Source organism: Manihot esculenta, chromosome 6 (genome assembly GCF_001659605.2).
Source record: "Manihot esculenta cultivar AM560-2 chromosome 6, M.esculenta_v8, whole genome shotgun sequence".
Classification (NCBI taxonomy): domain Eukaryota; kingdom Viridiplantae; phylum Streptophyta; class Magnoliopsida; order Malpighiales; family Euphorbiaceae; genus Manihot; species Manihot esculenta.
The window spans coordinates 23,427,210-23,535,481 of NC_035166.2; the positions used below are offsets into that span (position 1 = coordinate 23,427,210).

Here is a 108,272-nt window from a genome sequence, read left to right on the forward strand (position 1 = left end):
AATTAGTTCAAAGATTATTTGAGACATAAAGGAGAGGGTAAAAGGAAATAAATAATAAGACATTTATGAGGCATCTCCAGGAGCCCCCATTTGAGGGTTCTTGTGTGAGTATATGAGAGATTTTTCTATAAGAGTGTCAGAGGGAGATATTAACTTTTTGTGAGTTAGACTCCGAAACATAGAGCTTTTAAGAGCCTGAACCCCTTTTTGGGACTAGATCAGTGATATATATATAATGGAGAGGCATCCTGATGGCATCCAGTCTTAAGTCCCATTAGATCAGACACGGGCAGCCTTTGGCAGGTGTATTAGGTGGCTAATAAATGTGGAGTCAGTTAGCCCATACCATATCTGTCGTGTATGTCACACTAGTCAGTCTTTCAGCACACACATTTAATACTTCGGAAGGGCTAGAAGTGTAATACCCGGCTAGACCCCGGCATCAGAATTCTTACTTTCCGGTGGAATCTCCGTTGGAATCCGGAATTCTCAGATGTCGGAGCCTTCTAGAAGGGTAAAATAAAGGTTTTCATAAAATGTTTTTATGGTTTTAATTAAAGAAAGAAAATTGAGTTTTGAAAGAAAACACCATGGAGGAAAAATTCAGGTTCGGCCGCCGAACCTCATGTTCGGCCGCTGAACATGGTGGAGTTGCGGAAGCTCTTTTGGCCCCCGAAGGTGGTCTGGCCAGCCACCTATAAAAGGCCCCTTGTCCGAAAATGGGCGAATTTTCTCTCTCCATTTTCGGGCATAGGTGAGATTTCGCCCTTCAATGGTTGATTTTATGTTTTTCTTCAAATCCTTCAAGTTTTTTATAAGATTTTTCCTTATTTTGAAGATTTTTGAGCTAAGATCAAGGTTTTAGAAGTTTGGAGACCTCCGGAGACCTATTCTCCTAATCTCCAAGTTTGGATCACCTCTCCTCTCGATCTTCAAGAGGTAAGCGTAGATCCTCACCTTCTTTTATGTTTTAAGTAAGTTTTGAGGGGTTTTAAGGGTGTTTAATGCATGTTTAGAGTAGATGTAAAATGTTAGGATTTATGTTAGTTTAATGATAAATATATGCTAAATGTGATGTTTGTGGGGGTTTAGGCTAGTTTTATGCCCCCATATGCTTGAATAAGTGTTTATGCATGTTTTAGAATAGATGAATGTGTGTTGGGAAGTTGGGATGGCTGAATGTAGGATGGCAGAATCGGGTTCTGCCACTCAGGAGGATCCAGGTTCGGCCGCCGAAGCAAGGTTCGGCCGCCGAACTTGCCAGAGGAGGCAGTTTTGGCTGCCTAAGCTTGCTCCCGAAAGTTTGGACTTTCGGCCGCCGAACCTGCCCCCAAAAGTGCCTGACTTTCGGATCTGCAGGGACCTTCGGCCGCCGAACCTGCCATTGCAAGTCTCCTGACCAGCCTTCCTTTGCTAGTTTTTTATGCATGTTTTGATGATATTTTAGGGGGTTTTTGGGGAGTTGTTTAGAGTCATGTTAGAGTTTGTTTGGTCCCTCATTTGAGTCCACCTATGTAGGATCGGACCCGAGGAACCGAGGAGGCCAGCAGTGTTAGCTGTTTTAGAGTCAGCCAGAGGTGAGTAGAACTGAACTATGTTTTAAAGTAATGAAATCTTTTAAGCATGTTCATGCATCATGATATGTAATAGGTTGTTTGCACTAGAATTCACGAATATGACGCATTGCATAATTTGCTGTTGATGTGGATGGATATTGGATGACCCACTAGCCCTCGATATGATATGATATGATATGGTATGATATGTAAGTCCAAGTCGAGGCCCATTCTACGCCCCTGGCATGATATAAGAGAAAGTCCAGGTCGATGCCTATTCTACGCCCCTGTCACAATTGATTATGTTATGTTTGTTATATTAAGAGAAAGTCTAGGTCGAGACCCATTCTACGCCCCTGGCACGGTTGGAAATGTAGAGGATTATTGGTGACAAGTCCATCCTTGATGTGAATTGTATGTGTTGTGATGCATTTCATGAAAGCATGTGATTATTAAATTATTTTTACTGTTCTACTCACTGGACTTTAGTAGCTCACCCCTTTCCCCTAACCCCCAGGTTGCAGGGTCAGAGATAGCTCAGGAAGTCAGTAAGGGTAATGGCTATGTCATGTAATAGAGTTTTAGTGGACATGTAATGTGATGTAATGTAATGTAAAGTAATGTAATGAGTATTAGTATTGTGTTTGGCCCTAATGTATGGTTAATTCCTTTTGGTACATGATCTGTATAAAATGTTTTTAATGATGATATATGTTGACCAAGCTTGATGTATGTAATGTTGACCCAACTAGAGCATTTGATGAGAGCTCTGGTATGGGGTTTTTATGTATACAGTTTTGGTGCATAAAGATCATGTAGCCTTGATTCCCGTGTTTCCTCCGAGCGCTTAGCCTTAAGTCTTGCTTCTTCTGAACTTTAGCCTTGATTCTCCCAAGCATTTTTCCCTTCCTTGGGTGATTTTTGGGCTCTTAGCCCTGACTCTCTAGCACTTCTCTTGTTTCTGAATTTTTTTTAAAAAAAATAAAAACTTACACAAAATATATATAACGAGAATGCTCGTTGTTAGTTTGAATAACAAGATATTTAGCTTCATATTTCAACTGAATGCAAATATTAATTTTATTCAACTATATCATTTTATATGATTCTAAAAAATCTAATAAATAATGTTTCTTATGCATAAATTGTAATACCCGGCTAGACCCCAGCATCGAAATTCCTACCTTCCAGAGGAATCTCCGTTGGAATCCGGAATTCTCGGATGTCGGAACCTGCTAGAAGGGTAAAATAAAGGTTTTCTAAAATGTTTTTATATGTTTTTATGGTTTTAATGAAGAAAGAAATTGAGTTTTGAAAGAAAAGACCAAGGAGAGAAAAGCCAGGTTCGGCAGCCGAACCTCATGTTCGGCCGCCGAACCTCATGTTCGGCCGCCGAACATTGGGCTCTTGCGGAAGCACCTTTGGCTCCCGAAGGTGGTCTGGCCAGTCACCTATAAAAGGTCCCATGTCAGAAAATGGGCAAGTTTTCTCTCTTTATTTTCGGGCATAGGTGAGATTTCGCCCTTCCGTGGTTGATTTTGTGTTTTCCTTCAATCCCTTCAAGTTTTTGATGAGTTTTACTTTGTTTTGAAGATGTTTGAACTAAGATCTAAGTTTTACTTTGTTTTGAAGATTTTTGAACTAAGATCAAAGTTTTGAAGCTTGGAGACCCCCGGAGCTCGATTTCTCTCAATCTCCAAGTTTGGATCCCGTCTCCTCTCGATCTTCAAGAGGTAAGCGTAGATTCTCACCTTCTTTTATGTTTTAAGTAAGTTTTGAGGGGTTTTTAAGGGTGGTTAATGCATGTTTAGAGTAGATATAAAATGTTAGGGTTTATCTACCCTTTATGATAAATGTATATTAAATGTGATGTTTGTTGGGGTATAGGCTAGTGTTAAGCCCCTATATGCTGGAATAAGTGTTTATGCATGTTTTAGAATAGTCAAATGCATGTTGTGAAGCTTTTAGGTGGTTAGATGAGAGAGGCAGAATCGGGTTCTGCCATTTGGGAGAACCCAGGTTCGGCCGCCGAAGCCAGGTTCGGCCACCGAACCTGCCAGAAGAGGCAGTTTTGGCCGCCTAAACTCGCCCCCAAAAGTTTGGACTTTCGGCTCTGGAGGGGAGTTTCAGCCGCCGAACCTGCCCCCGAAAGTGCCTGAATTTCGGATCTGTAGGGACCTTCGGCCGCCGAACCTGCCGCTGAAAGTCTCCTGTCTAGCCTTCCTTTGTTAGTTTTCTATGCACGTTTTAATGATGTTTTATGGGATTTTTGGGGAGTTGTTTAGAGTCATGTTAGAGTTTATTTGGTCTCTCATTTGAGTCCACCTGTGTAGGATCGGACCTGAGGAATCGAGGTGATCAGCAGTGTTAGCTGTTTCAGAGTCAGCCAGAGGTGAGTAGAACTGAACTATATTTTAAAGTAAATGAAATTTTTAGCATGTTTATGCATCATGAATGCCATGCTATGTACTAGGTTGTTTGCATTAGAATTCACAAATATGATGTATTGCATAATATGATGTATTGCATAATATGATGTTGATGTGGATAGATATTGGATGACCCACTAGCCCTCGATATGATATGTTATGATACGGTATGAAAGTCCAGTGAGGCCCATTTTACGCCCCTGGCATAACTGGATATGTTATGTTACGTCATATTTTAGAGAAAGTCCAGTGAGGCCCATTCTACGCTCTTGGCACAATTGGATAAGTAGAGGGTTATTGGCGATATATCTATCCTTGATGTGAATTGTTTGTGATGTGATGCATTTCATGAAAGCATATGTTATTAAATTGTTTTACTGTTCTGCTCACTGGGCTTTAGTAGTTCACCCCTTTCTCCTAACCCCCAGGTTGCAAGGTCAGAGATAGTACAAGAAGTCAGCAAGGGTAAAGGCTTTGTATATGTAATAGATTAGTAGTGGATATGAAATGACATGTAATGTAATGTAAGGTATTTGTACGGTGATGTAATGAGGATTAATATTGTGCTTGGCCCTAATGTTTATTGTAAATCCCTGTTGTACATGATCTTTATGGAAATGTTTTTAATGATAATATATATTGAACTAAGCTTGATGTATGTAATGTTGACCCAACTAGAGCATTTGATGAGGGCTCTAGTATGAGGTTTGTGTTGGAAAATCCGGAGATTAATTGCAATCTAATTGCGCAGCGGAAAAATAAAATTTTGGATTTCCTTTCCCAGAATCCGAGTGCTCCGTTTAAATCATAAGAAAGATGTGAGACTAACCTGTTAATCTCGTAGTGAAGATACACTGGCGGACTGATGGTGCTGCCTTTTCAAACGAACACCCTCTATGGTATCCACACGAACGTCTTCTATCCTTCTAGAGTGCTAGCTCTTTTCAAGATGGATAGATTATGTACTCTATGTTCTACAATCTTTTAGACTGAGTTTTCTCAAAACTTTTTCAACCACCTACTCAATCTGTAGAAGGAGTATTTATAGGCCTCAGTCTTTTTATTTTCCCACAACTCTTTTCCTAAAAGAGTTGTGCTTAGAACCCACTATCACAATCTCACAGATACTCAAATATCTTTATGTGATAGAGTCCTTTATCTGTAACACTTACAGATTGACTGCAGATCTTTTAAATATTATTATCTCATAATAATAAATTATTATTATTAATAATAATAACACTTATTATTATTAATTATATTAATAATTAATATTAATAATAATATTAATAATAATAACACTTTATTATTATTAATTATACTAATGGGCTTTTAGCCCATTAATATAGCACATCAACAACGTTCTTGTGTGTGACCCAATAGGCTCATATTAATTGGCAATAGGCCCAGTCCAACAAGGCCTATAAGTCATAAGTGGCCTCTAGCAAGACATTATGACTACCCAACTAATATGAGGATCAATAGTCCGATAAAGCCTATTAAATAGAACATGTATTAATCCCTTTGTCACACGATATCTAGTTTGAACATAAGTCATGGTCAATGTCAAACTTATAATGTTCAAACTTATGATTTCTCGATCTCTAAGTAGACTGATAAATTCAAATGATATTGATCACACTATCAATTCATTTGAGCACGGCCATGCATTTCTCAGTCTCACTCATCGAGGGGCCCAGAAGATATCTCTCTCATAGAGAGGGACAAATCCTATCTTAATTGTTCATTTTCCTCTACATAATTTCTATTATGCTCAATCATAACCTTTATGATTGTCCGATTAAAGACAACGTTTGATTATGTCAAAACATAACAGTCCTTATGTTGGAAACTATGACAATCTCAAGTCAAAGGATTAAGACATAACTACTTTGAGATTCACTTATGACAATGACCCATGTAGTGATCTCAATGCGGGTCCATCCAATACTTTGTTCTCTAACAAGTATTTATGATTATTGATTTATATCAACATATACATAATCATCTCATGATTATCAATCAATAATCATACTAGTTATATTTTATTATTATCAACATAATAATAAGTAACCAGGGATGATAATCATTATTATGTAACATGCAAACAAATAATAATGATAAAAACCTCTTTTATTTATAACAAAAATGACATACAAAAAGGTACAAGATAATGGCCTAGGGCATATACACTAACAATCTCCCACTTGCACTAGGCCTAATTATACAAGTATCTAATACCTGTAGACCTAGTGTGCTGATCATGCTTGACCTGTGAAAGAGGCTTGGTCAGTGGATTTGCAATGTTGTCATTTGTGTCTACTTTGCATATTTTGATATCTCCTCTATCAATGATCTCTCGAATAAGGTGATATCGCCTGAGTATGTGTTTAGATCTCTGATGAGATCTGGGCTCCTTTGCCTGTGCTATGGCACCGTTATTATCACAATAAAGGTCCATAGGTTTTGCAATGCTGGAAACCATTCCCAACTCTGAGATGAATTCCTTCAACCAGACTGCCCTTTTAGCTGCATCTGATGCTGCTATATACTCAGCTTCTATTGTAGAATCTGCTATAGTGCTATGCTTGGAACTCTTCCAACTAACAATTCCACCATTTAAATTGAATACGAATCCTAACTGCGATCTGAAGTCATCTATGTCGGTTTGGAAACTAGCATCTGTGTAACCACTTACAACTAGCTCGTCTTCCAATCCTCCATAAACTAGGAATGCATCCTTAGTCCTTCTAAGGTACTTTAGGATATTCTTAACAGCTGTCCAGTGACTCTCACCGGGATCTGTCTGATATCTGTTTGTTGTGCTCAAGACATATGAGACGTCTGGTCTAGTACATAACATGGCATACAAGATAGATCCAATAGCGGAAGCATAAGGGATCTTATTCATCCGTTCTCGCTCATCAGATGTCATAGGACATTGATTCTTGCTAAGATGAATACCATGAGACATGGGCAAGAATCCTCTTTTGGAATCTTGCATGCTGAACCTTTTCAGCACCTTGTCAATATAAGTACTTAGACTCAGACCGATTATCCTCTTGGATCTATCCCTATAGATCTTAATACCAAGGATATATGCAGTCTCACCTAAGTCCTTCATTGAAAAAGAATTCCCTAACCAAGTCTTAACCTTTTGCAAGGTAGGGATATCATTTCCAATGAGTAATATGTCATCCACATATAGAACTAGTAACACAACTGCACTCCCACTAACCATTTTGTAAACACAAAATTCATCTTCATCAATGAGTAAAAGTTCACGATTATCAGTCATGAGAAATCCATATCTCTCAGGCTGATGACGTGTCTTATCAGATTTGCATGGGACTTGTGTTACCCTTTCAGTCTCCACAACTGTTTGTGGTACTGGAAGTGGTTCTACTGGCGGTTCAATGCTCTCTTGTGGTGCTTGAGTTTTCTCAAGTCACACTGTACTCCCACTGAATCTCTGAGAGATAAATTCCTTTTCCAAAAAGGTACCATTTCGAGCAACAAACACTTTGTTCTCTGAGGGAGTATAGAAGTAGTATCCTTTGGTTTCCTTAGGATACCCCACAAAATTGCACTTGATAAATTTTGGAGCTAACTTATCTGAAACTGGGCGTTTCACATAAGCCTCACAACCCCAAATCTTAAGGAAAGACAAACTGGGCACTTTCCCAGTCCATAACTCATATGGTGTCTTTTCAACCGCTTTCATGGTACTCGGTTCAGAATGAATACAGCTGTTTCCAAGGCGTAACCCCAAAACTATAAAGGGAGATCTGTTTGACTCATCATAGATTGAACCATATCTAACAAAGTTCGAATTTTCCTTTTAGAAACACCAATCCATTGTGGAGTTCTTGGAGGAGTTAATTGTGAAACAATTCCACAGTTTCTAAGATATTCGTCAAACTCTTGGCTCAAATATTCACCACCTCGATCAGATCGAAGCATCTTAATAGTTCTACCAAGTTGATTTTGTACTTCATTTTGAAAAGTTCTAAACATTTCAAAAGATTCATGCTTATGTTTCATTAGGTAGACATAGCCATACCTACTGAAATCATCAGTGAATGTAATGAAGTACTGATAACCTCCCCTAGCACTAATGCTTATTGGGCCACAAACATCTGTATGTATTAAGCCCAATAAGTCTGAAGCCCTTTGACCTTGTCCAGTAAAAAGGTCCTTTGTCATCTTACCTAGCAAACAAAATTCACAATTTTCAAATGATTCAAAATCAAATGAATCTAATAAACCATCTTTATGGAGCTTAGATATGCGATTCTCATTTATATGGCTAAGACGACAGTGCCATAAATATGTTGGGTTTAACTCATTTGGCTTAGTTTTCATAGAAGTTATGTTATAGATATTGCTGTCTCTAGAATCATCTAGATAAAGGACATAAAGGCCATCATATGAATTTGCAATACAATAAAGCAAACCATCTTTATGAATGGAACATTTCTTATTCTTAATGAGAAATGAAAAACCTTCATCGTCCAAAACAGAAATAATATTCCTACTCAAGGTAAGAACATAAAAGCATTTGTTCAAAACTAACAAAAGCCCATCGGGCAAAATAAGTCCCTACAGCTATGGCAGCAACTCTTGCTCCATTGCCTTCACGTAGGTCCACTTTGCCCTTTCACAATTTTCTACTCCTTTTGAGATCCTGAAGTCGTAGTCTCACTACTCTTCTTCTTCTTGTACTCATCCAAATAGAGTTTGCAATTTTTCTTCCAATGCCCTGGTTCCTTGCAATGGAAGCAGATTCCTTCCTTAGGAACTATTTCCTTAGGAACTTTTGCCTTGGATTGCCATTTAGGCTTGCCTCGTCCCTTAGGCCCATTTCCACCTTTAGACTTGGGCTTCCCCTTATTTTTCATGGGCTTACCCTTATTGACATTCAAAATTTGGGTAGGCCTTTTCTTAATATTTACCTCAGCTGTCTTTAGCATCCCATGCAACTCAGGAATGGATTTCTCCATATTGTTCATGTTATAGTTCATGACAAATTGAGAAAAACTGCTAGGTAAAGAATGTAGGATCAGATCCGTAGAAAGTTCTAAACTCAAAGGATAGCCAAGCCTAGCAAGGCGATCAATGTAGCCTTTCATCTTTAAAACATGAGCACTAACTGAATCACCTTCAGCCATTTTGCAATCATGCAATGCAATGGTAGTTTCATACCTATCCTGCCTAGCTTGTTGTTGGAAAGCTTGTTTGAGATGGACACTCATCTCATAGGCCTCAAGGTGCTCCAGATCCTTCTGAAGTTCTGGGCACATAGTCGCCAACATAAGACATCCAATGTCATTAGAATCATCCATATGCTTCTTATGCTTGTTCTTAACAGCATTAGTAGCATCAGCAGGAGGTAGTTCTGGGATAGCTTCATCAAGCACATAGGACTTTTCTTTTGCTTTGAGAACAATTCTCAAATTTCTAAACCAATCAACAAAATTAGTCCCTATTTTCTTTCAGTTTATCCTTCTCAAGGATGGATCGTAGTGATAAGGTGGAATTGTTATTAGCAGCCATAATAATCTACAAAAATATGCAAATATAATTAATTTAGTAAACAAATTAATATTGAGGTGATAATAATCTCCCACTAAAATATAACCCTCAGAATAATAATATTTTAGTGGGCTAAGATCCATATTTCACCTAATTCTAAGTCAGCTTTGGCATGACGCTTAGAATTAAGTTATTTAGGTAGGTAACCCCTTACCAATTACATCTAATGTAACTCTTATATTATGAGGTATTGACATCATATGTCAAATGCATGTTATACCTCATCTAATGCCTTAGGCCCAAAACCGTTTTGATAGCCTAATTAAGCTCAACCAAAATTAAATAAATGAGTAACCATTACTCATCCTACCTTACTAGGATAACCTAATGCACTTTGCTTTGGCAAAACCTGCATTTTGGTGATCTTAGTCTTGATAGGTTTTAATATATGGGTGGCATTAAAACTTAAAATTTTAGAGTGAGGGTTTAACTTTTAATTTTAATTATTTTGTCTTGCATATATATATTATATTATAGTATCTCATACTAATATATGACAAAATAATAAAATTATTTTATCTTTCATATATATATATATCATAGCATCCAATATGCATACATATATATATATAGACAATGATGCATAGTATCCCATACTAATAAAATATAGTCATTTAAATCTAATTTAAAGACTAAAAATAATAATAAAATATAGTCATTTAAATCTAATTTAAAGACTAAAAATAATAATAAAATATAGTCATTTAAATCTAATTTAAAGACTAAAAGAAAATAATATTTTCTTATTATTATTATTTTTTATTTTTATTAATTATTTTCAGGGGCAAAATCGTAATTTTGGGGCATCATCTTCTTCCCCCAGCTTCTGCCCGAAGGTCCAGAGGCCGTTGCCCTCACCGTCGCGCGACTCATCGGCGGGCGATCCACAGATGCACGACCCACCGGCGCGCGAGGCACTGGTCGAGCGATCCCCGGGCGCGCTACCCCTTGGGTCGCGCGACCCACGGGAAGGCGCGACCCACTGGGAGGAGCGACCCTCCGGTCGTGCTACCCCTCGGGTTGCGCGACCCACTGGTCGCGCGACCTGCGGGGAGGCGCGACCCTCCGGTCGCGCGGCCCTTCCAGGGCGCGCGATCCTCCGGGGCCGGCCTTCTCAGTCACTGCGTTCCAGGCAGTGACGCCGGCTAGGCTATTGACGGCCGAAGAATCAGTCGTTCCTCGCCGGCGGCGGCAAAGACACTCTCTGCAGGTGGTCGCGAGCGTCACACGCCCTCCACGTCCGCCCATCAGCCTCGCCAATTTCTGGGTTCACGATGACTGTTCATCGTGAATCCAGTTGCAAATATTTTTATTTAATTAATTTAATTTTCTAACAAAATTAAAATTATTTAAATGATCTAATCATTTATCTGTAACTATCATGCCATTTTTATAAACATATATCACATATATAATATCAATCATAGCATAATTAATTTAAACGAAAAGCACAGGTAGGCTCTGATACCACTGTTGGAAAATCCGGAGATTAATTGCAATCTAATTGCGCAGCGGAAAAATAAAATTTTGGATTTCCTTTCCCAGAATCCGAGTGCTCCGTTTAAATCATAAGAAAGATGTGAGACTAACCTGTTAATCTCGTAGTGAAGATACACTGGCGGACTGATGGTGCTGCCTTTTCAAACGAACACCCTCTATGGTATCCACACGAACGTCTTCTATCCTTCTAGAGTGCTAGCTCTTTTCAAGATGGATAGATTATGTGCTCTATGTTCTACAATCTTTTAGACTGAGTTTTCTCAAAACTTTTTCAACCACCTACTCAATCTGTAGAAGGAGTATTTATAGGCCTCAGTCTTTTTATTTTCCCACAACTCTTTTCCTAAAAGAGTTGTGCTTAGAACCCACTATCACAATCTCACAGATACTCAAATATCTTTATGTGATAGAGTCCTTTATCTGTAACACTTACAGATTGACTGCAGATCTTTTAAATATTATTATCTCATAATAATAAATTATTATTATTAATAATAATAACACTTATTATTATTAATTATATTAATAATTAATATTAATAATAATATTAATAATAATAACACTTTATTATTATTAATTATACTAATGGGCTTTTAGCCCATTAATATAGCACATCAACAACGTTCTTGTGTGTGACCCAATAGGCTCATATTAATTGGCAATAGGCCCAGTCCAACAAGGCCTATAAGTCATAAGTGGCCTCTAGCAAGACATTATGACTACCCAACTAATATGAGGATCAATAGTCCGATAAAGCCTATTAAATAGAACATGTATTAATCCCTTTGTCACACGATATCTAGTTTGAACATAAGTCATGGTCAATGTCAAACTTATAATGTTCAAACTTATGATTTCTCGATCTCTAAGTAGACTGATAAATTCAAATGATATTGATCACACTATCAATTCATTTGAGCACGGCCATGCATTTCTCAGTCTCACTCATCGAGGGGCCCAGAAGATATCTCTCTCATAGAGAGGGACAAATCCTATCTTAATTGTTCATTTTCCTCTACATAATTTCTATTATGCTCAATCATAACCTTTATGATTGTCCGATTAAAGACAACGTTTGATTATGTCAAAACATAACAGTCCTTATGTTGGAAACTATGACAATCTCAAGTCAAAGGATTAAGACATAACTACTTTGAGATTCACTTATGACAATGACCCATGTAGTGATCTCAATGCGGGTCCATCCAATACTTTGTTCTCTAACAAGTATTTATGATTATTGATTTATATCAACATATACATAATCATCTCATGATTATCAATCAATAATCATACTAGTTATATTTTATTATTATCAACATAATAATAAGTAACCAGGGATGATAATCATTATTATGTAACATGCAAACAAATAATAATGATAAAAACCTCTTTTATTTATAACAAAAATGACATACAAAAAGGTACAAGATAATGGCCTAGGGCATATACACTAACAGTTTGTATGTATAGAGTTATGGTGCATGCACATGTCAAGCTTGGTATATGAAAAGTTTAAAGTTTTTATGAAAATGTATGATCATGTATGGGATTTTATCAGGTGTACAGGATGTATGTTAGGCTTGCTATGGGTTCCGGCGACCTTAAGTCGATCTGAATCCTAGCGCCGGTAGCGGTCCGGTTTTCGGGTCGTTACATAAATCACTTCACAACTTTTAAATCATAAAGCAACATACTTTAAACAGATAATTATTTTCTGAATGAATTCATACTAATATTAATTGTAAATGATAACTTTTTAAACTACTTCAATATACTATAATATTTAAGGTTTATATTCACAAGGCTTTCGTTTAAAGTTTTAAATTTTTTTACTAGTTCATAATAGCAAAAGTGCTTTGAGCTAAAGAGAGTAACTATACAACTTGGGTAGCTCGTGAATGTCACTTCTCTTCCATGATTGATGGATCACCCTTGTGTTGTTCTTTCTTCTCACATCAGTATCTTCTTCGATCCAATTTTTGTTCTGTGGCTTTTAGTTGCAGCTGGTGATTCTTGGGTCTTTCACCATCCTCTTTTCTTTCGATCTTTTTTATTGTTTGATTGTTAACTTTTTTTTGTTTACCATGTGGATCTCAATAGGTTTTGTTTGAAAATTTGATTGATCTATGATTGATCCTATTAGGTCTCTTTATGTTTGATCTTTGAGGAAGGGGACCTGTAAGATAGAAAAGGACAGTCAGGGGTCCATCGGAGATGTCCTCGGTGGAGACTCTCTGATGCTCAAGTTAGTTCAAGGATTATATGGGATTCATGAACATAAGGAGAAGGTAAAAGGAAATAAATAATAAGACATTTATGAGGAATATCCAAAAGGCCCCCATTTTGAGGGTTCTTTTGTGAGTATAAGAGAGAAATCCTTCCATGAGAGTGTGCGAGAGAGAGATTAACTTTCCGTAAGTTAGACTCCGAGAGAGAGAGCGCTTCTGAGAGCTCGAACCCCTTTTTGGGGCTAGATCAATGATATATATAATGGAGAGGCTTCTTGATAGCGTCCAGTCTTAAGCCCCATGTAATACCCGGCTAGATTCCGGCATCGGAATCCCTACCTTCCGGCGGACTTTCCATTGGCATCTGGAATTCTGAAGATGTCCAAGTCTTCTCGAGGGGTAAAATGTGTTTTCTACAATTTTTTTATATAATTGTTGGTTTTAATGCAAAAGGAATTGAGTTTTGAAGAGAAAAGACCAAGGAGGCATTTGCCAGGTTCGGCTGCCGAACATTGCATGGTTTTGCTGCCTTCGAAGCTCAAGTTTGGCTCCCGAAAGAGGTTGCCTTTCGGCCGCCGAAACCCAAGTTCGGCCGCCGAATGTGGTGAGGTTTTGCATGCAGGTTTGGCCGCCGAAGGAAAGGTGGTTGGCCACCTATAAAAGCCCCGTTGACCGGAAATGGAGTGAGCATTCACTCTCTTTTCGTGCAAAGGGTAGGCTCATGCTCTCCTTTGGTTGTTTTCATGATGTTTCTTCAAATCTTTCAAGGTTTTCATGAGTTTTCTTCTTGTTTTGATCTTGTTTTGAAGAGTTGTGAGCTTTGAGCAAGGCTTTGAGGTTTGAAGACTTTGGAGCTTGGATTCTCCATATCTTCACGTTTGAGGTCGCACCAACTCTTGTTCTTCAAGAGGTAAGTGTAGATCCTTAGCTTTTATGAAGTTTTAAATGAGTTTTGGGAAGGGTTAAGAAGGTTTATGCATGAGTTGCATGTTTAGGGTTTTGATACCCTTTGTGACAAAAGTATGTTATTGCATGTTATGTGAGTTTTGTTGGGGGTTTAGGCTAATTTGAGACCCCTATATGCTTGTTGTATGAGTTATGCATGTTTGGGTGTTTGGAAGGTTTGGGAGGCTTGAATGCATGAGAGGCTGAGTTCTGGATGAACTCAGGTTCGGCCGCCGAAGGTAGTTTCGGCCGCCGAACATGCCTTTGAATGTTTGGTTTGGCCGCCTAACCTTGCCCCCGAAAATGGACTTTCGGCTCTGGAAGGGACTTTCGGCCGCCGAAGGTGCCGCTGAAAGTGCCTGGCTTTCATCTCTGGAGGAGACTTTCGGCCGCCGAACCTGCCTCCGAAAGTGCCTGACTTTCGGATCTGTGGGAGCATTCGGCCGCCGAATGTGCCGCCGAAGGTGCCCTGTCCAGCTTTCCTTTGCTTGTTTTGCATGCATGTTTTGAGGTGTTTTAGAGGGGGTTTTGGGGAGATGTTTAGTATTATGTTAGAATTGTTTGGTCCCTAATTTGAGTCCACCTGTGTAGGATCGGACCTGGGGAACCGAGGAGGTTAGCAGAGGTAGTTAGTCCTGAGTAGCCCAACAGTTGCTAAAGGTGAGTGGAACTTAACTTAATATTTTAAATTGAGAAATTAAATGCTTTTGAGCATGATCCATGCATCATAAAATGCCATGAAATGTATTAGGTTGTTTTGCATTAGAATCCACGAATATGATGCATTGCATAATATGTTGTTCATGTGGATGAATGTTGGATGATCCTTAGCCCTTGATATGAGATAAGATGACATGATATGAGATAGAAAGACCAGGTCTCCCCTGGCATTATGTTAGATGTAAGAGAAGCCCAGGTGAGGCCGTATCGCCCCTGGCGTAGTTGGACATATTACGATATGTAGAGGGCTATTGGTGACAAGTTCATCCTTGATGTGATATGTTTGTGTTGTGATGCATTTCATAAGAGTATATGTTTTAAATGGTTTTGTATGATTGTTCTGCTCACTGGGCTTTAGTAGCTCATCCCTCTCCCAAATTCCCAGTTTTGCAGGGCCAGTCAGAGATAGCAGGGATAGCAGCTAGGATGAAGTGTATGTAATAGAATAGTAGTGGACATGATGTAATTCAAAGTGATGTAATGTAAAATGATGTATAGGGATGTAATAGAATGTACGTTCATGTGTTTATAGATAGAGTGGTGCTTTGCCCTGGTGTATGGATAATCCCTTTGTACATCGATTATGTTTTATGTTTTTTGATGAGAAATGAGTTGAACCAAGGCTGACATGTGATATGGAAAGAAAGTTTTCAGTCTTTATGTTTATATTTAATCATGTATGGGATTTATCAGGTACACAGAGTTCAGGATAGGCTTGCTACGAGTCCCGGCGGCCTTAAGCCGATCTGGATCCTAGCGCCGATAGCGGTTCGGTTCTCGGGTCGTTACACCCCATCAGATCAGACACGGGTAGCCTTTGACAAGTACGTCAGGCGGCTAATAAATGCAAAGTCAATTAGCCCATACCATATCTGTTGTGTATGTCACGTTAGTTAGTCTTTCAGCACGTACATTTAATACTTCAGAGGGGCTAGAGAGGTTGACCAATATTGGTACCTTAGCTTGATCTCATTAGGTCGTGCCTGGTTCATCTGACTTATATTGAGGTGGGCTCCTTCCGGTCACTAAGTTCGACTTTGTCTATATTCAATATCTCATTACAATAGAATTTTTGAAGAGATTTGTTGTCCGCTTCAGCCTTTAAAGATATCGGTTGAGATTTATATTTATCTTCAAACTGTATCTGATCACGCTTAGCCTACTTGGCCCTTGCTGATATCGACAATTTTCAATTCTTTAGAATTGGTTAGATCGTAAATTCGTGTCTTGATCACTTAATATATTATCCGTTTAAATTTCTGATTATAAGTTGAATAAAAGGAATAAATAATTTTATACTTTTTTTAATTGAAAATGAAAATTCAATTTTTATAAATTATAATGTCACTTTTTTTTTAACTTTCTTATTATTCAGTAAAAACTCCATGACAAAGTTCACCAAATAACTCCTTAAAAAAAACTAATACAATTAAATTGACCAAATAAGTTAAAAATATTTAAATAAACAAGCAAGCAATTTTAAATAATTATCTCCATATTTAGTTATTGATTGACAAGTATCTACAACTTGGGTAATAACACTATACTAAGAGATAAACATAAAGATACTTTCTGTATAAATATTATTATTATTTATTTTATTTTTAAAATAAATAATTTTAAGAAACCATGATCATGGAATAATACAATATTTAAAAGTGATTAAATCTTGATAACAACCAAATCTATTACATATATAAAGCATACTCTTGGAGAGGAGAGGATGATAGAAAAAAAAATTTTTATTATTTTTTAAATTATTTTAATTATTTTAATTTTTTTATTGATTCATCTATATATTTTGCATTTATTGTTAGTAATTAATTATTTTCATAATTTAGATTCGATTAATTTATCATGATTTATTTAATTTGTTTTCTAGATTTTAGATAAAAATTAATTTATATTTATTTTTAAATATAGCAAAAAAAAACCTACAAACATTAGAATTTAAGAATATTTATTAATCATATCAATAGTTAATATATAAAATATTTTTTAATTAAGAATTCAAAATTCTGGGATTATTTATACCCTTAATCATAAAACATTTCATCTTTTAACCGTATGATTAAAGTCTGTATTTCCTTCAACTTATTATTATTATTATTTAAAAAATTCAATTTTCGTGAAATGAATGACCATTAACATTAACATGGTAATATAATAAACAAAGATGAAAGGAAAAAATTTTTTTTTTGTCAATAACTATTTAGAAAAGGGAATCCAAATCTTGATTATTAGAAAATTTTCATATATGTCAAATAGATTCATTTGATGAACGCAGCACAAATAGATTGAATAATCATCAAACTAGAATTTACACAGTACGAAATGTAGATACAAAGAAATTCCAAAATCACATTCGCAAAATAAAATAACAGAACAAGTGATATACAACACTAACCAAAACTACTCAAATTATTAGGATTATTATTATGTCTAAACAAACCCATCTATCCAAAATACCATAACATAACATTCTATAATAATAAACAAAAGAATAGGAAAGAAGAAGAGAATGAATCCAGTTAACGTTTGTGAGTACTCTTGTGATACTTGTCTTTGATCCAGTGAAATCCGGTGATGGTACCTTCTTTGACCTTCTTCATGCCAGTTGAAGCAACAGCTTTGGTTTTTCCTAGTCCTTCTCCGACTTTCTGCTTGTATTTAGCGGCGGAGCTAGTGTTGTCGCTGCTCTTTCTGTTCTGGTAGTCGTAAACAGGATCAGGACCGTTGTCCCACTGATCGGCCCAAGATGTTTCGTAGGAGCTGTTTCCGTTCATTCTTTCTCAACAAGGATTTGGCTATGGAAGATTTCTGAAGCAGACAAGGCGGTGGAGAAAGATTTGGTGAGGGAGATCTTCCGATTGGCAATGTCAGGTGTTTTGGGGGAAATCTGTTAGGGCAGAGGATGAGGATTGGGATTGCAATTTATAGGGAATTACTTGGTCCAACTCGGAATACGCAAGGGGCTGGAATTTTTCAACTAATCGCATTTCACACTTGCGCATCTATTATTAAATTTTTATATACAAAATTTAATGGACTTAAATACCCTTCATTTCAGGACTTAAAAATAATAATAATTTCTATTATCTTTCTAATGTATCCTTCACCCATATCACTTTCTCTATTTTACGAAATTTATAATTATTTTCACATGAGTAAACAAAATTTAATTTTTTTAATTTAAAAAATCAAGTTAATATAGTTAAAGTAAGAAATTTTACTTTATATTTCTGAATAGATTTTCCAACTCATATTATTATATTATTAAATTATTTTTCAAATTGATAATTTTATTTTTTAATACATATTAAATAAGTGTATGTTAAAATATTAATTAATAAAAAAATGGTCTACAATTTAAAATGACTTTAAAAAAAATAAAGATGGATGGACAATTCCATATTACTCAAAGCGAGCAAGGGCATAAAGGTAAAGAAGGAGAACCGCGCACGAAAACTTCTGGAAGCATCGAAAATTAATCGTCAACCGTTTGACAAGTAGGAGCCACGCCGCCAGTTTTTAATAATCCTGATTCGTTGGCGTAAGCCCACATCTCCCAGAAGCTTCATCTCTCGTTACACGCGTATTATTCCTATCCGCCGTCTACCAATTTAAACTTATAATTATTTTTATATAAATTGAAAATGTAATTAATTTCAAAAAGTACATAATTAATATTATATAGTCTTTTTAATATCCATGCACTTACATTTTTTTATTAAATCATTCTAAAAATTAGTAAATTATATATATATATATATATGGATCTAATAAATAAAATTACCATTTTAAAGAACCTATAATTTAAAACAAATAAAAATTTTATTTTTATAAAAATAATAAATTATAAATACATAAATAAAAATTCATGTGAAAATCAAGATCTATCGTAGCATTTAAGAATGATCGTGATAAGTTTATGAGAAAAAAATTCCTTGTTCCAAGTCCTTCGGTCTAACATTGAAGTGCATAAGACTTCATTAGTCATGATTGCACATATAGTAGGACCAACATACATAGCACATGTAGTAGGACCAACATACATAATGTGTGTAATGAATAAAATATAGATTAAGCAGTTCAGCATTTATTAACTAATTGTCCATAATTAATGAACTGTCTGATACATCTGTCATAGCACGTTACTATTTGATTTAAAATGACGTATGTCATATCGTTCTAATATAGGTAGAATAAATATCTCTGAATTAAAATGACGTATATTATATCGTCCTAACATAGTCAGAATAAATATCTCTTGACTAATCACTTTCTACACATCATCGTTTAGCTACATTGAATCACTGTGCATACGCTCTCTCTCTTTCTCAATTTATCTGAATTAAAAATCTTTCAACTTTATTAACTCTCAATAATATAATAGAGCCATTGTACGTGTTTACATCTTTTTACCCGACATATCAACTTGATAGTTTTTATTGATATTTTTTATTATATAAAATAAATTTATGTACGATTCTGATAGATTTTATTATTCTCGTCATCTTATCAAAGTTCCTTCCTGATAAAGCTCAAGGAATGTGGTTTTTGAGGTCATCCAATACTTCAGTTCTTTCACAATCAGACTAAATACTTGAAGAATGAAACAACTGCAAGAAACTCAAAGCTAAATAGAAAGGTTTTAATATCATCTTAAGAAAATGATTCATATGTAACTCGTCTCATAAGAGTATCTAATATTTTATAAAAAATATATTTATTCCTATTTTAATGGATGTCAAAATTTAACGAATTTATATGATACAATGATACAACATATTTTGCTAAAACTTGTCTTGTTAAGAATAACAATTAATGAATCCCATAGTATGAGAGAAATATGTGGTTGAGGAGTACTAAATAATCTCTTTAAAAACAAAATTACACCAAAAGAAAATCAAAAGATTGCCTAAACAGCAACAAGTTAAGAAGTAGACAAATTGCTAATATATCCAGAGATAATCATAACAAAGTAGAGCAAGACATGTGATGGTGAGAATTAGATGCAAGACATACTCATGGGTAAGCAGCATGGATCTTGTCGTCCATCGCCGAGAACAACCCATCTGTTCTACGAGACATATCATTTCTGTTCACACGGCTCCAGTAACATAAAACAAACCTAGCTCGCCTACCTCAATCGATGTCTGCTTTTAAGATTTGGATCTGTCGTTTTACGTTGTTCTCTGCTGTGCATCAAGCAAATGAGTCTCCACCTATTGAATTTAATGCCAGGTCTTAATCAGAGAGATTACATATAGACAGCTAATTAATGATAATTACCCAGTAAAGAAAAGGGATTTTTTATTTTCGTTAATGAAAGCTTTATCATCCATACAAGAAATGAAGTGGATATTACTCAGAGATTGCATATAGAATCAACATTGTGGATGCTTGAGACAATCCTCGTAGGATTATGGAATAGTGGTGGGTGGAACCTGCTTAGCTCAGCAATGAAGAATTGAGGATGAAACTTAAAAAACTGTCTTTTCTCTTCGGTTTTTATGGATGGATGAATCATTTCCCAACTTATAAATCTTCATAATCTTTCAATGGAATTACCAGATTTCCTTGTTCCCTATAAAAGAGAAAGGGACAGGATTACAATCCAAAAATAAATAAATTGTCGTCTAGAAAAAAGTGAGATAAAATCTTGTAGATAAAATGGTAGGAGCAGTGACGGATATAGAAATTTGTTGAGAAGAGTCTAATTTAAATAAATAATTAAAATAAATAAAATATATTATTTCCTGTTTCACTATTTTATTAATTTTTTTAATTATTGTTTCATTCTGAAATTATTATCTATATTTTTTATTATAATAACACATAATTTACCGTTATAATTCTATTTAATTTTATATTATTTTTAAATTAATTTATTATTAATTATTATTTTTTAAATAAGTATTTAAAATATTTTTTAATACTTAATAAAATTTAATATTTTTAAAAGGTATAATTGAAAAGTCAATAAAATAAATTATCTCTTTTGGACAAAAAATTATAAAATAGAGAGTATAAAATAAATACATATTTAGAAATTAAATTTTTATGAAAATGAATAAACTATTATAATTAAATCATATTTCTTTACATTTGTTTTTCATTGATTAAAATATATTCTTAATAATATTATTATCGACATTTATAAATATATATTTTAATATAAGTTATCGATAAATTATTTATGATTTATTATTATAGAGTCAACTATATTTACTGTAGATGATTTATTATTGAAATTTAATTTTGTTTAAAAAGAATAATTTAACTCATTAAAATTTATTTTTATATAATTTCAATCATATAAATAGATTAATAACTAAATAAGATAAATAAAAAAAAATTATTACTTAATAATAAAAATGGTATATAAAATTAAATTAAATAATGAATGGATAATCTAAGAAAAAATTTAAATGAAAATTTCAACTTAAAATCTTGAAAATAAAAAATAAATTTTTTAAATTGAAAAATAATGGAGAAAATAGGGATTAAATAGTAAAAATTCATTTTGACAAATTTGATATTATATTTATAATGATGATTTAATTAAATAATTTTAAAATAAGGATTAACTGATAAATATTTTAAATATATAGAAATCAAATGATAATTTAAGAAAAATTATCTATATACTTAGTTATGTTTGGCTCGTCCTAGATTGGAGTCCCTTCACCTCTTAATAAGAAGTTTCAAATTCAAGGATCGGATATGTTTTATCTTTAAAACTAATAGCCTTTTATTTTTTTAATGAATGTGTTCGAATTAAATCTGAATTAATCAAAAGTTCAGAGTAAATCTGAATTAGTCAAAAGTATTTTAGAATGATTTATATTTAATGAATAAATTGCCTTATGCTTTGCCGAGCCAATTCGTAAACTCCACCCGGTTGTTAGAGAGGGCTAAATGACCATTCTTGCTTCATTTTTTGGCTAAACATGCTTTTTCTATTAATCGTATTTGTCTCTTTTGATGTATAATAACTAATTCTCTATATAATTAACTCACTTCACCATCTTCCTCTCGATCTCTTTCCCCCTTTTGTCACTCTCTCTTTCTCAGATGTTGAGATCCATGCCATGCCACTCCATGTATGATTCTCAATCCCACTCTAATCACCATCAATCAAACCTACCATCTGTTTGCTCACAGTCAAGTCTCCCGTCAATTCCTTCACTCTCCTCCTCATCACAACGCCATCACCAACACTTCCTCCCCAATGTCCACCACCGCTGCCTCACCACTCTTAAGGGTCACACCACCTATGTTTCCTCTCTCACCTTAACTGGAAAGTTCCTCTACAGCGGCTCCTCAGACAAAGAAATCAGGTCATGGAAGCGAAACCATCTATACTCGGAACTAGATCATGAAATCCTATGCAACAACGTTGTAGCTGTGGGGAAAGGTGCAGTGAAGTCCCTAGTAGTTTTAGCTGATAAACTCTTTAGTGCTCATCAAGATCACAAAATCCGGGTATGGAAAATCAATAATAACCAAGAAACTGATCAACAAAAGCATACACATTTAGCAACACTACCCACACTTGGTGATCGAGCCTTAAATATTTTTTTACCTAAGAACCAGGTTCAGATTAGGAGGCACAAAACTTGCACATGGGTTCATCACGCAGACACAGTCTCTGCACTTGCCTTGTCAAAGGACAAGTCTCTTCTCTATTCCGTTTCATGGGATAGGACACTCAAGATATGGAGGACAAATGACTTCAAGTGTCTGGAGTCAATATCAAGGGCACATGATGACGCTATAAACGCAGTGGCAGCTTCAAGTGATGGGGATGTTTATACCGGATCAGCAGATAGAAAAATCAAGGTATGGAGAAGTTCAGGAGAGAAGAAGCATTCCTTAGTGGCTACATTAGAGAAACACAGCTCAGGGATTAATGCCCTGGCATTAAGCAATGATGGGTCAATTCTGTACTCCGGTGCTTGTGACCGAACGATAGTGATCTGGGAGAAGGACGTGGGTGGTGGTAGTGGAATGGTGGCTGTGGGTGCTCTGAGAGGGCATACACAGTCCGTATTGTGCTTAGCAGTTGTGTGTGATTTGGTATGCAGTGGTTCTGCGGACAAAACCATAAGAGTTTGGAGATGTGATGATAGGAATGGGTGCTGTTTGGCAGTGTTGGAAGGGCATAAAGGACCTGTCAAGTGCTTGACAGCAACAATTGACCATCAAAATCCATCTAATACATCTTACCTTATTTACAGTGGGAATTTGGATTGTGATATAAAGGTGTGGCAGCTTAATGTCCCAACAGATCTATAGAAACTTCTTCCATCTATGCCATTAGAAATGATCTAAGAAGAGTGTGCAGTTCCCTGTTGTTTATTTTACTTTTTAAACTTTGTTGCTTTCTTTTTCCTTCTCAAGGTCCTCCATAGTTGTTGTAAGGTCACTGTGTAAGATTTGAGACTGATGATCCTGGAGGAGACTTCACTCTCTCAAGAATAACAAAGGATTTAACAAGGGGAAAAAAAAAAAAAGGCAGGCACATGATTTTAGCTTTTAAATATGGATCAATTGTAATTTAATCCCCTTTTGAGACTTACTAATTACAACATTGTCATCCATAAAGCTACTAAAAATAATTAAAAAAAAAAAAAGGTTGTAGGATATTCATATCTCAAACTATAGTTGAATAAAAAAAGTTAATATAACTAGTAATTTCCAAAAATATATCAACTCCCTTTTGTACTCGTTTAAGTGAGAATTGAGAAGCATCACATTTATTTTATCCTACAGAAAAAAGGTTACAAGCTTGTATTATTAACATATAAAGTAATTGACTTTCTTTAAATTAACAGTGTTGTAGATAACCAATACCTTTATTCAGTAATCAACCACTTTTAAACTACAGTTTTGAAAACCAAATAAAACCACCAGTTCATATAGAGTCAATTTAGACAAAAATTGCCCACATTTCAACTAGACATTTTGTTTAGTCTGCAACAAATTGTTTGCTATTTCATTTGTAGTTGGTATTAAAAGATGGTGCCATGGAAGCTTCCTTTTGGAAAGATAAGAGGGTCATTGTACATTCTCCTCCGTCGTCTACTTTTTGAACATAAACTTCCATGGCTCCTTATGCATCTTTTTGTTGTTTATGCATTTTCTTCCCATAAATTAAATATGATGTTACAATACCAAAAATATATATATAGGACCCAATGTGATATGACAGTAGAGTAGGGTCACAAGCTTATAATTTAAAATATGGAATAATATGGTTTCCAATAATTCTTACATGCTTTCCTAAAAGTGCCAACACATTTAACATTATCACAAGGATCGTACTATAAAAAAATGCAAATTGTAAATTTAAAATGCACACAGCCAGATCAATATATACTCAGCAACTTCCTCTCATTCAGCATAAAGTTCTCTCCAATGGGATTTAAGGCAAAAAGTAACCCATTAAAATAACAAGACAACATTATTTCTTTTAATAAAAAAAAATTGTTGGCCAAGCAGAATTAATTCTTGTAAAATTATGTATGATTTTATCTCCAATGAAAAATTTTTAAGTTAAAAAGAATTAAATTCTTTTATTCTAAACAAGATGATCATAAAAAAAAAAATTAAATTGAATTTTTGTAAAAGTTTTTATTGCAAAGGAGGGAATGTGTTCTATGTGTTAGAGAGAGATTCACCCATTCTCAGTCTTTCAGTTTCCTTCCTTAGCTTTGAAACCTAGCTCTAACACCATCACCCTTTCTCTACCCCTTGGTAAGGACAAGCCACTTTCCTAGACCTTAGTGTGGATTCACTCCCTATAGTCTAATTAGATTGTAGATAGTTCATTTTGAGTTTGTTTTTCTGGTAGTCGATAGAAGAATTTCTTTGGAGGACCGCTCTCTTTATTTGTTTCATTGTTTGCTGTCTTAATGCATTTTACAAGTTCACTTCTTTTGTCGAGAACTAGTAAAAGGATTGGATTACTTAAATGTTACCAGTGAGACGCCAATGAACCCTCTCACTGCCACCTACAGCCTGGGCTTTATAAATCTACTACTCCCTCTCCACGGCTTTCAAGTTCTCTTGGCTTTTGTTGTTTGGGCTCTACCTCAGTTCCAGTTGATCTCTGGGTTGCTCTATGTTGTTTTTCCTGCTAATCTTTTTCCTAAGAGTCACATGCATACCTGAGATCCCACGCTTCAATACCGGCGTCGATACTGGCATGCGACAAACCCTCCGCAGTTGGGCAGCTCATCAAGTAAATCTCCAAAGCTAGGGTTTATTTTGCGCTTAATCTTTTGTGCTTTGTACTGAAAGGAGCTCAGATATAGCTTTTTATTTGAAAACCCATGGCCTGTAATACTTGGAACTTCAACCCTGGAATGTATATTGGGGTTTAGACCTCCTGTTTTCAATCTATGAAATTTTCCTTGGGAAGAAAATTAAAGGCAAAAAGTATATTTTACCTCATCATTTCATGAATTGTCATTTTACTAATCCAGTTTTAATTTTTTTTAATCCTAATTTTATAAAAATAATATTTATTAATCCCTAAATTCCTAATAAACAAGTCACGTGAATGCACACAATATTGAGCGTCAACTTATTTAAATGATTGCATTAATTAAAAATAAAAAGTATATATATATATACATATAACAGTTAAAATTGAATTCTAAATACTTTCCACTGAAAAATATAACAATTACAACTTTAAAGAAACCTACTTCTTTATTACGATAGTCTTTAAGGCATTTATCACTGTCTCTATGCCTTCTGTGTTCTCCGCCTTCACTCTTCCTCTTTCTGCTTCACATTCTAAGACTCTTCCCCTTTGGCAAGTGCCTCTATTGCTCCAGTTACTCCTCCTTCACTCACTCAAGTGCATCCCCTCCCACCCTCTTCTCTCTTTTCCCTTCCTTTGCCTTGCCAACCCAATTTTCTCCTTCTCTACCTCAATAGAGCCAATAATCAGGCCATTAATGAGAAAATGGCTACAACCCTTCTTTGTGTAGTAAAAATTGTTTGTGCAATGAAAATTGCTTGCAGAAAGATAGCTTGAGAGGCATTAAAGCACTTGGCTTTGGTGCCAAAAAGGAAGTGGAATCTAGAAACATCTCTAAATTTGAAATTTTTGAAAAATAAAAAAGAGAAAACGTTGATGGAACCATCATTGGATGACCTAAGAATACCTAAGGATGTGGAGCGAATTGTTTCTACTGAAATTGCTAAGAACAATGGAAATTCTATAACTCAACTCATTATTTTAAGAGTCTTGATAATGGAAGTAATGTATAGAGAAAGCAGAGTTTGAAAAGGAATTTTCTTTATTTTTAATTAGAATTATTTATGATATTTTGGCACGACTACATTTAATGCATCTTTTATACATCTAAATAGGTCTAAATGTATCATACACATCAATTTATATTTTTTAAATGAACTATTAAATATCACTTTTATAAAATTAAAGGATAAAAAGAAACAAATTAAAATTAAAGAAGTAAAATGGCAATTCATGAAAAAGTGAGCGAAAATATACTTTTTGCCAAAATTAAACTTTTACCCTTTCCAGAACAGGTATATATATATATACACAAACACACACATAAATTGAATACATCTTATTTTTGTCCTGAACTTTAGAAGGATGTTTAATTTACTCAGAATTCAATTCGCGGCTCAATTTATCAATCAAGTTTGCCCATTTTTGCAAAACAAAATAAAATAATTTTGCAAGTTTTTAATAATAAAATATTAATGTTATATTTTAATTTTATCAAAATTGTTTAATAACAAAAACTAACTATCTTTAATTTTATTTTTCAATTATGATGTTTTAATACTAACATACAAAATAATATTTTATTATTAAAAATTTGAAAATTAGTATTTTAATCATTTTTGCCAAAAATGGGTTAATTTATCCTATATCAAAAGGTAGGTCTATATATGATTCCTAGGGTCCCTACTGAACTAAAGAATTGTATCCTATCATACCAAAATCGAAAAAACTGCCACTGAAAAGGAAGTTGTTTATGTCAGAAGTTGCTTTCTTTTATATAGCTCACTAATTTCACAAGCTCTATGTGGCAGCTTGATTTTTTTCTAGGGACCTACATTGAACTTATTGAAGCTTCGGCACTTTAACCTACTCAACTAATAGCAAGTGGAGAGGAAGTTAGGTAGAGGTCGTTTTTCTCGTGCAACCATTATTCTGACCTACCTTTCCTTTGCCTCAATGAAAACACCACTATCCTATTGCATTGCATATTTAGGATGTTAGGGTATGAGATTCATCTGCTAAAGTATATAACCTCCAAAAGATATACAAATTATCATTCTGTTTCATCTCCTATAAAATCCTACCTCCCTAAAACATGTTATCGTGTTCATATGCCGCTGCCACGTTAAAAAGCAGAAATATAGAACAAGATCTAACTATGCAATAATTGCAAGAAAGGAAACAATCTAAGGCTACAGAAAATGACATTTACCTTTGATTGCAAGGTTGTGGGCATGTAACATATTAGAAATCCAATCCCAACTTTAAAATTCAGGTGCTGAAGTTAGAAGGATTAATAGAATATAAAGATGTTGCAAGATCTACCAGTAGGCGATATGGAATAAAGATCAAGTAGAATTTTTTTAAACAGTCCGCCTCCACAGTCCACACATGCAGGTGAGAAATGCAATAAAGGAAGTCACATAAGCCTCTGACAAATGATCCAAAGTAAAAAATTCAGTTGTGATACCATATTAGAAACCCAAGCCTAAAATTAAAACATAAGTTCTAAGGTTAGAAGGGTTAACAGGTTGAAAAACGGTTCCTAGGCCTACAAGCAAGCACATGGGAAGAATTTTTGTTTTGAAATATTCAAAATGTTAAAAACCAAAGACCAAACTGTCCAAAGATTTCAAACACATATGATGTTTATCAGAACGGTGATGAGTGAGAGCATTTCCCTATATTAAAACTTTTAACCATATCTTAACATTAGTATTTACTTAATTGCAGTGTTACATCTAATTTTATGTCTAAAGTAAAAATATAAAGTAAATGAACAATCAATATTATATCATAATGCACGGTATTTGTATGGCTACATATGCGCATTTACGGCCCAGTCAGTAGCAAATTCAACATATTAAAACTGGAGAATAAAAAAATCATCAGTTTGGATCACTTTTTTGCTTAGCAGACATATCTACAAATAATATATGAATTTCTTGCTCTCTGAAAAAACAGATGCTTCCTAAATTCTTAAATAATTCCAAATAATCACTCTCAAGATTCTCCTTTCTTCCCTAAAGTGCACTATTTTACCCTGCTTAAGTTCTTGCTCAAATATTTTCATCTCTTGTTTACTAATCTACATTGCTGAAAGCAAATGGCTCATAAATCATCTCAGCACATGGCAACCGTGTTCATCATTCACAAACAGAGTTGCATAACTTTTGAATATAATCCAAACACTCATTCCTAAATCAAACTACTAGTTATAAAAATAAAAAATGAAAAGTGGTGATGGGTTTCTCTTCTTATGCAAACAAATGGTATTAACTTGCAGGCATTAGTGGATCAACTCTTCTAGGCAAAACAAAAACAAAATCGATGAAAAAAAGACTGCAGAACAGTGCAAGTCAGCCATTGATCAAATGTTAAGAATTTACATTATTCTTAAGTATTTCATTGATTATAGTAAGAAATACTCTGGAAATATAACTTATTATACAGATATTTCATGAAAATGCAAGAGGCAGAGGAGTTGGGGGAGAAAAATTGGGCATTACAATGGTAATTTTGCCGGAGTACCTGGATCACGAGGATACTTCCTTGGAGTGGGGCGATCTTTTACACATATGATTGCTGTCCGCTGCCCATTTGGGCTGTGTGATTCCACTACAAATGGTAAAGGTACACTAATATCACTTCTATGAGGAGGTAACATAATCAAAAAGAAAAATCCACAGTGATGTTCCAGGCAAAGTTGACAACAATGTTTATGGATAGCACCTTGGATCAACCAAAAACTACATGATTGATCAGATTTTCCATATTGCATGACATAAATCTATGTCATTCTCATTATGTTTTCAGCTCAATTTTTCAGTTCTCAGGTTGAAGGCATAAATTTTAACCAGTTCATAACAGAACTATGAACGTGAACCAATGCTATGTGTTATATAAAAGAAGCTACCAATTACATGTTAAAGTTGGTCAAATCTTATCAAAGCAGCAGCATTTCATTATGTTTGCTTTCATAAATAAGAAAACAAGCGGGGCATATTGGACAAACCCATAGACTGATACAAATATGAACCATATTTGAAAAATGAAATAACTCATACGAGTTCTATTACCAAATATGTGAAGGACTAATATCTCAAACTTGACATTTTTAGTATAGCATGGGCACCTGAGCAAAGTTGCAATATAGATGCACCCATTAGTTGGATTGATTTTTCTGCATTTTGAACTTCCACCTGTTTACATTCACAATTTAAGAAGATCACTGATAGGTGATAACTCATATTCACAAAAGATCTAGGTAAAAAGTGAAAATAAATAAATAAATGGAATGGCAATTGTTCTAATAGTTACGTGAAGGATTTACCCAAATAACGATTGTAAGAATCATTACATTTCACAATACTATATATGCACAAGCCTTTTCTTATAAATTTATAACCAACCAACGAATTTGCAGAAAACAATTTATTCTTCAGCTTTTAACAGAGAAAAGTGAAATACTTATTCTATAATGAAATCCTTCCTACTGCATTTAACTGAAAATGCTAAAGAAAAGAAAATGGGAGAATTTTCTATCAATTAACATCCCAACACCTCTTTAGTCAATTATCTATAACTTTTTTAAAGGAACTCAAATTCTCACATTTTACTGTATTACACATCTTACAGGGTTGATGTTCGTAATAATCATATGAACTTCTTTCTGTGGACGGCTTTTATTCTTGCCTTTTGGCTAATGGGATGAATCTTTAATACACTTGCTTTGTTTCAGATTGGTGACATCTCATTCAAGTGAATTCTTTGATTGATAAAAGTTCATTGGTCCATCAACTCCTAAAACGAGAAACCCCCACTAAACTTTAAATGCCATCTCAATGAGACCATCCACAAGAATGGCCAATGCTTTATGATTTAAAGCAATTGTTAATTATATGTATCCTCTATGAAAGAGAGAAAAATAAAAAATTCACTGGCTCCCACAGTCCCACCACCAGGTATATATAAAAACAAACTAACCATTGTGTATATCTGAACGGGTTTCATATGCATGACTGTGATGTTCATTACACTAATATTTTCACTGAGTATAGCAATGAGGTAGGAGTTCCAAATCCAGAAAACATATACATACTTGGGGATCATGGCCCTTTGCAGCTACAAACAACCCACCAACTCGAACTAGAGGAAGACAGTACTCCGCTAAAATAGGGAGAAAATCGGTAACGGTTATTTCCTTCGAAGAATTGCAGACATAAAAGAAATTAGAATAGGTGGGTTGTGGGAATTACATAAAACTCTCATTTCTGCAACTGCTCTGGCAACTGCTACATCAAATTGCTCTCTGAAGCAATCATTCCGCCCTAAACTCTGTCCTATAATAAGCTTCAGGAAATGAGCAAAACCACAATGCGACCTTTTCCCTTTTATTATTATGAGGATGAACCTCTGGATGCCGAGCCAGTTAGCGAGACTCAGACATCATGTGAGTCTAGATTTTCAATAATGCACGAATATAACTAGAAGGGCATATCTATACTTTACTCAGGGGGGAATATGATTATTAAACAATGCCTACCAAAAAACGAAGTTATGAAGTACTTAGGCAAGGAACAACACCTCTGCTCTGCCCCTTACAACTTCAACATTTGACAACCCAGTAACGCTAACTGCATGCTCCAAGAAAACGCAACGCTTGTTCATGGACTCCAAAAGGGTTATTTTCCAGCCTACGCTTCATTAAAAAATAAAATACCATCACATAAAACATAAGTGAAAAAAACAACACATAAAAAGGATAGAGGAAAAGAATGCTAAATTCACCAGGGCAAGCAATAGCTAAAACCAGTCCAGGAAGCCCAGGACCAGTTCCAACATCAACAAGTTTGAGATTGTCAACCGAAGAGTTGCAATGCGAAACATAAGAATCACGAATAGGACGTAGCAATGCGAGTGAGTCCTCTACATGCCTTTTCATGACTTCATTCGCGTCGGTAACAGCAGTAAGATTCATTTTCTGCAACATTGTAGCAATTATAAACTCTCTAATAGAAGAAAGAAATAAAGACAGAATTAAGCGCGTTGTGCTTTGGGAAGGAGGGAGAAGAGACCTGGTTCCAGTCGAGAAGAGCCTCAACGTAATGGTGAATCTGGCCTTTTTGGCGGGAAGTCAGCGTCTCATAAGAGGAAGACGTATGAGTTGATGTTGCAATTATCCTTTTTGCGCTGATTCTGCGATGATAAAATGCGTTTGGTTTTGAGATTGGAAGGTGTTTGACAAATGTCCCGATAGAAAAAGGAAACTGGACATTATCACTTCTGTAGAGGTAGAGCCTCAGCCCAAACATCATTTTTTATTCCCGCACCGGCTCTCTCGTTCGCTTGATCGGGAATTAATTTATATAGGAAAATTTACAGCTTCAACCCTTAATTTGTTACTAATAACGAATTAGTCCATAATTTTGAAAATAAACTATTGAATCCCAACTTATAGTTGCTGCTTTCGGCATTTTGATAGGAATAACTGAATTAAAGAATTTCAAATTCCCATTCATGTTAAAATTATGTGTATTTAGTTAATTTTTAAAAAAAAATTATAGAAATTTAAAATTATTTCTTTTTTTTTATAAAAAGAGTAATTTATTTTTCTTCCTCCTCTAACGCAATTAAATTACTTATAAGAAATTTACTACTTAAGAAATAATTTATTTAAATTAAATAAAATTTAAATATTTTATTTGAAAAAAAAATCACTATACACAACTTTTGTCTTCTCACCTTCACTCTGCAAGCTGGTAAAATCGAAGATAACACCCATATGATAGTGTAATTATAATAACTTTTGATATGATATAATTTGATGAAATAAATATAAAATATGTTACAGTACAACAAAATAATTTAGCATATTCTTGATGATTTAAGATACTACAATTAGAAAATATCTTAATAAAAAACTATATTAATGGTATTTTGGACATTGTGTATATATGTATAATGTTTTAATAATATAATATATAAAAATTTTTTTGAAAGCAATAAAATTATTTAAAAATTAAAAAAAATTACTTTTTCATTAATAAAATACAGCATAATTAATAAATTTATTAAAAAATAATATATAGTATAATTAACGAGTACATTTTTTAATATTTCAGTTTTTAAATTTTAACTCTATTAAAATTAACTATCTTTTTATCAAAAATACAATTAATAATAAAAATTGACTGAAATATTATTTTTAAAACACAATAATTTAGTCTTTAAAATTTAATTCATATAAATTTATAGTTTTACTCTCAAAAAATCCAATCTACTAAATTTTATTTAGGAATTCAATCTACTAAACTTCATTTATGAATCAAAGGAACAAATTTAAAATTTTAAACTCAATCTTCACAAATAAATAAAAAAAATTTAATAAATTTAATATTTAAATTTAATTAATATAATAAAAATTAAGAAGAAAATATTTTTTTCATCCTTAAAATATAACATAATTAATAGATTTATTTTTCTATTTTTTAAACTCAATGCTTTAATTTCTAAAATTTAATTTTATCAAAATATAATAAAAAAAATTTTAAATTCAATCTCCATAAACGAATAAAATTTTTTAATAAATTTTAATATTTAAACTTAACAAATATAATAAAAATTAAAATGTATAAAATTTAAATTATTAAAAATAAAAAATAAAAATTCAATAGAAATTATTTTTTAATACCGCTCCTCATCCATCACTATTTTGCCGTTTCATAACTACATTAAAATATTTTTAAAATTTTAAAAAATCTACTAATTAGTCATTCCGTTAATACTAGTCATTAAATATTATAAAAAAAATTAAAATACATCTAACAAAGAAAGACTATTTTATAAACCTTTTAATAATTCGAGTGATTAACTAATAAATTTTTTAAAATTATAGAGATTAATTAATAAAATATTTAACAATAAAATTAACGAAATTAATTAGTAAAATTTTAAAATATTTTTAATATTAAAAATATTTTAATTTAATTTTAAAATTAAAACATTAACTAGTGAATTTATCCATATTATAAAAATTAAATAATTTTTCTATTTTATCATTTATAAGAATATGTTTAAGATTATATTTTTTATATTTTTTATTAAATATAAATAATTTATTTAACAAAAATTTTTAATAAAAATCATAAATTTTGAAGAAATTAAATTTTAAAAATGAAAGTATTGAATGTAAAAGTAAAAGAATAAATTTATTAATTATGTTATATTTTAAAAATTAAAAAATATTTTAAAAAAAATAAAATTTTGAATGAATATTTTTTATATAAAAAAATTAGGAATTTAAATATTTTAAACGAAAAGTTTTATTTTAATATTTTTTTTATCGTAGCTAATAGTAATTTGATGAGAAATTATAATTTTTTTGATATGATGTAATTTGATGAAATAAATTATTTAAAATGAAAATAAAAAAACTAAATTATGAATTTCGTAAATTAATTTGTAATATTATCCGTAACAAAAAGTTCCAAATTTTGTCGGGGATTCTAGATAGCTTGTCTTTTAATGAATTTACTGTGCATATAATTAATTATTTATTAACTGATAAAAAGAATTCATAAGAAATTTCAAGTTTTATTTTTTTTTTTTAAACTAAAAATGTAATTGCATTTAAATTTGGAAGTCTAACATCAAAGCATGAACAATCAATTGTGGAGGGGTGTTCAGCCACTCCATCCTGTCTGAAATAGTAGAGGCAACTCTAACTATAAGATGTGCCACACTATTGACCGATCGAGGAACAAAACTCACAGATACTGAATTCATCTCTGCTATTAGAGATTTACAATCATCAACAAGGGACCCAAAACTAGAAAAATCAGAAGTTGAAAAAGAAAGCAAAGCCTTCACTATCGTAAGAGTATCTGATTCCAACACTATCTGATCATAACCCAGCCTCTTAATCCAACTCAGAACTTTTCTAATGGCAATTAGCTCAGCTGTTTTAGGAGAGAAGTAATCAAGGAGTCTATGTTGACAAGCGCCAACAAAAGAGTCATCATATGAGCGAAGCACTCCACCAACTCCAATGAAGCCATCAAGTTTTACCTTTTAATATCTCATCTCTTATTTTTATTTTAAAAAAAAATTCAATCAGGTAATAAATAAAATTAAAATAAAATAAAATAAAATAAAAGCAAGATAGCTATAAACAACACCAAAATTAATATGAGCGGGTCCAGTAAAATATTCCACTATCCAAATTATTTCATGTGAATGATTAGTAACAACTTTAGGCATTATTTATCAAAGGGAAAACTTGTCCGAATTAAACTGAATCAGCACATAAAACTATTGTGGATTTGCTGCAGGCAAGAATTTCTCTGAATAAAATTTTTATGTATATATTTATTAGTAAAATTAATAAAAATAGAATAATAATAAATTTATATTAAATTATAAATATAAATAATATTAGGGAAATAAAATTATATTGCGATTAGGTTAATTCTGTTAAAAAAAATATAACAGATTATTTTTATTTGCCTCAGTTTGTTTTCTTATCTTACTGGTGACTAATTGCCTCTCCTTTCGGCGAGTTCCAACGATAGTAAATCTAGAATTGCTCACTCTTCAGCAAACTGTTTCTTTCTGTGGACTTGAGTCTTGGATCTTATTATTCTTATTAGCAATAAATTTTAATCAATTTTTGATGATGGTGATGATAAGGAGCTTGTGAGGGCCCTGTCTGTGTGTCTATTACTACAGATTTCTAAGTTGTAATGATGTAATAAGCAGATAATTTTGGAAGCAAACAAGTTACAGGACAAGCAACACAACACTTTCAACTGTTGTGTCATAGGAGCCACCCACACACTACCTTCTGCCCTTAGTGGGACTCATTGTTTAGAATGAGAAGCATGGTCTGTGGGTCCTCAGTCATACTCACCTTATACTTATATTTAGTTAATTTATAGGATATCTTATTTTTCTATATATTTTTCAATATTGAGAATTTAAATTATACTTTTTCTTAATTTATTTTTTTTACTGTATTAGAAGAATAATGATTTATTTTTGCTGTGCAAGTCTTTTTATTTCTAGACAAGGCAAGAGTTTAGACATATGTGTAGATAAAGAGTAGCAGACAGGAATACTGTGAACTTTTGATCTTTTGGGTTTAGACTTTGTTTGGTGCTAAAAAGATCTTGAATCTCCGGAATTTTATTTATTTATTTTCACTTTTTTTTTTAAACTTTGTTCTAGAGTTTCAACTTTTTTCCATCTACTGTATACTTTTGTTTCCAATAGTTTGAAAAAAAAAACAATTTTCCTCCACTAGTAATTTTGAAGGAGAAAGTGGAATGAAAGGCTGGTTCATGTGGGTGACTTTATCAGGGTCAAACATAAAGTGATGGCCTCATGGAGCATGGCTTTCATTATTATTTTCTTCTTTTTCTTTTTCTTTTTAAAGTTTTTGCCCCCTAAGATAAAATTAGTTCCATTCTTCAAAAACAATAAAAATATTGGGCATTTCATGATATCTTCATTTGATAGACCAATTAAGACCATTTGATCAAGGTTAATTTTGTTTTACTGTATTTTTCCTAAAAAGTGAAGTTTATTTTCCCCAAATGTGGATTTTAATTTGATGCAATGAAAAATTTAAAAAAAAAATAATTAGCATGCTATAGGATTTGAAGGAAAGAGAATACATAACATGAGAGAATGTAAAAAAGAAAAAAGAAATAGTATATATAACTAATTATTTAATTAAAAGAAATATATCAAACACATATCATAACTATTACCTAGGCTTTCAAATCAGAAGAAGGATTGAGATGACACAAATAAAAGAAAAGAAATGCTCAAATGGGAATCTTATGCTTCGCTGTAAACCTTACTTGATAGTTCCAAAAGTAAAAGAAAAATATATTTTTTCCTAGACAGAAAAAAGATTATGTCATTTGAGAAACAGCAACAAACATTTTTGTCCTCTTTCCTATATTCACCAGGCTTCTTTTGCAGAGGAAGCCATTGCGTTAATGTACTCAATCCACCAGGCCAGGCCAGGCCACACTCCCTCCCTCGATATACCACAATCTCTTTCTCTCTCCTCACCTCATGTGTACTCTATCGTTTCTCTCGCCATTGTCAGTTCTGCACTCTCCTGAGTTCTATGATTCCATTTCCAACCTCATTCTTTTATATCTTATTATATTATATATATATACCATAGTGTCGTAATCTCTGCAACTTCCTGTGAAAAATTCTTTTCTTTACCTAAACCCAATAAAGCTTGCTATTAGCATTTCCCTCAATCCCATATACAGTCACAAACAGCCTTTTACTGTAGAGAATTGTCATTTTTTTAATAGAGAAATGGGTTTTTTTAATACATATTCTGTTTTTAGTTGCCTATGGATATGGTCCAATCATTAATTAAGAAATGTTAATTATAGGGTTATTCACATGAAGCATATTTGATTACAATGTCAAAGTGACTGTTTGAGTCTATGCTATTGGGAGTTGCAGTCAAGAACATGGATAAGTGGTGTATCTGATTGCTCTTTCCAGGAAAAGATAAAAATGGGTCCTTTCCTTTTCATTGAGAGAGAACACGAGCTGGGGCATGAAAAAGCTACCACCAAGGGTTTCGTGATAATTCTCTCCACACACACACAAAGAAGGGGGAGAGAGAGAGAGATGGCACGCAATACTTTGGATTTTTCTTCAAGCTTTCAACCACATCGCCCTACAGCAATCATCATGCCCTCCTCCTCTTCCTTGCGCTTCTCAGGGACTATTCACCACCATCATCATTACCCCCTCACCTCTACTACGTCTCCCTGCTGCTTTTTTCGCAACCCAACAGCTCCTTCACATCCCAAATCCAAAACAAGACAACTCACAGAGAAGAAGAAGAAGAAGAAGAAGAAGAAGAAGAAGAAATGGAGTAGAGGGTTTACTCATGATGACAAAAAGCTGGCATCTTTCACTTGAAGTTAAAAAGGGTCTTTTTTACATCGAAGGATCCTACAAACAATCGGGGAATCAAGCGTCTCGGTCCGATCATTTGCTAGATCAAGCAAATCCACAAGAAGAATAATTAGAAAAGCTGCTATTTTGCTAGCTAGCTATAAGGGTTTTTCTTCTCATTTTGATCACTTACTAATTATATATTAATCACTAGTTTTTCTTTAATCTGTTTCAAGATCTTCCTTGCTGCTTAGTTTCTTTAAAAGAGAAGATTTTGTTATGTGGGTATGTGTGTTTTCTATTTGAATAGATCATTTTCATAACATCTCTCTCTCTCTCTCTCTCTTGAATGCTCATGAACATGTAATAATTGGCGTCTTGTGGAATTAATCTTTCTGTTTCTTGGTGAGACTATAAGCAATCATATACTGTTCAGAAGTTTCCTTTCAGGATGAGAAAGGAACTAAGCTTTAATACATTTGAAGGCCATGGCAGGTACATATCTATAATTATGAAACTAGGGTTTGCTGTCCATTCTTATTATCTCCTAGCTAGACATCCCATATGTCAAGTAGCTAGATGACTAAATATTCATGAGTTGATGTGTGTATGTATGTCTTATCTAGTAACAAGCTAGTACAACTACAGTTCATCATCATCATCAGATACATACATGAGGAGAGCTACCTATGCATGTCTATGCCCTAAACTTGCATACACATAGCATGGATTTATTATCCATATATGTATGGTTTTGTTTCTGTTAAATTTTTTACCAAGTACATGAATTTTTGTGTAAATAAACATCTCACTGATTATTCATGTCTATATGTATATCTACCTGTCTATTTGTCCTTGAAAACTAAACTTTCATCATCATCATTTTGTTGGGCAATAATGAAAAATTTTTAATAATTTAATTCAATAGATAATTGAGAAAGAATTTTCTGATTAGTTTATCAAGCCCTCTTAAAAATATAAAAACATTAATTAGAATAAGAAAGAAACTTAAAGAGAATGAATTAGCATGTATGAATATGCAGATGGTCTCTTGTGTGTAACTTGAAACTTTGAATTGAAAATTTTATCCAGGCTTGCAAATAACAGCATTTGTCATGTGGAAAATGCTACAAGTACTAAAATTCTTTCCCTTTGATCTGTCAGACATGGAAAAGGAAAGCAAAAAGAAAATAAAAAAAGAAATTGGAAAGGATTCGCGTGCTTGTTGGTATCCTTTTGTCAAACACTGCTACTTATATTTAGAATTTTATCACATTGTACCCCTGGATTGTACTTACTGAACCCTTGCTTTAATAACATTTCAATATGCTATCGGTCGAATAACTCTTTTTTTTATTTTTCTCCTCTGAATTTATTTTTTGAATAAATTGATAATGAGTCATATGAAATTCGTGGATTCATATAAATTCGATTTAAATAAACATTAGATAATTTAATAAAAAAAAATTCATTTCTTACGCTATTCGAACTTTGAAGCCCAGACCTGCTTCAGATGAACAGCCAGTGCCATCCACATGCACAGCAAATCTTAAGATTAAGTTAGCCCAAAGCTTCGCACCTTTTTTTTGGGACCGAGCCCAAAGGGCTCCTGTGAAACTGGGCTTTTTGAGAAAACAACGGGAAGAGTTTTGGATTGAGGTTGTGAAAGAGTAGCATTCACAACAACTTCTTCTTTGCCTCAAAGCCCAAATTGTTTGACCTTTTTTTTTTTTGAATTAGTCTAAATGTGTTAATTGAAACTCAACGTGACCAAATCAACAAATTGTAAAAATTATAGCTCAAAGATTAAGAAATTAAACTTTTTAATTCTGTAGCACAATTAATAAATCTATAAATTTAGATGTTTAGAGTATAATTAATTTAAATTAAAACTTCTGACTAATGTAGATAAAAACTTAAAAATAAAGTAAATTAAACATGAAATTAAATATTTAGCCATTAAAATGTTGTGCTTTTCATAAACAACTACAAAGTCTTTATTTGCCACCGCCAGACTGATAATATATATTTCAATATGATGAAATGAGATTTTTTGTAAAAAATAAAAAATAAATAAACAGAATACGCCTAGCTTAAAAATAAAAAAATTCATCTCTTACATTTCTGAGAAAATAAAAAATACATTTAATAAATAAAATTAATATTTTAAATTTTGACTAAAAATTTAAGTGAGAGCTAAATTTGACTGCATATTAAAAAAAAATCATGTTCAACATACTCATACTTAAAATTTAAATTAAAAAAAAAAAAAAAACATTAACAAGCCTCTTAGATTCGGCATTGTCTACAATATTGTATTATCTATTATCCAGTAGCTGATAGACAGAAGTAGGGTCACGTTCAGTCGGTTCGATTTAAAATTAAACTGAACTGAATAAATCAAAAATTAAAATTTTAATATTTATGAAAATCGAATCAAATCGATTTTGATCAGAAATTGAATCGAATTAAACCGGTCTGATTCAGTTCGATTCGGTTGGTTTTGATCGATTTCGATTTTTAATAATTTTTTTATTTTTTACACTTTATTTTTAATATTTTAAAATTTAATTAAAATATTTTAATTTTAATATAATTTAATTTCTCTATATTATTGAAAAAACATATTATTATCACTAATCGATTCGATTTTTTTGATTTTTTTCTAATCAAAATCAAATTGAACTGAAATAATTGAAATTTTTAAAATTAAAAATCAAACCGAACTAAAATATATAAAAAATCAAACTAAAATTTTAAATCAATTCAATTCGATTGATGTTTTTAATTTGAACTAAATACTGCCCACCTTGATTTTAGAACCATAAAGTTTTTAAAATATTTGTGCTTTTTCACAAGCTTATCAGATTCCAAAATATTTATATATAAATTAATTTTTTTCTACAACATTCTACACACAAAGCTTACTTGGCGTGACATGCATGTAAAATATAAGAGGGGATTAATTTTGCTTTTCAAAAGTAAAATTCACAAACAAATAGTAATTAATAAATTAAGTTTAAGCTTATATATATCCAGATCGATTAGAAATTTTAAAAAAATTAATTTATAAAATACATTCTCAAAAACACCTTAAATTAAAAAATTTAAGGTTAAGTTATGTATGCATATCGACTTTTTTTTATTAAATTAAAATTAATTAAAATTGAGAAACTTTTTTTATTAAATTAAAATTAATTAAAATTGAGAAACTCAAGTCAGGACAAATTCACTTTACCTAAAAAGGTAATCCCTATTTTAATCCCATAAGCAACGCCCACTCGCAAAAGAAAAATTAGAGAAAAAAGTGCAAAGGGTTAGTGTGAATTTGGTTGATGTGAAAACAGAAGATTGATTTGGTGAGGTTAAATTAATAACCTTAATTACTGCAATTAATTTATAGAAAATTACAGTAATTATGTAATGATACGATAAGCTTGGTTACATCAGATTAAGATGTTAATTGGTGGAGGATTTTGACAATTGGATGCTACCTAATAATGTTAGCAGATTAAAAACATTTATGTGGAGTTTGAGTAGCAGTGTTGAATTAGTTAACATTCGAAATTAATGAAAGAAATAGATATGTTGAATGAGCAATGGATCAAATTCAAAGGTCAAAAGGAAATTTAAGAAGTTGCGGTATGCCCAACAATCAACAAATTCAAAGTTCAATCCTCTCTCTCTCTCTCTTTTCATTTTCTTTGTACATGCATGAGCATCGCTGTAGATTTAACCTTTCAAGCTAAGAAAATTGGATATTGACTTGGTTTTAGCTGAGTTGAGTTCAGCTCAGTTGACAGCTATTGCGTTTAACATTTCGGTCGGTCTTCATTAATAATTTATTTTTTTTTTATTTTACAATATAATAAATTAAAAATTAAACTAATATATATATATATATATATATATATATATATATATATAATTTAAAGAGAATTTTTCTCTAATATATTTCACCTCTCATATAATTTTTATCTTTTTTTATTTTTAATTGCTTTAAGTATTGTTCACTACCAAATTTTTTAATCATTTTAAATCATTCCATGCAAATTCTAAATTTATTAATACTCTCTCTTTTTTTAATTTGTCATTTAAGATTTTTGTAATTTTAATAAAAATAAAAATATTATATGACCTTCTATTAAAATCTATATATAAATATTTTAAATTAATTAATATTTTAGAAATATATGACTTATTAAAAGGTAAACGGTGAAAAAAAATATATGTATAAAACTCAACGATTTTTGGATTGTAATCGAGCCGAACCGAGTTTTAATAAGTGTAATATCTATTATTAAATAAATTTAAAAGTTTGAGTTGGAGATTAAACTCAACTCGAGTTTCAATTTAAACTCGACTCTATTTTCATTTATAAGTTTGAGTTCGATTTATAAAATAAATTTTAAACTTCAATTTGATTTGAACTCGATTCGTAATAAAATCATTTATCATATTAACGAGCGAACTCAAATTCGATTAAAAAAACTTAAATTTAAAATTATTTTATCTTGAATTTGAGCTTAAACAAATTCAATATATTTAAATTATAAAATTGTTAATAAATTTTTAAATTAATTTTTTTATTCAATTGAAATCTCTCAAACCTACAAATGATAAAAAAGAATATAGAAATATTGTTTTTTTATAAAAAAATTACAATTCTTGGTATCTTATCCACTTTTAATATGGAATTAGTGTTGGTAAATGAATCTGGTTACGAGTTTATTTGTGAGTCGGCTCATGAGTTTGTTCGTGAATCTATTTACGAATCAGCTCGCTACTTTGTTCATAAAATTAAAAACGAGCCGAACTCGCGAATTTAAATGAGTCGAATACTATTAAATTCAAGTTCGATTCGTTTATTAAATGAGTCTAAAAAGTAAGCTCGAGTAAGACTCATTTAAAAAACAGATCGAGCTCGATAAAGTTTTAAGATCGAGCAAAACCCATTTAGAAAATAAATTGAATCTGATCAAATTTTTATCGAATCGAGTCTTGAATAACTGATGAACAGTTTGATTTCTTTCCACTTCTGGTTGCATGTTCTATTATTGATTTTTTTTTTATAAATATTATTGAATTGCAGAATGGACACATCGATTAGTGCAATTTAGGGGTGAGCAGAATCCGGTTCAAACTGAAAAAACCGATCGAACCGAATCGATTTGAAAATTTGGTTTGATTTTTTATACATTTCGGTTCGATTCGGTTTTAAATTTCAAAAATTTCAGTTATTTCGGTTCGATTCGGTTTTGATCAGAAAAAAACCGAAAAAACCGAACCAAACCGATTAGGGATAATAATATATTTTTTCAATAATATCAAGAAATTAAATTATATTAAAATTAAAATATTTTAATTAAATTTTAAAATATTAAAAATAAAGTGTAAAAAATTTAAAAAATATTAAAAATTGAAACCGATCAAACCGAATCGAATCGAACCGAACCAGGCCGGTTCGGTTCGATTCAATTTTTGACCAAAATCGATTCGGTTCGGTTTTCATAAAAACTAAAATTTCGATTTTCGGTTTATTCGGTTCGGTTCGATTTTAAACCGAACCGACCGAATGCTCACCCCTAGTGCGATTATAATTTTATGGACAATGTCATTAATTAATCTTCAACATTACTTCAACCAAAACTTATTCAATATGTCTCACGGCGTGGACATCAATAATCATTCAATCGTTTATTTCTAATAAAAATCTTTTAAAAAAAAATCATAGAAAAATTTTGCATAAGAATTTTTTTTAAAAAAAAAAATGCATTAGTAATAAGCTAAATTACAACTTGCCTCTTCATATTTCTTAAAAATTTTAGATTAGTTCATCTGTTTCCGATTTAAAATATTATTCTTAATATATTCAATAAAAATACCTGGACATTATTTTTTAATGAAAAGGATTAAAGTAATCAAAATACTTTTAATTTAAACAAAAATTTTACTATTTAATTTCATCCCATTTCAATGAAAATGTTCAATCTAATTATTTTTATTCAAAGTAGCTCAAAAAAACTTTGTTGAAACCCAATTTAATCTGAAATTCAAGAAATTAAACTTTTTTTTTAGTTAAATCAATAAATCAAAGAGCTATAGTCAATAATTTTTTATTCTTTATTTTTGATATGTTAGATAAAATTGAAACTTTTGCTTCATGTTTAACTAAACAATTAAAAATGAAGTAAAACATCCCAGAAAATTTAGGGATGAAAGTTGATATTTAGCTTAAACATGACTATTTCATTGTTAAAAAGGAATTTCAGGAATAAAATCATATCATAATAAAAACAAAATACTTATTTTTTTTAATAAATTTTAAGTTACAACCAATAATTTATCTTACAATCTTTTTGTCTTATAAAAATATATTCATTTTCTTTATTTTTTTTTATATAAAAATAGATTCATTTCATTTTTATTTATTCTAAAATTATATACATTATTGTTTTTGAAAATAATTATTTATTTTTTAATTTACTATTACATCATTATTTGTTATATATTGAAAAAGATAAAATTTATGTTCTAAGATAATTTAATGATATAAATTATTTAATTTTAATAGAGTAGTATGAATAAAGTATATTAAAAACAAATAAATCAAATTTTAATATTTAATGGTATTTTGTAAATTTTCTTAAATTATATAAAATAATTTTTGAAGGGAGTTATTATAAAGAAACTGAATTGTAATTGATAAAATTAATTTCAGAACTAATTTATTATAAATGGAAAATAAAGAAACTGAATTGTAATTTACCCAAATAATAAATAAACAACTTTTGGCTGCTCGCATGATTGAAACCACGAGTGTATATTGACTGGTCAATATTATGAAACGTAAACAGTGTAGGTTTTTTTTTTTTTTTTCCGTTTTGCCAAAAACAATGGCAATAATAAGTCTCAGACAGCTGGACTGACCAGTTCGCACTCGCGGTATCCTTTTGCCGGCAAGCAGAGCGAAGGTCAGTTCCGTAAATAACAAGCTCAATTTGGTTTTTAATATAATATAATCTTCGACAAAAGAAAAGTAGCTGCTCAGTGAGCAAAAAATTCTCTAAAAAACCAGTCCTCTCTTTCTCTGCTTCTGTTTTTCTCGCTGGAAATATTTGTCAAATCTTCGAGTCCTTTGAGACCCAGTCTTCTTCCTCCTCCTACTAAAACCAGCACTTCAGATTGCTACTTCTGCAAGCTATGGGTGGTAATGGCAAACACAGATGGAAAATCTCCTTCTACCGTCGCTCCAGCTCCGGCTCCAACTCCAACTCCAACTCCAAACACAAACCAGCTCATCCTCCAAAAGAGTTCTTATGTCCCATTTCTGGATCCTTAATGTCCGACCCGGTTGTTGTCTCCTCCGGTCAGACCTTCGAGCGTGTTTCTGTCCAGGTTTGCCGCGATTTGGGTTTCGCTCCTCCCCTCGACGATGAGTCGATTCCGGATTTTACTGCCGTTATTCCTAATTTAGCCATCAAATCGACGATTCTTAGTTGGTGCGATAGTTCTGGCTCTGAACGCCCTAGCCCGCCGGATTATAGCTCCGTGGAAAAAGCCGTTCGTACGAAGATGGAGGAATCGAGAACTTTGAACCCTGAGATTAGGGTCTCTGAGAAGGAGTTGCTGAAGGCTGTGTTGGAGAACCCTCCAGTTCTGTTCACGCACGCGGCGACTGAGATGACTCCCCGACCCAATCATTTCTATTCGAGCTCCTCTGAGGAATCGGTGATTGTCAATAACGCGATCGCTAGTCCGTTTACTCCATTGCCTCTTGCCACTCGGCCGGCGTGTTATACTTCGAGTTCTAGCTCATCATCTGAAATTACAGAAGCCGAAACCCTAACCCTAATGCAAAATTCCAATTCCGCCTACTCCAGTTCCAATTCCTCACTTCCTGAAGAGGAAGGGATTGTGGCTAAGCTTAAAAGCCCGGAAGTACACGAACAAGAAGAAGCGGTGATTTCATTGAGGAAGCTCACTAGAGCTCGAGAGGAAATGAGAATTTCTCTTTCCACTCCTCGATTACTTACAGCTCTCCGTTCCTCGATTGCTTCCAGATACTGTGTCGTGCAAACGAACGCCATGGCTTCACTGGTGAATCTGTCGCTGGAAAAAGCGAACAAAGTTAAAATCGTGCGGTCAGGATTTGTTCCTTTGTTGATTGATGTGTTGAAAGCAGGATCCAGTGAACCGCAAGAGCACGCTGCCGGTGCGCTTTTCAGTTTAGCTTTAGAAGACGAGAACAAGATGGCAATTGGGGTTTTGGGCGCGTTACAGCCGTTGATGCACGCTTTGAGGTCTGAGAGTGAGCGAACTCGTCATGACTCAGCTTTGGCTTTGTATCATTTGAGTCTAATACAGAGTAACCGGGTCAAGCTAGTGAAACTCGGCGCTGTGCCTACACTGCTGAGCATGGTGAAAACGGGTGACTTGGCGAGCAGGCTGTTGCTAATTTTATGCAATTTAGCTGCTTGCAATGAAGGGAGATCAACAATGCTGGACGAAAATGCTGTGGCCATATTGGTGGGGATGCTGAGAGAGGGAGGCGATAAGCTAGACTCTGAAGCAACTCGGGAGAATTGCGTGGCGGCATTATATGCATTGAGTCATGGGAGCATGAGATTTAAAGGGCTAGCTAAGGAGGCGAGATCAGTGGAGGTGTTGAGGGAGGTAGAAGAGAAAGGAAGCGATAGAGCAAGAGAGAAAGCGAAGAAAATTTTGCAGATGATGAGGGGGAGAGATGAGGACGAGGAGGAAACTGACTGGGAAGGCGTATTGGAATCAGGTGGACTCAGCCGGAGTCGATACCGGGTTGGTGGCGGGGCTAGGAATGGGAATTGCCCAAACTCGACAAATTTCTAACCGTAAAAAGGTTTGTAATTATTCATGTGAGAAGAAAACATGGGGTTTTCACTTTTCATTATGAAGGTGTACAGAAAAGATAGGGAATGTTTGAGTTTTTGATATTTTTTTTGTTTTTTTTTCCCCTTTTTTGCTAAATTAAAATTTTTTTTTGGTTAATTGGTTGTATATAGGGTTATTAAGCTATGAAATGTGCAGTGAACGTAAAATTGAATTTTTGGTAGGGGTGGTTGAAGGATTTTGGATTTAGTTGGAGCAATGTGCATGGAAGAGCTGGATTGTTGTCTTGTTTTAATGCTGTGTAATTGTGTGTCCCACTTCTTCCCCTCAACTTTTATTTGTTTCTCTTAGGATACCATCCACACATACAAATTTTCGACAAATGGGATTAAGGATCCAAAAGTAATGAAATAAATTTTAAATGATGAAAATAAGTTTCGCAATAACTCAAAATTTTCATCTGTACAATTGTTACAGAAAAAAAAAGTTATAATTTTCTCTATCCAATTTATCAATATTTGGCATCACAAATACTACCTGCTATGGATGACAATGCCATAATTCTGATTTTCGGTCTCACTTATCCAGCTGCAGACCCACACAAGAAAATCAGTCTCCGTGGACAGGGGAGATGAGTTGGGGGTAGCTCATCGTGCCTTCATCATTCATCTCCCATCCATCTCTGATATGGATATCTCATTGACTGTATAACGTTCTATCTGTTTTTCATTTGAATTTGCTGTTACAGTGCTGCTTCCTATATAAAATGCTGGCTGTCTCGGCATTGGCAGCTCTGGATCCTCGCTTGTTAACATAGATAAAACATCTGACATAGTCGGCCTATTCAGTGGACTCTGTTCTACACATAGCAAACCCAAATTGATGCATTTCAAAACTTCATCTTTAGGAGCTGAATTTTTTATTGTTGGCTCAACTATTTCTAATGCATTGCCTTTCCATTGCTCCCATGCCTGACTCAAAACCATGATGTTGTGAGAAAAAAGAAGGTTCCATCGTTGGTTAACTAGTAAATACAAACTTCAATTTCAGGATTAACAAGCTTACATAGCCTACGAGGTTGAGCGGACGATCTTGGTGATAAACATTCAGAATCTTCCTACCGCTGACAATTTCCAGTACTAGGACTCCAAAACTGTAAACATCAGACTTGGTGGAAAAGATGCCTTCCATGATGTATTCTGGAGACATATAGCCACTGGGACAGGTTCATAAAAATAAGATTAATTTTGCAATGTTCGAAGAATTATTCTAATCTCTGTAACTTTTGACAACAAAAACACATAGCAGTAGGCCATTAGCCTTTGCACATACCGTGTCCCAACAACTGTGCTAGTGTTTGCTTCAGATTCATTGGCCTTGAAAATTCTTGCCAAACCAAAATCAGATATTTTTGGGTTCATTTCCGCATCAAGTAAAATATTGCTAGCTTTCAAATCTCTGTGGATTATTCTCAGCCTGGAATACTTATGGAGGTAAAGTAGACCTTGACCTATTCCTTCAATGATGTTAAACCGCTTCTTCCAATCTAACAGTTTCCTTCTTGATTCATCTGGTAATGGGAACACCAGTGACATTATACGTCTAGAAGAGAATGGATAAAAACATTTTATTCGAACATAAGCTTAGACAATAGAGGGAAACACAGACCACCAAAGATGAAAAAGTCCAAGCTTTTATTTGGCATGTACTCGTATACCAATAATTTCTCTTCCCCTTGGATGCAGAAACCCAGCAGCCGCACAAGATTCATGTGTTGCAGTTTAGCTATGAGAATAAGCTCATTTTTGAACTCTTCCAGCCCTTGTCCTGAACTACTTGACAGTCTCTTTATCGCTATTTCCTGTCCCTCCGTTAATCTCCCCTGAGGATTCATGAACCAAAAAGTTTATTGCTTACGTTTAACAGGATATAACATGTAAGGTTTGGTCAGAATTTTACCTTGTAAACAGGTCCAAAACCACCCTGTCCTAGTCTGTTTTTGAATGAAAAGCCATTGGTAGCAGTCTTGATTGTTGCAAAACTATATATGAGTAAATTGTGTCCCCTGTTTCCACCATCATCAAGCTCTTCTACATCCCTTGCTCTATCGTATGTCATCAGCTCCTTGAGAAATTTCTCTGTTGCGATTCATGTCATCAAACAAGTACATAATAACATTCAAATAAGAGTTCACTTGTTTGGAGAATAATACCTTCCAGTTTCATTCTTCTCCACCTCAAGTACAGAAAGATGCTCATTAAGACAATGATTATAGCAAGCATTACAGCCGTTAGGATCCATATCCATGTCTTTTTCGCTGCATCCAATTCAAATAAACATTAATTTCAGCTGTTTCAAAATTAAATGTAGGACAGAGAAATCCAGGGATATCACTTACACTTAGGACCTGGAATGATAATAAAAATAGCTTAGTTCACCTCCTCTCAAATCTGTGTTATGGAAAGGTCCGCCATACAATGTGCAAGTGTCGCTCGCTGACCTGAATCCAGTACAAGCACAATTCTTCCAGCACGAGTCTTGGCAATCTATGAAGCTGATATTGTAACTAGTGTCTTCAAGCCTACCTACGAAGTAACCAGCTCTTAAAGCAAATTTATCCCCATCTGTCCTGCACTTTGGTCCTTCCCATTTCTGGCAGCCAAATTCTTCACTACTCCCATCACAAGCCTCAGAAGCCATAATAGTAGGCCTCCCTGCTCCCTCTCGTATGTTTCCCTGATAATCTAGAAACCACTGGGAAATGTTCCTTCGGTCTTCAGGTGTCCATTCATCGAAGTAAAGCGAGTAAGAAAGGTAAGATTCATCCGAGTTTGAAACATCGGTGAAGTTATAGTTCTGATTGAACTTATCCAAAAGAAGGAAGTTTGGGAATCTATTATCAGCAGTTAGTACCCCGCTAGTCCAAAAAACAACTCCACGGCGCCTCACGAACACCTGGCGTGTTTTGGGGTCCCATTCCAGGGTAAAAGCTCCACGAGTTGGGATATCTTCGTCTAGCCACGAAGTAAGTGACCAGTTCTTTCCTGTCTTATGGTTGATCCCCAATTTCATACCAGGCAAAAGGGTGTCCGTCGGATAATCGAAACTTTGCCACAATATTTGACCACCAGAGTTTGCTTCTTGCAACACAAAATTTCCATTATCATGTAATGTGGCAGTTACATTTCTGCTGGAGTCATTGTTCCCGGAGTATAATTCGACCGGCTTCCCGCCTCCGTGCACGATCGTCAAACTCCCAGTTCCATTAATGGTGAGAAGTCCTGTATTTTCCAGGATAGGATCGTATCTGTTAGCCGACCAGACAGGGTGATGTGGTGACTTTTCTTGGTTAGTGTAATTTATGACCAAGTAGCTCCCGGAGAATCCTAAGATGAAGAGACCGTTTTTGGAAACAAGGCGGTGGGTGGAATTAAATACATCACCTTGCTTAAGTGTATCGGTCGTTAAAGAATGAGAGACAATAAACAAGGAGAATATGAGCAGCAAGGTTTTGTAGATGAGGGTGAATCTGGAAGCCATTGGTGATCAGCCTGAGCTGCAGAGCCAGGGAAGTCAAAGTTTTATTATTTTTTTTTCCCAAGGGATTTTTATCCTCTATGCATCCACGGCAACACAAAATGCTTAATTTTATAAGTCCAGGTAATAATAGAAAGTCTTGGACAGACAGACAGGACAGGAGAAATACAAATACTCCAAGCGTGTGGCCCAGGCATAATTTTCCAACGGAACTTTGCGGGTCAAAATAAACTATATTTGCAGGTATGGGTATTTTCAATAAAATAATAATTAACTAATTATGAGTATTATAATTTTGTAATATTTTCAAAATATTAATTTAGATAGATAATTGGAGTCATGGTGATTTAGTAATAAAACAAATAGAGTTAATTGAGTGGTATCAGTTTCTTGATTTATTAAATTAAATTATATAGGGGGGATGAATTTAGGGTTAATGGTCTAATTCATTTGTCCAATCAATTATTCAAATACAAATTTAATACGAAACAAAATCAGCATTCCGACAAATAAGACTCCAATAATAATAGAAAACCTCACAGTCCAGAGGAGAAGACTAATCCAAAGTCAAAACGCTCCACCTCGATACGACGTTGCGGGTCAGACCAACTATCTTTCATGGATGAGGAAAATTGGAGGTAAATAACAATTGTCCATTTTTATTTTTACTTTTATTTTATGCATTTCTTATTTTCAAAAAATTTATTATATTTTCATGCTGTTAATAAATAAAGTTTTTTTAATCTGTTAAATATTATTAATAATTTTAGTCTATAATTTTTTTTTAATTTTTTCAAGTTTTATTTAATTAGTAAAATAATCTTTTGAATAAAACTTTACATTTTTAATTAAAATTAATTTTTATATTTTTATAAATTAATTTTTAAAATATTGTAGTTACTATAAGTCTTTATATTTATAAATTTATTTATTTATTAAATTTTAGTATTTTATATATAAAAAATAATACAGTAAAAAGTTAAATAAAATATGCCATTTTTTATCCTAATTAAATAAAAAATTTAAAAAAAAGTTAAAAGGAAAAGAATTTAAGATACGTCAAAATTCTTGATTTAATTTAATTTTATTAACTTTTTGCTAAATATAAGATAATAAAATTAATAAAAAATTTGAAAAATTAATTTACAAAAATATAAGTAGTTATTTTGAAATAAATATAATATTCAGGATTAATTTATATGAATATAAAATTCAATTATAATTAAAAGAACTATTTTATTATAAAATAAAATTTATAGATTAAGGTGTGCATGTTTTTAGTTGTAGTTTTTTATTTGATAAAAAATAAAAAATTTATTCAGTTGTTAATTTTATTTTTATTTTTATTATTTATTATAAAATATATTTTTATTTTATTATTATAAAAAAAATATTATTTAATTTTTATGTTTTGTAAAATTCACTAATTACTTGATTAAGGGTATTTTAATTTTTTTAAAAGAAATTTTTATTTAATTTATGTGATATAGTAAAATTTATTAGCTACTCTTTTAATTTTTAAAAATATATTAAAATATTTTTATATATTAAAAGATATATTAATTATTTATTAATTTAATAGTTAAATATTTACTATTTAATTATTGTGATGAGAGAAAATTTATTAATTAATATATTAATTTTATAAAATTATTTATTAATTAATTAATTTATATTCCAGATATTTTAAATTTTTTCTAATATTTAATAATTAAAATTAATAAAAAATTAATCAGTATATTTTTTAAAATTTTAAAAATATTTAATATATTTTTTTAAAATTAATGATTAATTAATAAATTTTTATATAATAGAAAAGTTAAATAACAATTTTTATTTTTTTAATATTTAACGAGAAATTAATTAATAAATGTTTAAAAATTTATTTAATAATAAAATTTTCAATACTAATTAAATAATAATATTTTACTATAATATTATAGACTTCATAAAAATAATTTATTTATTTTTATGTATAATTATTTATATTATATTTAAATAATAAAATATTTTTTATTTCAAAATTTATAATTTAATTTATATAAATAGTATTATAAATACTATTTTAACTACAAATCAAAATGAGCTTTAACCAAAAGGTCCTTTTTGTATTTTTCATAAAATCATACGACTCACCGGGAGGGAAGGGCCGGAAGATACAGAATGCAGAAAAGCCGCAAAAGAAAGCAACAGCTCCGACTTAAACCAGGCGAATCCGAAACGAAACCAGCCAAAATCAGCATTCCTACAAAACATGATCCATACCCAACTCACCCTCGACCCACCCCCGAAGAATGCCTAGCTGTTCGAGACTCTCTTTTGGCTTGTCACGGCTTTCCTCAAGAGTTCGCTAAGTATCGGGAGCAGAGACGGAATTTATCCTCCCTTGTGATCGACACTGATGCTCAAAATGGCGTGAAATCAGAGACGTTAGATACTGGAGAAGAAAGTGTGTTGGATGGTTTGATAAAAACCCTGCTTTCCCAGAATACTACTGAGGTTAATTCTCAAAGGGCTTTTGCTAATCTGAAATCTGCTTTTTCCACATGGGAAGATGTGAGCTTTTTTTTTTTGTTCTATGGATAATTTAGTTACTTTTTGGTGTAATTGAACTATTTGTCATTGCATGAAATTGTTGGGATGATGGTTGTCCTTTTTCATTGTTTTAAGGTGCATGCTGCTGAATCGAAATGCATAGAGCATGCCATACGATGTGGAGGTTTAGCTCCAAAAAAAGCTTCTTGCATTAAGAACATATTGAGTTGCTTGCTAGAAAAAAAGGGCAAACTATGCTTGGAGTACCTTCGAGATTTGTCAGTTGAAGAAATTAAAGCTGAGCTCTCTCATTTCAAGGGAGTTGGGCCCAAAACGGTAACTTCTTTAGCTCTGAGTAGAACATGCTAGCTGGTAGATAAAATTGCCGAGCTTTTGATATCAGAAAATATAGTGATACTTATTAGTTAATGTTGTGCTATTTCGATAGGGATGTATTGACTTCAACTATCAAGTTGTTATCTATATTTCTATAGTCAAATTTACTTTTTCTTAATTTAGCAAGTTGCTTCTGTTACTGTCATTTAGTGATGGTTTTCATTGTTTCAGCAACCTGTGAAAATCACCTGCAGGTAAAAAATTAACCCGTATTTCAAGTCACACTATTGTGCTGTTTGAATGATTTAATAAGATCATTTAATTTTGCACGCACTTGAATTACTGAAAGCACTGCTCCCAAAATGGATGGACTATTAGTGATTTCCAGATGGTTACCTTGTTAATATCTTATAACGCAATGAGATCCCTCTTGTTATTTGGTTCTGCCTCTATTCTTAGTTTGGTTCGGTGAAGGACACGCTAGGTATGTACAGAAAAGGAGTTATTTATGGTTTCTGCATGGCTTTCTGTAAATCTAATGACAAATAAAGTAAGATGTTTTTGACAATTCATTATTGTCCTAGAATATCTTTTGTTTTATATATCAAATATATAGATACTTCGGAGTTGATTTGAGATATAAAGGTCTTAAAATTTATATTCATCTAAGTATCTCCCTGGTTGCTTACCACTTGCTAATAATTATAGGTGTTTCAACCCACTGAGATGAAGTGCTTATATACTGGAGCAGTTTATTTCTTTTAGGCAGGAAGGTTGTCTTGCTTTCTTTATTAGTGCCTAATGCACTTAAAAGAAAAATTGCTATTATAGATAATTGCAAAAGCTGCAAGTTGTTGGTTACAAACTAGCAATCCTCATTTTTGGCTTTGCCACCCTGCAGAATCTCCTTTCCAAAACTTTTTTCTCTCTTGGAATTTAAACTTGAACCATTTATCTTGCCATCTTTCTAAAGCATGTGTTTCAATTCCAGAGGCCTTTCGTTGGATTGTAGGTTGTCCCAGTAGAACTTTATTACTTTTCAGTTATTCTTATCCTTACCTTGGAATCAAGTTCTTTGTTTTCTTTCTGAAACACACACAATCTGTTTTAAATTCTGTACATGTATGTTTAGATGGTTTATGCGAAGTCACTTACAAACTAGTAGTACACACTTAATTTCAATCAGTCTATTTTTGTGTATACATATGTAGTAACTTTTGTCCAAATGAAAAAAAATGTTAAATTCTTTTTAGGTGCAGAATTTGTGGATTTGATGTAAAAAGAACATTATGGTACATTCACACTCATGGTCATGTGAGCTGCAAATTGAAAGTTTATGAGAGATGCAACAAGGTCAAGCAAGCTTAGGAAATGATTGCTACTGATTGCCACAAATTGGGAAGTTAGATTGCTACAGTAGTCAACAAAATTTTCTTATGTAATATGTTAGTCTAAGCAAAACAATGTATTCCTAGTCTAATAGGAATTAATGATTCCTAATATAAGTGTGAATATGATTAGTAATTCCTTATTTCTATTCTAATTCGGAAGAACAAGATATTCCTTGTACTTCTGAGGAAGGGGCAGCCTACAAATAAGATTATGAGAATTCTTTTTTACCAAAATGCTTGAGTCCTTGCAACGCAAAGATCTAGTGCTCTCTAACAAGTCCTAACTTATTTCTCCATAGGTTGAAAGTAACAGACTTGGGATCTTATTATATACTTTTATGTTAACTATTGAAGAATAGTCTTTAAATTTTATTTTGCTGTCCAATTTGCATAGGAAGTTAATGATTGTGAAAAATAATTGACAGGTATCTTGTGTTTTGCTGTTCCAACTTCAACTAGATGATTTCCCAGTGGACACACATGTGAGTATTACATTGTTCATATTGTGCAATGTTTTCATGCCGCAATGAGTTTCAGATGAATTCATACCTATTCACATGGAATAAAATACATGCCTCAGGTGTTTGAAATTGCAAAGGCCATTGGCTGGGTACCTGAAGGGGCAGACAGGAATAAGACATACCTTCATCTTAATCAACGGATTCCAAATGAGCTTAAATTTGATTTGAATTGTCTTCTATTCACTCATGGTAAGCTTTGCCGTAAATGCACCAAGAAAGGGGGCAACCAGCAAAGCAAGGAATCCTGTGATAACTCCTGTCCACTACTAAATTACAGAGTTAACTTATAGTGTTAAGTCAACTGGGGAAATTAATTAACGATATTCTCTTTATCAGCCTTAATTGGTCCTGGTTCTAGTCCACTTGTTTGCTCAAAAGAGAAAGCATTGCCTTTCTGTTATCTGGGCCTCTGTAAGATTTGGATCAGTAGACCACATTGAGGGGTTTGCTTAACAAAAAAGAGGTCAGGTTGAGATCTACTTTCCCATGTACAATTTAGGAGGAGGTGATTTATAGGAACAAAGCATAATCTTGTCGTTCTTATTTTCATAGGCTATATATGTGCTTTATATACATTTGCGATATTTCTGTTTATTTTTCCCCTAAAGCAAGAAAGCAATCTGGGATGAATGTCAAGAGATGAAAAAAGAGGGGGAGTAATCAGAAGCATTATTGTTAGAAATAATTATAGCTTATAGGATAACAACAAATCCAATAGAACCAACTTTCATTATTTCCCAAAGTCATTAGAGTGTTGTGCAACTATTAAGCACAAAAACTTTTTTTAATACATAATATAATAGTAGCTGATGACTTGAAATAGCTGTAAATACATGCATAGGGTAATAAGATATTGTTTTTGCATATTTTGAAGATATGCCCTGATCTTCTTGCTTTCCTTTTTGTAATAGATATACTTACATCAGTTTCCACTTATTAAGTAAATACTAAGAACTCTAGCTTGCAATTTCACGAGCATGAGACTGTAGGAATTATTGCAGAAGCGCTTATGAAGTACTAGCTGTTAATCCTCTGGTCTCCAGTGGAAATTAGTTTTGTAGTTAGTGCTGCATAGCTAACATTTTGACTTCTTTATATCTTTATTTATTTTTGTTCTTTTATCATGCACTTCAAAATGCTCAAGTGGTACCACAACTGCATGTCAAGGTGCCAAACTCCTAATAGATTGCACTTTTGCTGCTACTAGTGTGGTGTGCTGTTACTGGATTATTATAACAAGATCTTGCATCTCTTTGTTGGGTAGGGTTGGCAAAATTTGGTTAAACCGAACCGAGATTAATCTAAATTAGAATATATTGTAATTTGGTGGATAAAGATATTTTCAGTAAGGTTCGGTCTTGGGTACAATCCCAAGTGTTGACGATGTTTCTTTTATGTTTATAACAAAAATGAAACCCCAACCCTTCCCTCCTCTTCCTCTCAATATCGTTTTCTCTGTTAGTGTTTTTATTTATTTAATTAATTTATATATGTATGGAGATTTTATATAGGTATTGAAGAATAAAACGTTTCGGTGATATTGTTTATGGATGATTTTTATACCGATCATTGTTTGATTCAGCCTAAAATTTATTTATTTTGTTTTTTTTTTTATTTTTCGACTTGAAAGTAATTTCTAGATTATGGTATTGAAGTAAAAATTTTGTGTTGAACCGTAATGGCATGGTAAATCTTATATGAGTTCTGTGTTGAATTTTTACGGGAAATACTGAGATGAATATGTTGAACTTTTTAGGGCTTTGGTTTGTCGCCATTGGCATTGAAGTGTGAAATTTGGGAATGGAAAATGGATTTGAATTTGTGAGGGGGGGGGTGTTATAAAATGGTAGAAGAAGAACTGATCTTCTAAACCAAATTGAATAGATTTTTTTCGATTTGATTTGATTTGGCTACTAAACAATTCAATTTTTACTTTTAATAAAATTAGAGTTTCAATTTACTCGATTAGATTCGATTTGTTTGCTAAATCTTATGTCTTTAATAGATAAGGTTAATCAATGTCAATTATGGTCTATGCTAAAATATCTTTATTTATCTGATGAGCATGATGATTTTATACATATTTGAAAAATAAATTTTTTGGTAATTATAGTTGAGTTTAAAATAAATTTAAATTTGAAAAAAATAAATTTCCTCTAAACAGTCTGATTGTTTCTTCAAAATTTCGGGTTGGAAATTATGGAAATACATGACCTTGATTTTCTCCCTAAATCGATTTGGTTACCATCATCGGTGATTTTTGTCGTTGATAAAGAAATGATTAATTTGAAATTTAACAATACAGGTTCTACCCGTAACATTCTGTAATATATATATAATAATAGTGGCAAATATTAAAAATGACGGATCAAAATGGGAACATCCTTACAATCCACACCAGTTTTTTTAATTATTTTTTTTTATAAATATTCGGTTTTTGAAATTCACGTAATGATCCAAAAAATAGAATTTTACAATGGTTCTGTAAAATTAGAAAAACTTAGACTTAAAAGAGAGTATTTTTTTTTTTATATATTTCCTTTTGTCTGTTAGTGAAGTGTTAACATAACGTGTATCATTGGACCACCTATCCTTACTACGTTGATGCGGACGCGAACGTACGAAGGAATCAGACCTTTGTCCCATGCGTAACGGCTCCTGATTCTCCCGGACGCGCGTACGGGTGGTCCCAAGTAAAGGAGGAGTAGGTCTTCTTCCTAATTCTGGGCCGGACTGAATCATATGATATAGGCTGAATTCGGAGAGGATTTTATTTATCGGGCCCAAAGAATTAGACCGGCCTGATTGAGAAAATTGATGGGAGTCCGACCTTTAGACTGAATGGGCCGGATTTGATGCACGTGATGAGGCTTAAGGTCCCTAGAAGAGGATCTGGTGTTGGTCATCATCACTTATTTAACGAATATTTTTAAAAGTGTTCGTAATGTTCAAAGTTAAAATATGTAGTTAAGAATAAGAATGGACTGCGTCATTTCATCTCATTTCTTAATTATTATTATTTTTTATTATTTCTATAAATGATAGAATCAATAACCTATAAAATTCTCAACAATTAATATTTTGGCTGGATTATTTTAATTAATTCTAATCAGTACAAGTAACAAAGAAAACAAAGGGGGTTACACAGACAAAATCAAAACTAGAACAATCACAAATCTTACCAACTATAAGAGGAAAAAAACAAAAATATATATATATTTTTCTTTTTATCTGTTAAAGAAAAGAAGAAATAGGAAATTAATTAACAGAAATCCCATTCTCATTTCTCATGCTGCACATCAAAAAAGAAAAATCGAATATATAAAATTCTAAGTCTTAATTGAATTGAACTGATCGCACCTGTTCCTGACCTCTCCTTCAGTCCCACTCTTGACCTCAAGAACGCTAAGCTTCTCCATTGCATCAGAAAAATCCGTAAAGAACACTGTCTGGTCCTTTGCGTAAAGCTCAGCAATGGGCTTAGTCCTTGGGTCCTTCATCAGGAGATTATCAGTTATCAACAGCCCCAGGCCTTTAGGCAAGTTCTGGTAATACATGTTATCGAACTTGCCGGGCGTAAGCACATCGTTGAAGGCAGAAATGGTTGAATCTATTGTGTAATTAGCGCATAGTGTCTTCAATGCTTCGGCATACTTGGGATTGAAAAGGGGGTCTGTTGGGGTGGTCTTGCTGAAATTATAAAGCCTGTCGGCAAACTCCTTACAGTGAGAGAATCCGATGGTGTGACTACCCAGCAATGCAACAAATTCCTTGATGCTGAATCCTTTCTTATCAAACAAATCGATCAATTGATCCATTGTCATGTTTGTTCTCGGAAGACCTTCGTCTGCATGAGAGACCATGGAGATTAGCCCGTCCTTCCTTCCTAGTTGAACGGGATAGAACGGTCCCCCGACAATGATGACGAGGTCACGGGTGGCTTGAGCTAGAATATCAGCGCAAGAGACTATTTTAGGGCATTTGGTCTCTAGAGCAGTCTTGGCTCTGAGCACAACGTCGAAGGCATCCCCAGCAAGGCTATGGTTGATCTCAGCATCTCGCTCAGCCTTATTAAAAGCATTAGAGGAAATGAGAACGGAGGCGTCACAGCCATCGACTATGCAGTCATGAAAGAAGAGACGTAAAGTGGCAGCGGCAGTGGTGGGGCTGGTGAGTTGCTTGTTGGTGACGGTTTCGCGAATGATGTTTGGGAAATCAGGACAGGTGGTCTTGTAGTAGTCGACGGATAGGTTGGACTGAGAGAGGGAAATGGAGGGAAAGAAGAGGAGGAGAAGAACGGGAAGAAGAAAAGGAAAAGGGAAAGAAGCCATGGATGAGAAAAAGAGGAGAGAGGAAGGGTGGTGCAAGAGAAGTAGTTGCTCCTCCTCAGAAGAAGATCGGCGAAAGTGGAAACTGAAAATGAGAGAGAGAGAGAGAGAGAGAGAGAGAGAGCGAGGGGAAAGAGATAGGAAGAGTGTTGCGGACGAGCGAAGTTCTAGGTAAATTTGTGCTATTTTTGCATGTCTTTGCCATCATTTATTCTTATATTATTAATTATAACGATAAATCTCAAAATAAAGACGAAAATTTCAAAAACTATTAAAGCATGCACAGCACGTGTGTTAACCCAGTGGTCAATTAGAAACACATTTGAACACTCGGTAATAAATATATCAATAAGAGAGTGTAAAATTAAATGTGCTAATTATTTTTAAAAATACTCTTTTTTATTTATTTTCACTAAAAACTATATTTGAAGAGTGAAATCTTAGTCAAATTTATCTAAATATTGGAGGAAAATAATAAAATGATAATATTTAGTAAAACTCATTATTTATTTTCATTTTTAAATCAACAATAATTTAATGTATGAATTTTTAGTCAAATAGTTATTTTATTAAGCTCATTGTTAATCAATTATAATTAATGAAATTATTTTAAATTAAATAGATTAAATTATTATAAATATTAAAATTATATAAAAATAATCAAATTATTATATATTAATAATAAATTTTAAAAAATTATTTTTAATGCAGCCAAAATGATATTTGTACTGAGATTCGTCGATTTATAAAAAAAAATCAATAAATAGAAAAAAATAACGACATAATGTAACACTTTAAACTCAATAATAATTTATAAAAATGATTTACTTTGATTTATATATTTATTTATTTTTATATTATAAAAAAATAGAATTAATTATTATATTTATTTATTTCTGAATGCTAACTTATAAACTATTTTAAAGGATTGTTGCACTATATCAATTTTATTGATAACATAAAATTTACCATCAATTTTTTTTTACATTAAAAAATAAAAGTTATATTATAGATTTTAGCAAATTTCAAAAATTGTATTATAACTTATTCAAAGGAATATAAATGGAAAAATTATTAAAATTTTATGAATTAGTTAATATTAAATTTTATTTTTAATTTTAAATTTTATGTATAAATTATCATTAAAATAGCATAAAATGGAATTTGATATTTTGGCCTATAGATGGAATGTAAATTACCTTGTATAGTCTGAAATTTTTTTAAATATTTGATTAATATTTATTTTTTAATTAATTAATCCTTTATTATTAATAATAGTTTTTAAAAAATAAAATCATAAAACATATCAATAAAAATAAATTGGAGTTCCAATAATTTGCACCGAAAAACATGAAAACCGAACAGGCAAACACTTGTCTTTGGTGCCATTTCACCAAAATCTGATTGGCTAGGACTTTATTATCTGAATTGTGATTGGTCAATTCCACGAGTTCCCATCAAGCCAAGATGTCACCGAAACTTTTCTTTCTACTTCTGTCTTCGATCCCACCGTTGTTCGTCCTTTGTCCTTGGTTACACAACTTGTACAAAGCCAAGCTGGGTTCCCGGTTATTCTCCCCTCGAAACATTCAAACTGTTAAAAAACCATGATTGCTGAGAAATCCGCAACATGGATTTTGTTGCTGCTTGTGATATTTTCTGTCTTCTTTGACCCATCTGTGTCTCAACTTGATTCTCGCTGGGCTGCTAAGAAGAGACAAATGCGAGAGAAAGTCAGAAAAATGTAAGCGTATTTCGCCTTTACCCTGTTTATAATCTGTTCAATTTTGGTAAATTTTTTTGATTTTATGGTGATTGGATTAATGGGGTAGCTCAATTTGTTGTGTGTTGCAATATTTACCGAAATTTTGGACTGAATAGCTAGCTATTGTGGATATATTGATATTATTTTATCGTAACGGAGTTTGATTGATAGCTCAGATGGCGCAGGAAAGAAACATGTAGTTGTTATTATTATTATTATTTTGCGAATTTGAGCTTGGTGAAACTATTTTACTTTGGTTGAATCGGTTGAAGTATTTTCTAATTGATTAGTTGGACAAAGGATTGCATTGATGCAGTTATATTGCTATTGGAACCCGTAAACTACTTGGCAATCAATCTGGGCTCCATATAAGTTTGTTAATAGCAATGGAGAATTGGCGGAAAAAGATGAAGTAAAGATCATTCCTTAGGATAATCAGTGTTTCTCAATTCCTTTCTTATTCACTGCAGGTTCTATCATGCGTATGAAAACTACATAGCACATGCGTTTCCGGTCAGTTTATGTTCTTCATTGATTCTGTCTCTGTGTCTTCTTTTGTATGGATCAGCATTCCTTTTCTAAAAATTTGTGGTCTTCAATGTATTCTATTGAATTGCAGCACGACGAGCTAAAGCCTCTCACCAAATCTTTCACAGACTCCCTTAGTGAACTTGGAAATCTGAAGGTATTTTGTTGTATGCCACATCGGGTTATATACTTTATGATTACAATCAGAAATTGACAATCTGGATCTTGTTTACAGCTCGAGCACTTGCCACAAGACTATAATGGATCTGCCCTTACGCTCATTGAATCATTGTCTAGGTGCATTACTTTGAACGGAAACTGTTTTGACCAAGATGAAAAATATAAATCTATGTTAATATAATATAAATCTTTTTGTATCTACTTCTTTTGATTTTTCATTTCTAATTCGTCCTTTATGGTATTCAAGAATAATTATTCTGATAAAAGTTTCCTTTTTCTCGCCCTATCTTCTTTCTCAGCCTTGTTATTTTAGGCAATTACACAGAATTTGGAAGGGCAGTTCTTTGGCTTTCTGAAAATCTAAATTTTGATGTTGATGCAAGGGTAAACCTATTTGAGGTACTTAATCATTAATCCTCCTGGAAAACTTGGATCCTGTTGTTTGCATTGATTTAAAGTTATGTTTATTATGTTTGACTCAGCAGCTCAACTTTTTTTTTATTTGTAGCCAAGTAATATTTATTGTGAATCAGTTGACTTCTGACATCACGGACAATGTCCTTGTTATGCTCATTTTATCGTGTAGTGCAATATAAGAGTTCTTGGAGGACTTGTTTCTGCTCATCTTCTTGCAACCGACTCTACAAATAGGTTGCTTCAAGGATCTTACAATAATCAGTTGCTTTATCTGGCAGAAGATTTAGGGCAACGCTTCCTGTTTGCATTTGATACACCCACTGGATTACCATATGCATGGATTAACTTAAAGGTACTACCGGAGACATGCTTAGTTTTAGGGATTATCCCATTCCTCAAATAACTTCTAAATTTACAACCAGTTCTAGTGTTTTTTTTTTTTTTTTAATTCTTTTTCAGAAAGAAAAGATTGTGTGAGCTTACTCATCCTTTGGTAAATTACAATGAAACACATCTTTCAGTGAAATTACATCTATAAGTCACAACATCTGTAGCAAGAAAAAAAGTTGTACCTTTACAGAAGACAAGTCATCACTCGTCATGCCTCTGAGCAAATATAATATTCATGTATGAATTCAAGTGTGCATTATAAGATGGTTTTAATGCTGTAAATTGGTTAGTAGGTTTCATGACTAATATTGTTCAAGACTAGAATATCATATTTTTGCAAATGGGTAACTTTGTATTGAGGGTCAATGGGAGAATAGTTGGACTGGTTCTTATAGTTAAATGACTAAGATTCCAAGAAGGTGAAAAGAATTAGATTACTCCAAAATGTTGCTCATACACAAAGACTTACTGAATTCTTTATGCATATTGATCTTAAGACCTAACTGGGAATAACTTGAATGTTAATCTCAATAAACTTTTACTTTTCTAGTTCTAGGAAGCATGAAGCTATTGTGCTTGTTTTGTTTGTTAGAGGGATATATGACTCTGCAGCACTGCAAAATTCTGTGGACAGTATGGTGTCATGGAGAATGAGACAACTGAAACAAGCACTTCAGGGTGTGGTGAGTAGAATCTTACTATTGAAGTTTAAGAAAATGCTGTCTCAAAATTGGCTTTCCTGAAATTGGTTAACTTTGTATCTGGATTCAGGTTCTCTGATTCTTGAAATGGGAGCATTGTCGCAATTAACTGGTGACCCCAGATATGAGTCTGCAGCTTTACGTGCTCTTCGGAAGTTGTGGAGTATGCGTAGTTCATTAAACTTGTTAGGAACAACATTGGATGTTGCAACTGGAGAATGGATTGAGCATTCATCTGGAATTGGAGCTGGTATGTGTTTTCTGGGCTTTGATATCATTTAGGTGCAAGGTTATGTATAAAATGCTTAATTATTTAGGTTAAACAGAAATGAGTTATTTATTATACGGGAAATGCATAGTTGCTTCAATTGTGTTCTGTCTTGTGTGGTTTTTCAACTTTGTCTTTGTAATGCAATCTTGGTGTTTATGATTCTGGATTCTGTGGCTTTGTTTCAGGGGTTGATTCATTCTATGAGTATCTTTACAAGGCTCATATTCTTTTTGGAAAGGAGGAGTTCTGGAGAATGTTTCATTCAGCTTATCTTGCTGTGCAGAAATATTTCAGACATGGTCCATGGTACTGCTGAGAATGAATATTTCTAATAGTGGATCAGGGTTTGGGTTCTTTCAATTACTTTTGGTCTTCTTAGTATAATTGCTGGAGCTGTTCTTGAAAAAAAGATTGCTGTAGGCTGTCGCTGTTCTTGAAAAAAAAAGCACCTTCTTAATTTTTAATTTGTATACAGTTAAATATAATATGCTTTAGTCATAAGAACTTCAAAACAATTATATAATTTTTTTTTAACAGCAGCTAGAATGGTGCTTTTCCACAGAAGTACATTTTTGGCCTTCCAACCTCAATGGGCCTTTGTGATTCTTGATTCTCTCTCCATTTTATTTTCATTTCTTTTATTTTTGTCCATTTCACTGTTTTCCCCTTTTGAGAGAGAGAGAGAGAGAGAGAGAGAGAGAGAGACAGACAGACAGACAGACAGATGGACAGGGGGGAAAGGGTGAGGGTGGGAGGGTAAGGGAAGATGGGATTTTGGGCTGGCTTTAATTCTCACCTATCCTGAGTTTCATGTCATTGGGTAACAATGATGAAATATGTTGGAGTTTAGAAGTGGATGAGTGATTTGAAGCATATTAATTTAATTTAGGTATCATGAGGCTGACATGAGGACTGGAAAAGCAACTTATTGGCAACTGACAAGCCTTCAGGCCTTTTGGCCAGGTCTACAGGCAAGTAAATGGAGCCATATTCATGGTCGGAAATGATAATTTGTTTCTTTCTGAGGAGAATATAATCTTAATATTGGGCGTTGTAATTAGGTTCTTGTTGGGGATATTGCAGCTGCAAATTCATCACATCGGGAATTCTTTTATCTTTGGAAGAAGTATGGGGTGCTACCCGAAAGGTAACATGCACTCAGATCTTTAGTCTCGACTCTTTTCACCATTAGCTTTTTCACTGTACTGCTGCTGCTTGCTTCTTTATATTTTCAGTCTGCTTTTATTTAAATTGGAGAAAATTAACGTTGGACCTGAAAACCTTTTTCAGGTATTTGCTGGATCATCAAACAGTACATCCTACAGAGAAGTATTATCCATTGCGCCCTGAATTGGCAGAGTCCACATTTTACTTGTATCAAGCAACTAAAGGTTGGACTATCATCTTGTGCTGTTTATTAGATTTATTTATTTATTTATTTTTTCACTTAGGAACGTGTTGCATTTGGTTAGTTTTAGCCATATCGACCAATTTGCCAACCCAACTAAGTGGGGAAGAGTGGACTACTTTTTCCTCCACCCCCACCCCCTCCCTTTTTCTGAGTGATGTACCTTAGTGATTCTGTAAGGCTGGGTAACTTCAGTGTTAGTTTGAGCCTTCACAAATACTAGATAAACTTGATAAAAAGAAATTACTTTTATTGATAACTATAATGCCCTCAATCCAGCCATTGATTGAGCACAATTTGAGATTGAGAAAGGCATGCATTTCTGAGCTTCTGCTGGCATGCATCTAGACATATTAAGTAAAGCACTACCATTCTACTGTTTATATCATGGTTACTGTCCTGAAGTTGAACTGAGAGAAAAATCTTGACTTTACCTATTCTGAACTTGTGAGCATTGTTTTTGCATGTGTAGATCCATGGTATATACAAGTGGGTGAATTTATCGTTAATTCCCTTAATTTATACACCAAAGTGGAAGGAGGGTTTGCCAGCATTAGAGATGTGACAACTATGCAAACGGAAGATCACCAGCATAGTTTCTTTCTTGCTGAGACGTAAGAGTTTATTTCCCCTATATGCAAAAATTCAACTTTCTTTTCAACTACACTCTTTATTTTCAGAATTTGTGGCTTACGTATAGCCTTCACTCTTTTGTAGGTGCAAGTACTTGTATCTTCTCTTTGATGATTCATTTTTGGTCAATCGAAATTATATATTCACAACTGAGGGACATCCTTTACCTGTGCTAAGTGCTTGGCATGATAAGCTTCCAGAGACATACATCCCTTCGAACTGGACTTACATCAAGGTCTTTCTTATGTCTTTCTCCATGGACAATGTTTCATTGTTGAGGGAACATACCCTTCTCAAACCCAATTATAGTTCCTGATTCCATCAAGAAATTCCACATTTCAGAAATTATTAATTCGAACTTTACTATTCAATTTGAATTCTTTCGGAATTGCAGTTGTATAGTATTATGCAAAATTTGCTCCTGAATTAAAATCGGTGACCCATTTTTTAAGATCAAATATTTACTTGTGCAGAATGAAAAGCAAGTTAAACAAGCAAGTGCAATGTCTCTGCAAGTCTGTCCAGCAATGAGTTTAAGTTCAGGAGATGGTGACCAAAAGGTTGAGAGTGCTTGCCATGTGCCTGATGCTCGCAGTGACCACAGGTGTTTCAGTGATGAAGAATGTGGGGTAGACGCGATCAACTGCAGGCGAAGATCATGCAGCATTGCTGGCTACTGTGGACTATGGCTGTTATTATGATACATATATAAACAGGCATTATTTCTTGTCATACAGCAAATTGATCTTAAAAGGAAAAAGGAATCCTGGTACAAGAATGTGAGAATGCAAAGAAGGCCTTGTCTGTCAGGTGTGTGATCTAACACCAGTTCAGTTAGATTAAATACAAGGAAGAAACAGGTAGAGGAATTCTAGATGACAAATGCAGTAATGTAACTTAATCTCATTTGTAAGTTTCTCAACGGAATTGGGTTATTATTTCCCTGGCATTCTTAAGCGATATGGTAGATTTTGTAATGAGATTGATGCCTGATCCGGAGGCAATCATTTAATAATTTTCGCCATGAATTAATATAAGCAAGCATGTCCTTGTGGAAATTGATACCTAAACACGTCAAGCCGAGGTCATACTTTGTCATGTGTGAGCACTATTCATTTGGACCCAACAAGCTAACTAATTTAATTTCCTGCTTTGATTCCGAGTTCTGTAGGATAGAGATGGGGAGCGATTTCCCCGACACCTGCCTACCTCATTCCTCTGAACCTTGGCGTTTAACAATCCTCCATGTAGTTGAAATCTAACCAGATGATTAATAAAATTTAGAAGAATGCTAACTACCGTTATTCTTTCAAGTGATATTAACGAAAGATCGAAATGTGGATGTGATGGTTGGTGAATCATCAACCCTAACTGATTTGATTCAGCCTTTCCTACTTTCCACTCAATTATAATATGGAGAAGCTGAGTCTTCAAATCACTTTTTACCATTTTCTTTTTTCTCCGATTAAAATAAAAATGTAATTTCATTGATTTTTTAATTTAAAAAATTAAAATTTACGCAATTTTTTAAAAATATTTAAATTATTTTTTTAAATGAATTATTTCAAATAGCAGATTTATATATTTGTTAAATATACTGTTTAAGAAGAATACTCCTATTTTACGCTTAAATTTTGTTTGATTAAAAGAGTGTTTAGTTATTTTTTTTTCCATCTAACTGATAATTAATTAATTCTTACATAATTAATTTTAATATTTAATAATTCATAAAATTAATAGATATCAACTTTAAGTTTAGAGTTTTTTTCCCTTCGTTTGATACCTGATGAGATTTTATGTTTTATATAGATCATATTATAATTTTAATATTTATTATTTGTTAAATTTTTATATTAACAGAAATTTTAATATATATTAATAAATTATTTATAATTATAAATATTATAAAAATAACTTATATATACATACAAAATAAATTTTATTTTATTAATAATTATTTTATAACATCTTATTTAATATATTTTATGTATATTTTAATAATAAATAAATTATATAATATATTTTTATATTTATGTTTTTATATATAAATATCAACAATTATTCTGCTTTGGACGTTGCAGCTGCAATCAGCTTTTAATTATTAAGTATCAATTGCATGTAATAATTAAATTAAATATACCCTAACTTGAGGCTCAACTTTTTTTTTTTTATTAAATATTATTTAAAAAATAATTAAAATTCTTTTTTTAAAGTTAATTTATTTAAAAAGATTTTACTGGTCAAAAGTGGGCCCCGCTTGATGGAAGGAATGGAGAGTGGCTAGAAATCATCCATGATTTCGAACCACTCTAAGTGACTGATGCTTCTCTTCCTCTTTCTCTTCTTCTAACCACACATGCAGATTCTGAAAATTGAACATACTGAAAATTTAACTTTTTAAAATTAAATTAAAATTATAGAGTTTAAATTTTAACAAAAAAACAAAAATCATCAATGTGGTGATGTAAATATCCACTGGACCACAAGTTACTTGAACATCATCGTTTTGGCAAATGTGGTTGTACGAATAAATAATATAATTGATTGTACGATACAACACTCCAATCCAATCTTAATTACAAGAATCACGGCCTCTTCCCCTGTTCACTTATAAAATTATATTGATAAATTCTGATTGGCTAAAAATTTTCCCAATACTATATTCTCTTCTCCAATTCCAACTGGTGTTCAGCTGAACTGGGTGATGACGAGGTTCTAAATCCCAAGAACGTTCCTGGAAAGTACTTTTGCCAATGTAAATTGGTTTTCAATTGCTTACGTCGTAATCCTTTTGTTTTCAACGTGAAGAACAGTTGAACACAATCTTCTGCTTTGGCAATTATGCCCCTTAAGTGGGTGTTTTGCATTAAACTAATTTGTTGGAAAATTACTGAATTTGGAGGGGCTGTTCTGATGATTACAAGCTTGCAATTTGCAATGTTGGATTTTTGGGTAAAATAATAATAAGGGAAAAACTGGAATCACGACAAAGGAAGATTCCTGGAAGTGAGGATGGTTTGATAAGTAGAGCTTGATTTGGACATCATTCTTGTCTGTTGCTTCTAAATTTGTTGGACAAATGGAGAAGATTGCTTTTCAAGTGTGCGGCGTGCTTTTGTTGTTGTTCATCAATTATCTTTATGATTATAAGTACAAAATTAATAAATCTCACTTAATCTCGTGAATGATATATTTTTAATTATTAAATTAGATTATAAGTGAGGATGTTCGTATTGGATAATTAAATAATCATCCTAAACCCTTTGCACCCGTGGTTTCAAGAGTCATGCATGCAATGAATTATTTATTATTTTTTTAAATGATTATGTACGTTATCTTTATCTTTGATCACGTTGCATGACGAGTTGAATTTATATTAAAACGAATAATATAATGAAATAGTAATTTTTAAAAAATAATAATAATATTTTTTCTATTTTTTTTCTTTTTAAATGAGTAAAAATAAGGTTTAATTTTTTTAAAATTTTTCGTAAATCTAATCGTGACGAGGGACAATAAGGAGGAGAAACACTTCCCTTCCTCAGCTATAAGCTATCCAAACAGAGTGTTCGAGTCCACGAGAAATGCGCCTTGAGTGGACCCCACAGTTGCCATTTTCTCTCTCTTTGGTATCATCTCGCTGAAACGGTAGTTCACTGTATGCTATTTCATTTCACTGCAAAAAAGACGAGCCCGGAAGATGAGCGAAGAAGCAAACATCAGATGCGGCCAAACCCAGGTAATTGATAGCTACACATGCACCACTCTCCATACACATACACGTATATGTACATGCACGACACACACACATCCACATGACAGTTGAGGCACCACACCAGAAAACTTTTTTTTTTTTTTTCAATTAGCAATTATTGCTTTTGTATTATATATATATCTGTATTCCTCTCCCTGCACAAAGATACCATTTTTCCCTTCCTCTCCTAATTCTTCTTGCTGTTCGCCGCATGTTTCTCTCTTGGTCTGTTTCAGTTGTTGTTGGTTTCCTTAATGATCGCTGCATCTTGTTATTGCATGTCCCAGCAACAGTTGCTCCTGTTATTGGCGGTCGGTTTTGGTTTTCTTTTTGGTTGCCATAATGTCGCAGAAGAGGCACCTTGAGCCTGAGGATCCCAAGTCTCGTTCTGAAGTGAATAGTCCGGAAGAGAAGAGGAGGAGGTTTGATTTCAAGAAGTATGTTTTATTTTTCTTTGCTAATTTTTTTTGGATTGGGATTTTATTGAATGAGTGAATTGGGTTCTGTATAATTATTAAACTTGATTGATATTGTGAAAGCTAAGTTTGTGATTTTGTATGGAAAGTTGAAACACGGGAGAATTTTGCATAGTTTGCCTTGGTTGAAATTGATTGCGTGTGCTCTCTGCCCATGATGAGTATAATTGAAATTTTATCTGGAAAAACTGGAAAAGAACAAATTGTTAATGAACTTGGTTACTAAAATTTTTTAAGATTGTGACGTGGAGGATAGATTTTGGTGGTTCTGTTAAACGGATATCAGAATTTCTGAATCGTTGGGGAAATGCTGCTTGTGAATGCAATTGAAGAATTGCTGGTGTGTCTACTGCATGAAATTTGTTGCTGTCTCTGGACCGTTGTTGGTAATTGGCACCACTTTATTTTTCTCAAAAGGCTTATCCTCGTCAATACCTTTCTTTTGGATCCTAATGGCTTGTGCTTGTTATTGTTTGCTTGACTTTTTCTTTCAGCGACTAATGTGCTTGTTTATAATGTCTAGTGTGGTTCAGGATGTGATTAAGATGCAATCGGTCCAGCATTTGTTGGAACCTGTTCTGGAGCCATTGATTCGCAGGGTGGTATGTGTGTTTCCTTAATCAGCTTCCTTTGTAAATTGGTGATTGAGGATATTTCTTTTTGCATGACGGAGAGACGATTGCTTAGCATGTATCTATTGTCTTTTTCACTCAGTTTTAAGCCTCAATTCCTGATTACTTAAACTGGAGTTGCAATCGAAAATAACCTGAAATTTGAAGCATATGTTTATTTACTGAGGGCCGATTTGAGAAAATTGAACTGGTTGTCCTGTTGAGAAGTAATATGACAATATCTCTTGTAATAAACAGTCTGTTCTATACTCTAAACCTATTCTACCATAATGTGAATCATCAATTATAGGAAATTCATATTTAATTAAGATCTATTCAATCTTACAATCACCATGATTTAGAAACTGTAAATTGAAACGGATGCTTGCTAACAAATTCTCAATTTCATGTAACTTTTGATACCCTATTTACTATTGCTGTTCACCAACAACACAGCATTCATTTCGCCATATTTGAAAACCAATTGTTCATATTTGCTTTTACAGATCAAAGAAGAAGTTGAATTGGCTCTTAAAAAACATTTAGCTAGTATTAAACGGTAAGAATCAATAGTCTGGAGTTTTTGAAAACTTTATACTTTCGACTTAACCCCTGGCACTAGAGTTATATAATCTCTCTCTCTCTCTCTCTCCTGCATTTTTGTGCAGAAGTAGTGGGAAAGAAAAAGATTCTTCTGAATCCAGAAGCTTAAAACTGCAGTTCTCAAACAACCTCTCTCTTCCAGTGTTCACTGGAGCTCGAATTGAAGGAGAAGAATGTTCTGCCATACATGTGGCTTTGATTGATATTCTTACTGGGGAAATAGTGAACTCTGGCGCTGAAGCTTCTGCTAAGGTGGAAATTATTGTCCTTGAAGGTGATTTTGATGGTGATGAGGGTGAAAATTGGACACATGATGAGTTTATGAATAATATTGTCAGAGAGAGAGAAGGAAAGAAACCTCTTCTTGCTGGAGATGTGTTTTTGAATCTAAGTGAAGGCATTGGTATAGTGGGTGAAATTTCATTCACAGATAATTCAAGCTGGACAAGAAGCCGCAGGTTCAGGCTTGGGGCAAGAGTTGTGGATAAGTTTGATGGAATTAATGTAAGGGAGGCAAAGACAGAATCTTTCATTGTCAGGGATCACCGTGGGGAATGTGAGTTTTATTCGTGCATAACATATTTGATAAGTAAGGATATGATATTGCAGAACTTAAACTATTTTAGTTTTAACTTGCAAGAGAGTGAAATATGAAACTCGAGAAATTAAGAAAAAAACATGATAAATAACTGTGCTGTAGAATTGCCTGTTGGAACCATTCTGTGACGAGATATCTTAGCAATTGACTGTGTGAAAATGCTGAAAATTATTAGATAAGAATGCTTATGATTGTGAATGTGACTTAAATGAGAACAACCCGCTTGAGCTAGAGAGGTGGGAGTATTTTATTTAGACTTTCCGATTGGATAACTTTATGATCTGGTGCTGGCATAGGCTAAATTGTATGGAATGAACATATTTTGGCAATTCCAAATAGGCTATGAGGAGAAAGAGGTTTTAGATTAGTGATCATGATATATACAGGAGAACTTTGTTTTGACCGTTGGTTTTTTGTCTCAGTGTACAAGAAGCACCATCCTCCATCTCAGTTTGATGAGGTGTGGAGATTAGAAAAGATTGGAAAAGACGGGGCTTTCCATAAGCGATTGAGTAGGGAAAATATCAACACTGTGAAGGATTTCCTAACTCAGCTCTTTATCGACCCTCAAAGGCTTCGGCATGTAAGAGTTTATTGCTTTTGTCTCTTACATTATAATTTATCCTTTAGTAGTACTCAGTATTTCATTAAAGCTCTCGGCTACCTAAATTTTTATTTCTTTTTTTAAAAAAAATTAGGATGCTGTGATTATAACTTGGTATTTTTTTTTTTGAAATGAGAAAACAATCAAATATTTTCTTGAAGTTGCAATTTGGTGAAAAAGGAAAACATTGCCTGTCATAACTAGAATTCTAGTCATCTTAAAATACTAGGAGAAGAACTTGAGATTGTTTTGTCAGTTCCTAAGCTGAAAGCAATATCTTGATTGATTTGGCACATTGTGTTTGTATGGCTGATCATGTGAATCCCATAAACATGTATCTGATTAATCATGCTTCAAGTTTCATAGTAGTAGACACATCAAGCCCATGTGAGGTGAAAATCTTTATTCACTGGCTTAGGCTGCTAAATGCTTCTCAAGGTTGAAAAAATTCATAAAATGGAGAACTAGAAAGTGTGAACTCTAAGAAACTTAACCTTAGCGTGCAATATTCTGTGCCTATGCCTTGTTCAAGTCTTGTAAATTCCATGAAGAAGTTCAGCTACTATGATTACCTAAAAAGAAGATTTTTAATGTCCCTGTAACTTGTTTCAACATTTATGTGGGGTTCTGTGCAGGTTCTTGGCACAGGTATGTCTGCTAAGATGTGGGAAGTAACTATAGAACATGCACGGACTTGTGTGCTTGATAAGAGAATGTATTTGTATTACACTCCTGGTTCTCAACAGAAATATGGTGTGGTCTTCAATGTTGTGGGACAAGTTATGGGAATACTTTCAGATTGCCAGTATGTTCGTGTAGATAAGCTGTCTGAAACTGAGAAGGCATGGAAATTTGTTCTAACTCGACCTTTTGTTTTACTTGGTTTTTTCACTTGTTTTTCTTTTATCCATGGTTTTTTATGGTCAACTATACCTTCAGGTTGATGCTCAAAATTTGGTAATCGCTGCATTTCAGCACCCTGAGGAGGTTATCTCTTTTGATGATGAAGCCTCTCTTGTGGATGGCTCTTCACACTTGTCCAACCTTCCTTACTCCTCAAATTCATCCAGGACAGAGAATTCTAATGGAAGCAAGCTTTTGGCTTCTTCGCCCAAGATGGGTGGATTGGATTATGCACAGCCAAACGTTTCTTCTCCAGATATCATTTCATCTATATATTCTGTGGGGAGTATTAGCAGCTTGGATGATTATTCCTTGCACAGTATTGAAAATATGGATCTTAGATATGATCAGACATTGAGTTTCGCAGGCCAAGTCTCCAACCCTCTCATATGTGATGCTGATGCCATGACTCGAGCGTTCTGTGATGAGGGTCATCTGCGGTTTTTTGATACAGATCTTCAGTCTCAGAACCTTAGTATGGAAGCACCAGCTGATTTACAAAGTGCTCTGGATGGCTTCCTTTTGACACGTTCTACAGCTATTGCAGTTGACAAGGCTCAGAGGAGATGGACAAAGATCTCCAGTGTATTGAAATGGTTCTCTGTTAGGAGACTTGTGGCTTTAAAGAAGACTTGTGTTCGAGAAATTCATAGATACTAGTGGAATACGCACAAGGTTATCATCACAGTGGCGAATATAGTATTAGACATTGCTGGCCGAGTAAGACTTTGTGCAGTTTTGGAGACAAGTTGGTGTCAAAAGTTGTAGACACATCTATAAATCTTGGTGCTGCCATGGAGTTTAGGAAATCTTTTCTTTTGACATCAAACTGTATATATGTAGATGAGATGCACTGTTTAAATTGAAGTCTTGAAATAAAAGAGTGCAAACTCCTTTACTGCTTGACATTATGTAGCTTTCGTGTTCTTCTATTTTATATGGGAGTTTGTTCAATAAAAGGAATCGAGGCTTTTGAATCTTCATCCATCCTTGATGAACACTGTGTCTTGATGCCAAACTTGCCATTTGCTACAGTGCTAGTGAGCGCCACTCAAGGTCTTCTGGGGTGAGCATCATTTAAGTTTCTTGAATTTGTCATTTAACGTCAGAACTCTGATGTGTACTTTTGACCTTTTTCTGTCCGTGGATACATCGTTTAGCAGGTAAGGACAAGTTTTGGTACCCAAAAATCTCGAACGAAGAAACATTGGATAGCTTTCTCTGACCCGTAACTGGTAAACAGCAACCATGATTTTCATCATTATATATATATATATATATATATTCACAACTGCACAAATAAATAATTATATTTTTATAGATGGCTGATTAAAAAATTAAAATATCAATGGTCTTTTTGTGTAAAGGTCAGGCCACACTGTAAACCTTGTTTTTGTCACTTTGTGAAATTAAAGTATTGGGAATGTACCAACGTTATATCGATTAAGGGTTTATCATCTGAATCTGACTCTACTCTAGAACTTATCATGTTCTATCATTTCGTTTCACATGTGAAATTTTAATTTTATAAAATATATTTTAAGCTTATAAATATTTAAAATTTTAAGAATTACATATTTGATTATCTTGAATTAAAATTGATTAAACTAGTCGAACACCCAATTAATTTTGATTCATTTCCTTTCTCAATCATGAACCATTGATTTGATGATGATCAAACCAAACTTTGACTAGGTATGCACTAGAAAATTTTTGAGCCAACATTTTCCATGGCCATGTTTGTACATTTATTTCACAAAGCATGCTCTAAGGCCTATAAATAGATACCCAAATCACAGAGTGAATCCAAAATAACTAAAAGCAAAGGTGATGGCCAATCCAAGATGTCATGTCATTGTTATCCCTTACCCTGCTCAAGGTCACATTAACCCCCTCCTTCAGTTCGCTAAACGCTTGGCTTCCAAAGGAGTCAAGGCCACTCTCGCCACCACCCCTTACACAATAAACTCGATCCATGCCCCCACAGTAGGTGTTGAGCCCATCTCTGATGGCTTTGATGAAGGCGGCTTCAAGCAATCCTCAGGTGTAGAGGCATACCTAGAATCATTCAAAGCTGTTGGTTCAAGAACTCTTAGTGAGCTGATCTTGAAATTCAACGCCTCGGACTCCCCTGTTAGGTGTATTGTGTATGATTCATTGCTGACTTGGCCTGTTGATGTAGCTAGACAATTTGGGATTTATGCTGCTGTATTTTTGACCAATTCAGCTTCTGTTTGCTCCATGTATTGGCAAATTGATCAGGGTCTACTCAATCTTCCTGTGGAACAAGAAACTGTGCCAGTGTCTTTGCCGGGCCTTCCTTCACTAGGCTTCCAAGAATTGCCGAGTTTTCTGGCATCCCCAACAACTCAATCTGCTTATTTAGCAGCAATCTTGGAGAAATTTCACAGTTTGGACAAAAATGATTGGGTGTTCTGCAACTCCTTCGAAGAGCTAGAGATTCAGGTAACTGAACTTTAGAATATCTTTTGACTGTATGCAATTCTTATTATTTTAATTTACATTTTTTGGGATTGATGATAATTTAATAATTAGATTTCCAGAGGATACAATGTAATTTTAATGGATAATTAGATTGCTAATCTGTTCACTGCTTTGACTGGTGAAAAATGAAAAGCTAGTAGGAGCCATGAGAGGACTGTGGCCAGTGGTGATGGTAGGTCCAATGGTGCCATCTGCCTACTTAGACCAACAAATTGATGGAGATACAGCTTATGGGGCCAGTCTCTGGGAACCAACAACTGACCAGTGCTTGAGATGGCTAGACATGAAGCCACCAGACTCAGTAATATACGTGTCATTTGGAAGCATGGCAGACATTTCAGCTAAACAGGTTGAAGAAATGGCATGGGGTTTGGAAGCAAGCAAAAGGCCTTTCCTATGGGTTATCAAGGATTCAGAAAATAAGCTACCAGATGATTTTATAAGCTCAATAGGCGAGACAGGGATAGTCGTGGCATGGTGCAACCAACTAGAGGTCCTAGCTCACCAAGCGGTGGGCTGCTTTGTTACACACTGTGGATGGAATTCTACATTGGAGGGGCTGAGCCTAGGCGTGCCAATGGTATGCGTGACACAGTGGAGCGACCAGCCAACAAACGCCAAGTTTGTAGAGGAAGTATGGAAGGTGGGAGTAAGAGCTGAGAAAGATGAAGAGGGGATTGTAAGGAGAAAGGAACTTGAGAAATGTATAAGGGAGGTTATGGTTGGAGAGAGGAGTGGAGAGATGAAGAATAATGCATCTAAATGGAGAGATCTTGCAAAGGTTGCTGTCAGACTCGGTGGGAGCTCAGATACCAATGTTGATCAATTTGTAGTGAAGTTGCTAGATGAGAAGAAAACATAATTTGTCACAGCTTGAATCTTGATGGATCAATAAAATCATGTATCACCCCACTGAGGTTTATCTTGCGTTATAATCTTCTGCTCTTGGGCAGCTCCAGTAGCTGCACGACAATTTGAATTTGATTTCAAGAAGAACTAAACCTCCAAATTTAATTGAAATAATTAGCAAGAAGCAAGTTTTACAGTTCCAAACCTTCGCTTTTCTTGGATCCAGAATTCCTCTACAGGAACAAAAGATTTTCTTTGCCATTAAACAATTGAACTGCTATCTCATAAAACACGCAGTCGTGCCTGAATTTTTGCCATTAACTCTTCGTTTGAAATAATTTTTTTTTAAAAAATTAAATTTAATTAATTTTTTAACAATTTTTTTAAAATAAAAGATTTTATTTCTTTTTTAACTTAAAATTTTTTTAATATTTTATTTTTATTTTAAGTAATCCTAATTCGATATTAAAAATGTATTAATTACTCTTTGATACTTTCATATGTAAATACAATATATTTAATTTCATTTATAAATCTATTTTCTTTTCTATCAATTTTAATCTCAATAAGAATGTCAATTTTAATTCTCATTATTCAAATATTATAAGCTATTGGCATTCGTGATGTTCTTGCTATTTATATTTATGCGTCGGATTAAGAAATTAATTATGATAAGTCCTTTATGTGTTTCTCTCGAAATACTAATTCGGCTATTCGTAGCCAAGTTTGTTCTATCCTTGATGTCTAGGAACAGCCGGATTTGAGATTATATTTAGGACTACCAACTCGTATTGGTATCAATAAAAAGGAAGTGTTTCAGTTTATAAAAGACCATATGTGGCAAAAACTTAATTCTTAGAAGCGTCATATTCTTTTTAGAGCAGACAAAGAAGTATTACTCAAGACGGTTTTGCAAGTCTTTTCCAATTATGTCATGAACCTATTTTTTGTTGCTCAAGATATTGTGTAATGAACTCCAATAGCTTATGGCTCAATATTGGTGGTCTAAGGGTATGAATAATGAAAAGTGAATCCATTGGGTCAGCTGGCAAAGGATGTGTCATCCTAAACACTTGGGTGGCCTTAGATTTAAGAATTTTCATGACTTTAATATTTCTATATTAGGCCATAATGCATGGAGTCTTTTAACTAAACCTGACTCGTTGGTGGCTAGATTATTAAATGCTCGATATTTTTCGGACTGCTCATACTTGGATTCGATGTTGGAGAACAATTCAAGTTATATTTGGAGGAGCCTTTGGGAATATAAGTCCTTAATTTCTCAGGGTGCGTATAAAAGAGTTGGTACTGGTACTACTATCTCCATATGGATGGATGCATGGCTGCCTTCCATGACATCATCAAAAGTGGCTACTCATATGCCTGTAGGTTACATTTCACTTCTAGTATCAGATTTAATTTAGGATCACAAATGGAACTTGTCCTTAATACAATCCATGTTTTGTGATGAGGATGTTAATGCTATTGCTGTGATTCCTTTAAGTAGACGGTCTATCTCAGATTATTGGGCATGGAAATGGGAGGCCAAAGGTAATTTTTCTGTGAAAAGTTCTTATCGTTTTTTGACAGCACAAGTTAATGTTGTAGGTGCTGCTAATTACAGTCAAATGTGGAAGAAGTTATGGCGTCTTCATGTTCCAGCCAAGATATTGAACTTCGCTTGCGTATGTGTAACACAGCTGTCCCTTGTTTGGAGCTGCTACAGCGACGACACATCCCTGTGCATAATACTTGCTATTTATATTATAACGCACCTGAAACTATAATGCATATTTTGGTCTCATGCCCCTTTGCTCGGGATTGTTGGCTGCATACTGAGGTAGGCTGGGTTCATCCTCATGTCAATACTATATCTGAGAGGCTTTTCTTTGTATTAGTTTCCGCATCGTTGGAGCAGGCTGGTGTGATTTTGATCACCTTTTGGGCTATTTGGACACAACGTAATCAGTTGGTTTGGAAATGAGTATGGAAGTCTCCTCTGCAAGTGATCTCCTTTGCTCGACATTTTCTTCAAGATTGGATTGCAGCACAAGCAAAGCCAGCAAGTTTAAATGGATACGTGACTTTAATGCTGGGTTGGAAAAAGTCTCCTGGAGGTGTTTTAAAAATAAATGTTGATGCAGCCGCTTTTAATCATTCCCATATTTGATTGGGTATGGTAATCTGTAATAGCCTAGCAGAGTTTATTTGTGCTAAGCAAATGGTCGTTTTTTGTGATGTTAGAGCAAAAATTATTGAAACTTTAATCATTAGAGAAGCTCTTAGCTGGATTAAAAGTGAGGGATGATTCAATGTGATTGTGGAGTCAGATGCTCAACTTAGCGTTCGGACTATTACTGATCCCAGTTACATGGATTACTCGACCTTTGGTTCAGTTATTTATGATTGTAAGTCTCTAATTGATGAGGCGAATAGTGTTAGTGTTCATTATATTTCTGGATCTACTAATGGCATAGTACATGTATTGGTTAGGGCTGCCATTCTTTGACAGATCAGGTGAAATGGATTGTTTTACCTCCTACATGTATTTTGCCTCCGTTGAGACTTGATAGTGCTTAATAAACTTCTCTACATTTACTTCGAAAAAAAATAATAATGAGATTCTATTGGTCTTATTAGCATGCACATGACAAATAACTAATTGAAATAAAATTTTTAAGATGAATTAATGCAATTTTAAAAAAAAAGGACATATTGCACTCACATATTTAACCTGATAGTAAGTGTATCTGAGAGGTTTTATATTATACTCCCCAATCCCTAATTTCTATTTCAGAAATTACAAAAGGAAAGACATCTTATTAAAAGTTATTTAATTTTTGTTTTTATAAAATAAATCACGCTGAAAATAGGGTTTAAACTTGATCATCCATTGATTTGATAAAAATCTCGAGGAAACAATTAGCAAGATAGTACTTTAGCACTTCTAATCTAATATCTCAATGCCATTTTCTTTGGATGTGGTCCTTTTTGGTTAACTAACCTACTCGTGGCACATTGGGCTCCTCCACAATCAACATTTTGTATGAAAAAGAAAAGAAACATGAGAGTTAGTGGAAAAACGATGATTCATACGAAAATTGGGTACAAATAGAAATTAATGTGAAATTTCACAGAGGGTACCGTTGCAAATTCTATAATCCCAAAATTTCACGAGAGGTTGTCAGTCTCAGAGCCATTCGACAGCATCCGCTCAGATATCGCCTTCCATCATTTCTTACTGGAAGAAAGGGAAAAATAAATGGCCTTCTTGTTCAATAATTCTGCAATTTCTTCTTATTTTGGATCTCATACTCAAGTAATTTGTTTATTGTGATTATATATCATCTTTTTTTTTTTTTTTCTAAATTGATTTGAATTTGATTAGCTATTTCTCTTGTGTTTTCTTCTCCGTTGAAACTCACAGAAGAATCAGGAATCTCTATCTCGTCGTGCATTCCACGTCGAACCTCAGCCTCGCGAGAAAGCTGTGAGTTTCTCCTCTCTCTATCTCAGCTACTGCTACCTATCTTGATAGTTTCTTAGGGTTTTAAAACTTTTTCTTTTCCCTTTTGAGTGGAAAGATATTTTTATCCTTTCGTTATTTTCTGAGATATGAGAAGCTTCAACAAGGTCAGCGTGACAGGGTCTATCCGCTGTTATGGTCTTATAGATATCGAGATTTTGACTTTTAAGTGAATCGCTTGCGACACTTCAATCATGTTTTCGTTCTTAGATGAGGAATGATTGCCGTTTATATGCTCGTGTATGTGTGTTAGAGACTAGTTTAATATACAATCTTATACAGTTAATGAAGTTGTTGAATTTCGATTGCATCGGATTGATTGTTGGTCCAGCATCTAACTCCCCAACTTGGTCCAGTGGCATACTTTGGTATCATTTGGTTGACATTCATGTTCAAGGACCTTTGTTTTAGTTAAGTGACCAAATAGTAGCGATCAAAAGCATGGCTGTGATGGTGGAGAAGGTATCCTGGAGCTTTTTTAGTTCATCTATGACATTCCACGCTTTGATGAAATGCTATAGCATTGCTCTGTTTTCATTTTGAGACATGTTTCTGTTTCTCCCTCTATTCTCCAAAAAGTCATCTACTTGGGATTTTTTCCTGCATGAAGTCAAAGCTAACTACGCAATGCCTGTCTGAAGACTTCAAGCAATGTGCCTCTCTGTTTAACTAATATCGTAAACTTTTGTCTTGAAACTTTTCACATTTTATGTTGTGCAAATTAGTGGATAACTGAACTTGAAATTTAACTTAAGTGCTTTTTTTTTCAGAAAAAGATTTTTTGAGCCTTGCTGTTCTAAGTTATTTGCATTACAGCTCTTGGCAGAAGACCCAGCTCTTAAGCGATTCAAATCACATAAGAAGAGTGTATGGAGACTCAAAAGAGTTGGAGATGTTCTCACAATTGTGGTTGTAGCAGGTATGCTGGTGTCTCTGCTACTAGTTGAAGAAATTTTTCATTAGTATTCTCCCATATCAGGATCTCTTTTGCCCATTATGTTATGCAATTTATAATATTGTGGGAGTAGCTGAACCTCAGAAATTTATTTGGGTTCTCATGCACGGCAAGAAAATAATCCCCTTAGGAAATTCAATGGTTTGGATTTGTAGATTCTTGTGCAATTTTGATGCCTAATGAAATGCTTGTCCTTTTACTTGTCCACTTTTATGCCTTCATGTTATCATTTAGGCTCTCCTTTGCGCTTTAATGTGTCTTTGGCCTTAAGTAACAAGTGAAAAAGACTGAGGGATGAGTAACAAGCAAAAAGATTGACCTGCCTGTTGAAGTAGGAATCACAATAAGAGTTTTGCATTTTCTCTTGTTTAGGTTTTTGCAAGTACTCAGACTCATTGCATACACAACCGTCATATCCTTCCTATGATTGTAACCATTATTCACTTTGGAATCTGATTTTTTATGTCAGTATTGGTTATAATATAAACACCTTTTGTGCTTGTGAACTGATTTGATCAACTACGTGAATTGCCACAAGCAATATCTCTAGTTTTTCTTTTTCTCAAATATTCTGCAAGTTCTCCATATCATTGATGGCCAATGTGCTAAATTAAAGGCTCGTGTGACTCAGTAACAATATCGCTATTACTTTGACCTGCCTTTGAGGTTTATAAAAACCTGAAGCATGATATTACTTAACAGAGCATGTGTTAATGTCATTACTTAAATAGTACTAGAGAACACATCATATAGACTTTCACCATGAATTGCGGTTATCTATTATGTGTTTTCATTGTTTTGCCAGTATTCTTATATCGTGTCTGTTTCAGGCTGTTGCTATGAAATCTATGTCAGAGCAGTAATGCGGGAGGAGGCTCGAAAAAAAGCAGGGGAAAGTGCATAAGTATTCAATTCTTCGATGTTTCATTTTATTGCTGAGAACAACGTTAGGCCTTCGTTTTTTTAATCTGTGTGTTGAATAAGCAGAACAACCAGTTTTGTTGTAATCAAATGGTTGTTCTCGAAAGTTGCTATTACCATGTTTTCTAATTTATGCTTGATAAATGTTATGACATAATGTATGCACATATAAAGAACAATATTCTATTGGCAGGGCCACATGTATCGGATGTACTTGAGAATTTTTCTTGGCATATTTGCACTCATAACGTTATTAAAGAAAATTTTCATGGCATCTTAAAATTAAAAAAAAAAATGCGTAAGTTTATACAAAAAGTGCCAATCAATAAATAGTTTGAATCTTTTAAATTAATTTAAATTTAAGGTGGAGATTTTTTAGTGAAAAAATATAAGCGAGTAGTAATTACAAATTTTATACATTTATATATTTATCATTAACGTTCAATTATTAACTATAAAATAGTGATTTTAGAAGAAATTTGAGGTTTATGAATATAAGTTGGTGTGTTTATAGTTTGTGCTATTTTTATTAATATTATAAGATTATCTTGATTGTGTTTTTTGGGATGTTTTTAAATTTAAAGTGACATAATTGTTTTTAAAAAATTAAGACAAACCTATAAAATTCTGCTCCAAATTATCTTGAATTAAAATTGATTAAACTAGTCGAACACCCAATTAATTTTGATTCATTTCCTTTCTCAATCATGAACCATTGATTTGATGATGATCAAACCAAACTCTGACTAGGTATGCACTAGAAAATTTTTGAGCCAACATTTTCCATGGCCATGTTTGTACATTTATTTCACAAAGCATGCTCTAAGGCCTATAAATAGATACCCAAATCACAGAGTGAATCCAAAATAACTAAAAGCAAAGGTGATGGCCAATCCAAGATGTCATGTCATTGTTATCCCTTACCCTGCTCAAGGTCACATTAACCCCCTCCTTCAGTTCGCTAAACGCTTGGCTTCCAAAGGAGTCAAGGCCACTCTCGCCACCACCCCTTACACAATAAACTCGATCCATGCCCCCACAGTAGGTGTTGAGCCCATCTCTGATGGCTTTGATGAAGGCGGCTTCAAGCAATCCTCAGGTGTAGAGGCATACCTAGAATCATTCAAAGCTGTTGGTTCAAGAACTCTTACTGAGCTTATCTTGAAATTCAACGCCTCGGACTCCCCTGTTAGGTGTATTGTGTACGATTCATTGCTGACTTGGCCTGTTGATGTAGCTAGACAACTTGGGATTCATGCTGCTGTATTTTTTACCAATTCAGCTTCTGTTTGCTCCATGTATTGGCAAATTGATCGGGGTCTCACTCTTCCTGTGGAACAAGAAACTGTGCCAGTGTCTTTGCCGGGCCTTCCTTCACTAGGCTTCCATGAATTTCCGAGTTTTCTGGCATCCCCAACAACTCACTCTGCTTATTTAGCAGCAATCTTGGAGAAATTTCACAGTTTGGACAAAAATGATTGGGTAGGTCTGCAGCTCCTTCGAAGAGCTAGAGATTCAGGTAACTGAACTTTGGGATATTTTTTGACTGTATGCAATTCTTGTTATTTTAATTTATATTTTTTGGGATTGATGATAATTTAATAATTAGATTTCCAGAGGATACAATGTAATTTAATGGATAATTAGATTGCTAATGTGTTCACTGCTTTGACTGGTGAAAAATGAAAAGCTAGTAGGAGCCACGAGAGGACTGTGGCCAGTGGTGATGGTAGGTCCAATGGTGCCATCTGCCTACTTAGACCAACAAATTGATGGAGATACAGCTTATGGGGCCAGTCTCTGGGAACCAACAACTGACCAGTGCTTGAGATAGCTAGACACGAAGCCACCAGACTCAGTAATATACGTGTCATTTGGAAGCATGGCAGGCATTTCAGCTAACACAGGTTGAAGAAATGGCATGGGGTTTGGAAGCAAGCAAAAGGCCTTTCCTATGGGTTATCAAGGATTCAGAAAATAAGCTACAAGATGATTTTATAAGCTCAATAGGCGAGACAGGGATAGTCGTGGCATGGTGCAACTAACTAGAGGTCCTAGCTCACCAAGCGGTGGGCTACTTTGTTACACACTGTGGATGGAATTCTACAGTGGAGGGGCTGAGCCTAGGCGTGCCAATGGTATGCGCGACACAGTGGAGCGACCAGCCAACAAACGCCAAGTTTGTAGAGGAAGTGTGGAAGGTGGGAGTAAGAGCTGAGAAAGATGAAGAGGGGATAGTAGGGAGAAAGGAACTTGAGAAATGTGTAAGGGAGGTTATGGTTGGAGAGAGGAGTGAAGAAATGAAGAATAATGCATCTAAATGGAGAGATATTGCAAAGGGTGCTGTCAGACTCGGTGGGAGCTCAGATACCAATGTTGATCACTTTTGTAATGAAGTTGCTAGATGAGAAGAAAACATAAATTGTCACAGCTTGAATTTTGATGGATCAATAAAATCATGTATCACCCCATTGAGGTTTATCTTGTGTTGTAAGCTTCTGCTCTTGGGCAGCTCCAGTAGCTGCACGACAATTTAAATTTGATTTCAAGGAAGAAGAACTAAACCTCCAACTTTAATTGAAATCATTAGCAAGAAGCAAGTTTTACAGTTCCAAACCTTCGCTTTTCTTGGATCCAGAATTCCTCTAAAGGCGGTGGACGACCTAAACAAAAGATTTTCTTTGCCATAAACAATTGAACTGTTATTTCATATAAAACAGTCATTGCCCGAATCGCTTTTCTTGAAAAATTTATTAAAATATATTTTTTTCTATATTAATAAAATAATTTTTTTTAATTTTATTTATTTTTATTATTATAATAAAAAATCAAATTATCATTTCTTTTTTTTATTTTTAAAAATTCTTTTTTTTATTTTTAAAAATTATAATAAAAAAATCAAATTATCACTTTTTTGTTTTTTTTATTTTTTTTATTTTGTTGTTAAAAAAATAAAAAAATTTAATATATTTTTTAAAATATAAAGAGTGATTTATAAATAATAATAATATTTACAAATTAAATAAAAGAGTTTATTAAAAATAAAATTGAATTTAAAATTTTTTTTTCTATTTTTTATTTTTTTAATAAAAAATAAAAATATTATTTCATTGAAAAAAAAATCTTAATAAAATTTTAAAAATATAAAAATTAATTTATTAATAATAGTATTAAATCTCCCACAAAAAGGAACACATGAGGCTTAGTGGAAAAACGACGATTAATACGAAAATTGGGTACAAATAGAGATTAATGTGAAATTTCACGGAGGGTACCGTTGCAAATTCCATAATCTCAAATTTTTTAAGAGAGATCCCTGGTGGGTCAGTTTCAGTGCCCATTCGAGCAGCACCCACTCAGATCTCGCCTTCCATTATTTCTTACTCAAAGAAAGGGAAAAATAAATGGCCTTCCTGCTCAATAATTCCGCAATTTCTTCTCATTTTCGATCTCATACACAAGTAATTTGTTTATTGTGATTATATATCATCGTATTTTTAAAATTGATTTGAATTTGATTAGCTATTTCTCTTGCGTTTCCTTCTCTGTGAAACTCGCAGAAGAATCAGGAATCTCTATCTCGTCGTGCATTCCACGTCGAACCTCAGCCTCGCGAGAAAGCTGTGAGTTTCTCCTCTCTCTATCTCAGCTACTGCACCCTATCTTGCTAGTTTCTTAGGGTTTTAAAACTTTTTCTTTTCCCTTTTGAGTGGAAAGATATTTTTATCCTTTATTTTCTGAGATATGAGAATCTTCAACAAGGTCAGCGTGACAGGGTCTATCCGCTGTTATGGTCTTATAGATATCGAGATTTTGCCTTTTAAGTGAATAGCTTGCGACACTTCAATCATGTTTTCGTTCTTAGATGAGGAATGATTGCCGTTTATATGCTCGTGTATGTGTGTTAGAGACTAGTTTAATATACAATCTTATACAGTTAATGAAGTTGTTGAATTTCGATTGCATCGGATGCATTGTTGGTCCAGCATCTAACTCCCCAACTTGGTCCAGTGGCATACTTCGGTATCATTTGGTTGACATTCATGTTCAAGGACCTTTGTTTTAGTTAAGTGACCAAATAGTAGCGATCAAAAGCATGGCTGTAATGGTGGAGAAGGTATCCTGGAGCTTTTTTAGTTCATCTATGACATTCCACGCTTTGATGAAATGCTATAGCATTGCTCTGTTTTCATTTTGAGACATATTTCTGTTTCTCCCTCTATTCTCCAAAAAGTCATCTACTTGAGATTTTTTCCTGCATGAAGTCAAAGCTAACTACGCAATGCCTGTCTGAAGACTTCAAGCAATGTGCTTCTCTGTTTAACTAATATCGTAAACTTTTGTCTTGAAACTTTTCACATTTTATGTTGTGCAAATTAGTGGATAACTGAACTTGAAATTCAACTTAAGTGCTTTTTTTTTAGATTTTCCTTGTTGTTCTAAGTTATTTGCATTACAGCTCTTGGCAGAAGACCCAGCTCTTAAGCGATTCAAATCACATAAGAAGAGTGTATGGAGACTCAAAAGAGTTGGAGATGTTCTCACAATTGTGGTTGTAGCAGGTATGCTGGTGTTTCTGCTACAAGTTGAAGAAAATTTTCATTAGTATTCTCCCATATCAGGATCTCTTTTGCCCATTATGTTATGCAATTTATAATATTGCGGGAGTAGCTGAACCTCAGAAATTTATTTGGGTTCTCATGCACAGCAAGAAAATAATCCCCTTAGGAAATTCAATGGTTTGGAGTATAGGAAATTGATGGAGTCGTCAACAGCCACATAGATCTCCCAAGTTGAATGAAATGACCATGTAAGGAAAATGTTTAATCCAAATTTGTTGTTGTAAATTGACGAGAGCTTGCAAGGTATTCTAAGGGTAGAGAGATTAACAATTTGCTCACAGGAAATTTTATTCTTTAAGCTTCCAATCAAGAAGCAGAAAGCTGCTGTTTCTAAGTGGGAGGGTATACTTTCATTCGTGCTAAGTTCTTCCAAGCAGAAAACTTAGCTTCCTACCTTACAAATTTAGAATCCGAAAACTGGTGAAGTGCATTTTGAAATCATTTTTGTGAATTTGATATGCGATATTTTAGTGGAAGCATGGATTTATGGCTTCTTGTGCAATTTTGATGCCTAATGAAATGCTTGTCCTTTTACTTGTCCACTTTTATGCCTTCATGTAGGCTCCCCTTTGCACTTTAATGTGTCTTTGGCCTTAAGTAACAAGTGAAAAAGACTGAGGGATGAGTAACAAGCAAAAAGATTGGCCTGCCTGTTGAAGTAGGAATCACAATAAGAGTTTTGCATTTTCTATTGTTGAGGTTTTTGCAAGTACTCACTCATTGCATACACAACCTTCATATCCTTCCTATGATTTTAACAACTATTCACTTTGGAATCTGACTTTTTATGTCAGTATTGGGTATAATATAAATACCTTCTGTGCTTGTGAACTGATTAGGTCAACTATTTGAATTGCCACTAGCAATATCTCTAGTTTTCCTTTTTCTCAAATATTCTGCAACATCTCCATATCATTGATGGCCAATGTGCTAAATTAAAGGCTCGTGTGACTCAGTAACAATGTTGCTATTACTTTGACCTGCCCTTGAGGTTTATTAAAACCTGAAGCATGATATTGCTTACAGAGCATGTGTTAATGTGATTACTTAAATAGTACTAGAGAACACATCGTATAGATTTTCACCATGAATTGCTGTTATCTATTATGTGTTTTCATTGTTGTGCCAGTATTCTCATATCGTGTCTGTTTCAGGCTGTTGCTATGAAATCTATGTCAAAGCAGTAATGCGGGAGGAGGCTCGAAAAAAAGCAGGGGAAAGTGCATAAGTATTCAATTCTTCGATGTTTCATTTTATGACCGAGGGCATCATTATGTCTGTGTTAAATAAGCAGAGCAACCAGTTTTGTTGTAATCAAATGGTTGTTCTCGAATGTTGCTATTACCATGTTTTCTAATTTATGCTTGATAAATGTTATGACATAATGTATGCACATATAAAGAACAATGTTCTATTGGCAGGGCCACATATATCGGGTGTACTTGAGAAATTTTCTAATGCAATATAGATAGTTTTATTTTTCTGAAAAAAAAAAAAAAAAACTATTTGGCCATTTCAATTCTAAAAAAATAACAAATTAGTTTGTACTGGGAGAATACATTTTAAATAATTATGTTATATATTTATTTAAAAATTACTCTATTTCATAACCTTTATTTTTTTTATATAAAAATCGTCTATTTTTTTGACATTATAATAATATATAATTTAACGGTTATAATTTTATTGAATTTTATTTGTTTTTAAAATAATTTCTCATTAATTTTTATTTTTTTAAATAATTATTTAAAATATTTTTTAACATTTAATAAAAAATAATATTTTTAAAATAAACTTTATCATAAAATTAATATGAAAAACAGAAAATAAGTTTAATTCAAAATTAATGTAAAAAATTATTTTTCGTAAAAATTATAGAATGTAGAGTATAATTTGTTCTAGTTTCTTTAATTATTAAAGTTTAATTCTGTATGAAATTATAAGCATTAAAATAGATAAAATAAAAGTATTTTAAGCATATTTATTTATAGTGAGAAATTAATTTTTTAATTATAAAGTTTAAATAATTGATGAAATAATATATAAATTTCATATAATTATAAAGATTGAATTATAGATTAGGCTAAAAGTAACATGTAAATAGTTTGATGTGTAAGGTGATGGCAATTCGAGCCTGGCCCCATTGCCATTCCCAATTGTCTCGTCCTGAGACATCTTCAAATTAAAGGAGGAGGCTGTTGAGAAATGCTGAAAATCAAACAAAATGTCTGCCAAAGTTTTCAAGGGTCTGTTTGTCCTATGTGAGAGTGAGAACAGACGCAGCTGCTGCCATTATCATCCACTCCCTCCTCCTATTTTGTGAATGAAATTCAAGTTCTCTTTCTTTTTTTTTTTTTTAAAGTTTTCAATTATAAATGAAATTTCTTTTCTTTGAATTATTTTCAACACATGGAATAATAAGGAAAAAAGATGCATTTAAGAACGCATTCCATTGGTTGCCTTTTATATAAATACTTTAACAATGTTGAAGTGACTCATTTTATGTGATTCAAATTAAATTAAAAAAATCCAATTATGGATTTAATTCGATAGTAATTATAATTAAGAGATTTTTAATTTAGATTTGTGTATTTCTTTATCTCTAACTCAAAAAAAATTAAAAAAGAAATAAAATCTTGAAAGGAAAATAAATTTTAAGATTCATTTTTATTGTTTAGATATTAGAAGAGTGAAGAAAATATTAAAACTCAAAATATTATTCAACTTTAACATTTTTTCTATGTCCAGATAAAAAAAAAATTGTTTCACTGTTATTTATATTCTTATTATTTTAGCGTGACGCATGGAAACCAATATAGCCAAAATGGAAATAAAATGAAAGGAAAAGGAAAAAAAAAAAAAGAAAAGGAATTTTTTTAAGAAAAAGAGAGAAAAAGTAGGAATTTTGAAAATGAAGAAGCATAATTGGATTCAGTTGTTGGAAAAACTGAGATAATACTCTAATTCTGACCCCCTCTCTGCACTATTAAAAATTTATTTTCCAAATATATATAATATATTTTATGTTTTACTTCTACATAAAATAAAATAATTATTTAACATAAGTTATAAAAATTTATAATTTAACCTTTTTATGTGAAAAAAAAAAGTTATGTATTTATCTATGAGCTTTGAATTTCAGAATTTTGATAGTCCTCTTTATCACACATCATATGAAGAAGAAGCTATAGAGTTTCTTTTTCTCCCAGTTCAGTTGATAATTACTTGGGTATTGAAGAGAGAGAGAGAGAGAGAGAGAGAGAGTGAGTGATCAAAGATGGCAACATTTGCAGGGACAACTCAGAAGTGCAAGGCATGTGAGAAGACTGTGTACTTGGTGGATCAGCTTACTGCTGACAACAAAGTCTATCACAAGGCTTGTTTCAGGTGCCATCACTGTAAGGGTACCCTTAAGGTCAGAGAAAACACTTTTCTCTCTTCTCAAATCCTTTGTCCACTTCTTGCACACATTCTTACATAGATTGCTCTGATGAAAAGAGAATCAAGATGGAGACTTTCCCTTCATTTTCATCAACTTGATATTTGTTGTTCTGATGCCTCTGCTTTGATAATGCTTAATGAAACGTATACCCTCGTTTTAGTTTAGTCATTTCTGTGATTTTGGGTGATGATCATAATGAGTTGGTTTGATCCAACGCAGATTGGTTGGTTGGTTGATAGCTCCATTTTCCTGGGCTATAAATTTCTTCTTCTAAGGATTCCCATTTTGAGTGGTGAAAGGGTGCGCCACACAGGCCATCACTCAAACTAGACTTTGAATGGTGGAGAAGCAATGCCTGTTTGGTTTTATTTTTGTTGGGCCTGTGGGTAGTTGAGAAGAGGCAAAAATAAAAGAATAAAAGAAAGACATCTTGTTCTATTTGGAAACCAGAACTTGTCTTAGATATATCAAAATTGAAACATAACAGGGGAAAATAGTTTTGAAATGTATATGTAACAGTGTTAGTAATCTCGAAAACTGTTAGAATATCAAGGGAAAACATCTGCAAACCAAAGAACATGTGCAGTGCTGATTAGCATGGCGACCTCAGGACACAACAACAACTGCTGTGAATTAGTTCTGAGACATATTTGATGTCTTCAAGTTAGTTGTATGATTGTGCCTTAATTAGTAAGTAGAGTAGGTAACTAATAACATTCATGTTAATTTTAGCCATGCTAATTTCTCCAAAGTATTTATCAATCTCAAAATCATCAAATGGATACACCATTACCTTATTATCTGTTAGTGGCAGTGGTTGGTCTCTCATAATTCTTGCCACTCAGATTACTCGTGGCATTAGCCTTGTTTTGAAATCATTCCATAATCTATCAACTTTTTCACCCTAAAATTCCCATCTTTCTGCATAATGTTATGTTGGTGGCAATATGATGATTGATCGAACATAAAAGGTCAGTCAGTAATCGGCGCATCTAAACTCCTAAAGCCTAGGATTGCAGATGCCTTATATATGTTAAAAGGATCTGAAGCAGGACTTCTTGGGAAATCCTCCATCTCTGCTAGGCATTACACTGATTAAGTTGCACCAACAGCTTGGTTGTCCTTATCTGTACTCAACTACTCATATAACTGGACTATGATCTCTGTGTTCTGTAAGGGATTTTGAGTTTTTTCTTTTGCATCTTTGCAGCTGAGTAATTACTCATCCTTTGAAGGTGTTTTGTATTGCAAGCCTCACTTTGATCAACTCTTCAAAATGACTGGAAGCTTGGATAAAAGCTTTGAAGGTGATTACCATTTGTTAAGATTCTCTAAAGGATAAGCTCTCCATTCAAGCACTAATTTTGCCCCTTTTTCTTCTCCAGGCACTCCAAAAACTGTTAGAGTTGACAGATCCGCCGATCAGGTATTATATGCTACTTTCTCACTTATTTTAATCATTTTAACATAAAAATATTTTTTACTTGATTAGTTAAGATCTATAATGATCTTCAAGATGTTAATGTTGTGAATGAAATTGTGCATGCAGGTGCATAGCAACAACAAAGTTTCAAGCATGTTTGCTGGAACTCAGGATAAATGTGTTGCTTGCAATAAAACTGTTTATCCACTCGAAAAGGTAAGTGTGGCAAGTTAATGTGGCAGTACTATGGCTACTATGCAGTGCAAAATCGTATTCTCTGAGCAATTAGTGAGCCTGAAATTAATGACAGTGTTTCTAATTCAATGATCTGATGATTCTGGCAACATAACAAGCCATTTCGTTGTTTAATGAAATAGTGACTGGATCTGGTCCATATACATGTTTTTATGTTTCAAAAATTAGAATGTTCTTCTAAAATGCTAAAAGAACTTCCTGTACAGTATAAAATGAAACTTCAATGCGGAAACTGATGTTGAAGCTCAAAAATCCCAGTCGTCCTAGCAAACTTTTACCTTTGTTTTCTTGATTTTCCCAGGCGCATAGGCAGAATTCTCAAGTCTTGGAAGGACAGTAAAACATTGTTGTTATGCATGGTTGTTTTAATACAACTTTTTTATTCTTTCAGGTAGCAGTCGATGGTACACCTTATCACAAGGCCTGTTTCAGGTGCGCCCATGGAGGCTGTGTAATCAGCCCATCAAACTATGTAGCCCATGAGCATCGTCTCTATTGTAGGCATCATCATAACCAACTCTTTAAGGAGAAGGGAAATTTCAGCCAACTTGACAAGCATGACGAAGTTAAACCGGTGGCTGAGACTGCAGCAGCAGAGTGAGAATGTAAATTTTCCACCAACCTTGGAGTGGGTGATACCTCAAGGAGTTTCAATGCAGTTGTCAGAATTTGCTAGAATGGTTACTGCTGTAATATGTTCTATTTTGTGATTTTACTTTGTTTCCTCTTGTTAACCCCCCTGCTTTTGTGTGTGAGATTTGAAATTTTTAATTAGTTTTTCCTTTTACCATCCTTCCAAACTAGGAATTATTATTATTTTTTTACCCTTGTTGGGCAGAAAGCCCGCAAAATTTGGATTCTAGCCTTCTGGGAAAATTAAGAAATCCAGCTCAAAGACAAAGATCTCATTCACAAGTAGTAGCATAAACTTGAGCATAAAAGTCTTCTTCTTTGAGCAAGAAATGGCACATGACTGCTTGGACTATGAAACTTGAGCTACCCATGAGTAGCAATCAGAGCCAATTATGGTGCATCTGTTTTTGAGAGGTGTGCGGCAGACATGATGAGCCAGCAAACTCAATCAGGTACTGCATGGCCTACATTCCACATTCATTGCTCCACAACTCATTCATCTCTGATTCTGTATTCAATGATTGTTGCAAGTAGAGACAAATTCTATATAGTGCTATAATTTTGGTAAATAGTGGCAAACAGTTGATGGCCCACATGCAGAAGCATTCTAAGCAGCTTCATCTACCCGTACCACTTACATATATTGGAAAAAAATATATCCTCCTGCTTTGTCTGAGTAGGGAATGTTCTCTAATGGTAAGTTGTTTGCAGTTGTCTTAATTAAAAAGTTCCCATGAAGAGTAAATATTATCTTAAATGAAAGGAAAAGTGAATCTTTGCTTTAATTTCCAGCCCTGGTCTCCTCTGTATTGCATCTTGAACATTGAAAGAGAAGAATAGTATTAAGAAAGAGTCCCACTTCTTTTAATGCACTGAAAATGATCAATATTATGATTGTTTCAAAGTCAAAAATGTACAGATATGTAATCATCACAGCCAGTACTTTTTTACATTTTCTGCTTGAGCCTCTCGTTTGGTCAAATACAGATTAAATCATGGTGCCCCCCTGTTCTTGATCTAAGAAGAAGCATTAGCGACATAGTACCAATTTGTATTCATGGAATCCTTTAACACTATAGTCTCAGGCATGACCTCTTTGGTGAAATTGGTGTTGCTTACTGATCTAATTAATTACTAAATAACAGGGACAATATCATTCCATATCTCCAAATTTCAGGCTTTAATCACTTGTTTATGCTGTTGTCGGTCCAACCTCAACCTTCAAAAAGAAATATTTTAAGATAATTGTAACGTCAATTCATTAATTATTCTAACCCATTTTTTTATTAGCTTTTTAGTACACCTAGCTGATGTGAATTTGAACCACCTGGGCATTAAATATTGCTTCTTTATTCAACTTCTCCCACACCATTCTTACTCACTTGGCAACTTGCTGACCTGACAAATGTATGAATGTAAATATATGTTTGAGTTTTCTTCCTTTTTTTTTTTTTTTTTTCTGTTTGAGAAGTGTTAATGACATTAATTAGCTATTTAAATCTGATAAATTTCTTTGTTTTTAATTTGATTCTCGTTTAAAAAGATAAATTTATGTTTCTGGGTTGGATACTTGGCCATAAATTTAATTATCAAAACAACCGCCACTGGAATCAGACTCAGCTTTCAAGAAAATTCTAATTTCATTTCAAGAGAACATTCACTAAAAACTATGTTTGAGAGAGAACCCTTTTGCTATACAACTTTCGATTATCGAAATCTGCACTTGAAGAGACCAGAGATAGAGTTCCCTCTGCTATAAAGCTAGCTAGCATCTGCCTCCATGGAAGATCTGTGTGTATTAAAATTGGCAGTTCAAATAAAGGCCTGGATTAGTGTGCAGGTGGGCTGATCTGTTCCTCATTTAAGCATGGCAGACAGATGGAAACATGATTAGCTGCCAGCCTCTGAGATGCTTCGAAGTGAAGGTTGCCATGTTCTTGATCTGGCTGCAGCACTGGCAGAGTTGGTAGTAGTTGCTGTTCTTGGTCTGTTTCTTTCATTTTTGGTGACCTGAACATGTTTTGTATTATTGCAAAGTTTAGTTAATTTTCATTCATGCATAACATCATTCATGCATGTGCCTTTTTTAAAAAATCATATTTAATAGTTTCAAATAACATTGAAAAAAAAAATGAAATTCCGGACAGATGAAATCTGAAGAATTATCTGAACTTTAACTTGAACAAAAGTTTATGAAAAATATCATATTTCAGAATATGATAATTGTAAAAAGGATTCACCTGATGATCTCTTTTTACTTCAATATCCAGCCCTGAATACTGCATCTCTCTCATCCTCTCTGGTTTTCCTGCTGATTCCGGCTGGTTTTTCTTCAGCTTTGCTTGCTTCTTTGCCATCAACCCTTTCATAACCTCTGAAAGGAACCCCATAAAATCAACACAGCTCTCTAGACAAAGCAAAAGTTAAGTTAGAAAGACTACAACAATCAACTAACCTTGTGTAGTGATGAGTCTATAAACATGGCCAAGAACAAGAGTATCCGTAGGCTTGAGAAGCTTAATTCTCGTAACCCGAAGAGAGTTGTTGTTGCTGTTGTTGTTGTTGGTGGTGGTGGTGGTGGTGGTGGTGGTGGTGGTGGTGGTGGAGGCGGCGTTGCTGGGGCATTCATCATTCTTATGAGTGGGATACAAGGTGGTGGAGAGAAGAAGAGCCACATAGTGACCAGGGTTCATCTTCATAATCTCAGCAGCACTCACAGGCCAATAGAACTTGTCAACTTTCCCACTTGGGTACTGTATAATAAGCGTCGCAGCATCTACAGCTTGACAATTCCCCATTTCTCTTTCTTTTCTTACAGACAACTCAAGGAAGCAGGCAGAGAGAGAGAGGGAGAGGATTGAGAAGCTGCGTCTTTATAGCCCCCACCCCATCAATTTTTGCAAGGAGGTAATTAAAAGGTCTGGTATTAGAGATTATATTATTGTATGGTCGAGAAAGGATATGGTAGGTAGTGAAGCCAATCACAATGCGTAACAGCAATGGTAACTAAGGGCAGTTTAATAGTAGTGAGCAAAAAAAAAAAAGGGAAAAGGGAGAGATATTGGTAATGATGTGGTGAGGCGTGATTGGTTAGGAGAAGAAGAGACAAAGAAAGTTGGGCCACATGTGATTTTGAAACTAGAAAGGACACCGAAGAAACGTTAACGTTACATAAGCAGGGAATGAGGACCACCAGTACACAGTAATACACGGTTACATTAGATTCTCCAACCAAAAAAGCCAAAATTGGAAGCCTAGACCTAGCCTTTACCTGTGCCATTACCTGCGATGCTTTTACTCAAATTACTATGTTGCTTGTGGTCCACTTATTGGATAACCATTTATGAATAAACTTCCAACCTAGCTCCTCCACTCGGGTGGAGTTGGTTCCTTTCGGCTTCCGCCGGTTGGTGGTCTGGTGATTTCAATTTTAAACCTGTAAAATTATATTAATTAATTGATTTTTTATTATAAATAAATATATTGCGAAGGAATATGTGAATAATTATATTTTTAATGTTATAATTGATATAGAATGTATGAAATCTCTATAAATATAGAATCTTTTATCCATTAGCTTAGTAACTTTTAATTCAATCTAACCTATATCATTTAGCCAATAGTTACTATAGAATCAATAAATCTCAAAATCTCTTTTTAACTAGCAAATAATTTTAGATTTCACAGATAATTTTTTTTTTAACAGTATAAACATAAATATACGCAATTTGAAAACACTCTTAACAACGTTCAATTGTATAATAAGCTCATATATTTTAATTATATACAGACTTAGAACCACCTAAATCTGTTTTATTTTTATGGTTTATCTATTTAGTGAATAAGATATAAAATCTCTTGGATGTAATTAGTTATAACTAAATTTAAAAAAAAAATCACATATAGATGGATTAAGTAAAAGAAAAATTACATCATATATAATCATCAAGGGAATCTAAAGAAGAGAAAGATTCTAGAATTATAGAAAGAAAAATATTTTTCATTTTCTTGCTTTCTGTGTAATAGGATACAAGGATTATATATATAGTACAAGATAGGATCAATTATGCCTATAATTATATTATCAATTATGCCTATAATTATATTATCAATTATCGCCTAGAATAATGCTAGGATTATGCTAACTATGGTAATATTAATCACTGATTAATTACAATTATGGCAGGATATTCTTTACAACGCTCCCTCTCAAGTTGGTTCATGTGAATTCAACATGCCCAACTTGCCCAAAACTTCAGGAAATATTTGTCCAACAACTGCTTTAGTTAGGATGTCTGCCCACTGATCTTTCGATCGAACAAATGGTAATGATATCAAACCATTATCCAACTTTCTTTGGTGAAATGTCGGTCTATTTCAATATGTTTTGTTCGATCATATTAAATAGAATTTTCAAAAATGTTGATTGCTGCCTTGTTGTCACAACGAAGTTCAACTGCGTCCCCTGATGGAAATCCAAGATCAAACATCAATTTTCTTATCCATAGTAGCTCTGCAAGTCCTTTTATTATTCCCCTAAATTCTACTTCAGCATTTGACAGTGCCACCACCTTTTGCTTCTTACTTTTCCATGTCACCAAGTTACCTCCAACAAAGGTAAAAGTGGATTGTTTGTCAGCATGGTCTCCTACCCAATCAGCATCTGTATATCCACTGATACTGAGATGACCATTCTTCTTGAATAACATGCCCATCCCAGCTGTTCCTTTCAAATATCGAACAATCCTCAATGTTGCCTCCATATGGTCTTATTTTAGATCGTGCATGAACTGACTTACTAAACTCACAGCATACGCCATGTCTGGTCTGGTGTGTGATAAGTAAATCAGCTTTCCTATCAGTCTCTGGTACCTCCCCCTATCTGCTGGTCCTTCTTTTGAATCTTTGCTCAACTCATGATTGACCATCAACCGGCTTGTAGTCTAGTTTCGGCTAACAGATCAAGGATGTATTTTCTCTGTGATATCAGGATTCCTTAGTCTGACCTGAGAACTTTAACCCTAAGGAAATATTTTAACCCCCCAAGTCTTTCATCTCAAATTCTTGGAATAAGTTGTCCCTCAGCCGTTTGATCTCGTCCACATCGTCTCCTGTTATAATCATGTCGTCCACGTATATAATCAAACACGTGATTTTTCTTCCTCGTCTCTTCAAGAACAGGGTGTGATCGGAGTTATTCTGCCGATATCCATATTTCTTCATTGCTTGGGTAAATCTCCCAAACCATGCTCTGGGAGACTGTTTCAACCCATACAAGGCTCGACTTAATCGACACACTTCTCCATGTCTATATCCACTCGTGAACCCTGGTACAGTATCCATGTAAACTTTCTCTTTCAGGTTACCGTGTAGGAAAGCATTCTTTACATCAAACTGGTGAAGTGGCCAGTCTAGGTTTGCAACAAGAGAGAATAGGACCTGTATTGTATCAAGTTTTACTACTGGAGAGAACGTTTCGGAGTAGTCGACTCCATAGGTCTGTGTGTATCCTTTTGCTACCAGTCAGGCTTTATATCTATGCACCGTTCCATCTGGCTTATACTTTAAAGTAAATACCCATTTGCATCCCACTGGTCGTTTTTTCTTGGGTAACCAGCATTTCTCCCAGGTTTTATTTTTCTCCAAGGCATCCATCTCGATCTCCAATGCTTCAATCCATCTTTTGTCCTTCTGGGCCTCTGTGGCATTCTTTGATATCCGTTCTAAGCAAATATTTTTCTGTAGTGTGATAAACTGAGGTGATAGATTCTCTAATAGTAGGCCTGATCTAATAGCGGATCAATCCCAGGTAGTAACTGATCTAATAGCAGACCTGTCACATAAACTCTTTCTATTAATTCAGAATAGTCAAAATGCAAATCAGAAATCAGCAAATCAAATTACTCTTGATTCAACACATTCCACTTTCCCATCGCCGGCGACAGTTGGCCATGTTAATAATGTGCATAATACTAGTAGTTGAAAATTTGATTTAGGAGCCACAGACACTATGACCAATGATCCTTCAGATATTATTTTTTGAACTCCACCCACCAAATCTAATATCCTAAATGCTATTGGTGGCTCATTCCCAGTCATCGGTGGCAGTATCGTTTCTATAACCCCCACTTTAAATGTCTCCGACTGCCTCTATGTACCCTCCTTATCTTGCAAATTACTCTCTATCAGTCAAATCACCAAGCAATTAAATTGTAAAGTACTCATGTATTCTCATTTTTGTATTTTGCAGGATATTCATACGGACACGGTACTAGGCCGTGGTTTTGAGAAAGATGGACTGTACTATGTGGAGGAGGTCTCAAGCACTGGGTCGGCTCACTTAGCTCAAGGGTCTTCAACCTGACAGTTGTGGCTCTGGCACCGGCGCTTTGGTCATCCCTCAAGTGAATATCTTCGTGCTTTATTTCCTGAATTTAAATCCATTGATATCCCTGTTTGTTCTTCATGTGTGCTTGCTAAAAGTCATAAGAGTACTTATCATATTTCTGCAAATAAATCTGACACTCCATTCTCAATAATACACTATGATGTATGGGGTCTACCCCGGAAACTGTTTCTCATGATTATCGATACTTTGTTACTTTCATTAATGATTGCACTCGTGTTACTTGGATCTACTTGTTGAAACATAAATACGAAGTGGCTGAAGAATTTTATGACTTTTTTCGCATGATTAAAACTCAATTTCACGGCACATTCAAGTCCTCCGGTTTTACAATGGGGGAAATTTATCAACAATCATCTTCAAACCTTTTTTCGGGATAATGGGGTCATTCACCAAACTACTTGTCCATATACCCCACAGCAAAATGGGGTCGCCAAAAGAAAAAATCGGCACATCCTTGAAATCACCCGAGCCTTATTGTTTGAAGCCCAGGTTCCTTCTAAGTTTTGGTTCGAAACAGTTGTTACTTCTATTTACCTTATCAATAGACTCCCGTCTCGTGTTCTTAATTTTCAATCTCCACTGTATACCTTGTCTTCTCATCACACCATCTCTTTCCATCTAAACCTTCCACCTAAAATTTTTGATTGCACGGTCTACGTTCACATTCCTAAATCACATCATACTAAACTTGATCCATGTGCTCTTAAGTGTATATTCCTCGGTTATGGTGTCCATGAAAAAGGCTATCGGTGTTTTGACCCAATCTTTAAACGGCTCTTCACCACTATGGGCTGCACTTTTCTTGAAGACGAGTGTTTTTTCTCCTCGCCAACTGGCAGTGAGAGGGAGAATACAGCAGAACCACCACTTCCAAATTGGCTCAGCTATCCTCAAGGAGAATCAGAAAATCCTCAGAGGGAGTCAGAGACTGTCCATCCACTTTTTCTTCCTGAGCCTACACCAAAACTTGGAGACACTGATCATCTAGTACAATCCTCAATCTTAACGCCACAACCAGAGCCTGCCACCGTAGAATATCCTGAGGAATACGCCACTAAGGTATATGAATCTGAACTCTCTCCTTCCTCTAATAACTTTACCACTGAATCCATCTCCCTTGAGTCTCCTGAAACATGCCACTATGTACTACCTCCTCGGAGTAACATAGGAGTTCCACTCAGGAGGTATGATCCAGAATTCGAGGTAGCTAGATCTAAGTATCCTACGGCAAATATTACTAGAGGAGAGAATCTATCACCTCAGCTTATCACACTACAGGAAAATATTTGCTTAGAATGGATACCAAAGGATGCCATAGAGGCCTAGAAGGACAAGAGATGGATTGAAGCACTGGAGATCGAGATGGATGCCTTGGAGAAAAATAAAACCTGGGAGAAATGCTGGCTACCTAAGGGAAAACGACCAGTGGAATACAAATGGGTGTTTACTGTAAAGTATAAGCCGGATGGAACGGTGGATAGATATAAAGTCCAAAAGGATACACTCAGACCTATAAAGTCGACTATTCCAAAACGTTCTCTCCAGTAGCAAAAATTGATACAATACGGGTCCTATTCTCTCTTGCTGTAAACCTAGACTGGCCACTTCACCAGTTTGATGTGAAGAATACTTTCCTACACGGTGACCTGAAAGAGGAAGTTTACATGGATGCTCCACCAGGGTTCACGAGTGGATATAGATGGGGAGAAGTGTGTCGATTAAGGCGAGTCTTGTGTGGGTTGAAACAGTCTCCCAGAGCATGGTTTGGGAGATTTACCCAAGCAATGAAGAAATATGGATATCGGCAGAGTAACTCCGATCACACTCTGTTCTTGAAGAGACGAGGAAGAAAAATCACGTGTTTGATTATATACGTGGATGACATGATTATAACAGGAGACGATGCGGACGAGATCAAACGGCTGAGGGACAACTTATTCCAAGAATTTGATATGAAAGACCTGGTGGGGTTAAAATACTTCCTTGGGATTGAAGTTCTCAGGTCAGACCATGGAATCCTGACATCACAGAGAAAATACATCATTGATCTGTTAGCCAAAATAGGAATGATAGACTGCAAGCCAGTTGATACTCCAGTAATGGTCAATCACGAGCTGAGCAAAGATTCAGAAGAAGGAGCAGCAAATAGGGGGAGGTACCAGAGATTAGTAGGAAAGCTGATTTACTTATCACACACCAGACTAGACGTGGCGTATGTTGTGAGTCTAGTAAGTCAGTTCATGCACAATCCAAAACAAGACTATATGGAGGCATCATTGAGGATTGTTCGATATCTGAAAGGAACAGTTGGGATGGGCATGTTGTTTAAGAAGAATGGTCATCTCAGTATCAGTGGATATACGGATGCTGATTGGGCAGGAGACTGTGTTGACAGATGATCCACTTCAGGATATTTTACCTTCGTTGGAGGTAACTTGGTGACATGGAAAAGTAAGAAGTAAAAGGTGGTGGCACTGTCCAGTACTGAAGCAGAATTTAGGGGAATAGCAAAAGGACTTGCAGAGCTACTATGGATCAGAAAGTTGATGTTTGAGTTTGGATTTCCATCAGGGGACATAGCTAAACTTCATTGTGATAACAAGGCAGCAATCAGTATTTTTGAAAATCTTGTTCAACATGATCGAACAAAACATGTTGAAATAGACCGACATTTCATCAAGGAAAAGTTGGACAATGGTTTGATATCATTACTGTTTGTTCGATCGGAAGATCAGTGGGCAGACATCCTAACTAAAGCATAATCTTAGCATGATTCTATACGATAATTGATATAATCTTAGCATGATTCATTGATAGTATAATCATAAGCATAATTGATCATATTTTGTACTATAAAATTCTTATATCCTATTACACAGAAAGCAAGAAAATAAAAACTACTTTCCTTCATACCATGTTAAATTTGGGTTAGGTCTAACTCATCTCAAAAGCTAGCTTAAGGGGGAGGAGTGTCTATAGCTCATATAAGGGGCACATTAACCCTTTTCACAACCGATGTGGGATTCAACACACCCCTCATGTCTAGAATTTTATTGGTGCATGACATATTTATGGAGACTCAACTCGGATGGGAGGCTCTGATACCATTTAGAACTATAGAAAGAAAAGTATTTTTCATTTTCTTGATTTCTGTGTAATAGAATATAAGGATTATATAATATAAGATAATCAATTATGATTATGATTATACTATCAATTATCGCTTAGAATTATGGTAGTATTATGCTAACTATGATAATGTTGTATGAGCAAAGAAACCTTTTTTGTTGTTCCTCAACTTTCTTGAAGATGTGCTTGGCCATGACGTGACGCACCAATTGAGAACGTGCAGGACCAGCAAAAGGACGTGTGATGATCCACATTGGGCCAGCCAATAAACCAAAGGCGTGAAAGTTGGTTAAAAAAAAAAAAAGCAGCTTCCTTCTTCATCTTCTGCTTTGCATTCGTGCGTGTTTGAGATGAGGGTCCCCCTAGCGCCGACCACCGCCTCATGTGGTGGTGGTGGTGGTGGACCGGGGGTGGAGGACGGGCAGTTATTTATTCCATTTCCACCTCAAAGACCCCAACAACACGTAATCAGTGGGTGTCGCGTATGAGAAGAGATCCCAACTTTTTGCCCATCTCCAATATGCTATAGAACTTCTAAAGAGGCAAAAGGAAGTTTCTTTCATTTCTTTCTTTTCTACTTTTTTCTTTTCCTTTATGATTTTTTTCCCCCTTCAGTATCCTATGACTAATGATTTCCATCAAAACAACAAAGCATTTCATTTTAAATATTATGAGAGGGAAAAAAGGAAAATTCTTTGGTGTCCTCATTTCATACGTCATTATCCATTGAACCCATTTTAGTTCCTCCACGTTATCCTAGAAGATTTGAAACCTCTCGCTGATTGGCCATGGTGTTGGTGATCTATGGTAAGATGGGTCACCAATGCTTTTTACATACCCATCTAAAAGAAAAGTTTTGTACGTAGGAAATGTTGCTCCAATAGCTATCTATGAAGGCTAAAATAATTGTGTGAATTTTTAACTTATGTATTGCTCTGTATTGTTTACATATTTATAGTGTTTACAATAGTAAGTGATGTATACATAGTAGGACACTTGTAGCTCACGAAATACAGCTGTAGAGATAATATTGTAAACAAACTCAATCTCTTTGACACGTATCCTTATCAGGCCCCCTCAATTCGAGCAGTCGTGGGAGTGATCGAATTGTTAAAGAATGCATGAGCATTTGATGACGAATTCTGGGAAGTGGTTTAGTTAAAATATCCGCTAATTGATCCTTTGAACATATGAACTGGACTTTAACTTCTTTGTTATGAACTTTATCACGAACAAAATGGAAATCCACTTCCAAGTGTTTCGTTCTTGCATGAAACATCGGATTGACCGAAAGATAAGTTGCACCTATATTATCACACCATAAGTTTGGAATGGTTGTTGAGTGATAATTGATGTCTCGTAATAGTGCTTGAATCCAAACCATTTCAGTTATTGCAAGACCAACAGCTCTATATTCCGCTTCAGTGGAGGATCGCGCAACTGTCTGTTGTTTCTTTGAATTCCAAGAAACAAGATTGTTGCCCATGAAAATAGCATATCCAGTGATGGATTTCCTATCTGTAGTGTCAGTAGCCCAATCAGCATCAGAATAAATATTTAGATTTGTGGATTTGGATTTTGTGATCAATAAACCATGAGTAGACGTTTCTTTGAGATACCGCAAAATACGTTTCACAGAACTCCAATTATCTTCGGTTGGGGAATGTAAAAATTGTGAAACCTTATGAACTGAGTAACAAACTTCTGGTCTTGTTAGGCTCAAATATTGGAGTCCCCCAACTATGCTCCGATATAAGGTAGGATCAGAAAATGATTGATGAGCTAAAGAAGTGACAGTTCCTTTTGTTGCAGCAGGTGTAGAAATTCCCCGACACTCAGACATGTTAGCTTTTTGAAGCAAATCTGTAATGTATTTTTGTTGTGTTAACAACAACCCATCTGTGGTCTTGGTAGCCTCCATTCCCAGAAAATACTCTAATGACCCCAAATCTTTTAACATAAACTCAGATTGGAGAGACAAAATGATGTTATTCAAAGTGTGAGAACATGTGCCTGTCAAAATGATGTCATCAACATAAACTAATGCAAAAAGAGTAACATTATTTTTGACATAATGAAACAGCGAAGAATCTGCAGGGGAAACCCGAAACCCATGATTGATTAAAGCTTGATTCAGCCGTTTGTACCATTGCCGAGGAGCTTGGCGAAGCCCATAAAGTGAACGTCTAAGACGACAAACATAATCTGGTTTATTTTGATCACAAAATCCTGGAGGCTGTTCCATGTAGACTTCACTATCCAAATCGCCATGAAGAAATGCATTCGATACATCCAACTGTTTTATCAACCAATCATTAGAAACAGCTAGAGATAAAACAATCCGAATAGTAGTAGGTTTCACCACAGGAGAGAAAGTTTCAAAATAATCGATTCCGGCCCGTTGATGATATCCCTTGGCTACAAGCCGTGCTTTGTAGCGTTCAATGCTTCCATCTGATCTCTGCTTTATTCTGAAAACCCACTTGCATCCTACAACGTTTTGAGCTTGCTGCCGCGGCACCAATTCCCAAGTACCCGTTTGAATAAGAGCATTAAGTTCTTGAATCATAGCTTCTCTCCACTTTGATTGTTTAATAGCTTGAGTGTAAGATGTAGGAACAAAATCAGGGACACAAGCGTGATGAGATTGTGGAGACCATGGTTGCTGCGGTTTAAGGTTTCCTGTTTGCTTCCGAGTGACCATGGTATGTGTCTTGATTGGTAATGGAGCTGGTTCATGAGACTGTAATTCAAGAACAGAAGCTGGTTGTGATAAAAGATTGGGAGAAGGATTTAATGAAACGGTGCGTGTTGGTGTGGGAGATGGAAGCGAGTCGGTTCGGCGAAAACTAATCAACTCAGCCTGATTTGTGTTTAGAGGAACAACTGGGCTTGAGTCAATTGGAGTGGAGCCAACTTCGGTCTGATCTGCGTTTAATGAAACGCTGCGGATTGGAGTGTGGGGAGCTGAATTGGACAAAAGCTCGAAACCAGCAGCTGTATTACTCCTTTCGTGATCAAAATGCTGCTGTAAAGTGGAATAATTCAGATTAGGACAAAAAACAGTCCCGTCTATTGGAGATTTTCCAAGAATTCCAGCTTGGGAGTGTAACATATTCGGTACTGGAGGCAGAGGAATGGAGGTTGGACTGTCTGCTGGTTTTGGGAGAGACAAATTATCATTTAACGTCTTGAACGGAAACACCTGCTCGAAAAATAAAACATGTCGTGAGATGAATATACGACCAGAAGAAACCTCAAGACAAGTATATCCTTTGTGAAGTTTGCTATACCCCAGGAAAACACAAGAAGATGATTTTGGTGCTAATTTATGAGGAGAGTAAGGTTTTAACCATGGATAACACAATGACCCAAAAACCCGTAATTCATCATAGTTTGGAGATTCATGAAACAAACATTCAAAAGGTGTTTTCCCTTGCAACAAAGAAGATGGTAGTCTATTAATTGTATACACAGCAGTACTAAAAGCATAAGGCCAGTATTTGTAGGGAACAGAAGCATGGTTTAACAAAGATCTCCCAAGTTCGACTAAGTGTCTATGTTTTCTTTCCGCACAACCATTTTGTTCTGGGGTATGCGGGCAAGAAACTCTCTGTGTGATTCCATGTTGCTTTAAGTAAGTGGTTAAGGACCTATATTCTCCCCCCCAATCAGATTGGAAATTTTTAATGGGTACCCCAAAGTATTTCTCCACATGTGTACGAAATTGTATAAAAACTGACAAAACCTCAGACTTTTGTTTCAAGAAATATAGCCAACTATACTTGCTAAAATGGTCATAAAAAAGCACATAATAACGATACCCGTCATTTGAAAGAAAAGGTGCAGGACCCCAGACATCCGAACAAACCAATTCAAGAGGTTGTTTAGCACAATAATTGGATTCAGAAAATGGAAGTTTATGTGATTTGCTCACATTGCAAGCATGACAAAATTGAAACTTCTTATTGGAATCAAAAGAGATATTATTTTTCCTAAGAACATCATAAACAAGCCGAACATTAGCATGCCCCAATCTCTCATGCCACAGTGAAATGGTTGCTGGAAAGGCTTTGGGTTGAAATGATCGAACTTGCGCCATTGGAAAAAGATAGAGACCATTCCTACTCGGGCCTTGATACAGGACCTGTTTCGTGGGGATATCCTTCACAAAATATTTGTCAGGAAAAAACTCAATAGATGCATTATTATGAGCAGTGAAAGCTGAGACTGACAATAGATTATTAGTAAGCGAAGGTGAATAAAGAATGTCTTTGAAATGAAAATTACGACCATTAATAGAAGACACAGAAGACCCACGACTAGAAAGTGAGAGAGTGTTACCATCAGCTATTGTGAGAGTTGTTCCATCAGTGACAGGAGTCGGACGAGCAATTGTTTCCGGAGTAGAGGTTAAATGATAATTTGCCCCTGAATCCACCATCCAAGCATTAGAGAAATCAGCATCAGTTGTTGCCGCATGTGCATGAGGAGTGTTTTTCGGTGAAGGACACTGCCTAGATACATGACCAGTCCCATTACAGTTGAAACAAGTAAGAGATGCTGAGGAGGAGTGACGACCAGTGGAGGAATTATTGTGCCAGTAGTTGCTTCTTCCACGTCCTCTAGAGTACCTGCCTCTGCCCCTACTACCTATCCCTGAATTTGCAAAATGAGCAGTAGGAGGTACATTTGCAGCAACATTTGTGATTAAAGAATCAATCTTCAATTGCGTTTCTTCACTCAACAATAACGCATATAATTCGTCAAAACCAATCTTCTGATTGCGAGCTTCAATTGCTCGAGTAAAAGGACGATATTCGGGTCCCAACCCTTGAAGAACATCACAAACTAAATTATCTTCAGTAATGGAACCTTCTTCAACTGCACACAATTGATCAAAGTAAGACTTTGCTTTTCGCATATATTCATCAATAGAATCTGAGCCTCTGGTTAAATATTTCAATTGTTTACGCAACTGTTGGACTTGCGTTTTAGCCCCAGTGGAATAAATGACAGCTAATTTATCCCATGCTTCTCTAGCAGTCTTACATCGAGTTATTTGATGAAGAATAGACTCAGACACAGAGCAATTAATCCAACTACGAACCACTTGATCCTGGCAAAACCAATCTGTAAACGCCGGATTAGGAGATCCATTGTGAAGCAATTCTGGTGGCGCAGCACCAGTACCATCAACATATGAAGCCAATCGATACCCATGCAGTAATGGCATAATCTGAGCATGCCACAAAAGATAGTTATTTGAGGTTAATTTGATGGACAGAAATTGAGTAACATTGGGTGTTTGCATAGTAGAAGAAGATGAGGAAATAATCGCACCAGCAGATTGAGAAGAAAGATTTCCAGCAGTGTCAGAGCTGCTAGAACTAGAAATAAGAGAACCTTCAGTCGACATGTTTAATTAAAGGAAAAAGGAAGAGAAAGCAGATTTAGCTTTGGAGCCGAAAGGCTCTGATACCATATGAAGGCTAAAATAATTGTGTGAATTTTTAACTTATGTATTGCTCTGTATTGTTTACATATTTATAGTGTTTACAATAGTAAGTGATGTATACATAGTAGGACACTTGTAGCTCACGAAATACAGCTGTAGAGATAATATTGTAAACAAACTCAATCTCTTTGACACGTATCCTTATCACTATCCGAATTTGAATCAGAGAATGTTAGCTATTGGGTTACTGTTAGCATAAATATAATCCAAAAAGTTAGCAATGGGACAAAGATACTGTCATTCTTTTTCATTAATCAGAAGAGAACTGTCCATCCCAATTGTGATGTTCTTTTATTCATAAGCCGTTATCAACTAATCTAATTAAAATAGTAATTCATAATACAGTTTATTTTGTTTAAACAAAGTTATCTCATTACAAGTATCCTGTCAATAGGGTTCTTACTTTCCAATATTCTCCTTCAAAAAAACAATAAACCAGAAATAATGCTTACAATCAACTAATACAACCCTAATTGATCAACACAAATCTTCAAAATATTCTTAAAGGGCAAGTAGCCATGTGAAAGAGTTAGGTATTAAGGCTGCTCACCATAAATGATACACTTCTTCTAGTTCAGAATTTGGCTAAAGAAGAAGAATATACAAGTATTTAAATATTACAGCAAAGATCTCAACAAAGTATTCAAATCTGTACAACCATATATATAATATAGAAACTCCACCTATATGTATAGTATTTTTTTTTTAAAAAAAAATCCATGATTTTAGTATAGAACTTATGGGTACCATTAAGCTTCTTCTCCTTTTCAAGAATTAAAATGTGCCCATGAAATAAGGACAACATCTGTAGGACCACCCTATTGTCTTGAGACATTTATGATTCAACAATTCCAATTAAACCTTACTTGACCACCCTCACCAAACAGCATATAGAGTGTTTTTAGGGTTCTTGAGCATATGGATTTTGTTTGATTTCACCTTATGTGCCTACAACAAATAACACAAACCAAGATTTAAGCTAAGGTGTCTTTTGTTATTTTGTGATCTGGGTTACTGAGAAAATGAGCAAACCTTTTTGTTTTTTCTCTGTTTGTAGTCAATTGGGTCCATGAAGGTATAAAAAATTAAGGGAATGTTCTATCAGTTAAATAAGTTTAAAACAAGAGTCCAACTTGAACTCCAATTTTATAAGAGCTTGGACGACAATAATCTGAATGCTGAGATACTTTCCAATAACCAAGTGGAATTGGTCAGAGCTTAACATAAATGCTAAATTTATTAAACCAAGCAGTGTGCTAAAGGTTGGTGCTTCCAAGAAAATTCTGACCCTTTTGTCAACTGTAAAGTGGGTGTATCTTGATTTATTGTAATCATCATGTATTGGGTGCATGGAATGAAAGGCCCTTTTACTCCTGAATGAAGCATCTGCTTTTCAGAGTTGGCAATTTAGCATCATGTATCTCTCTTTTCAACTCTACTTTTGCATTGATCTTTTTTTTTTTGGCTGCTTTTTTGAGGAGAATCTATGAAGTCCATAGTACACCCAGAAAAAGTCAAACACATAACACCAC

The 108,272-nt window shown here is 34.1% G+C and overlaps 14 protein-coding genes, 1 long non-coding RNA gene and 1 pseudogene across 26 annotated transcripts; 11 read left to right on the forward strand and 5 right to left on the reverse strand.

Moving 5' to 3' along the window:
- Positions 1–17,313: 17,313 nt before the first annotated feature.
- Positions 17,314–17,974, reverse strand: LOC122723831. Its single transcript, XM_043957698.1, has one exon. It carries the CDS (start codon positions 17,760–17,762, stop codon positions 17,508–17,510), a length of 255 nt encoding a protein of 84 aa, XP_043813633.1. The 5' UTR covers positions 17,763–17,974; the 3' UTR covers positions 17,314–17,507.
- Positions 17,975–21,949: 3,975 nt separating this feature from the next.
- Positions 21,950–23,483, forward strand: LOC110618232 (protein JINGUBANG). The gene has a single exon (XM_021761361.2). It carries the CDS (start codon positions 22,057–22,059, stop codon positions 23,278–23,280), a length of 1,224 nt encoding a protein of 407 aa, XP_021617053.1. The 5' UTR covers positions 21,950–22,056; the 3' UTR covers positions 23,281–23,483.
- Positions 23,484–25,597: 2,114 nt separating this feature from the next.
- On the reverse strand, positions 25,598–31,598 carry LOC110616817 (ribosomal RNA small subunit methyltransferase G). Of its 3 annotated transcripts, none has more exons than XM_021759311.2 (8): positions 31,333–31,598; positions 31,046–31,238; positions 30,842–30,951; positions 30,514–30,592; positions 30,357–30,424; positions 29,391–29,457; positions 28,787–28,873; positions 25,598–25,920 (listed from the first exon to the last, which is right to left on the reverse strand). In XM_021759311.2, the coding sequence occupies exons 1-8, from the start codon at positions 31,570–31,572 to the stop codon at positions 25,841–25,843; spliced, it is 924 nt and encodes a 307-aa protein (XP_021615003.1). In that variant the 5' UTR covers positions 31,573–31,598; the 3' UTR covers positions 25,598–25,840. The 3 variants fall into 3 exon arrangements, with proteins under 3 accessions (XP_021615003.1, XP_021615005.1, XP_043813128.1); XM_021759313.2 differs by lacking the exon at positions 25,598–25,920 and adding an exon at positions 26,859–27,686; XM_043957193.1 differs by lacking the exon at positions 25,598–25,920 and having other exon boundaries at positions 28,587–28,873.
- Positions 31,599–36,174: 4,576 nt separating this feature from the next.
- On the forward strand, positions 36,175–38,536 carry LOC122723787. Its single transcript, XR_006350951.1, has 2 exons — positions 36,175–37,690; positions 38,288–38,536. It is a non-coding gene; the product is annotated as an uncharacterized LOC122723787 (long non-coding RNA).
- Positions 38,537–44,138: 5,602 nt separating this feature from the next.
- On the forward strand, positions 44,139–46,358 carry LOC110617243 (U-box domain-containing protein 38). The gene has a single exon (XM_021759906.2). The coding sequence runs from the start codon at positions 44,399–44,401 to the stop codon at positions 46,061–46,063; it is 1,665 nt and encodes a 554-aa protein (XP_021615598.1). The 5' UTR covers positions 44,139–44,398; the 3' UTR covers positions 46,064–46,358.
- Positions 46,359–46,474: 116 nt separating this feature from the next.
- On the reverse strand, positions 46,475–49,704 carry LOC110617244 (G-type lectin S-receptor-like serine/threonine-protein kinase CES101). Its single transcript, XM_021759907.2, has 7 exons — positions 48,958–49,704; positions 48,276–48,380; positions 48,023–48,201; positions 47,732–47,945; positions 47,396–47,633; positions 47,129–47,279; positions 46,475–47,034 (listed from the first exon to the last, which is right to left on the reverse strand). Exons 1-7 carry the CDS (start codon positions 49,601–49,603, stop codon positions 46,729–46,731), a joined length of 1,839 nt encoding a protein of 612 aa, XP_021615599.1. The 5' UTR covers positions 49,604–49,704; the 3' UTR covers positions 46,475–46,728.
- A 1,988-nt stretch (positions 49,705–51,692) lies between these two features.
- Positions 51,693–55,670, forward strand: LOC110616854 (putative DNA glycosylase At3g47830). The gene is made up of 4 exons (XM_021759356.2): positions 51,693–52,156; positions 52,271–52,471; positions 54,288–54,344; positions 54,443–55,670. Exons 1-4 carry the CDS (start codon positions 51,764–51,766, stop codon positions 54,671–54,673), a joined length of 882 nt encoding a protein of 293 aa, XP_021615048.1. The 5' UTR covers positions 51,693–51,763; the 3' UTR covers positions 54,674–55,670.
- A 1,865-nt stretch (positions 55,671–57,535) lies between these two features.
- Positions 57,536–58,795, reverse strand: LOC110616621 (peroxidase 65). Its single transcript, XM_021759052.2, has one exon. The coding sequence runs from the start codon at positions 58,712–58,714 to the stop codon at positions 57,713–57,715; it is 1,002 nt and encodes a 333-aa protein (XP_021614744.1). The 5' UTR covers positions 58,715–58,795; the 3' UTR covers positions 57,536–57,712.
- Positions 58,796–60,202: 1,407 nt separating this feature from the next.
- Positions 60,203–66,041, forward strand: LOC110618139 (alpha-mannosidase I MNS5). The gene is made up of 15 exons (XM_021761205.2): positions 60,203–60,455; positions 60,947–60,989; positions 61,096–61,161; positions 61,240–61,301; positions 61,484–61,583; positions 61,771–61,953; positions 62,626–62,674; positions 62,763–62,942; positions 63,149–63,269; positions 63,853–63,934; positions 64,025–64,110; positions 64,254–64,354; positions 64,844–64,985; positions 65,089–65,239; positions 65,478–66,041. The coding sequence occupies exons 1-15, from the start codon at positions 60,319–60,321 to the stop codon at positions 65,703–65,705; spliced, it is 1,731 nt and encodes a 576-aa protein (XP_021616897.1). The 5' UTR covers positions 60,203–60,318; the 3' UTR covers positions 65,706–66,041.
- A 2,520-nt stretch (positions 66,042–68,561) lies between these two features.
- On the forward strand, positions 68,562–73,536 carry LOC110617215 (calmodulin-binding protein 60 A). Of its 9 annotated transcripts, XM_021759861.2 has the most exons (8): positions 68,562–68,743; positions 69,046–69,195; positions 69,758–69,836; positions 70,352–70,404; positions 70,514–71,004; positions 71,469–71,629; positions 72,286–72,492; positions 72,590–73,536. In XM_021759861.2, the coding sequence occupies exons 2-8, from the start codon at positions 69,101–69,103 to the stop codon at positions 73,211–73,213; spliced, it is 1,710 nt and encodes a 569-aa protein (XP_021615553.1). In that variant the 5' UTR covers positions 68,562–68,743; positions 69,046–69,100; the 3' UTR covers positions 73,214–73,536. The 9 variants fall into 9 exon arrangements, with proteins under 9 accessions (XP_021615553.1, XP_021615558.1, XP_021615555.1 ...); XM_021759866.2 differs by lacking the exon at positions 68,562–68,743 and having other exon boundaries at positions 68,902–69,180; XM_021759863.2 differs by lacking the exon at positions 68,562–68,743 and having other exon boundaries at positions 68,903–69,195; positions 70,517–71,004.
- A 434-nt stretch (positions 73,537–73,970) lies between these two features.
- Positions 73,971–75,993, forward strand: LOC110617217 (UDP-glycosyltransferase 74B1). The gene is made up of 2 exons (XM_021759872.2): positions 73,971–75,019; positions 75,192–75,993. Exons 1-2 carry the CDS (start codon positions 74,384–74,386, stop codon positions 75,918–75,920), a joined length of 1,365 nt encoding a protein of 454 aa, XP_021615564.1. The 5' UTR covers positions 73,971–74,383; the 3' UTR covers positions 75,921–75,993.
- A 2,990-nt stretch (positions 75,994–78,983) lies between these two features.
- Positions 78,984–81,542, forward strand: LOC122721185 (succinate dehydrogenase subunit 7B, mitochondrial-like). 2 transcript variants are annotated; one of them, XM_021759851.2, is made up of 4 exons: positions 78,984–79,226; positions 79,338–79,397; positions 80,250–80,352; positions 81,219–81,542. In XM_021759851.2, the coding sequence occupies exons 1-4, from the start codon at positions 79,170–79,172 to the stop codon at positions 81,290–81,292; spliced, it is 294 nt and encodes a 97-aa protein (XP_021615543.1). In that variant the 5' UTR covers positions 78,984–79,169; the 3' UTR covers positions 81,293–81,542. The 2 variants fall into 2 exon arrangements, with proteins under 2 accessions (XP_021615543.1, XP_021615541.1); XM_021759849.2 differs by having other exon boundaries at positions 78,997–79,226; positions 79,335–79,397.
- A 336-nt stretch (positions 81,543–81,878) lies between these two features.
- LOC110617206 lies at positions 81,879–83,790 on the forward strand (annotated as a pseudogene).
- An 801-nt stretch (positions 83,791–84,591) lies between these two features.
- LOC110617209 (succinate dehydrogenase subunit 7B, mitochondrial) lies at positions 84,592–87,361 on the forward strand. The gene is made up of 4 exons (XM_021759848.2): positions 84,592–84,770; positions 84,870–84,932; positions 85,769–85,871; positions 87,086–87,361. Exons 1-4 carry the CDS (start codon positions 84,714–84,716, stop codon positions 87,157–87,159), a joined length of 297 nt encoding a protein of 98 aa, XP_021615540.1. The 5' UTR covers positions 84,592–84,713; the 3' UTR covers positions 87,160–87,361.
- Positions 87,362–89,066: 1,705 nt separating this feature from the next.
- LOC110618333 (LIM domain-containing protein WLIM1) lies at positions 89,067–91,841 on the forward strand. Its single transcript, XM_021761497.2, has 5 exons — positions 89,067–89,346; positions 90,584–90,680; positions 90,759–90,799; positions 90,923–91,012; positions 91,443–91,841. The coding sequence occupies exons 1-5, from the start codon at positions 89,209–89,211 to the stop codon at positions 91,650–91,652; spliced, it is 576 nt and encodes a 191-aa protein (XP_021617189.1). The 5' UTR covers positions 89,067–89,208; the 3' UTR covers positions 91,653–91,841.
- A 1,464-nt stretch (positions 91,842–93,305) lies between these two features.
- LOC110618332 (ATP-dependent RNA helicase dhx8) lies at positions 93,306–94,652 on the reverse strand. The gene is made up of 3 exons (XM_021761496.2): positions 94,140–94,652; positions 93,925–94,058; positions 93,306–93,694 (listed from the first exon to the last, which is right to left on the reverse strand). Exons 1-3 carry the CDS (start codon positions 94,480–94,482, stop codon positions 93,575–93,577), a joined length of 597 nt encoding a protein of 198 aa, XP_021617188.1. The 5' UTR covers positions 94,483–94,652; the 3' UTR covers positions 93,306–93,574.
- Positions 94,653–108,272: the final 13,620 nt, after the last annotated feature.

What these genes read in the sequence shown, in the direction of transcription:
- LOC110618139 (XM_021761205.2), top strand. Translation starts at nt 60,319, where the DNA reads ATGATTGCTGAGAAATCCGCAACATGGATTTTGTTGCTGCTTGTGATA. An exon ending in AACAAGCACTTCAGGGTGTG is followed by an intron (nt 62,675 to 62,762) that starts GTGAGTAGAATC and finishes ATCTGGATTCAG; the next exon opens with GTTCTCTGATTCTTGAAATG. An exon ending in CCTTTTGGCCAGGTCTACAG is followed by an intron (nt 63,935 to 64,024) that starts GCAAGTAAATGG and finishes CGTTGTAATTAG; the next exon opens with GTTCTTGTTGGGGATATTGC.
- LOC110618232 (XM_021761361.2), top strand. Translation starts at nt 22,057, where the DNA reads ATGTTGAGATCCATGCCATGCCACTCCATGTATGATTCTCAATCCCAC.
- LOC110617244 (XM_021759907.2), bottom strand. Translation starts at nt 49,603, where the DNA reads ATGGCTTCCAGATTCACCCTCATCTACAAAACCTTGCTGCTCATATTC. An exon ending in GTTTTGGACCTGTTTACAAG is followed by an intron (nt 47,946 to 48,022) that starts GTAAAATTCTGA and finishes ATGAATCCTCAG; the next exon opens with GGGAGATTAACGGAGGGACA. An exon ending in GGACTTTTTCATCTTTGGTG is followed by an intron (nt 47,634 to 47,731) that starts GTCTGTGTTTCC and finishes TCCCATTACCAG; the next exon opens with ATGAATCAAGAAGGAAACTG.
- LOC110617215 (XM_021759861.2), top strand. Translation starts at nt 69,101, where the DNA reads ATGTCGCAGAAGAGGCACCTTGAGCCTGAGGATCCCAAGTCTCGTTCT. An exon ending in AGCCATTGATTCGCAGGGTG is followed by an intron (nt 69,837 to 70,351) that starts GTATGTGTGTTT and finishes TTGCTTTTACAG; the next exon opens with ATCAAAGAAGAAGTTGAATT. An exon ending in CATTTAGCTAGTATTAAACG is followed by an intron (nt 70,405 to 70,513) that starts GTAAGAATCAAT and finishes ATTTTTGTGCAG; the next exon opens with AAGTAGTGGGAAAGAAAAAG.
- LOC110617217 (XM_021759872.2), top strand. Translation starts at nt 74,384, where the DNA reads ATGGCCAATCCAAGATGTCATGTCATTGTTATCCCTTACCCTGCTCAA. An exon ending in TCGAAGAGCTAGAGATTCAG is followed by an intron (nt 75,020 to 75,191) that starts GTAACTGAACTT and finishes AAAAATGAAAAG; the next exon opens with CTAGTAGGAGCCATGAGAGG.
- LOC110618332 (XM_021761496.2), bottom strand. Translation starts at nt 94,482, where the DNA reads ATGGGGAATTGTCAAGCTGTAGATGCTGCGACGCTTATTATACAGTAC. An exon ending in TAGACTCATCACTACACAAG is followed by an intron (nt 94,059 to 94,139) that starts GTTAGTTGATTG and finishes GGTTCCTTTCAG; the next exon opens with AGGTTATGAAAGGGTTGATG. An exon ending in AAGTAAAAAGAGATCATCAG is followed by an intron (nt 93,695 to 93,924) that starts GTGAATCCTTTT and finishes AAACATGTTCAG; the next exon opens with GTCACCAAAAATGAAAGAAA.
- LOC110617243 (XM_021759906.2), top strand. Translation starts at nt 44,399, where the DNA reads ATGGGTGGTAATGGCAAACACAGATGGAAAATCTCCTTCTACCGTCGC.
- LOC122721185 (XM_021759849.2), top strand. Translation starts at nt 79,170, where the DNA reads ATGGCCTTCTTGTTCAATAATTCTGCAATTTCTTCTTATTTTGGATCT. An exon ending in CTCAGCCTCGCGAGAAAGCT is followed by an intron (nt 79,398 to 80,249) that starts GTGAGTTTCTCC and finishes TTTGCATTACAG; the next exon opens with CTCTTGGCAGAAGACCCAGC. An exon ending in CACAATTGTGGTTGTAGCAG is followed by an intron (nt 80,353 to 81,218) that starts GTATGCTGGTGT and finishes TGTCTGTTTCAG; the next exon opens with GCTGTTGCTATGAAATCTAT.
- LOC110616854 (XM_021759356.2), top strand. Translation starts at nt 51,764, where the DNA reads ATGCAGAAAAGCCGCAAAAGAAAGCAACAGCTCCGACTTAAACCAGGC. An exon ending in CTTTTTCCACATGGGAAGAT is followed by an intron (nt 52,157 to 52,270) that starts GTGAGCTTTTTT and finishes CATTGTTTTAAG; the next exon opens with GTGCATGCTGCTGAATCGAA. An exon ending in ATTTCCCAGTGGACACACAT is followed by an intron (nt 54,345 to 54,442) that starts GTGAGTATTACA and finishes TACATGCCTCAG; the next exon opens with GTGTTTGAAATTGCAAAGGC.
- LOC110616817 (XM_021759311.2), bottom strand. Translation starts at nt 31,572, where the DNA reads ATGATGTTTGGGCTGAGGCTCTACCTCTACAGAAGTGATAATGTCCAG. An exon ending in TTTAGCTATTGCTTGCCCTG is followed by an intron (nt 30,952 to 31,045) that starts GTGAATTTAGCA and finishes AATGAAGCGTAG; the next exon opens with GCTGGAAAATAACCCTTTTG. An exon ending in TGCAGAAATGAGAGTTTTAT is followed by an intron (nt 30,425 to 30,513) that starts GTAATTCCCACA and finishes TCCCTATTTTAG; the next exon opens with CGGAGTACTGTCTTCCTCTA.
- LOC110618333 (XM_021761497.2), top strand. Translation starts at nt 89,209, where the DNA reads ATGGCAACATTTGCAGGGACAACTCAGAAGTGCAAGGCATGTGAGAAG. An exon ending in ACTGTAAGGGTACCCTTAAG is followed by an intron (nt 89,347 to 90,583) that starts GTCAGAGAAAAC and finishes GCATCTTTGCAG; the next exon opens with CTGAGTAATTACTCATCCTT. An exon ending in TTGACAGATCCGCCGATCAG is followed by an intron (nt 90,800 to 90,922) that starts GTATTATATGCT and finishes TTGTGCATGCAG; the next exon opens with GTGCATAGCAACAACAAAGT.
- LOC110617209 (XM_021759848.2), top strand. Translation starts at nt 84,714, where the DNA reads ATGGCCTTCCTGCTCAATAATTCCGCAATTTCTTCTCATTTTCGATCT. An exon ending in ATTTTCGATCTCATACACAA is followed by an intron (nt 84,771 to 84,869) that starts GTAATTTGTTTA and finishes TGAAACTCGCAG; the next exon opens with AAGAATCAGGAATCTCTATC. An exon ending in CACAATTGTGGTTGTAGCAG is followed by an intron (nt 85,872 to 87,085) that starts GTATGCTGGTGT and finishes TGTCTGTTTCAG; the next exon opens with GCTGTTGCTATGAAATCTAT.
- LOC122723831 (XM_043957698.1), bottom strand. Translation starts at nt 17,762, where the DNA reads ATGAACGGAAACAGCTCCTACGAAACATCTTGGGCCGATCAGTGGGAC.
- LOC110616621 (XM_021759052.2), bottom strand. Translation starts at nt 58,714, where the DNA reads ATGGCTTCTTTCCCTTTTCCTTTTCTTCTTCCCGTTCTTCTCCTCCTC.